Below are 144,179 nucleotides of genomic sequence, written 5' to 3' on the forward strand. Positions count from 1 at the left end.
AAATCAAAAGTGGAAAAATATATATACATATACATTTTTTTTTGTTTTTTTTTTTCATTTTTTTTTGTTTTTTTTTTGTTTTTTTTTTGTTTTTTATTTTTTTTGTTTTTTTTTTATTTTTTTTCTATTTTTTTTTTCACTGAACTTTTACTCCTTACTCTTCTTGAAGGAAGAACTTTTCTTCATCCTTGAGAGGCAAAAGAGTCATTCCTTTATGGTCCTTATCCTGACGATCCCTTACAAATTGGACCCCAGAGAAGACAATCTTCTTTGACGTGTTCCTTCTCCCATATTCGACTTCTACATCCATCTCATAATCTCCCCTCAGCATCTCCTCTTCCCACAGCTCCATTTTCTCCTCCCACAGTCGCTGCATCATCTCCTCTTCTTCTTCTTCTCCCTGTATCTGTGTTTCTGCCACAGCTGTTCTTTTCACTATCCCAAAGTGGAAGACTCGTCCAGGCTGATCCTCATTCAGATTCTTTTTGAGCATTGCAGCAAAACTTGTAGTTTCTGCTGCAAATTCTTCCTGAACATCTTGCACAGGATTCTCTTCTTCTTCTCCTTCTGATTCCAGTTGAAGAAAGATTGATTCCTGCTCTTCTTCATTAGTATAATCCATCTTGTCTTCGTTGATAATTTCTTGCATGTGATCCAAGGCCTTCTTGACTCGATTAGCAGCTCCTTCCAACAACCCAACTCCTTTCTTTCCTTGATCAGGGAAAATGAGTTTCACGTTGTAGAATTGGCAAAATTCTGAAACTTCTTCTCGTCTTTGGCGTCCGTTTAGAATCTGCCATTCAAGTTTTGACACTTTGAATTCATACAAATTAGGTCCTACTCTCTCCAGAGTCTTTTCTTCAACACGTTTTTCTGCAGCAAGATCTTCTTCCACTGTTTCCACACAACTGGCTTCAGGCGCTTCTTCGCACTGAAGCTTTTTATCAATTCCATCTTCTTCTGGTCTGACATTTTCATTCTCTATTTCTTGAACACTCTCACTAATTATGATTTCTTGCTGAGATTTGTCTTTTTCTTCACTTTTACCATCAATGATTTCTTCGCTTTGTAGCTTATCATCAATTCCATCTTCTTCTGATCTGACGTTTTCATTCACTATTTCTTGAACACTCTCACTAATTGTGATTTCTTGCTGATATTTGTCTTTTTCTTCACTTTTATCATCAATGATTTCTTTGCTCTGGAGATCTTCTTCGATGTCAATGTTTTCCTCTTCTTTAGAGAGATTATCCTCATCTGTGCAATTTTCGTCATTTATTTCTTCGAAACCAACACCATCAATTATCTCTTCGGTCTGAAGAGCTTCGTTTCCGATGCAATCTTCTCCTGAAGAGATGTTGTCCTCTGTTCCTACCTCGTCACTTGATGACTTTCTACCGAAAGCCCAATAGATTCCACCAGCTAAGGCGACAAAAGCCGCTGCTCCCATGAAAACAAACTTGCCATTTCCTTGAGAGACGACTTGATTGTCCACCTGTGTTCCAAGGTTGAATTCCGGGAGAATCTTGCGAAGGAACCAGTTGGATTTCAACTGATCGTTGAACGTCTTAGCTGCTTTCTCCATCTGGCCTAAAGCAAGTTCGCACCGTTGTACTTCTTCAGAGGCTTTCAAGTAGCCCCCAACTATAGGAAGTCTTTTCATCCACCTTCCGAGGAAGGAGTCCGGCGGGGCGGCAACAGCGCACTCTTCAAAGCGCGGTGCTTCCGGCAGGGCCCACGAAAACCATCGGAAGGCGAACGATTCCTTCAGATTCCGCAGTTGTTCCTGAATCCTCGAGATTTGTTCACCACACTCTGCATTCCGCTGAATATTCCCTCCAAACATTCTGAAAGCTTTGATTACGGCCATGATACTGTTCATAATCAAAATGATGCAGATCAGAAGGTCCAAATCAGCATTATTTTGAAAAGAAAAATCTCGTCTTCGGCAGAGAAGTCTTCTGAAGACTTTTTGGAGACACCGACTCTATCGATCGATTTCCAGGACAAATTCTTTCTCTCTAGTCGGAAGATGGCGTTAACATAAGAAATCGTCATATTAATCACACCTTTGGCTAAATATAATTGATAACTATTATGTATTACGGTTTACTAAAAGATAAATTATTAATATAAATCATTTAATCAATAAAAAAACGAAGAAATTCAATAAAGAAATAGATCGTAGTCAGAATGATTCCTGCAGACATTTTAGAATTTCAAGATGTTCCTTCTTGAAGTTCCAAATGTCTTCAGCGAAGACTTCAAGAATTGGAGTAAAAAAATTCTTCGATTTTCATATTTGCTTTATTTCTTTTTCCATTATAACAAAAACAACAACAACAACAACAACAACAACAACAACAACAACAATAATAATAATAATAATAATAATAATAATAATAATAATAATAATAATAATAATTAATCTTTTAAATGTCTTCACCATTTTTATCTCTCTCTCTCTCTCTCTCTCTCTCTCTCTCTCTCTCTCTCTCTCTCTCTCTCTCTCTCTCTCTCTCTCTCTCTATATATATATATATATACATAAACACACACACATATATATATATATACACACACATATATATACAGTATATATATATATATATATATATATATATATATATATATATATATATACTGTATATATGTATATATATATATATATATATATATTTGTATATATATACAGTGTATATATACTGTATATAGTATATTATACATACATATACACAGTGTATATATATATATATATATATATATATATATATATATATATATAATTCAAATTGTCTAACATAATTATTCTATTATCACTCTTTATTCATCATTCATCAATTATTCTTTCAATTATTCTTGTCACCTTTCGTCCATTCCTAATCTTTTCCTTTTTGCACAATTCGTGGCATAGCCCTATCTTGCCTCTGAGCTCTGGCCGTGGGAATATGTGCTCGATTTTTCCCACGGTCTTGGGGTGGGGGAGGGGGGGGAGGGAGGCCACCTGTCAATCAATTCTCATGTTAAGATTTGTTAATGGCAGAAGAGATTAAGGAAACTGTAATGAATAGTTTCAATAAATATTAATAATAATAGTAGAATATTATGATCAGCAAAGCTGTAGCACTAGTTAGGGTCAACCATACTAGGTTGGTTTGCTGTGAGGGATCAGACTGAGGTTTCCCACCATCACCAGTCTGCAGGGACCACCGTGGTGATGAAAAGTGTCCAAGCCCTAGACAGGAATAAAAACATGTCTGAGGCTTTCGTCCTGCAGTGGATTAAAATGGCTGTATTTGTTTATGTTGATGCATATATATATATATATATATATATATATATATATATATATATATATATATATATATATATATATATATATAAATATATATATATATATATATATATATATATATATACTGTATATATATATATACAGTATATATATATATATATATATATATATATATATATATATATATATATACCTAAATATATATATATATATATATATATATATATATATATATATATATATACATAAGAACAACAGCAAAAGCAGCCGGTACTCCTACACAGCAGGACAAAGTCCTCAGACATATCTCTATCCATGTAAATATCAACCACCATGGCATTTTAATACGAATTCTCCATTGGGAATACATATCCATTGGAAATTCATTTATGATAAATGCTTCTAGGCTGGGCAAAGATTCGAACCTATGCCTCTTAGCCGAAACAATGCCTACAGGGCTGACTTCACTAATCGATCTATCAAGTAGATATGTAGGTAGTATGTTGGCCATGGCACCAGCCACCCGTTGAGATACTACAGTTAGAGAGTTATTGGGTCCTTTGACTGGCCAGACAGCACTACATTGGATCCTTCTCTGGTTACGGTTCATTTTCCCTTTACCTACACATACACCTAATCGTCTTTCTTTACAGATTCTCCTCTGTCCTCATACACCTGACAACACTGAGATTACCAAACCATTTTTCTTCACCCAAAGGGTTAATTACTGCTCTGTGATTGTTCAGTGGCTACTTTCCTCTTGGTAATGGTAGAAGAGACTCTTTAGCTATGGTCAGCAGCTCTTCTAGGAGAAGGACACTTCAAAATCAAACCATTGATCTCTAGTCTTGGGTAGTGCCATGGCCTCTGTACTATGGTCTTCCACTGTCTTGGGTTAGAGTTCTCTTGCTTGAGGGCATACTCGGGCACACTATTCTATCTTATTTCTCTTCTTATTGTTTTTTTAAAGTTGTATAGTTTGTTTGAATTTATTTTATTGTTATCGTTTTATCTAATGGTTTATTACTTCTCCTGCAGTTTTACTTATTTCCTTATTTCCTTTCCTCACTGGGCTATTTTCCCTGTTGCAGCCCTTGGGCTTATAGCATCCTGCTTTTCCAACTAGGGTTGTAGCTTAATAATAATAATAATAATAATAATAATAATAGCAAGAATTGGTGATAGTGGGAGATTTTCGTCTGATCGTTCTCAGCAAACCAACCTAGTAGGGGTGGCCCTAACTAGTATATAGAGCTTTGCTGATCATGGCAATACGCAAACCCTTTCACCACATTAAGGTATCACCGTATATATATATATATATATATATATATATATATATATATATATATATATATATATATATATATATATATATATATATAATCCACTGCAGGACAAAGGCCTCAGACATGCCCTTCCACACGCGTCTATGCATGACCTTCCTGTGCCAGTCTACATCAGATAATGTTAATTGTTAAGTCGTACTTTTGATCAGTGAGTCCAGGGGTCTACACAAGACCTCCTTTATATAATTTTTTTCTGTTCTTGGAGTGTTTTATTTTAATTGTTCATTACTTCTCTTTCTCTTTTAGTTTATCTATTTCCTTGTTTCCTTTCCTCACTGGGCTATTTTCCCTGTTGGAACCTTTGGGCTTTACAGCATCCTGCTTTTGTTATTATTATCATTATTATTATTATTACTTGCTAAGCTGCAACCCTAGTTTGAAAAGCAGGATGCTATAAGCCCAAGGGTTCCAACAGGGAAAAATAGCCCAGTGAGGAAACAAGGAAACAAAAAAACTACAAGAGAAGTAATGAACAATTAAAATAGAATATTTCTAGACTAGTAAAAATATTAAACTACAAAAGGTAAAAAAAAAGAGGCAGAGATATAAGATAGAATAATGTACCCAAATCAAACCATTGTTCTCTAGTCTTCGGTAGTGCCATAGCCTCTGTACCATGGCCTTCCACTATCTTGGAGTAGAGTTTTCTTGCTTGAGGGTACACTCGAGCACACTATTCTATCTTATTTCTCTTCCTCTTGTTTTGTTAGATTTTTATAGCTTATAAAAGATATTTATTTTAATGTTACTGTTCTTATAATACTTTACTTTTCCTTGTTTCCTTTCCACACTGGGCTATTTTCCCTGTTGGAGCCCCTAGGCTTATAGCATTCTGCTTTTCCAACCAGGGTTGCAGCTCAGCAATTAATAATAATAATAATAATAATAATAATAATAATAAATGGCTGCATATGTTTTTGTTTTTGCATATGTATATATATATATATGTGTGTGTATATATGTGTATATATATATGTATATATATATATGTGTGTATATATATATGTGTATATATATATACTGTATATATATATATATATATATATATATATATATATATTTATATATATATACACACACAGTATATATATATATATATATATATATATATATATATATATATATATATATATATTATATACATATATACTGTATATATATACTGTATATATAATATATATATATATATATATATATATATATATATATATATATATATGCATATATATAGACTGTATATATATATATATATATATATATATATATATATATATATATATATATATATATGCATATATATAGACTATATATATGTACATATATATATATATATATATATATATATATATAAATATATATACAGTATATATATATATATATATATATATATATATATATATACAGTCTATATATATATATATATATATATATATATATGCATATATATATATATGCATATATATATATATATATATATATATATATGCATATATATATATAGACTGTATATATATATATATATATATATATATATATATATATATATATATATATATATATATATATACTGTATATATATATATATATATATATATATATATGTATATATATATATATATATATATATATATATATATATATATATACTCTTGATAATCTTATTATGAACACTACATAACATGTTTACATCAGCCACTATATAAAATTAATCAGAAGAGGTCAAAGGTCAAAACTATAAAACAAAAAATAAAGAAGAGAAGCGTGTGTGTTCATAAGTGCGTGTCCCACACTTTAAAAAAATTATTTACATACCCATTAGTTTTTTGTATTCAATAATTAACAGCTTTTTATAATTTTCTTTATTTTAATCTACACTTTAGAAGGAATTATTCATATCAGACTAAAACACAAAACATCAAAACAAGAGAGATAAAAAACAATGTTTTTGCTGACTTGATAATCAGTTTCTCCCCCTGGAAGACTTCCTTGGTGTAATAGGCCCCGCCCCCTGACACTTAGCCCCGCCCCCTGACACTTAGCCCCGCCTCCTGACTCTTAGCCCCGCCTCCTGACTCCCAGAGTCACTGAAGTTCTGAACAGCTGATTGTAGCATCAGTCACTCTCAGTCAGTCAGAGGAATCAGGCATGTCCAAATCGCCTGTCCCTAAGTTTCCTGTCCAGGCAGAACGTGTTGGAAACTGGAGAAATATAATACGTAAGTTAAGAATCAACTATTATAAAGTAAAGCTGTGCTAGCCAAGGCCACCCATACTAGGTTGGTTTGTTGTGATCATTTAAGTCTCCCACCATCATCAATCTGCAGTGGCCAGTGTGATGATGAAACTGGGCACACCCCTAGAAATGAATAAAGACATGTCTGAGGCCTTTTTCCTGCAGTGGATTAGAAAGGGCTGCATTTGTTTTATATATATATATATATATATTTATATATATATATATATATATATATATATATATATATATATATATATATATATATATATATATATATATATATATATCATGTCCCAACTAATCCACTGCAGGACAAAGGCCTCAGACACACCCTTCCACACGCATCTATGCATGATCTTTCTATGTCAGTCTATATCGGAAAATTTTCTCGGCTCGTCAATTCATCATCTTTTTTTCCTTCCCCTGATATGTAAGTTTCTATTATTATTATTATTATTATTATAATATTGGGTGTTTTTAATTGACGAATGTAATTGGATGATGCTAATTGATAAGTCCTACTTCTGATCAGTGAGTCCAGGGGTCTACACAAGACCTTTACACTATGGTACCTTACAACACCCTTTTAGACATAACACGTTCAAAACACGTTTGTCTTGAGGTAACACGTTCAAAACATGTTCGTCTTGAGATAAAACGTTCAAAACACTGAGATAACACGTTCAAAACATGTTCGTCTTGAGGTAACACGTTCAAAACGTGTTCGTCTTGAGATAACACGTTCAAAACATGTTCGTCTTGAGATAACACGTTCAAAACATGTTGGTCTTGAGGTAAAACGTTCAAAACATGTTCGTCTTGAGGTAACATGTTCAAAACATGTTCGTCTTGAGGTAACACGTTCACAACATGTTCGTCTGGAGGTAACACGTTCAAAACATGTTCGTCTTGAGATAACACGTTCACAACATGTTCGTCTTGAGATAACACGTTCAAAACACGTTCGTCTTGAGATAACACGTTCACAACATGTTCGTCTTGATATAACACGTTCAAAACATGTTCCTCTTGAAATAACACGTTCAAAACATGTTCGTCTTGAGATAACACGTTCAAAAACACGTTCGTCTTGAGATAACACGTTCAAAACACGTTCGTCTTGAGATAACACGATCAAAACACGTTCGTCTGGAGATAACACGTTCAAAACACGTTTGTCTTGAGATAACACATTCAAAACACGTTCGTCTTGAGATAACACGTTAAAAACATGTTCGCCTTGAGAAGATCATCTCGCCATAACTTGATACGATAGTTTTGTGCATTCACTTCTATTCCAAAGATCTATTTCTTGTTTGACTTATAGAATTGATTGATCAATTGATCTGCCGTTGCGAAATCTCAGGCAGGAATTATGTTACAGAATTATTGCTTAATTTGTAGAAATATTTCAGTCTTTTATAGGTAGTAGGTTGGCCATGGCACCAACCACCCCTTGAGATACTACCGCTTGAGAGTTATGGGGTCCTTTGACTGGCCAGACTGTACTACATTGCATCCTATCTCTGGCTACGTCTCATTTTCCCTTTGTCTACACATACACCGAATAGTCTGGCCTATTCTCTCCACATTCTCCTCTGTCCTCATACACCTGACAACACTGAGATTACCAACAATTCTTGTTCACCCAAGAGGTTAACTACTGCACTGTAATTGTTCAGTGGCTACTTTCCTCTTGTTAAGGGTAGAAGAGACTCTCTAGCTATGGTAAGCAGCTCTTCTAGGAGAATGACACTCCAAAATCAAACCATTGTTCTCTAGTCTTGGGTAGTGCCACAGCCACTGTACCATGGTCTTCCATTATCTTGGGTTAGAGTTCTCTTGCTTGAGGGTACACTCGGGCACACTATTCTATCTAATTTCTCTCCCTCATGTTTTGTTAAAGTTTTTATAGTTTATATAGGAGATATTTATTTTAATATTATTCTTAAAGTATTTATTTTTTCCTTGCTTCATTTCCTCACTGGTCTATTTTCCCCGTTGGAGCCCCTGGGCTTATAGCATTCTGCTTTTCCAACTAGGGTTGTAGCTTAGCAATTAATAATAATAATAATAATAATAATAATAATAATAATAATAATAATAATAATAACAATAATGTTGCATATCACACTGCAAAACTGGTGTTTATTGTCAAACCCTCATTACTGTAACACTTAGAGAACAACAAAGTTTCAGTTTCTTCTTGAACAAGTTATTTATCATTCATCAATTTGATATGAATTGTTTTTATAACAGATTAAATATTTACATGACACTATTTATAGTAATTTCTTCAATTCCAAATCATAAGCTTTGCAATTTATTGACCAATATATGATCATCAGTTTATAACTTCCATTTGTAGGTTTTCATGAACATTTCTCGCTCACTTTATCATCAGTCTTGAAAATTGCAATCTTTTTCAAAATGTTCATACCCTTGTAAGTGATATTTGATTATGTGGCACATATCACATGTTATAAGTACCACATCGCAACATGAATTCATCTCATTTATCATGATTAGCCTTCAGAACTTCAGGATCAATTTTCAACAAGTAGTGACTAGTCCCATCTACAGCATATTTCTTGAATATCAAACTTATCTTTCCTTCTATACAGGGGTGCCAGTCGTACGATAATTACCATACATGTACGATTATTCTATGTCCAGTACGATGCACGATATATACCTTAGGTATATACATATATGTGTGTGTTGAATTCAACAATTATACTAAAATGTTTTGAAATAAGTCAATCATATCACTCCTTGATAATTATATTGAAACTGTGTACAATAATTTTGGTTGAAAAAAAAAAACGACAATTCTAAGGCTCATGTACGATAATCCAGTCGAAATAATCTGGCAACCCTGCTTCTATAATTAAAATCTGGTCTAGGTAACAATCACTTTAAATAAAAGAATTTACCACTTCATCTTCATCATCGTATACATTGCATAAACATTATTTTAGGTTTTAATTTTACAATTTCCTAATCTTGTTTACTTCTTTCTCGCTGATCTTTTCACCAGTAAAGTTCACAACATTTTCATTTGAAGTTGACCTCGTATTGAGAATTGGTTTAATCTTTAGTGCATGTTCAACATCATATTTCCTGTTAGTGATTCTAGTTTTTTAAATTACTAGTAGATTTTTCCATTGATTTTATCAGTATATATAATTTCCTATCCTTTTGGGTCCATCAATGTTTGAAATGTTAACTTAATTAATTCCATAATCTTTATCAGCTTGTCCACCCTTTCAGTAAAATTACGTATCGTCTTCAAATAGTTTAAACTTCAGTTCATGTTCCTGTTGTACTTTTCATAGAATTATAACATAGATTCAGAATAAAACAGGGCCCAGTAATCTCCCCCTGGGGTACCCCTCTGTTTAATTATTCATATAATAGATAAGATTTTCTAGTTTGTACAGAGCAGTTTCTATCAACCAAGCAATCTTTCAAGTATTCAAAATGCTTGATTTTCAATACGGGTGGACCGTAATATTAGTAGAAATTTTAGCCAATGATCTGATATATTTTAACACAAATCTAACAAAATGTATGAATAATCATATATCTGAGATAAATGCGTTTCCATGTGGAGTTTTTGTGTACGATTATTGCTTATTTTTGGTAAATTTGGAACCAATTTTAGCCAATAATCTGATAGATTTTAATCCAAATTATAAAATATATATGGATAATCATATATCTGAGATAAATACGTTTCCACATAGTGTTATTGAGTAAGATTATTGCTTTTTTTTTGGGGGGGGGGGTAAATTTAAGGGCAAATTTTGAAAATTCCATAGACCCGGATTCTCAATTCTCGCCCCAGAAGTCAATGATATGGAAGAAAAAGAGAGGAAGTGGTGGATGCATGTGAAGAAGTATGCTGAAGAATGTGGGATGGCGATGAGAGAAGTCAAGAGATGTACGAAAGAGGACATAAAGAAGAGAACAAGAGAATGGGACACAAGCAAATGGAAGAGTGAAATGGAGTGTAAGGAGAGTTTAATTTTGTATAAAAACTGGAAAAGTGAAATCAAGGAGGAGGAAGTGTATGACAATACATTTTCGTCAATTTTATTATTTAGAGCAAGGACAAACTCATTGGGCTTGAATATAAGAAACAGACACCAAGATGGAAATATAAACTGTGTATTCTGTGATGTAGAAGAAAATGCTAACCACTTTATATTATATTGTCCACAGTTTAGTGATATAAGAATAAAAGCAATTGAGCTTCAACAACCATACGAAGAAGATAGTGCACAAACAGTTAGAAAATTCCTTTTTTGTGAAGAGAATATTGAAAATAAGAAAAATATACTACAACAAATGTGGATGAAAAGAGAAAAACTAGTGAAAATAAGGAACACACAAAACTAAAAGACACAGAGGCGCCGTTGTAAAGGCTATGCCTCACCCCAGAACCTGAACCTGAACCTGTAAACAAGACTATGATTAGTCTAGGGGACAACAGCCAGGACTCACAAGAAAGTAGACTTATAGACATAGGAGATAGCAGGAATATTATAGAAGGAAAGTCGGGGGAAGACGTAGAGCTGGATACAATAGTCACGTCCACACAAAAAGAGTGTAGTGATTCAGACCAATGTGCCAGCTGTACACAAGAGTTGGGCCCGGACGATGAAAGCGCAGAATGCGATAAATGCAAGGAGTGGTACTGCCTCCAGTGCATTAATTTAGCAACCACAACAAAAAGCCAAAAAAAAACTCTGATCAAAACGATCAAAATGACAGAAAAGATTGATGGGCTTTTCTGGTTTTGTGCAGGCTGCTCAGTAGAAACAAAACAATTCCTGATGGGAAAATGTGGTGACGGAAAAGACAAAAACAAAAAAGGAGAAAATTTAATGTCAGAGTCGCAAATGGGAAACCACATAAATTTGATGTCAAAATTGCTGGAAGATAACTGCTACAAAATCAGTTCACGAGATGCTGAAATAGAAATGCTTAAAAAAGAGTGTCGGAACTATAAAGATGAGCTAGAATTGTGCCTAGGTGAACTGGCTGACCACAAACGAACAATAGGGAACCAATGGTCCCTCATTGAGGACTTGAAGATCATCAACAGAAAATTAATAACAGAGGGCAAAGTAGAGGAGTTGGCAAATGAAAGGGAAACTAGTTTAGAAAGAACAGAGACAACAGAGGGGGAAAATTCAAATTCAGGTGAAAATAATTCAGTGGTAAATAATGAAGAAAGCAAAGATGAAACAAGTAACGATGGAAAAGAGAAAGAACAGAATGAGATTCCCTCAGAAAAACGGAAAGAAAAGACCCCCAAAATATGCTACTACTTTAGAAAGGGAATCTGTAAAAAAGGACGATCATGCGACTTCCTCCACAGGCGCAGCCAGGAAGGTGAAGATAACCCTCAGAGAAACGAGATGAGGAAGCATATTCAATGTAAGTTTTACAAAGAAGGCAGGTGTAGGTTAGGCAGGGAGTGCAAATATGGTCACTGGGAAAAGAAAATGGTCAACAGAATAAACTATAGGAAAGATGGATCGAAAATATGCAGAGATTATGTGAACGGTACCTGCAAAAGAGGCCATACATGCTCATTCAGGCACAACAATGTTGGATTCAAAGAAACCAGATCAAAATTTAGAGGAAACGAGGAGCAGTATGAACATATAAAGGGGGGAAAAGTAAGGAATCAAGTAAGCAACGGTCCAAGTAAAAAAAGGATGGAAAACCAATTAAATTTTTTAAATTCAAGAATGGAGGAAATGGGGAGATTGATACGAGAAATAAGGTACGAAAAATCATACAACCCGAGTCAACACAACTTGACGTGGGCAGAAAGGGCAGTGGGAAACCCCAACACAGCCTTAGGGATGGACTACATGATACCACAGGGTGGTCAAGGAAGAACAGGTCGTTGCCTGTAAAAATGGAAGAGAAAAGAAGAAATAAAAAGAGAAGAGGAAAAAAGAAAGCAAAATTTTACAAAGCTTTCAAACTCTATTACATTAACATAAGGGGCATAAAATCAAAAGTGGACTCGCTAGAGGAAATAATAGAAAAAGTTAAACCAACCGTTATTTGCATCACAGAAACACATCTGAAGGAGGAAGAAAATTTGAAGATAGCAGGTTATAGGGTCTTTAATAATAATAGAAAATCAAACGGAGGAGGAGTGTTGATTGCAATAAAAAATGAATTGCAAAATGTAACGGTGGAAATAAAAAGCGAAAATCAGGGTCACGAGTCTCAATGGGTAAAAATTGATAATGGGAAGACTAAAGTCAGATTAGGAGTAATCTATGCCCCACAAGAAAATAAAACAAAGTCAAGCCATTTAGAAAATATGTACAAGTCTATTAAAGACGAAATAATGATAGCAAATTGCAGAGAAGAAAAAGTAATTGTAATGGGAGACTTCAACTGTAAAGTAGGAAGCATAATAAAAAACAATAGTAATGAGATTACAAAATCAGGCAAAATGTTAAGAGATTTAGCAGAGGAGTCCAACATGATAATTGCAAATAGCAACCCGAAATGCAGAGGGACTTGGACGAGAATTGAAAAAGAGAAGAAATCAGTGATAGATTATGCTCTAGTTAGAGAAGAAGACGAAGAAGGCATTAGGAGCATGGTAATTGACGAAGAGAAATTGATAACACCCTACAGAATATCAAAAGAAATGGTGTATTCTGATCACTGTGCCATCCTACTCGAAATGAATTGGTTGACCCTAAACAAGAAAGAAAGAAAGGTAAGATATAAAATAGTCTGGAACCATCTAAAAGTCCATAAAGATAAAAAGGATCTCATAAAGATTGCCAAAGAAAAAGCTAATATAAGAATAAAATATTCAAAATGGCAAAAAAAAGTGCAAGAAATATTAAGAAAATGTAGTGTAAAAGAGACAAACAGAAAAAACAAGAGGTCCAAGGAATTAAGGAAATTAATGAAACTTAAAAGAACCTTAAAAAAGAATTGTATTAATGTTGGAAAGGAAAACAATGAGGTCAAGAGAAGAATGAAAGTACAGGAGAGCCTTGTTGACCTATACATACAAGAAGAAAAACAAAAAGAGGAAGGTTTAAGAATAATCAAGCAAGTAGAAGAAATCAAAGCAAAAGGAGGTATGAACAGCACAGCCTTCTGGGAATTCAAGAAGAAAGTGGATGGAAAAAATGCCAGTAAATGTACAGCAATCAGAGGAAAAGATGGAGAAATAATAGAGGATATTGAAGAAATAAAGAAAGAATATGAGAAATTCTACAGTGATTTATTTAAGCTAGAAAATCCCCTAAGTGAAGAAGAGACCCTGGCAGAAGAAATCAACAACATGTTTGATAAATGGCTGTCAGGAAGTGACAGAGTGAGATCCAGCAAGGAAGAAAAAATAACATATCAAGAAGTAGAAGCCATCATAAAAAGCCTGAAAGACAAATACACAATGGACAGGCAAGGATTGAACAATGTTATGATTAAAATGATGGGGAATGAGATAATAGAAAGCCTGAAGCTGATACTCACAGAAATTGACGAAAGCATATGTATCCCTAAAGAGTGGGAAGAGATGTGGATACTTTCAATCCACAAAAAGGGAAATAAAATGGAACTAGAAAATAAAAGAGGCTTATTTATTACAAGCATAATTAGTAAAATATACGAGAAAATAAGGATGAAAAAATATAAGGACAGATTCAAAGAAGAGATGAGTCGATTCCAGTGTGGAGGCATTGAAGGAAGATCTACGGCCGATCATCTGCTTACACTAAATGCAGTAATAGACTATAACGCCTATTTGGGAGGGTCGACATACGTATGGTTCTGTGATGCGTATAAGTGCTTTGATAAGCTAGATCTAAAGGACTGCATAAAAGAAATGGGAAAAATGATAGGATGGAAAGAAGCATTGATAGTTAAAAAAAATGAATGAAAAAGGTAGAGCAGCCATCAACTGTCCAGCAGGTACAACAGAAGATATAGCGATTGAAGGAAATGTTAGACAAGGAACTATATATGGACCCAAGCTATGCAGTATAGCAACTGACAAAGTTAATAGCATTAGCAGAAAAAATATCACATTGATAAGAAATATTGAAATTGAATCACTTGTATATGTAGATGATATAATGTTTCCCTCAGGAAGGAAAGATGGTATCGAATGTGCCATAAGTAACTGCCATAGCCTAGAGACCCTAAAGAAGTTCACTATAAACACCAACCCCAAAAAATCGGGTGTATTAAGAATTAACAAAAGAAAGAAAGAGAAAGAGGTGGAGATTGAAACAAAAGTGAAGAACGGAAAAGTAAGTTTAGTTAAGGAATATAAGTATCTGGGTGAATGGTATACAGAGAAGGGAAACAAAGAATTGAGTATCAGTAAAAAAACCCAGAGGGTTGCATATATGACCCAAGAAATAAGAAAATATGGGGACACGAGAAAAGTTGGAAAGATGGCATTGGAAGTCAGAAAGAAAATATATGAAACAGTAGTTGTACCAACAATATTTGCCAACGTGGAGACCTGGAGTGTAATTAGGGACAAAGATATGAAAGATCTAGAAAACCTCCAATACAAGATAATAAGAAATATGTACGAACTACCTGCGAGTACTCCATATTGGGGCATACTTGCAGAAACAGGAATATGGCCGGTGTCCTGCAGAATAGAATATAAGAAGTTAATGCTCTTCCATAACATCATAAACTCCGAGGAAAAAAGATTAGTAAGAGAGATAATTGAGGATCAATTGAAGAACCCGTATGGGAAGTGCTGGAGCAAGAGCGTAGAAGAAATATGCAGTAAATATGGGATGGAAGTGGAAGAAATAAGAAGTTGGGGGAAAAGGACCCTGAAAAAAGAAATCAAGAAAAGAATTATAGAAAAAATAGAAGAAACTATTGAAGAAAAAAAGAAAATAATGAAAAAATTAAGATTTATTAAAGGAAATGGCCCTATGCCTTATATCAGAGAAATGTATCTGGATAAGGCATCCCTTGTGATGAAAGCAAGATTAAATATGCTCAACTTAAAAGCAAATTTCAGGGGAAAATATGATGACAATTTGTGTGATTTATGCAAAAAGGAAGAAGACACCACCGAACATTTATTTTTATGCCCAAAGTTAGAACAGCTGAAGAATGTAGAAATAAGTTTAGGTATGCTAAAAAATCCTGGCAGGGATCTGGCTGCATTTATAGATAGGGCAATGAATATAAAAGAAGAGTTTAGGAAGCCCAAACTGATTACCACAACAGGTTGCCAAAACTGATGATAGCAAGGTGTTATCCTATCCAATTTCAAAGTATAAGGGAATAAAAGTAAAGATTGTGAACCACATTATATTAATTTATTTAAGGCACAGATGATACAAACTTAATAATAAGAATAAGCTTAGAAGCTTTGCACCTATCTATAAAGAGATAGAGTGCCCGCAAACTTATTTTGCGGAGTGAGCAATAAGGAACCAGGAACCAGGAACCAGTTCGTCAGACTCCCCACCTAAGAAGTTTATACTTCTTTATCATGTATATCTTCATTTAACTTCGTTCTGTAAGTATGTCAAGGTTTAATTAATAATGTTTAAGCTTTAGTTAATGTTATAGGTGTCATTATATAAATTAAAATCATTAAATTTTAGTTCTATTTTGAGATATTAACCGATATTGAAACACGATTTCTCGTACGGTATCAGAGGCCTCTCGTACAATACGTTTAAATTGAACTGAGGCCTTTTTTTTATTAAATATAGATATTTATGAGTCATAAATATATATTATACATATTTTACGAACCAATTACCGGTATATATACAGTATAATTTCATTTAATAGCCACAGTTAGGTAAAGACTAAGAATAGAAGACTAGCGTAGGCTACCCTAAGCTAATTCGGTGTTAAGATAGCTATTGAAAATTAATATTAACTAGTAATTAAGCTGTACCTTAGTGTTTATAACTAGCTTTTTTTGGAAATAGCATGAAATTCCGGTCAAGTAAATTTTACGTTTGATATAACAATACTTTTTACGATGTACAGAGATTCCGCGAACCACTTTTAGAAAGTATGTGCATCCTAGATTAGGTTAGGTCAGTGGGATACAGAAGGACAATACCTAAACAAGCAAAGATGTGTATTAAGCTGCGTTAGAAAGCGAGATTTCAATATACAGAAGGTCCAAAACTTGAACTTGGAGCCTTTGTATATCAGCGGCCAGTTCCTCTCGCATTCATTGAAAATGGACATCAACTGACCTTAACTTTCCCCCCCTAACCTAACCTACAAGCTGTGTTGATATCAACTAACTTAAACTTCCCCCCTAACCTAACCTACAAGCTGTGTCATTATCTACTTACCTGACGGGGGTGGGTAACGGCCCCTGCTATACCCCTTACACTGCGGTATTCTAAATTAGATGTTAATACATACAGGTGGCCGCTATCGTACATACACCCCTTGAACTTAATTGGTTCCAAGAATCGGTTTTTAAGTCGATTTTTGTTACATTTTGTCCTAGGGGTGTATGTACAATAGCGGCCACCTGTATGTATTATTATGTCTTAGAATATTGCAGTGGCAGGGAGTCATTAGGCACCACCCCCCCATTAGGTAAGTAGGTTTCATATGAAATAGATATCGGGTTAATACAATTTTTTTTTTTTATTGTATTAAAGGATATAATATTGTTTTATTACATTACTGTATTTCTCTATCTTATCTTTGTATACTTGTGTATCTGCATCGATGGCAATTTATGGTAAAATTATAGAATAATACAATTACCGTTATGGAGAAAACAAGACTATCAAATGATGTATTTTATGGTGAATTTACTGTTTTTAATAAAGATGACTGGTGGAAGCCCATAGTTTTTCCTACACAATTACCAAACATCGTTCTTTGAAAGGAGAATGAACTTGGCAATTAAAAACGTATAAATAGGTGTCGGCAGTAGACGGTAGATACTGGGTAGTGGTGGGAAAGCCCCACCCCTTCTGCCAGCTGCAATCCAATTGAGGTTACAGTTTGCTAAAGGGGAGACAACCTTTCAGAGTAACTACCTGCCGGGGGTTTATACTTCGTTAAAAGGTTTAATTGCCGTATTCCATCTTCTTTGTTATCCTTCTCTTATGAGTAATGAACTCATGTTTGTATAATTAGGAAAATGCAAATTACTTTTTAAATTTCTCCTCTTTAATCTGGGTTAGACAAATCAATTTAAAACCTCGTAAAAATACCATTGAGTTCTAGCCATCCAATGTGAGGATCTGTAGAGAATGCCTTTTACAGTACTGCTACTGGAGGCATCGATGTCGTGCACATACCGAGGGGAATGCGTCTGAAATTGAATTGCACATACAAAAAAGCTAAAGTATTGTAAAATGAACATCAATTTAGTTTAAAGAATGTTTACTCTGAAGTTAATATGCATTATGCTTACATGTTACTCGGGTACACGATTAGATACATTATCGTATTTTATACATTAGATGTTATTGATTACTGTATTATGTGCTGATGTTCTCCTTGACAATTTCAGGACCTTTTGACATGACATCGAAGATGTACGACGCCATACGCGAGGCTCTGGGGACGTCGCGCTTTGTCGCCACGGGTCAGATGGGAGGCGGGTGCATCAACGAGGGGGAAGTGTACAAGGTGGATCACGGAAAGGTCTATCTGAAGAGAAGCTCCAAGGAAAAGGTACAGTATTTGAAGTACGTTAATTCCTTCACATAAAATCTTGTAGTACATGGAAAAGATACTTCATCCGTATCATGGTTTTTTCAAACGGTATTTTGATAAATTATATGTGATTCAAATGAACGAGTTATCGCGCAGTTCTCTTCAATAACATGTCCCTTTTCTACCTTGCTTACTGAGCCATTATATGAGTTATTCACCGCTTCATTCCATTTGAACCACTTCATTGACTTATCCATTTTCAATATTAAACTTACCCGATAATCATGTAGCTGTCAACTCCGTTGCCCGACAGAATTCTATGGAGGGATACGCCAGCTATCACAATACTAGAAGGGGGTGTACTTACCAGCGCCACCTGTGGCCAGGTACTATAGTACTTCTTGTTGACACCTCCTCAATTTTTCCTCTGTCGTGCTTCCGGCAAGACGTTCTGGGATACGCTTATGATCTTGGAGTATTTTCACGGCTTTTGGTGAAGTATTTCTCTCAGATTTCGGCTGTCGCTTTACTGGAAAACTTCTATATTAGCTTAGATAGCTATTATTTAGTCCTGATTAACGGTTAACGATCTTTTGCTTGATTTTGAAACCCCACTTGGCTAACTCTTTTGATTCAAGATGGCTGACATTTCACAAGCCCCCACCCATAGACGATGTAGGTCTTGTAATAGGCGTATTCCGAAGGCCTCGGTAGATCCTCACACCGCTTGTTCTGACTGTAGGGAAAGGCCCTGTCAGTTAGAAGTTCGATGTGAGGAATGCGCCGGACTTTCGGAACTTGATTTTGTCCGTCTTCTTAAGTATTCAACCAAGTTAGAGAGAGGTAGAGTTAGGAGGGGTTCTTCTCACTCTTCACTTTTTTCCTCACCTCATGATCCCCTACCTTTTCCTACCCCTGTAGTGGCTACCCCCGAACCTACTATTTGCCCTCAGCCTGATATGTCTGTTGTTTTGCGTGCCATTCAGGCCTTAGGTGACAAAGTAGAGTCAGTGGTTAGTGATCATAAGTCTCTTATGGCCGAAGTCAAGGAACTTAAGGTCAAGAGTACAGTGGGTGGTATTAGTGCCAGTGCTGTGACGAGTGCTAGTGTCAGTGCAGTGCCAAGTGCTAGTGTCAGTGTCAGTGTGGTGCGTGAGGATACTTCTGTGCGTGCCAGTCGTCCTCCCAGTCTGGGACCTCTTGCAAGCTCCCAAGCCCAGGGGAGAAGCAATGTCGAAGGGCAAAAGGGTTCGGCAGGCCTTGATTGGCGCACAGAAGTATCCTCGGTGGTTGCGGGCGTGTCTTCCAGAGACCGTCACTCCCACCTGCAGACGATTGAGCCCGTCTTTTACTCGTCTGCTGATCAATTGTCAGGGAAGAAACGCTGGACTCAGGTCTCAAGACCACTCAAACGCAGAGTCCAGACCTCAAGAACTCAACCGGGCTGCAGTCATTGGATCAGCTCTGACTCGCCGCAGTCATCAGTTGAATGCACTCCGCCTAAGAGGAGTAAGGTTCTGCCGCAACAGATCTCTGCTGTTAAGGCTTTACCTCAGCAGACCTTAGTGTCTGCCGACCCCAAGTTGACTCTACTGCAGTCCATGCAGTCACAACTTGCGGTCTTGATGCGTGAGTGTCAGGCTGAGAAGGTTACACCTCCTCCTGCGATCGCTCCGCCTGACCGCAGTACTGCCTGCCAGGCGTACGATGTTGAGGCTCCTCAGGATACCTTACCACTTCTTTTGATCAGCCTTTGCAGACTGAGCCTCAGGTGTTCCCTCAACAGAGTCTTGAAGAGGAAACCACAAATATTGTTGTTCCAGCTCGTGCTGACTCTGCTGTTCAGCATACCTTACCGATCTCTTCGCTACACTCTGGTGATGAGGTGTCTGATGATGAGGCTGCACACCTGGATCCCTCATCAGACGTGGATGAATCCAAGTCTTCTCCACCTTCTATTGACTTTCGTAAGGTCTTGGCTCTTTTTAGGGAGGTATACCCAGACCACTTTGTCTCTGCTATCCCCCGCTCTCCGCCATCTGAGTTTTCGCTGGGCATGCAGCCAGCTAAGTCTACTTATACTAAGCTCGTCTTAGCAAGGTCCTCTAAGAGAGCGTTAAGGATTTTAGGGGAGTGGTTGCAGTCTAAGCAACAACTTGGAAAGACTTCGTTCATGTTTCCTCCGACTAAGCTCACCTCTAAAGCGGGCGTTTGGTATGCCACAGGAGAGGAACCAGGCTTGGGAGTACCTGCCTCTGCCCAGGCTGACTTCTCAAGTCTGGTAGACTCTCCTCGTAGAACAGCAATGAGGCGCTCTAAGGTTTGCTGGACCTTCTCAGACCTTGATCACTTCCTGAAGGGTGTTTTTAGAGCATTTGAGATGTTCAACTTCCTAGACTGGTGCCTGGGGGCCCTCAGCAAGAAGACCTCCCCTGCGGACAAGGATTCTGCCATGCTCTTAATGTCCTGCATGGATAAGGCCATTAGAGATGGATCTGGCGAGCTTGCTTCGATGTTTGTGTCAGGGGTTCTTAAGAAAAGGGAGCAGCTTTGTACCTTCCTTTCCTCCAGCATCACACCTTGTCAAAGGTCTCAACTCCTTTTCGCTCCGCTCTCGAAGTTCCTTTTTCCCGAAGAGCTTGTTAAGGACTTGTCTGCTGCCCTGATACAAAAGGACACACATGATCTTGTGGCCTCATCGGCTCGTAAGACTAAGGTTGCTACCTCAGTCCCCAGGACTTATCGCACCCCAGTGGCCGATACTCCTGCTACGAGGTTCATACCGCCCTTTCGTGGTAGAGCCCCCAGCCGAGGAAGCTCCCGTCCAGACTCTTCCAGGAGCAAGTCTAGGAAAAGTTCCAAGGCTTCTAAAGGAAAAAACTGACTCTCCGCATCTCCAGACAGCAGTAGGAGCCAGACTCAAGATCTTCTGGCAAGCCTGGGAAAAGAGAGGTGCAGACGCCCAGTCTGTCAGTTGGCTGAGGGAGGGTTACAGGATACCATTCTGCCACAAACCCCCTCTGACCACATCTCCCATCAACCTCTCTCCCAACTACAAAGAAGAGGACAAGAGGCTAGCGTTGCACCAGGAGGTGTCGCTCCTTGTACAGAAGAAGGCAGTGGTTATAGTCCGGGACCATCAATCCCCGGGCTTCTACAACCGTCTCTTTCTGGTGGCCAAGAAGACGGGAGGTTGGAGACCGGTGCTGGACGTCAGCGCGCTCAATGCGTATGTCACCAAGCAGACGTTCACGATGGAGACGACGAAGTCGGTCCTAGCAGCGGTCAGGCAGGAGGACTGGATGGTCTCTTTGGACCCGAAAGATGCCTACTTTCACGTTCCTATTCATCCAGACTCCCAACCTTTCCTGAGATTCGTTTTTGGAAAGGTTGTCTGCCAATTCCAAGCCCTGTGTTTTGGCCTAAGCACAGCTCCTATGGTGTTTACGCATCTGATGAGGAATATAGCAAAATTCCTCCACTTATCGGACATCAGAGCCTCCCTTTACTTAGACGACTGGCTGTTGAGAGCCTCCACGAGTCGTCGCTGTCTGGAGAGTCTCAACTGGACTTTGGACTTAATCAAAGAACTGGGTCTGTTAGTCAACATAGAAAAGTCTCAGCTCATTCCCTCCCAATCCATTGTGTACCTGGGAATGGAGATTCGGAGTCAGGATTTTCGGGCTTTTCCATCGGCCCCAAGGATAAGCCAAGCCCTAGATTGCATCATGAGCATGCTGAAGAGGAGCAGTTGCTCGGTGAGACAGTGGATGAGTCTCACAGGGACCCTTTCATCGCTGGCCCTGTTCATCGAGCTAGGGAGACTCCACCTCCGCCCTCTTCAATTCCATCTTGCAGCTCATTGGGACAAGGGTTTGACTCTCGAAGCAGTCTCTATCCCAGTCACCAAAGAGATGAAGACCACTCTCTTGTGGTGGAAGACCAATCTCCTTCTCAGGGAGGGCCTATCGTTGGCTATTCAGACCCCCAATCTTCATCTCTTCTCAGATGCATCGGACTCGGGCTGGGGTGCGACCTTGAACGGACAGGAATGCTCGGGAACGTGGAACGAGGAACAGGGATCGCTCCACATCAACTGCAAGGAGCTACTAGCAGTTCATTTAGCCCTGCTGAACTTCAAGTCCCTCTTGCTAGGCAAGGTGGTGGAGGTGAACTCAGACAACACCACAGCCTTGGCTTACATCTCCAAGCAAGGAGGGACCCATTCGAGGAGCCTATACGAGATCGCAAGGGACCTCCTCATTTGGTCAAGAAGTCAAAACCTCACTTTAGTCACGAGGTTCATTCAGGGCAACATGAACGTCTCAGCAGATCGCCTAAGCAGAAGGGATCAGGTCATTCCCACGGAATGGACCCTCCACAAGAGTGTGTGCAACAGACTTTGGACCTTGTGGGGTCAGCCTACCATAGATCTGTTTGCCACCTCCATGACCAAGAGACTTCCGCTGTACTGTTCCCCAGTTCCAGACCCAGCAGCAGTTCATGTGGATGCTTTTCTGCTGAACTGGTCCCATCTCGACCTTTATGCATTTCCACCGTTCAAGATAATAAACAAAGTCCTTCAGAAGTTCATCTCGCACGAAGGGACACGGCTGACGCTGGTTGCTCCCCTTTGGCCTGCAAGAGAATGGTTCACAGAGGTACTTCAATGGCTAGTCGACGTCCCCAGGACTCTTCCTCTAAGAGTGGACCTTCTACGTCAACCTCACGTAGACAGGTTGCACCCAAACCTCCACGCTCTTCGGCTGACTGCCTTCAGACTGTCGAAAGATTCGCTAGAGCTAGAGGCTTTTCGAAGGAGGCAGCCAGCGCGATTGCCAGAGCAAGAAGGGTTTCCACTCGTAGAGTCTACCAATCTAAGTGGGAAGTCTTCCGGAGCTGGTGTAGAGCCAATGCAGTATCCTCTACCAATACCTCTGTGACCCAAATAGCTGACTTCCTATTACATCTTAGGAATGAGAGATCCCTTTCAGCCCCTACGATTAAAGGGTACAGGAGTATGTTGGCTTCAGTTCTCCGCCACAGAGGTTTGGACCTTTCTTCCAACAAGGACCTTCAAGACATCCTTAAGTCTTTTGAGACTTCTAAAGAGCGTCGTCTATCCACTCCAGGCTGGAACCTAGACGTAGTCTTAAGGTTCCTTATGTCACCTAGGTTCGAACCTCTCCAGTCAGCTTCCTTCAAGGACCTTACCCTCAAGACTCTTTTTCTCGTCTGCCTTGCAACAGCTAAGAGAGTCAGTGAGGTTCATGCCTTCAGCAAGAACATTGGTTTCACGACCGAATCTGCAACATGTTCTTTTCAGCTCGGATTCTTAGCTAAGAATGAACTTCCTTCACGTCCTTGGCCTAGATCGTTTGAAATACCTAGCCTCTCCAACATGGTAGGTAACGAGCTAGAGAGAGTTCTTTGCCCTGTTAGAGCTCTCAAGTATTATCTTAATAGGTCTAAACCTATTCGAGGACAGTCAGAAGCCTTATGGTGTGCCATCAAGAAACCTTCGAGGCCCATGTCCAAGAACGGGGTTTCGTATTATATAAGGCTTCTGATTAGAGAAGCCCATTCTCACTTAAAGGAGGAAGACCTTGCGTTGCTGAAGGTAAGGACCCACGAAGTAAGAGCCGTAGCTACTTCGATGGCCTTTAATAAAAACCGTTCTCTGCAGAGCATAATGGATGCAACCTATTGGAGGAGCAAGTCAGTGTTTGCATCATTTTATCTTAAAGATGTCCAGTCTCTTTACGAGAACTGCTACACCCTGGGACCATTCGTAGCAGCGAGTGCAGTAGTAGGTGAGGGCTCAGCCACTACATTCCCTTAATCCCATAACCTTTTTTAACCTTTCTCTTGAATGCTTTTATTGTTGTTTTTATGGTTGTTACGGTAGGCTAAGAAGCCTTCCGCATCCTTTTGATTTGGCGGGTGGTCAATTCATTCTTGAGAAGCGCCTGGGTTAGAGGTTGTGTAGAGGTCCTTTAGTAGGGGTTGCAGCCCTATATACTTTAGCACCTTTGAGTTGATTCAGCCTCCAAGAGGAACGCTGCGCTCAGTAAGGAAGACGAACTTAAAAAAGAGGCAGAGTAACGGTTCAATTCGACTTCCTTACCAGGTACTTATTATTTCATTGTTATTTGAGATAACTGTTATATGAAATATGGGATACTTAGCTATCCTTTAATCTTGTACACTGGTTTTCACCCACCCCCCTGGGTGTGAATCAGCTACATGATTATCGGGTAAGTTTAATATTGAAAAATGTTATTTTTATTAGTAAAATAAATTTTTGAATATACTTACCCGATAATCATGATTTAATTGACCCTCCCTTCCTCCCCATAGAGAACCAGTGGACCGAGGAAAAATTGAGGAGGTGTCAACAAGAAGTACTATAGTACCTGGCCACAGGTGGTGCTGGTAAGTACACCCCCTTCTAGTATTGTGATAGCTGGCGTATCCCTCCATAGAATTCTGTCGGGCAACGGAGTTGACAGCTACATGATTATCGGGTAAGTATATTCAAAAATTTATTTTACTAATAAAAATAACATATTTCCTAACCATCTCGATTTTTGAAATATCTACGACGTCCATATTATTTTCAATTGTGCTTCACCACACTTCCCCTTGTCTGCACTCCCCCCCCCACACACACACACATGACCATTATCTTTTGATTTGTTATAAGTCAAGAGCTTAAATCAGACATATGACAAAAGAAGGAAAGAAGAATTAGACTGGAAAGAGTTTTGGAGGGGGGGGACAACAAATGAAAAGACTCATTAGATGTGAAACATGTTGAAATGAAGATCTAGGCTTAAATTACCTAGAAAACAAGGGAGCTGTGAAAAAAAAATCTGTATGTCTGACTCCACGTAGAGGTTACTGCTCAATGGGTTAGTACAGGAAAGTACACTATAGTTATAGGTCAAATTTTGTTTGCTGCGTATTTACAGTTTTCGTACCATCAGGGTCTTCCTTTACAAATATTTCTTTCTTTTTAACAGTGTGATGAAGAATTATCTCCCTTTAAATCTTCCCTGACTTTAATCTATTTGTCTGACAGTACGAAGGTTATATAGTTTAGTTCCCCATTTTCAAAGTGAAACTTTTGATGGGCAGCAGATAAGGTCAGGGCCCTGAAGTCAGTCAGCATGGGTTGATGGAAAAGCAACAGTTACGAAACTTATGAGCAGTTCATTTAAGATCAGGTCAGTGATGACAGTAGGGCTATTATTGAGGCAGTTCTCATCATGTTTTAAACATGTTCCTTGGTAGTGCTATTTTTATAGCTAGAAAGGACTGAAGAGGCTCGTTTTATATATAATTTCTCCCTCATCTGTAATTCCTCTGGTTTTTAATGTTCAAGAATATTGGGCAAAGGAGGAAGACTAGTTTATCTGAATAGCTGTAGTATTATTACCAGCTAAGTTACAACCCTAGTTGGAAAAGCAGGATGCTGTAAGCCCAAGGACTCCATTAGGGAAGAATAGCTCAGTCAGGAAACAGATAGAATAGTGTTTATGAGTGCACCCTCAAGCAAGAAAACTCTACCCCAGGACAGTGGAAGACCATGGCACAGAGGCTATGGCACTATCCAAGACTGGAGAACAATGGTTTGATTTTGGAGTGTCCTTCTCCTGGAAGAGCTGCTTACCATAGCTAGAGAGTCTCTTCTACCCTTACCAAGAGGAAAGTAGCCACTGAACGATTGCAGTGCAGTAGTTAACCCCGTGAGAGAAAAGCTGGAAAGAGACATCTATAGAAAGGGGAAAAATCTCATTGAAAAAGGAAGGGGTTACTTGAAATGCATGGGGGTTTATGGTTTTGATCGATGCGATAAGAAATTTATAGTTAGATAATGAATGAATAGTAGAATACAGTACAGAAAAGGAATGATAATAATTAATGTTTTTCTGGGCTCGACCTGTGTAGCTCCGTGAAATGCTCCTTATAGCACCATTTCTAAGGTATAAATACTGCTAAAAATACCAGAGAAAAAAGTTGCATGGAATGCCAGGAATATACCCTGCTCGCTCACTCTAATAGTGTCGGTATAGTAACTGGGGCGTTTTAGAACCACTACCAGAGGTCCCTTACCAATTAGTCCTCTCCTTCCTCAATATCCCCCGATACTACGAGGTGCCGTTCTACATCCAACCATTGCCTTCTACTACGACTAACACCCCCCCACCCCACCCCACCCCTACCACTACCCACGCTTCTTCCCTCATTCCTTTTCTAGCGCCAGTTAGATTCGGACGTGTTGTTTTCATAGCTTTGTGTTTCGGTGTTTTTGAAGATGTCAGTCGTTTTGGAGATCCCTACTCCCAAGTTGAGTATGATAGTTGTCTGTTTCGATAATTCTAGGTAGCGACACACGTTAATTTTATAATTTCGTTTGTTTTTAGTCTCAGACGCTCTGCATGATGCCTTCCCTTATGGGTATATTGGCGGCCATTGAATAATAATACTGTATGCCACATGAACATTTTCTGTGAATTAGTAAATCTCGGATGACAAAAAGAATTTATTATTATTATTATTATTACTTGCTAAGCTACAACCCTAGTTGGAAAAGCAAGATGCTATAAGCCCAAGGGGTCCAACAGGGGAAATACCCAGTGAGGAAAGGAAAATAAAATATTTGAAGAAGAGTAACAACATTGAAATAAATATTTCCTTTAGAAACTTCAAGAAAACTAGACGAAGAGAAATAAGATAGAATAGTGAGCTTGAGTGTACCCCCAAGCAAGAGAACTCTAACCCAAGACGATTTTTATACATGTATATAATTTCTTTTAATTGAATCAGTACAGTACCGCTTTATCGATGCTTATGGTTGAATGATGTAACTCAGATGTTGGTAAATAGAATTTCTTGCAGATGAATGGCCTTCAAAATTTTGCGAAGGTTATGCAGTCACTCCTGTCTGTTTGTTTGTATGTAAGCAACTTTACACAAAAACTGTCTTACCGATTTTGGACAAACTTGGTTGTCAAGTTTGGTATGACCCAAGGATGAATCTGTAACATTTTAGATAAAGTACATCTAAGTACAAGTATGCAGCGGTACTTTAACATTTATCATATATTGAATATGTATGTACTGTATAGCTTTTTAATAGATACCAGTCATTAAACATTATCTGACGGATGATTTGATTCCTGGATTTTGGATACTTACACCTTCAATTTACTGTATATGTATGATTAGAAAAATGATGGTTTTTAAATATTTAACTTAGCCGGTGAATATATAATAGCTGACGCTCCGGCGGCTCGACAGAAAAACACAAAAACTCGCGAGCGATCGCTATGAAAGTTGCGGGTGTGCCCACCAGCGCCAACTATCGGCCAGATACCGCATATACATGTAAACAGCTCCAATTCTTCTCTGTCGGTCTGATCGACAAGACGTACCATTACTCGCTGTTAACCTGGAGTTTTTCAACAGTCTTGGTGAAGTACTTCCTTTTGGTTTGAGCTTTCGCAGTGCAGGTGTTTTATCTTCAACTTAAACTATTGAACTCTTTTTTGGATAGATTTAATTGTTGATTACTTTGGATTGTTTTTTGGACTTTCTTTGACTTTTCAAAATGGCCGACCCTTCCCTTAATACGGAAGTGTGTTTTAGGCTTTTAGCAATTATCTTATCACGTTATAAATTGTTGTTGTTAATTATAGATTTTCCTCTATATATTTTATATCTCACCCGCCTTTATTAGGCCTCTTCGATTAGCTTTCCATTTATAATAAACATCAAGATAAATTTTAATGATTTGTTTATTTGCGGCCTTACCTATTCCTCCCCTAATCCGAGAGTAGGCGGTCCTAACTTGGAAACCGAAGTTAAACAACGTTGGCCCTTTCAACTTTTATTTTCGTTAATAACTCTTACAGAGCAAATGATTTAAAACTTATTAAATGAATATTTTTTAGTAGATATTTTATGAAAGATTTTCTTTGAATAGTCTTCGTGCTGTTTCAAAGATGAACTAACGTTTGGTTGATTTATGCTACGCAGTTTGCGCTCTATCGCTACGATAGAGAAAGAGAGAATCACGGTTTCACTTTGCAGAAAGAGTAAATCGATTCTGACGTTTTGTTCATTCTTCTTTCAAACTGAAATGTTTTAAATACTAATTTAAAGGAACTTGTTAATTTTCAATTTCTTAGTCCTTTCAGTTTTTTCCTTTGGTCAAATAACCTGTTTATTGACGAAGGGTAAGTGGGCTTTTCTCGTCTGTGTGAAATCAAGAGAGAGAGAGAGAGAGAGAGACGGAGAGGGAGAGAGGAAGAGAGAACGTTCCGATCTTTATTCTCGTCCCAAGCGAGTAACGTTGTTCTCGAGTCAGTTTTTTACTCTCGTCCCAAGTCTCTGTACGGGGAGAAAGGATAAAACGTTTTTAGTTTTTATTCTCGTCCCAAAGCACTGTACGGTGAGAGATTGAAAACGTAGTTTTTAATGAACTAGTGTTTAGTCTCCTCCCCAGTCAATGATCCTTTTAACTTTATATATTTCCGTTTTATTCGATATATATGTTTACTGTTTTTTTGCTTGTATTAATGTGCTTACATTATACGACTTATTTCGCAATTATAACCTTTTGAGGTAGGGGAGAATTGCGTGTTTCAGGTAGAAATCAGTTTTTATTCATGCCTAATGTGAAATTATTGAAAAATTCGATTTCAGTGAAGTAAGTGCAAAAACAGAAAATTGTAGTGATAAAGTGATAATTGCGCAAAGTGTTATCAGTGTTGCGACAGAGGGTTCGTCTGTTCGTGCCTGTCGTTCGCCTAGTCCGAGACCTCTTGCAAGCTCCCATGCCCCAGGGAGAAGTAATGTCGTAGGACTTATGGGTTCGAGAGGCTTTAACCAACGAACAGACGTTCCCTCTATGGTTTCAGGCGTGTCTCGTCAAGACCGCCCCTACCATAAGACGAGCGAGACGGTTTTCTCCTCGTTATCCGAAGGCTTATCGCGTAAGAAACCGTGGAGCAAGGTTTCGAGACCCTTAAAGCGAAAGTCAGTCCCTTCAGGACAGGTCCAGCGTCCTGGTTGTAGCCATTGGGACAGCTCTGACCCTGTGCAGTCATCGGAAGACTGCTCGACGCCTAAACAGAAGCGTAACACAGGCTCCGAGAGTCTTAGTGTAGGCAAGGTTTTGCAGTCACAGACGTTACCCTCGTCTCTTATCGCACCCATTCCCGTTGATCCTAAATGGGTTGTACTGCAAGACGTGCAGAATAAGCTTGCCTCTCTTATGGAGGACTATTCTTCTGAGCAGGTTCAACAAAGTCACGTCAATCACGTTTTGTAGAGCCTCACTCGATGCAGTCCCGTGTTGACTTTCAGCCGCTTGTGGACGTTCAGCCGCTGCCGCTTGCTCTTGTTGACGTTCAGGACGTTCACCAACCAGCGAAGTTGACTTGTTTTGACGTTGAGCGTCAAGCACCGCAGTCAAGAGTTGTTTTGACTTCTCAGTCTAGGCAGTCAAGGCAGTCTCGAGTTGACGTCGAGCGTCCTCCCGCACCTGTTGTTGTTGCTGGTCAGTCCTTTAAGCAGTTACATGACGTATCGTCCTTGACTGCTACTGATACTCCTTTGCGTGTGGACTCTGCTTGTCAAGCATTGCCACCACAGCAGGTCTCTCCCTTGCTTGAGACTCGGCAATTGTCGGACGAGGTTCCTTCAGATGAGGAAGTTGCTGATCCCCCTCCTACTGATATTCCCTTGTGGACTCTGTCAGACGGAGAGGAGCCTAAAGCTGCTCAGCCCTCTATGGACTAAATAAATCATGCTGATTTTTAAGGATCTTTGTCCGGATCATTTTGTAACTGCTGCTCCTCGTTCGCCTAAACGTCAGAGTTTACACTAGGCCTAGCTACTTCGAAGCCGTTGTTTTCTAAGCTAGTGCTCTCTCGCTCTTCTAAGAGAGCTTTACGTTTGTTAGGCGACTGGTTGATCACCAGGAGGAGTTTGGGGGAGACAGCCTTTGCTTTCCCTCCTTTTAAACTGGCTTATAGAGCGAGCGTCTGGTATGACACGGGAGAAGTTCTCGGCTTGGGAGTTCCTGCCTCTGCCCAGATAGACTTCTCAAACCTCATAGACTCTCCCTGGCGCCTGGCCATGAGACGCTCCAAGATTTTATGGTCGGCTTCAGAGCTAGACCATCTCCTGTTAGGAGTTTTTTCGAGCGTTTGAAGTTTTGCTGTACAATTATGTCATGCATAAACAAGGCTATCAGGGATGGCTCCAATAATCTGACAGCCACGTTCTCTGCAGGAACAAGACTATCAGGGATGGCTCCAATGATCTGGCAGCCACGTTCACTGCAGGAGTACGTAAGAGGCAAGTGCGCTCAATGTGTTCATTGTCAAGACAAACTTCACGAGGAAGTCTACCAAGCTGTCTTGACAGCATTAATGGAAGGCGACTGGATGGTCTCTCTCGACCTTCAGGATGCATACTTCCACATTCCTATACACCCGGATTCCCAACCGTTTCTGAGGTTTGTTTACAGGAAACACGTGTACCAGTTTCGAGCCCTGTGCTTTGGCCTCAGTCCTGCTCCTCTCGTGTTTACAAGGCTCATGAGGAATGTGGCAAAATTCCTCCATCTATCGGGAATCCGAGCCTCCCTGTACTTGGACGACTGGCTTCTCAGAGCATCGTCCAGTCATCGCTGTCTGCAGGATCTACATTGGACGTTGGGTCTGGCCAAGGAGTTGGGACTTTTGGTCAACCTAGAAAAGTCCCAACTGATCCCATCCCAGACTATTCTATATTTGGGGATGGAGATTCGCAGTCCAGTTTTTCGGGCTTTTCCGTCTGCCACCCGAATAGAACAAGCCCTGCTCAAAGTCCAACTAATGCTGAAAAGAGAACGTTGTTCAGTCAGGAGTTGGATGAGTCTCGTAGGGACTCTCTCATCCCTGGAGCAGTTTGTCTCGCTAGGGAGACTACACCTTCGGCCTCTCCAGTTCCATCTAGCCTCTCACTGGAACAAGGACAAGACGTTAGAGTCGGTATCAATCCCAGTCTCCGAACCAGTAAAGGCATGCCTGAAATGGTGGGACAGCAATATCAGTCTGAGAGAGGGACTATCCCTAGCAGTCAAGAACCCAAACCACGTGTTGTTCTCAGACGCGTCGGATTTGGGTTGGGGTGCGACCCTGGACGGTCGGGAATGCTCGGGTCTGTGGACCTCAAGTCAGAAGAGCATGCACATCAACGGCAAGGAGCTATTAGCAGTCCACTTGGCCTTGATGAAATTCGAAAGCTTTCTTCGAAACAAAGTGGTAGAGGTCAACTCAGACAACACCACAGCTTTTGCGTACATCTCCAAGTAAGGAGGCACACACTCCCTCACGCTGTACGAGATCGCAAGGGACCTTCTCATATGGTCAAGAAATCGAGGCATCTCCCTGTTGACGAGATTCATCCAGGGGGACTTGAACGTCTTGGCAGACTGTCTCAGTTGGAGGGGTCAGGTGATACCCACGGAATGGACCCTCCACAAGGACTTGTGCAAGAGTCTTTGGGCGACTTGGGGTCAACCCACCATAGACCTCTTTGCCACCTCGTTGACCAAAAGGTTACCAATCTATTGCTCACCAGTCCCAGATCCAGAAGCAATCCACATAGACGCGTTTCTACTGGATTGGTCTCATCTGGACTTATATGCATTCCCACCATTCAAGATAGTCAACAAGGTACTGCAGAAGTTCGCCTCTCACGAAGGGACAAGGTTGACGTTGGTTGCTCCCCTCTGGCCCGCGAGAGAGTGGTTCACCGAGGTACTTCAATGGCTGGTAGACATTCCAAGAAGTCTTCCTCTAAGGGTAGATCTCTTACGTCAGCCCCACGTAAAGAATGTTCATCAAAGCCTCCCCGCGCTTCGTCTGACTGCCTTCAGACTATCGAGAGACTCTCAAGAGCTCGAGACTTTTCGAAGGAGGCAGCCAGTGCGATTGCGAGAGCTAGGAGAGCTTCTACCATCAGAGTATACCAGTCGAAGTGGGAAGTCTTTCGAGACTGGTGCAAGTCAGCATCTGTGTCCTCTTCCAGTACCTCTGTAGCCCAAATCGCAGATTTTCTTTTACATCTGAGAAATGTTCGCTCCCTCTCAGCTCCCACGATTAAGGGCTACAGGAGCATGTTGGCTTCGGTCTTTCGTCATAGAGGCTTAGATCTTTCCAACAATAAAGATCTCCAAGATCTCCTTAAGTCTTTCGAGACCTCTAAGGAACGTCGTTTGGCAACTCCTGGATGGAACTTAGACGTGGTCCTAAGGTTCCTCATGTCAGACAGGTTTGAGCCATTACATTCAGCCTCCCTGAAGGATCTCACCCTCAAGACGCTTTTCCTAGTGTGCTTGGCTTCGGCTAAAAGGGTCAGTGAACTTCATGCCTTCAGTAAGAACATCGGCTTTTCTACAGAAAAAGCCACATGTTCACTTCAACTTGGTTTCCTGGCCAAAAATGAACTGCCTTCTCGTCCTTGGCCTAAGTCCTTTGATATACCTTGCCTGTCAGAGATCATAGGCAACGAACTTGAAAGAGTGCTGTGTCCAGTTAGAGCTCTTAAGTTCTACTTAGCTCGTACTAAGTCCTTACGAGGTGGATCTGAGGCATTATGGTGCTCAGTTAAGAAACCATCATTGCCTCTGTCAAAGAATGCTTTGTCATATTTTATCAGATTTTTAATACGAGAGGCTCATTCTCATTTGAATGAAAAAGACCGATGCTTGCTTAAGGTTAAGACGCACGAAGTAAGAGCTATAGCAACTTCCGTGGCCTTTAAGCAAAATAGATCTCTGCAAAGTATTATGGACGCGACCTTTTGGAGAAGCAAGTCGGTATTCGCGTCATTTTACTTAAAAGATGTCCAGACTCTTTACGAAGACTGGTACACACTGGGTCCATTCGTTGCAGCGAGTGCAGTAGTGGGTGAGGGTTCTACCACTACATTACCTTAATTCCAATATCCTTTTAATCTGTCTCTTGAAATGTTTTTAATTTTGTTTTTGGGTTGTACGGAAGGCTAAGAAGCCTTTCGCATCCTGGTTGATTTGGCTGGTGGTCAAATGTCATTTCTTTAGAGTGCCTAGATTAGGGGTTTGATGAGGTCCTGTTGTATGGGTTGCAGCCCTTGATACTTCAGCTCCTGGGAGTCTTTCAGCATCCTAAGAGGATCGCTGGGTTTCGTGAGGAAGACAGACTAACAAGGCAGAGTAATCGTCTAAGTCAACTTCCTTACCAGGTACCTATATATATTTGGGTTTTGTTATGATATAACTGTCAAAAACTCTAAGCATATACGCTGTAAACTTAATTAACTCTGGTCTCTACCCACCACCATGGGTGTGAATCAGCTATTATATATTCACCGGCTAAGTTAAATATTTAAAAATGATATTTTAATTATAAAATAAATTTTTTAATATACTTACCCGGTGAATATATAAATTAAAGGCCCCCCCTTCCTCCCCGATAGAGACCCAGCGGGATGAGAAGAATTGGAGCTGTTTACATGTATATGCGGTATCTGGCCGATAGTTGGCGCTGGTGGGCACACCCGCAACCTTCATAGCGATCGCTCGCGACTTTTTGTGTTTTTCTGTCGAGCCGCCGGAGCGTCAGCTATTATATATTCACCGGGTAAGTATATTCAAAAATTTATTTTATAATTAAAATATCTTTTTTATTGCCAGCAGTTAGTCATTTGATTTATCATTTGTAGATGACACAGGAAGTTAATTTTCAATTTATATGATTAAATAAATGATGGTTTTATTACCAGCAGTTTGTAATTTTATCTTGTTTTAGATATCACAGTTAAAACATCAAATTCTCGTCATGCGAGGGCGATGTTCGACGGGGAGTTTGAAAGTCTGATGGCCATGAAATTAATGGGGACAGTGAAGGTCCCCACTCGGCACATAGTCGCAGACGACCCCACGGGCGGAGCCGTGCCGTGCGTGGAATACCCGGACATGGCGCAGTTTGAATCGGCACACGGAAATGCTCGGGAAGCAGCTGGAAGAGTGAGTGCTTCTTGCGTTTGAAACTTGAAGATGTAATGTTCTAATTCTTGATTGAAAGTGTAGATAATGTAAAAGGGTCTCAGCTTAATGCTATTTAACTTTTATAACATATTTACTTCTCTGGTTTTAATTGAATATTCTTTTAATCTTTCTTTATAGTAAACGATATCGGCATCAATGACCTTCGATATCAAGATGCCAGAGAACTTCGAATCAATCAGTCAATCTCAGCTTTTAAAACATTTAGAGATACAAAACACAAATCCAAATGAAATTATAAATCTTTGATATTGTTTCAAAATTTCATAATAAAATACTGTATTAAAACAAGATTATGTAATCTAATGCAGTAAGCAAGACGACATTTGTAATATGAAACAAGGTTGTTTGTTGACCTTTGCAGCTGAAAATCGTAGGCATGCGCGTTAGGTTAGGCCCAACCTAGGACAAGATTTAAAAAAGTTCGACTTGTGAACATCTTTGAACCTATTAAGTTCGTTAGATGAAGATTGATTGAGTGATTTAAAGTTTTCAGGCATCCTGACATCTACGGTCATTGACGCCGATTGTTAGTTGAGGACTTTTGAACGCAATATCAGTTACGATTTGCTACTTTTAAGTTCGTTAGAACTTTTTTATCGCTTTTCTTAAATATTAAACTTAGCCGGTGAATATATAATAGCTGACGTCTCGGGCGGCTCGACAGATACCAAAAAACTCGCGAGCGATCGCCGTGAAGGTTGCGGGTGTGACCACCAGCGCCGACTATCGGCCAGATACCGCATATACTTGTCAAGTTCTCCAGTTCTTCTCTGTCGGTCTTGTCGACAAGTTGGTTCCGCTCGCTTATGACCTTGAGTTTTCGACCTATTTGGTGAAGTACTTTATTTTGGTTGTTTATTGGCTTTCGCTGTGACGGGTGTTTTTTCTTCAATTAAACTCTTGAAACCCTTTTTTTCAATATTAATCTTACCCGATGATCATGTAGCTGTCAACTCCGTTGCCCGACAGAAATCTAAGGTCGGGATACGCCAGCGATCGCTATACAGGTGGGGGTGTACACAACAGCGCCATCTGTGAGAAGGTACTCAAGTACTTCTTGTCAACAAGAACTCAATTTTTCCTCTGTCGTGCCACCGGCAAGACCTACTTGGATACGCTGTTGATTCTGGAGTTGTTTCTCACGATTTTGGTGATGTATTCGCTCTAGATTTTAGCCTTCGCTATTCAGGAAGCTTTATCATTAGCTTAGCAAGCTTTTGGATTTAATTTGGATTAATTGTTAACGAACTTTGCTAGTTTTTGGAATCCCCCCTTGACTATTTCTACAATTCAAGATGTCTGACCAGTCTCAAGTCCCTAAGTACAGGCAGTGTAGTGTTAGGGCTTGTACTAGGCGTCTTCCGAAGGCCTCCATAGATCCTCACACCGTTTGTTCAATTGTAGGGGTAAATCCTGTCAATTGGAAGATCGGTGTGAGGAATGCGCTGGGCTTTCGGAATTCGATTTTAACGAATTCCTTAAAAATGCACGTAGGCTAGAGAAGGATAGGATCAGGAGGAGTTCTTCTCGCTCTGTTGATTTTTCCTCTCCCCATGCCCCTCAACCTTTTCCTTCCCCTGTAGTGGTGACTCCCGACCCTGCTACTAGTGCTCAGCCATCCATGGCGGATATGATGCGTGCCATTCAGGCTCTTGGTGACAGAGTGGAGTCATTGGCTAATGACCGTAATCAGCTTTTGGCAGATGTCAAAGAGCTGAAAGCGAAAAGTGCAGTGGGAAGTGTTGTTAGTGCAAGTGAGGTGAAAAGTGTCAGTGTCAGTGTTGCGCATGAGGGTACATCTGTTCGTGCCAGTCGTCCTCCCAGTCCGGGACCTCTTGCAAGCTCCCAAGCCCAGGGGAGAAGCAATGTCGAAGGACCAAAGGGTTCGGCAGGCCTTGATCAGCGTACGGATGTACCCTCAGTGGTTGCGGACGTTTCTGTCAGAGATCGTCCCATCCACATACAGACGAATGAGCCCTATCATCCCTCGTCTGTGGAAGAAGTTTCAAGGAGGAAACGTTGGACCAAGGTCTCACGACCTCTCAAGCGTAAGGTCCCTTCCGAGCGAGTCCAACGGCCCAGGTGTAGCCACTGGGTCAGTTCGGACTCGCCGCAGTCTTCCGAAGACTGCACACCTCCCAAGAGAGGTAGAGTGGTTCCACAACAGGCTACTGCTCCGTCTGTTGCTGCTCCAACCACGGTAGACCCTCAGTGGTCCATGCTGCAGACTATGCAGTCTCAGCTTGCTGTGTTCATGCAAGAGTATCATGCTGAGAAGGTTGACACTGCCCCTGTTGACCTACAACCTGCCGCGGTTGTGCGCTCAGCAGATACTGCGGGTGCCTGCTCCCACACTCCACCTGTGAGAGCTCCACCACCGATGCGCAGTCCACCCTGCCAGACGCATGTTCTTGCTGCACCATCCGTTGACATGCGTGAGCTACCGCATCAGCAGTGGGAAGGTGCTGTAGAGCTGCCGTGTTCTGACACTATGCGGCATGCTCCGCAACCCATGCGGCATGCTCCGCATCCCATACGGCATGCTCCGCAACCCACGGCAGTCCCTCCCACGCACCAGCACTCTGCTTTTGTTGTTGCCAGCTCGCAGACTGACCAGCAGCGGCATGATGTTGGATCCGCAGCAGCTACGCATGCACCCGTGCTGCCGGATTCAGCCGTTCAGCTTTCTGCTCCGCCTTTGCCACTTCCTACTCAGCTTTCGGATGATGGAGTATCGGATGACGAAGATGCACATTTGGATGAACCGCACTCCGACTTAGAAGGGCCCAAGTCTACGCCTCCCTCCTTAGACTTTCGTAAAGTCCTTGCCTTGTTCAGGGACTTGTATCCAGAACAGTTTGTGTCTGCAACCCCTCGCTCTCCTCCCTCCGAGTTTGCTCTGGGCATGCAGTCTGCTGCTCCTGCCTTCACCAAGCTTGTCCTCGCACGCTCATCCAAGAGAGCTTTGAGGGTTATGGGAGAGTGGTTGCAGTCCAAGAAGCAACTGGGAAAGACTGCTTTCATCTTTCCGCCTACCAAGCTTGCTTCCAAATCTAGCGTCTGGTATGCCACGGGAGAGGAACCCGGCTTGGGAGTTCCTGCCTCTGCCCAGGGCGACTTCTCAAGTCTGGTTGACTCTCCCCGCTGGCTGGCTATGAGACGATCGAAGATTTGCTGGTCCTTTTCTGACATGGATCATCTGTTGAAGGGAGTCTTTCGTGCTTTTGAGATCTTCAACTTCCTCGATTGGTGTTTGGGAGCGTTAAGCAGAAAGACTTCCCCTTCGGATAAGGACTCTGCCATGCTGATCATGTCTTGCATGGACAAAGCCATTCGGGATGGGTCTGGTGAACTTGCGGCTTCGTACACGTCGGGAGTGCTTAAGAAGAGAGAACATCTTTGCTCCTTCTTGTCGTCTGGGGTCACTCCTTGCCAGAAGTCGGAGTTGTTGTTTGCTCCTCTCTCCAAGTGTCTGTTTCCGGAGGAGCTGATCAAGGGGATGGCTGCCTCGCTGATCCAGAAGGATACCCATGATCTTACGGCATCTTCCGCACGTAAGGCTAAAGCTTTACCTTCCGTGCCTAGACCTTTCCGTCCTGCAGCAGTGGACACCCCAGCAACTAGGTTCATCCCGCCCTTTCGTGGCAGAACCTCCAGCACAGGAGGTACCCGTGCCGACAGTCACCGTGGCAAATCCAAGAAGGGTTCCAAGTCCGCAAAAGGCAGGATCTGACTGCCTTCCTCTCCAGACAGCAGTGGGAGCCAGGCTCAAGTTCTTCTGGCAAGCTTGGGAGAGCAGAGGTGCAGACGCTCAGTCTGTGAAGTGGCTAAGGGAGGGTTAAAGAATTCCGTTCTGCCGCAGTCCCCCTCTAGCAACATCTCCCATCAACCTCTCTCCCAACTACAAGGAGAAGGACAAGAGGCTAGCGTTGCAACGAGAGGTGTCGCTCTTGCTACAAAAGGAAGCGGTAGTCATAGTCCGGGACCATCAATCCCCGGGCTTCTACAACCGTCTCTTCCTGGTAGCGAAGAAGACAGGAGGTTGGAGACCGGTGCTGGACGTCAGTGCTCTCAATGCTTTTGTCACCAAGCAGACGTTCACGATGGAGACGACGAAGTCGGTCCTAGCAGCGGTCAGGAAGGAGGACTGGATGGTCTCGTTAGACCTGAAAGACGCGTACTTTCACGTCCCCATCCATCCAGACTCCCAACCTTTCCTAAGGTTCGTCTTTGGAAAGGTTGTGTACCAGTTCCAAGCCCTGTGCTTTGGCCTAAGCACGGCACCTCTTGTGTTTACCAAACTGATGAGGAATATTGCCAAATTCCTTCACTTGGCAGACATCAGAGCCTCCCTCTATTTGGACGACTGGCTTTTAAGAGCTCCGTCAAGTCGTCGCTGTCTGGAGAATCTCAGATGGACTATGGATCTGACCAAGGAATTGGGCCTCCTGGTCAATATAGAGAAGTCCCAACTCGTCCCATCCCAGACCATTGTCTATCTAGGTATGGAGATTCAGAGTCGAGCTTTTCGGGCTTTTCCGTCGGCCCCAAGGATCAATCAAGCCCTAGAATGCATCCAGAGCATGCTGAGAGGGAACCGATGTTCTGTCAGGCAGTGGATGAGTCTAACAGGGACACTTTCATCGCTGGCCCAGTTCATCGAGTTAGGGAGACTCCACCTCCGCCCCCTTCAGTATCATCTAGCTGCTCACTGGAGAAAGGACATGACGCTAGAGGCGGTCTCAGTGCCTGTTTCCGAAGAGATGAGGTCTACACTGACGTGGTGGAAGAACAGCATTCTTCTCAAGGAAGGTCTACCATTGGCTGTTCAGACCCCCGACCACCGTCTCTTCTCGGACGCATCGGACACGGGCTGGGGTGCGACACTGGACGGACAGGAATGCTCGGGCACGTGGAATCAGGAGCAAAGGACACTTCACATCAACTGCAAGGAGCTTTTGGCAGTTCATCTGGCCTTGATAAACTTCAAGTCCCTCTCTCCTTTTTGTATCTGTGTGCCGGTTAGTGATTACACTTTTGCGATCCTATAAATATCATGATTTAACGCGGATAACAAAAGGCTATCGAGTGCAATATAGCTACAAGTTTTCGTGAATAGTCAGTGATTAGTTTGAGGTCGGAGAAGTGGGATAAAACGTTGGCATAGAATAGTTATCTTGTGAATTACTAAAAATCTAATCAAGATGGCTATGTACAACACGGGCAAGGCTTGGAGAGACATCGCTGGACTCAGCAAAAATAAATTCCATGAGTTGGCGAAACAGGAGCTCGACCGTCTGATAACAGAGGTCACTAGTAACGTCAACCAATGTGACGGAAAAATATTCGCAGACATATTGAAACAATATGATCCAATAAACTGGAGCAAATCTGCGGAAAACATCAGCAAAATAATTGAAGAAATTCCAAAGAAAATCCAAGTGATAAAGAGACTTATAAAGAAAGTCTACATCAATCAACACATTCCATCAAAGAACAATAAGAAGTCCAATATGGTGAATATGCTGATTGATGCAATGGGAAAAAGAATGCCAAAATGGTGTAATACATGTAAGATATGGTATTCCATTAATAATCCTCAACAATTGATTAGAAAATGTGATGCCTGTCATGTCCCAACACATCCCACATGTGCTGAAATACAGCAAAAAATAAAAAATAAAGACACAAAGGTATTCTGCTCAACATGCTTAGTCTGGATAGAAAATATAATTAAGTCGAGACTAAATCTGCAAATAGTTGAAGATAAAGAAGAGGAAGAAGAAGAAACAGAAGAAGAAGAAGAAGAAAAAGAAGAAGAAGAGAACAATGAACAGGATATGTGTAAGGATGCAGAAGAAATCATTGATATAACCTATGATGCCATCCAACAACATACTTATGAAGAAATAAATTACCAGATGGAAACAAATAATAGACCCAAGAGACTCTACCCGGACCTACATAATTTTAGGGAAGAGCAAGAACAAGAAAAAATAGAAAAGAAGGATATAGTCTGCAATATGCTGAAAAGAGGGAATTGCAGATTTGGCGAAAGATGCTACTACAAGCATCCAAAGATATGCCATGATTATGAAATATATGGTAAATGTGCGTATTTAGACGGATATGGAGACGAATGCAGAGATCTCCATCCAAAAATATGCAAAAACCTAAAAGAAGGAAAAGGATGCATTTACAACAAAAAATGTAGATATATGCATCCTGCAACCATGAATGAAAGTAAGAAAACTCAGCAAACTGAAAAGAAAAATGAAAGCAAAAAAGAAACAAAAAAAGAAACAAAAAAGCAGGCCGTGTATAAACCGCGCTTTGAACCAAGAGCCCCAAGATATGAGGGCTTTCAACCCAAACCTGCACATTTAGAGCCCAACTACAAAGAATGCATCTATAATGCCAGGGGTTGGTGCAGATATGGGGACAGTTGCAGGTATACACACACAAATAAATATGAAGGCGAAAGAGCAAATATAATAGAAAAGTTGGATTTTTTAATGGCAGAATTCCGGGAAATGAAGAAAAGAACATCATATCAGAACAGGAAGGAAGCATGGGAGAATCCATATTATTACCAATATTAAATAATGGGGATGAAACACAAACCATAATAGTAATGAATGCACAGGGTTTAGTCACGAGTAACTCTAAAAGGAAAATAGAGTTCTTAGAAGAACTAACCCAAATTGAAAAAATAGATATATTAAATATAAGTGAAACATGGTATTCCCAAGAGACTGGCAGTGATGACCAGATAAAGGGTTTCCAAACTTATAGATCAGACAGAAAAAATAGGAATCAAGGGCGAACCGCAATATATGGAAGAGACATAAATCAAGGAAAAGTATGTGAAAAATACAGCAACACAGAATGTGAATTGATTGCGGTAGAATTTGAATTTGAAAAACTAATGAATATTGTAGTTTACAGACCCCCAAACACTAAGGAGTTTGACATAATAATAGAAAAAATAGATGATATATGTAGAAACCATAAAGACTGGAATATACTCCTATCCGGAGATTTTAACTTTCCTTTCGTGGATTGGAAAGAACGGATAGAAGAAAGTGGTTGTATGTATACATATAAAAGAGATAGTAATAGTAGCGCAGAAGATAAGAGGCAATTTGAAAAGCTTCAAGATATGCTATTAGAACATAATATGCAACAAATAAACCACATTCCAACAAGAAAGGAAAATGTCCTAGATCTAGTATTTGTGAATGAGGTGAATTATGTTAAAGAAATAATAGTGTATAACACGGGTATTTCAGACCACAATGTCATAGAATTGATAGTTCATTCCAAAGCAAGTGATCACAGAATTAATAAAAGCACAAAACTTTGGGAAGGATATGGAAAATATAACTTTTACAGTAAGAATATAAAATGGTCAGAAATAAATGAAGAACTGAATAAAGAATGGAAAAATGTATTTATAAGTGATAATATACAGGTAAATACGGATATACTGTACAAAATACTGGAGAAAATTGTTGAAAAATATGTACCGAAAAAAAACAATAAACAAAAGACGTGCATACCAAGAGACAGAAGGATCTTATTTCAGAAAATTAAAAAGTGGAAGAAAAATCTTGCAAAAGAAAAAAAATGTGTGGAAAATGAGGGAAATAAAATGTAAGATAGAAAATGCAGAACAAAAGATTATACAGTCGAAAGAAAATGAAAAAAGGGACTTAGAAGAAAGGACACTTCAAAATATAAAAAAAAACCCCAAAGTACTTTACTCCTATGCAAAAAAGATGAATAAAAGGAGAATAGAAATAGGCCCTCTAAGAATTGAAGGACGGCTAACGAATGAAAAAAAGGAAATATGCAACATATTAGCAGAAAAATATAAGAGTGAGTTCACGCCAAGAATTGCGAATGAGAATAATGAAACAGAAATGAGAGAAGAAAATGTTGAATATCTAACGGATATAGATATTAATGAAGCAGATATTGTCACGGCTATAAACGAAATTAAAAATGGATCGGCAGCCGGACCAGATGGAGTTCCAGCGATTTTGTTAAAAAAAAACTGCAAACACTATCGCGAAGCCACTTGCAATACTGCTAAGACAGAGTATAGATATGAGCGAGATATATGTTAAACATAAATTAGCTTATATAACCCCTATCTTCAAAAGTGGATCAAGACTAGAGGCAAGCAATTATAGACCTGTTAGTCTAACATCACATATTATGAAAGTGTATGAGAGGGTAATAAAAAAGAAAATAATGAACCATTTGGTCAAAAATAATTTGTTTAATATGGGTCAACACGGTTTCGTACCTGGAAAAAGTACACAGACCCAACTGATAGCTCACTATGAAAACATATACAATAATATGATAAATGAAAAAGACACAGATGTGATCTATCTAGATTTTGCAAAAGCCTTTGACAAGGTAGACCATAACATATTGGAGAAAAAAATGAGAAAGCATAATATTGTGGGAAACATAGGAAAATGGGTAAAAGAATTCCTGCAAAACAGAAAACAGATAGTGGTTGCAAATGACGAGAAATCAGATGAAGCCCAGGTAATATCTGGTGTGCCCCAAGGTACGGTATTAGCTGCACTGCTATTTGTTATTATGATCTCAGACATAGACTGTGATGTTGAAAACTCCGTAGTGAGAAGTTTCGCCGATGACACAAGAATAAGTAGAGAAATTACTTGTGATGAAGATAGGAACTCACTACAAAGAGATCTAAACAAAATATATGAATGGGCGGAGATAAATAGGATGGTATTTAACTCCGATAAATTCGAATCAATAAATTATGGAAACAGAGAAGGAATGGTGTATGCATACAAGGGACCTAATAATGAGACAATCACAAACAAGGAAGCAATTAAAGACCTTGGTGTAATTTTAAATAGGAATATGTTATGCAACGACCAAATAGCAACACTGTTGGCTAAATGTAAAGCAAAAATGGGAATGTTATTCAGACACTTTAAAACAAGAAAAGCTGAACACATGATTATGCTTTACAAAACTTATGTGCGTAGTACACTCGAGTACTGCAATGTGATATGGTACCCACACTACCAAAAGGATATTGCGCAAATAGAGAGTGTACAAAGGTCCTATACTGCTAGAATAGAAGAAGTTAAGGACCTTGATTACTGGGAAAGACTGCAATTTTTAAAACTATACAGTCTAGAAAGGAGAAGAGAACGCTACATGATAATACAAGCATGGAAGCAAATAGAAGGAATTGCTGAAAACATCATGGAGCTTAAAGTATCAGAAAGAGCAAGCCGAGGTAGATTAATAGTGCCAAAAAGCATTCCAGGTAAACTGAGAAAGGCGCACAGGACATTAATCCACTACGCACCAGCATCGATAATGCAGCGACTATTTAATGTGCTGCCAGCTCATCTAAGAAACATATCAGGAGTGAGCGTAGATGCGTTTAAAAATCAGCTCGATAAATACCTAAGATGCATCCCAGACCATCCAAGACTGGAAGATGCAAAATACACCGGAAGATGTATTAGCAACTCTCTGGTGGATATACGAGGTGCCTCACACTGAGGGACCTGGGGGAACCCAAACAAAAAATAAGGCAAAAAAAAATAAGCTAAGCAAGGTGGTGGAGGTGAACTCCGACAACACCACAGCCTTGGCTTACATCTCCAAGCAAGGAGGGACTCATTCGAGGAAGTTGTTCGAGATCGCAAGGGACCTCCTCATTTGGTCAAAAGATCGAAAGCTTTCGCTGGTAACGAGGTTCATTCAGGGCGACATGAATGTCATGGCAGATCGCCTCAGCCGGAAGGGTCAGGTCATCCCCACAGAGTGGACCCTTCACAAGAATGTTTGCAGCAGACTTTGGGCCCTGTGGGGTCAGCCCACCATGGATCTATTCGCTACCTCGATGACCAAGAGGCTCCCGATGTATTGTTCTCCGATTCCAGACCCAGCAGCAGTTCACGTGGATGCCTTTCTGCTGGATTGGTCCCATCTAGACCTGTATGCGTTCCCTCCGTTCAAGATTGTCAACAGGGTACTTCAGAAGTTCGCCTCTCACGAAGGGACACGGTTGACGTTGGTTGCTCCCCTCTGGCCTGCGAGAGAGTGGTTCACCGAGGTACTGCAATGGCTAGTGGACGTTCCCAGGACTCTTCCTCTAAGAGTGGACCTTCTGCGTCAGCCTCACGTAAAGAAGGTACACCCAAGCCTCCACGCTCTTCGTCTGACTGCCTTCAGACTATCGAAAGACTCTCAAGAGCTAGAGGCTTTTCGAAGGAGGCAGCCAGAGCGATTGCCAGAGCAAGGAGGACATCCACTCTCAGAGTCTATCAGTCAAAATGGGAAGTCTTCCGAAGCTGGTGCAAGGCGAATGCAGTTTCCTCAACCAGTACCTCTGTAACACAGATAGCTGACTTTCTGTTACATCTAAGGAATGTAAGATCCCTTTCAGCTCCTACGATCAAGGGCTACAGAAGTATGTTGGCAGCGGTCTTCCGCCACAGAGGCTTGGATCTTTCCTCCAACAAAGATCTACAGGACCTCCTTAGGTCTTTTGAGACTTCAAAGGAACGTCGGTTGTCCACACCAGGCTGGAACCTAGACGTGGTTTTAAGGTTCCTGATGTCATCAAGATTCGAACCGCTTCAATCAGCCTCTTTTAAGGATCTCACATTAAAGACTCTTTTCCTCGTTTGCTTAGCAACAGCTAAAAGAGTCAGTGAGATCCACGCCTTCAGCAGGAACATAGGTTTTACATCTGAAACGGCTACATGTTCCTTGCAGCTCGGTTTCTTGGCTAAAAACGAGCTTCCTTCTCGTCCTTGGCCCAAGTCGTTCGAGATCCCAAGCCTGTCCAACTTGGTGGGGAACGAACTAGAGAGAGTACTTTGCCCAGTAAGAGCTCTTAAGTACTATTTAAGACGGACAAAGCCATTACGAGGACAATCAGAAGCTTTATGGTGTTCTATCAAGAAGCCTGCTTTACCGATGTCTAAGAACGCAGTTTCTTACTACATCAGGCTTCTGATTAGAGAGGCACATTCTCATCTGAAGGAAGAAGACCTTGCTTTGCTGAAGGTAAGGACACATGAAGTTAGGGCTGTCGCTACTTCAGTGGCCTTCAAACAGAACCGTTCTCTGCAGAGTGTTATGGATGCAACCTATTGGAGAAGCAAGTCAGTGTTCGCATCATTCTATCTCAAAGATGTCCAGTCTCTTTACGAGAACTGCTACACCCTGGGACCATTCGTAGCAGCGAGTGCAGTAGTAGGTGAGGGCTCAGCCACTACATTCCCATAATCCCATAACCTTTTTTAATCTTTCTCTTGAAATACTTTTTATTGTTGTTTTTTGGGTTGTACGGAAGGCTAAGAAGCCTTCCGCATCCTGGTTGATTTGGCGGGTGGTCAAATTCTTTCTTGAGAAGCGCCTAGATTAGAGGTTGTGATGAGGTCCTTTAGTATGGGTTGCAGCCCTTCATACTTCAGCACCTGGGAGTCGTTCAGCATCCTAAGAGGACCGCTAGGCTCAGTAAGGAAGACGTACTTAAAAAAGGCAGAGTAATAGTTCAAGTCGACTTCCTTACCAGGTACTTATTTATTTTATGTTTGTTATTTTGAATAACTGCTAAAATGAAATACGGGATACTTAGCTTATAATGTTAACATGTATACTGGTCTCCACCCACCACCCTGGGTGTGAATCAGCTACATGATCATCGGGTAAGATTAATATTGAAAAATGTTATTTTCATTAGTAAAATAAATTTTTGAATATACTTACCCGATGATCATGAATTTAAGGACCCTCCCTTCCTCCCCATAGAGAACCAGTGGACCGAGGAGAAAATTGAGTTCTTGTTGACAAGAAGTACTTGAGTACCTGCTCACAGATGGCGCTGTTGTGTACACCCCCACCTGTATAGCGATTGCTGGCGTATCCCGACCTTAGATTTCTGTCGGGCAACGGAGTTGACAGCTACATGATCATCGGGTAAGTATATTCAAAAATTTATTTTACTAATGAAAATAACATTTTTGGCTGGTGTTTATTGTTGATGACTTTGGTTTGACTTGGATTTTCTCTGATTGTTCAATATGGCTGACCCTTCTCCTATCCCTGAACCTAAATATCGCAAGTGTGCGAGGGATTGCAACAAACGTCTTCCCAAGGCCTCTATCGACCCACATACCGTTTGTTCTAATTGCCGGGGTAAATCCTGCCAATTAGGAGATCGGTGTGATGAGTGCGTGGTCTTGTCGGAATTCGACTGGCTTGAGTATGACAAATATACTCGTAAGCTTGAGAGAGATAGGGTGAGGAGAAGCTCCTCTAGGTCTTTGGAATTTTCCTCCTCTCATGCCCCTGAACCTAATCCTTCCCCTGTAGTAGTTGTTCCTGAACCCCCTACTAGCACTCATGAACCGTCCATGCGGGATATGTTTCTAGCGATTCAAGCTTTAGGCGAAAAAGTTGAGTCCTTAGCATCGGACCGTAACCAACTCATGTCAGATGTTAAGTTGTTGAAGTGTCAGAGTGGTAAAACTGAAAATCGTAGTGATAAAGTGATAAGTGCGCAAAGTGTACAGGGGGTCCTCGGGTTACGACGCTGATCCGTTCTTAAGACGCGGTGTAACCCGAATTTCCGTGTAAGTCGGAACACCATAAATATACGTACTGTACTGTACTGTAAAGTATTACTGTATACTGTACTATAATAAAATGTATCAAATGACATAAAAACAATATTAGAAAAAGAGAAAACAATTCCTTACCACATGAATTAAAGTAAATATCAATAAAAAAAGAAAACAATTCCTTACCACATGAATTAAAGTAAATATCAATAAAAAAAGAAAACAATTCCTTACCACATGAATTAAAGTAAATATCAATAAAAAAAAGAAAACAATTCCTTACCACATGAATTAAAGTAAATATCAATAAAAAAAGAAAACAATTCCTTACCACATGAATTAAAGTAAATATCAATAAAAAAAAGAAAACAATTCCTTACCACATGAATTAAAGTAAATATCAATAAAAATCACTCCCTGGTCCATAGGCTGTAAAAGGGCTGTGGTATTAGGTGGAAGGTAAACCACCTTCACATTAGGGTGAAAGTCTCCCAGCTGGGCAGGGTGTCCAGGGGCATTGTCCAGCAATAGCAACACCTTAAAGGGGATACCCTTTTGGGCACAATACCGCTCCACACTAGGTACAAAATGGTTGATAAACCAGTCTTCAAACACTGCAAGTGTCACCCATGCCTTCTTATTTGCCTTCCAAATGACTGGGAGTTGACTCTTCCAAATTCCCTTGAGTGCCCTTGGATTTTCAGCCTGATAGACCAGCATGGGCTTCAGTTTGAAGTCGCCAGCAGCATTTCCCCTAAGAAGCAAAGTTAGCCTCTCCTTGCCTGCTTTATGACCGGGTGCTGACTTCTCCTCCTTTGCCATGTACGTGCGGTTAGGCATGCGCTTCCAGAATAAACCTGTCTCATCCGCATTGAACACCTGATAAGCAGAATAACCCCCCTCCCTAATTATCTCAGCCAACGCTTTAGGAAATTCACTTGCTGCTTTCTCATCCCCACTAGCAGCTTCACCTTGCACTTTAAGATTATGGTAATTGGCCCGAGCCTTAAATCGCATAAACCAACCCCTACTAGCCGAAAACTCTTCACTTTCACTTTCTCCCCCCCTTTCTTTTTTCAACGCTTCAAACAACCTTTTAGCCTTCTCTTGAATAACCATTAAGCTCACTGGAATACGCCGTTGATTTTGATCTTCCAACCAAAGCACTAATAACCTTTCCATTTCGATGATTAAACCACTTCGCTGTTTCGTTATCACTGTTGCTTTCATTGGAGCAGATCCTTTTACGTGTTCAACAATGCGCTCCTTATCTTTAAGGATAGTAGCCACGGTCGAACGGCAAAGGCCAAGCGATCGGCCAATGTTCGTTGGCGTTTCACCGTTTTTAGACCGCTTAATAATGTCTAATTTCACTTCCATGGTGATGGCCTTCCTTTTCTTCGATGCACTACCATCAGAAGAATCTGCCTTGCGCTTTGGAGCCATAATGAAGGGCAAAAAGTTCAAAAAAAATGATCAAACACGTGAGAGAAAGAACAGGCAATCACAACCACAAATGGCGTATGAGTGGAACTGAGCGACGCCGTCTTCCTCGCCAACAACCACCGCAAAGCGTATTCATCCACCGCGCGCTAGAAACTAGTTCGCAATTGTTTACGTCGCTTACGACGCTAACGGTGTAAGACGGAACGACGCTTAATATTATTTTTATGGGGCGCGTTCGTAACGGCGAAACCGCGTAAGTCGGGACCGTCGTAACCCGAGGACCTACTGTATTTAGTGTTGCGACCGAGGGTTCGTCTGTTCGTGCTTGTCGCTCCCCTAGTCCGAGACCTCTTTCAGGCTCCCCTGCACCAGGGAGAAGTAATGTCGTAGGACTTAAGGGGACGAGAGGCGTTAACCAACGTACAGACGTTCCCTCTTTGGTATCGGACGTTTCTCGTCAAGATCGCCCTTACCATAAGACGGGTGAGACTGTGTTCTCCTCGTCCTCCGATGACTTTTCGCACAAGAAACCTTGGCGCAAGGTTTCTAGACCCTTGAAGCGAAAGTCAGTCCCTTCAGGACAGGTCCAGCGTCCTGGCTGTAGCCATTGGGACAGCTCTGACCTTTTGCAGTCGTCGGAAGACTGTTCGCCTATTAAGCGCAAGCGTAACACGGGTCCGAGGGTCGCGGTAGAGGCAATGTTTTGCCAACACAGACGTTACCGACGTCACGGCCCGTTCCGACTCCCGTTGATCCGAAGTGGGTTGTCCTGCGGGATATGCAATCTAAGCTTGCCTCCCTTATGGAAGAGTATGACGTTGAGCAGGTTCGCGATGATCCTTTGCTTTCGAGTCGCCATTGCGCTGAACGAGACTCTGGCCGTCAGCCGCCCAAACGAGTATTCACTCGTCCGTTTGACGTTAGTGCTGACGTTTCTAGTACTTTGAAACGCGATGTCAGTAGTCTTTCACGTCAGTCACATGACGTGGATCCTCCCTTGCTGCAGTCTCGTACTGACGTTCAGCTGCTGCCGCCGCAGCCCCGCACTGACGTTCGCCGACCGGCTCCGTTGCCTCGACGTGACGTTGAGCGTCAGTCACCGCAGTCGGAGGTTGTTTTGCCTGCTCAGACTATGCAGTCAATGCAGTTCCGACGTGACTTCGAGCGTCAATCAACTTCAGCTGTTGTTGTTGGTCAGTCACAGGGATTTCAGTCCTTTCAGCGGCGGCGTGACGTCGCTTCCTCTTCTGCTACTGCTGCTCCTTTGCTTGTTGACATTGCCTGTCAAGCGTTGCCGCCTCGGCAGGTCTCTCCTTTTCATGAGACTCGGCAGTTGTCGGACGAAGTTCCGTCGGATGAGGAAGTCGCTGATCCCCTTCCAACTGATATTCCTTTTGGGACTTTGTCAGACGGAGAGGAGCCTAAAGCTGCTCAGCCCTCTCTGGATTTTAAAAAGATCATGTTGATTTTTAAAGATCTGTTTCCTGACCATTTTGTAACTGCTGCTCCTCGTTCGCCTCCGTCAGAGTTTACGCTAGGCCTAGCTACTTCGACGCCGTCGTTTACTAAGCTAGTGCTCTCTCGCTCTTCTAAGAGAGCTTTGCGTTTGCTAGGCGATTGGTTGATCACCAGGAGGAGTTTGGGGAAGACAGCCTTTGCTTTCCCCCCTTTTAAACTGGCTTCTAGAGCGAGCGTCTGGTATGATACGGGAGAAGTTCTCGGCTTGGGAGTTCCTGCCTCTGCCCAGGGAGACTTCTCAAGCCTCGTAGACTCTCCCCGTCGCCTAGCCATGAGACGCTCTAAAGTGTACTGGTCCTCCTCGGACCTTGATCATCTCCTCAAAGGGGTTTACAGGGCCTTTGAAGTTTTTAACTTCTTGGATTGGTCGCTGGGAGCCTTGATCAGGAAGATCTCTTCAGCCAACCGTGATGTTTCCGTGCTTATTATGTCCTGCATGGACAAAGCTATCCGTGATGGCTCTAATGAGCTCGCCGCTACCTTTACGGCAGGAGTCCTTAAGAAGAGGGAGACTCTTTGCTCGTTCCTTTCGGCAGGAGTAACTCCCTGCCAAAGGTCGGACCTTCTCTTTACCCCGTTGTCATCTGCCTTGTTTCCTCAGCAGTTGATTAAGGATATTGCGGCTTCTCTGGTGCAGAAGGATACCCACGACCTGATGGCTACGTCGGCGCGCAAGGCTGCTCCTTCATCATCTTATGTCGTAAGGCCCAAGCTCGATACCCCAGCAACTAGGTTTATCCCGCCCTTTCGTGGCAGAGCCCCCAGTAAGGGAGGCGCTCGTGCCGACAGTAAAAGAGGCAAGAGGAGAGGATCCAAGTCCTCCCGTGGCAGAGTCTGACTGCCCACGTCCTCAGACAGCGGTAGGGGCCAGACTGAACAACTTCTGGCAAGCCTGGGAGAAGAGGGGTGCAGACCGAGAGTCTGTGTTGTTGCTCAAGGAGGGGTACAAAATACCGTTTGTACGGAGACCTCCTTTGGTAAAAGTTTCCTATAGACCTCTCTCCCAGGTATCGAGAGGAGTCAAGGAGACAGGCACTACAACTGCAGGTGTCTCAGTTGCTAGAGAAGGGAGCGGTGGTGAAAGTCTCGGACCTTCAATCACCGGGATTTTACAACCGTCTCTTCCTAGTCCCAAAGCATACAGGAGGTTGGAGGCCGGTGCTGGATGTCAGTGCGCTCAACGTTTTTTGTTGTCAAAACAAAATTTACGATGGAGACCACGAAGTCCGTCCTAGCAGCGGTCAGAGAGGGAGACTGGATAGTCTCTCGACCTGCAGGATGCGTACTTCCACATTCCTATACACCCGGATTCTCAACCGTATCTGAGGTTTGTATACAGGAATGTGGTGTACCAATTCCGAGCTCTGTGCTTCGGCCTCAGCCCTGCTCTTGTTTTTACGAGGCTCATGAGAAATGTGGCAAAATTTCTTCATTTATCGGGGATTCGAGCCTCCCTGTACCTGGACGACTGGCTGCTCAGAGCGTCGTCCCGTCATCGCTGTCTGCAGGACCTTCAATGGACGTTGGATCTTGCAAAGGAGTTGGGACTGTTAGTGAACTTAGAGAAGTCTCAGCTGAATCCCTCCCAAACGATTCTCTATTTGGGGATGGAGATTCGCAGTCTAGCTTTTCGGGCTTTTCCATCTGCCACCAGGATAGATCAAGCCTTGCTCAAAGTCCGCCTCATGCTGAGAAAAGACCGTTGCTCAGTGAGAAGTTGGATGAGCCTCCTAGGGACGCTGTCATCCCTGGAACAATTTATCTCTCTAGGGAGACTTCACTTTCGCCCTCTCCAGTTCCATCTAGACTCCCATTGGGACAAGAACAAGACTTTGGAAGCTGTCTCAATCCCGATCTCCGAACCAGTAAAGACGTGCCTGAACTGGTGGGACAGCAACATAGGTCTTCGAGAGGGTCTGTCCCTGACGGTCAAGAACCCAAACCACGTGTTATTCTCAGACGCGTCGGATTTGGGTTGGGGAGCGACTCTGGACGGTCTGGAATGTTCGGGTCTTTGGACGTCGGATCAGAGGAGCCTTCACATCAACTGCAAGGAGCTGTTGGCTGTTCACTTGGCCTTGACGAGTTTCGAGAGTCTTCTCCGAAACAAAGTGGTAGAAGTGAATGCGGACAACACCACAGCCTTGGCGTACATCTCCAAGCAAGGAGGCACTCACTCCCACACACTGTTCGTCATCGCAAGGGACCTCCTCATCTGGTCAAAAGATCGAGGCATCTCACTGTTGACAAGGTTCGTCCAGGGGAAATTGAACGTCTTGGCGGACTGTCTCAGTCGGAGAGGTCAGGTGATCCCCACAGAATGGACCCTCCACAAGGACGTGTGCAAGAGTCTTTGGATGACTTGGGGTCAGCCCACCATAGACCTCTTTGCGACCTCATTGACCAAAAGGCTCCCGACCTATTGCTCTCCAGTCCCAGATCCAGAGGCGGTCCACATAGATGCCTTTCTGCTGGACTGGTCTCACATGGACGCTTACGCATTCCCGCTGTTCAAGATCATCAACAGGGTTCTGCAGAAGTTCTCCTCTCACGAAGGGACAAGGTTGACGTTGGTTGCTCCCCTCTGGCCCGCGAGAGAGTGGTTCACAGAGGTACTTCAATGGCTGGTAGACGTTCCAAGGAGTCTACCTTTAAGGATGGATCTCTTACGGCAGCCCCACGTAAGGAATCTTCATCAAAGCCTCCCCGCGCTTCGTCTGACTGCCTTCAGACTATCGAAAGACTCTCAAGAGCTCGAGGATTTTCGAAGGAGGCAGCCAGAGCGATCGCGAGGGCTAGGAGATCATCTACTATCAATGTCTACCAGTCGAAGTGGGAGGTCTTTAGAGAGTGGTGCAAGTCATCCTCTATTTCCTCTTCCAGTACCTCTGTAGCCCAAATTGCAGACTTTCTCCTGCATCTGAGAAATGTTCGCTCCCTCTCTGCTCCCACTATTAAGGGCTACAGGAGCATGTTGGCTTCGGTGTTCAGGCATAGAGGCTTGGATCTGTCAAATAATAAAGATCTCCAAGATCTCCTTAAGTCCTTCGAGACCTCTAAGGAGCGTCGTATGTCTACTCCTGCTTGGAACTTAGACGTGGTCCTAAGGTTCCTAATGTCCGACAGGTTTGAGCCATTGCATTCAGCCTCCCTGAAGGATCTCACCCTAAAGACGCTTTTTTTGGTGTGCTTGGCTTCGGCTAAAAGGGTCAGTGAGATCCATGCCTTTAGTAAAAACATCGGCTTCTTTACAGATAAAGCCACATGTTCGCTTCAACTTGGTTTTTTGGCCAAGAATGAACTGCCTTCTCGTCCTTGGCCTAAATCCTTTGATATACCTTGCCTGTCAGAAATCGTAGGCAACGAGGTTGAATGAGTACTGTGCCCAGTTAGAGCTCTTAAGTTTTATTTAGCTCGTACTAGACCTTTACGAGGTGGTTCTGAGGCCTTATGGTGCTCCGTTAAGAAGCCCTCATTGCCCATGTCTAAAAATGCTTTATCGTACTTTATTAGATTTTTAATCCGGGAGGCACATTCTCATTTAAGTGAGAAAGATCGTTGTTTTCTTAAGGTCAAGACGCACGAAGTGAGAGCGATAGCAACTTCGGTGGCTTTTAAGCAAAACAGGTCTCTGCGAAGTATTATGGACGCGACTTTTTGGAGGAGCAAGTCGGTGTTCACTTCATTTTACTTAAAAGACGTCCAGACTCTTTATGAGGACTGCTACACCCTGGGTCCATTCGTTGCAGCGAGTGCAGTAGTGGGTGAGGGTTCTACTGTACCACTACATTCCCTTAATCCCAATATCCTTTTAATCTTCTCTTGAAATGTTTTTAATCTTGTCTTGGGTTGTACGGAAGACTAGGAAGTCTTTCGCATCCTTTTTGATTTGGCGGGTGGTCAAATGTCGTTTCTTGAGAGCGCCCAGATTAAGGGTATTGATTAGGTCCTGTTGTATGGGTGGTCGCCCTGGATATAACAGCTCCTGGGAGTCTTTCAGCATCCTAAGAGGATGGCTGGGCTTCGTGAGGAAAGCGGACTAATAAGGCAGAGTAATCGTCAGAGTCAGCTTCCTTACCAGGTACTTATATTTAAGTGGGTTTTTTTATTATTATTATTATTATTATTATTATTACTTACTAAGCTACAACCCTAGTTGGAAAAGCAGTATGCTATAAGCCCAGGGGCTCCAACAGGGAAAATAGCTCAGTGCGGAAAGGAAAAAAGGAAAATAAAATATTCTAAGAAGAGTAACAACAATAAATATCTCCTATATAAACTATAAAAACTTTAACAAAACAAGAGGAAGAGAAATAAGATAGGAGAGTGTGCTCGAGTGTACCCTCAAGCAAGAGAACTCTAACCCAAGACAGTGAAAGGCCATGGTACAGAGGCTATGGCACTACCCAAGACTAGAGAACAGTGGTTTGATTTTGGAGTGTCCTTCTCCTAGAAGAGCTGCTTACCATAGCTAAAGAGTCTCTTCTACCCTTACCAAGAGGAAAGTGGCACTGAACAATTACAGTGCAGTAACCCCTTGGGTGATGAAGAATTGTTTGGTAATCTGTGTTGTCAGGTGTATGAGGATAGAGGAGAATATGTAAAGAATATGCCAGACTATTCAGTGTGTATGTAGGCAAAGGGAAAATGAACCGTAACCAGAGAGGAGGATCCAATGTAGTACTGTCTGGCCAGTCAAAAGACCCCATAACTCTCTAGCGGTAGTATCTCAACGGGTGGCTGGTGCCCTGGCCAACCTACTACCTATAGCATATACGCCTTTATTGCATTAATACTGGTCTCTACCCACCACCATGGGTGTGAATCAGCTATTATATATTCACTGGCTAAGTTTAATATTTAAAAATGATATTTTGATTATAAAATAAATTTTTGAATATACTTACCCGGTGAATATATAAATTAAAGGCCCTCCCTTCCTCCCCGATAGAGACCCAGCGGACTGAGAAGAACTGGAGAACTTGACAAGTATATGCGGTATCTGGCCGATAGTCGGCGCTGGTGGTCACACCCGCAACCTTCACGGCGATCGCTCGCGAGCTTTTTGGTATCTGTCGAGCCGTCCGAGACGTCAGCTATTATATATTCACCGGGTGAGTATATTCAAAAATTTATTTTATAATCAAAATATCATTTTTAAGATATATTAGATATGTTGGTGTGATTGACCTCGATGTATATAACGGAGTTTTGAATTATTATTATTATTACTAGTTCCAACAGGGTAAAATAGCACAGTGAGGTAAGGGAATAAGGAAATAAATAGATGATGAGAATAAATTAACAATAAATGATTCTAAAAACAGTAACGTCAAAACAGATATGTCCTATATAAACTATTAATAACGTCAAAAACAGATATGTTTTATATAAACTATAAAAAGACTCATGTTAGCCTCATGTCAGCCTGGTCAACATAAAAACATTTGCTCCAACTTTGAACTTTCGAAGTTCTACTGCGGTTTGAGATGCTTTCGGATTTTCTTTGCTGTTGGCATCCACAAAAACATGTCAATTATCTGTCTGTTGTTGAATGTTTTAGTTATTTTTCAGTTATAAATACCTGCATTGACTAATGTATTTACGAGCGGGCCTTCAGCTTGAAATCTAATGATAATAGAACTATTTTGAATTTAGAGTTGCATCAACAGAGAATTCCACAAGCAGTGCCTTATCTGTGTGGTGGTAATCATGAGCAGACATCAGCCAGGAAGGTAGAACATCGTAGAGCAAAGTGACTAGGTGGTGTTGGATGCTAAACAATCAAGAACTTATTCTTTGTTTATCTAAGGACATTTGAAAGGTTTAAAAGTCGTTCATGAATGGCAGGGGCAAGGGACGAGACTATGTCCTAGAGCCTGACCATATACTGTACACATATGATCAACACTTGATCCCTTTTCCTTTAAGATATGTTACATCTCTGACTGTCCATATTCATTTCTTGTTTACTTGAGTAATAAGTTGTTAGTTGAATTGTGTAAATTGTAAATTAATTTCTTCCGAATGCTCGTAACTAATATTTTTAGGAGTCCTTGTCAGTGACTGCTCCCACCTGCCTACCAAAGCAGAGCGATCGTCGTGGCGAGTAGAAGCCGAGGCCAAAACAGGTGAGCGGGCGCAAGACTCTTAGTCGAAGACCTTCAGACTCTCGCCGGGGGTTTGGTCTAGGCAGGATGTATGCTCCCTTCGAGTGCCCAACCGTAAGGCCTCTTGCTGTCTTGCCTTGCATGGGAAACCCGCGAGTCCCAAGGAAGGTCGCTCTGAAAGAGAAAAAGACGTTTTATGAAGCTTTAGGCTAGTTGCTTTTAATCATAAACCGGTTAAAATGGTTGACTGGTGAGAAAGACTGCGTCTTTACCGAGCCAAAATAAAAAGCGACAGTCAGTCGCTAGTGCTAGTGAGAGCAGGGTGGCTAGCTGACCCCACTATCCCCTCCCCCCCACGCTAACTAGCGGAGGGTAGTTACACCTCGAAAAGGCTTTAACAGCTATATTCAGCTTTGCGGAAATAAACACTAATACGTAAGGAGCTCCAGGTTAAAATGGTTGACGGGTGAGAAAGACTGCGTCTTTACCGAGCCAAAATAAAAAGCGACAGTCAGTCGCTAGTGCTAGTGAGAGCAGGGTGGCTAGCTGACCCCACTATCCCCTCCCCCCCACGCTAACTAGCGGAGGGTAGTTACACCTCGAAAAGGCTTTAACAGCTATATTCAGCTTTGCGGAAATAAACACTAATACGTAAAGAGCTCCAGGTTAAAATGGTTGACGGGTGAGAAAGACTGCGTCTTTACCGAGCCAAAATAAAAAGCGACAGTCAGTCGCTAGTGCTAGTGAGAGCAGGGTGGCTAGCTGACCCCACTATCCCCTCCCCCCCACGCTAACTAGCGGAGGGTAGTTACACCTCGAAAAGGCTTTAACAACTATATTCAGCTTTGCGGAAATAAACACTACAGTAATACGTAAAGAGCTCCAGGTTAAAATGGTTGACGGGTGAGAAAGACTGCGTCTTTACTGAGCCAAAATAAAAAGCGACAGTCAGTCGCTAGTGCTAGTGAGAGCAGGGTGGCTAGCTGACCCCACTATCCCCTCCCCCCCCAGGCTAACTAGCGGAGGGTAGTTATACCTCGAAAAGGCTTTAACAGCTATATTCAGCTTTGCGGAAATAAACAGTAATACGTAAAGAGCTCCAGGTTAAAATGGTTGACGGGTGAGAAAGACTGTGTCTTTACCGAGCCAAAATAAAAAGCGACAGTCAGTCGCTAGTGCTAGTGAGAGCAGGGTGGCTAGCTGACCCCACTATCCCCTCCCCCCCCCACGCTAACTAGCGGAGGGTAGTTACACCTCGAAAAGGCTTTAACAGCTATATTCAGCTTTGCGGAAATAAACAGTAATACGTAAAGAGCTCCAGGTTTTTATCACTAGGAAAATTACAATTCACAGATTTGTTACTTTTCCTAACTATACAAACCTAAGTCTAGATTATACTTCTCTCCTCAGCCACTCCTTTCAGTTCTGAGCTGAGAGGTCATAAGTGAAGAAACTCCATAGGCGAGGGGCGGAGCACCTCGGTCTGCTCCCACTTGTTGCTTAACTGCCCGTTAAAAGATGCAACGGCCATCCTACCTAAACGACTTGTGTTTGTATAGTTAGGAAAAACGTAAAATACTTCTAAGATTTATAATTTCAATAATGTGTGGCTAATCGTATCCTGGGATATAGCGTGGTATCCGAGTCTATGAAATATAAAATGCCACAGTTTCAACCCTTAACTTTGTTGACATCAGACAATAATGTTAATATCAAATTAAATATTCAATAACTGAAGATCTTAACCCTATGAATAAGTAGAGGAACAACTAAAGTCAGGAGAGAAGTCCACTGTCAGTCTTCAGTAAGATGATGATAGACTAGCTTGGAACAGAGCAACTATATTCTGTTTAGATTTAGGAGTGACAAAGGGTCGTGGAAATAGAGGTGGATGAGGGAAGGAAGAGGGGAAGGTCAAAGTTCAGATATGGGAAGATTAAGTGGCAAATGATTTGCGGGGAAAAAGGATGAAGAGAACAGGAGGGCCTGGATAGAAGATAATGGAGAAGGCTTATACAAATCGGTGAGTAAAGGCTGTAGACAAAGAAGAATTCAGTAGTTAGACAGGGAACTAAGAGGAAAATCTTTGTTGAGGGACCAGTTAATTAAGAGACCACCAAATAATTTCATATCTTCCACTGTCTTGGGTGAGAGTCCTCTTGCTTGAGGGTACACTCGAGCACACTATTTTCTCAGTTTTCTTATTTCCTTTCCTCACTGGGTTATTTTTCTCTATTGGAACCTTTTTAGGGCTTATAGAATCCTGCATTTTCTAGTAATAATATTACTAATGATATTGCTCAAAGGGAAAAGTATCATCATTAACAATGAAGTTTGGAAAAGATTTGTCAAGTATGCAGTAACATCATAAGGAATTCATTATCTCCTCTTACACCAATTGACGCAAAGGGCCTCGGTTAGATTTTGCCAGTCATCTCATCTAGAGCTTTTAAATCAATACTTCTCCATCTCCCACTTCAGGCTTCATAGTCCTCAGCCATGTAGGCCTGGGTTTTCCAACTCTCTTAGTGCCTTGTGGAGCCCAGTTGAAAGTTTGGTGAACTGATCTCTCTCTTGGGGAGTGCGAAGAGTATGCCCAAACCATCTCCATCTACCCCTTATCGTGATCTCATCCACATATGGCACTCGAGTAATCTCTTTTGTAGTTTCATTTCTAATCCTGTCCTGCAATTTAACTCGCAATATCCTTCTGATTGGTTTACTTTAATAAGTATTTTAAAAGAATGAGATTCGGGTATTTTTTTTCAAGTACGTTATTGGACCCCTCATTACTGCAATTATTTCAATATGAAAATCAGATTAATTATCGGGAGAGAGATGATATTTGATAAATTCATGGTAAGAGGAATGGCAATGAAAGTAATGATAATGAATTTCCAAATCCTTACAGAATATAACATTCACCCTAGCCAAGCAATTTTACTGTTGCAGAATCATTTTACAAGAAAAAGATTAATGAGTCACTCATGTTTTCTATTAAGAGGATACTCCAGATTTGAAAGTATTCCTTCTGGCTGGAGTTTCAGAACCAGCTGAAGGGAAAGATTTTAGAGTCATTTTTCAGAGCTGTCGATTCAACTACGCCTAATTTGGGCAGACAAGAGGCTGAATCCTCTTGAGATTCAAAGCCCCATCTTTACTCTTGGTATTTGCATAGGTAGAGTTGACATCTTTTTGTTTTCAAGGTCACAAATTAGAAGATCATCCAAGATGGAATAGATGTTCTTGTCGATCGTTTGAAAATGAGAAGAATTTCTCATGAGTAGTTTTATTTCTTGTATTTGATAGAGAAGATCATATACAGTACTGCACAGTGTGGGGATAGAGCTATGCTAACTCCCAGTGCAAATTGGAAATTTTTTTTTTTATTTCAGTACAAGAGAGAGTCCTTCGAATGATATTACTATATAATTCAACCTGAGCTTCTCCCTTTGTTTGGTACAGGGTCATGTAGCAAGTGGCTCTTCTATGAAGCAGAAGTATTATTAAACTTTATAAAACGGGAAGGCTAAGTCTTCTGTTGAGCCCTGTCCACACGATCGAGCATACCCGACGGGCAAACAGTGATACTAGACCACAACAGTTAGTGAAAATGAGGGTTGATGACGTCAGGAGCGGGAAAACCACAGACAGGGATCTGGCATCATACAGTGTTGCCAGATAACTGCCTTTAGTTTTCCCACTTCTGACGTCGTTAACCCTCATTCTTACTAACTATTATGGTCTGGTCTCACTGTTTGCCCGTCGGGCATGCTCGATCGTGTGGACAGGGCTTCGGAGTGAGTGAAGTTGGATACACTGAACAAATATAAGACGATTTGCATATGTCCGTTAATGACCTTTGATGAGGTATCTTTGCATGGTATTGCAAATGGGAACTGTTCTGCAACAAACTATTACTTAATATGCATCTGCAATTGTGATGGTCACTTATAATTCATGCCTAAATATTACAGATTCTATGTAGCCTTTATAACCATACAAGGAGGTACTAAAATAACTTGTGGTTTTCAGTCCAGCACATATCTCGTAAGATAACACATTACCTTTGACTGATATAAAATGATGAAATCTTATGAGTTGACATAAAGCAAGAGTCAGGTTAAATTTGTAGATGAACGAAATCATGTTGTGAAGTTCTTGAGAGATGATAAAAAGTAAAAATTTTAGTTGGAATGACTTCAGGGGTCAGGTAAAGCATGGTAATGCCCCAGATATTTACAAATGTCACTTCTTCAAGCAGGGCACTTGAAATATTGTAAATGACTAAAACCAACACTGCTTCCTTGAAGTAAAAGCTCCGATCAAAGAACATATATAAGGAGAACTTGTTTTCGTTTTAGTAAAAGAACAGTTGACGTAGCTGTCAGAATCACTCCTGTAGCTGATGACCCATTATGTAAGCAAGAACAGATGTTGACAAATAATTTGGGGGCAAATGTTGGAAATACGCTTAGATTACTGTACTGTAATTCACCTATGATAATGGGAGCTATGACCTTTTTATGTTGGTTTTGATAGATTTAAAATTGCTTAATACTCTTAACCCTTTTACCCCCAGGCTATTTGGAACTTTCCAACCCTTAACCCCCAGAGGTTATTTTTTTTCAAGCACATTTTGCAGTATATATTTTTTAAATTGCTCTAAAAGCCTTAATTTTCATCATAGAGAGGTCAGGTTGGTCTCATTCTCTTGGAAAATGCCTGAAATTTCTCAAAAAATTATCAAAAATATACAAAAAAAAAAAATGTAAATAGCAGTTTTTTTGCAAGGACGTACCGGTACATCCATGGGGGTAAAGGGATGAGTTTTGTGAAACGTACCAGTACGTCCTTTTGGGATAAAAGGGTTAATACTCTTAATATGTCTCAAAATGCAATTTAGTACTCTTGATATACTATTTTTCAATATTAAACTTACCCGATAATCATGTAGCTGTCAACTCCGTTGCCCGACAGAAATCTAAGGAGGGATACGCCAGCTATCACAATACTAGAAGGGGGTGTACTAACAGCGCCACCTGTGGCCAGGTACTCAAGTACTTCTTGTTGACACCTCCTCAATTATTCCTCTGTCGTGCCTCCGGCTAGACGTTCTGGGATACGCTTATGGTCTTCGAGTTTATTCTCGCTTATTTGGTGATGTATTCTCTTTGATTTACGGCTGTCGCATTACTGGAAACCTTCTGATATTAGCTAGATAGCTTTTATTTAATTCAGTTTAACGGTTAACGAATTTTTGCTTGTTTTTTGGATCTCCCTTTGACTTCTCTTGAAAACAAAATGTCTGACATTTCGCAAGCCCCCTCCCATAGACGTTGTAGGTCTTGCAATAGACGTATTCCGAAGGTCTCGGTAGATCCTCACACCGCTTGTTCTGACTGTAGGGACAGACCCTGTCAGTTAGAAAATCGATGTGAGGAATGCGCCGGTCTTTCGGAATTGGATTTTGTCCGACTTTTAAAGTATTCTTCTAAGTTAGAGAGAATTAGAGCTAGGAGGAGTTCTTCTCACTCTTCTTTATTTTCCTCATCTCATGATCCTCTTCCTGATCCTACCCCTGTAGTGGCTACCCCCGATCCTACTGTGTGCCCTCCGCCTGATATGTCAGTGGTTTTACGTGCTATTCAGGCTTTAGGCGATAAGGTAGAGTCAGTGGTAAGTGACCATAAGTCTCTGATGGCCGAAGTGAAAGAGTTGAAGGCCAAGAGTGCAGTGGGTGAAGTTAGTGCCAGTGCTGTGACGAGTGCTAGTGTCGGTGCAGTGCCTTGTACTAGTGTTAGTGCCAGTGTGGTGCGTGGGGATTTTTCTGTGCAAGCCAGTCGTTCTCCCAGTCCGGGACCTCTTGCAAGCTCCCAAGCCCAGGGGAGAAGCAATGTCGAAGGGCATAAGGGTTCGGCAGGCCTTGTTAGGCGCACAGAATCATCCTCAGTGGTTGCGGGCGTGTCTTCCACAGACCGTCACTCCCACTTGCAGACGATTGAGCCCGTCTTCCGCTCGTCCGCTGATCTTCTCTCGGGGAAGAAACGTTGGTCTCAGGTCTCTTGACCGCTTAAACGCAGAGTCCAACCCTCGAGTGCTCAGCCAGGTTGCAGTCGTTGGCTCAGCTCTGACTCGCCTCAGTCTTCTAGCGATTGTACTCCGCCCAAGAGGAGTAAGGTACAACAGAGCTGCACCGGTGGTGCAACCACTGTTATGGCTTTACCTCAGTCTGCTACTGTCTCTGCTGATCCCAAGTGGTCTATGCTTCAGTCCATGCAAGCTCAGCTTTCGGACCTGATGCGTGAGTGTCGTGCTGAGAGTGCTGCACCTCCTGCACCTGTGGTGCACCAATCTCCTGCACCCGTTCAGCCTGTGCTGCACCCGCCTGCACCGGTGGTGCACCAACCTCCTGCACCCGTTCAGCCTGTGCTGCACCCGCCTGCACCGGTGGTGCACCAACCTCCTGCACCCGTTCAGCCTTTGCTGCACCCGCCTGCACCGGTGGTGCACCAACCTCCTGCACCGGTTCAGCCTGTGCTGCACCCGCCTGCACTCGCTGCACCCAGTCGCAGCTCCATCTGCCAGGCGTACGATGTTGAACCAGTTTCTGTGTTCACTGTTCCCGGTGTTGTTCAGCATCAGCCTTCTTTAAGGCAACCTTCAGTTTGGGATCAGGAGGATTACTCCACTCTTCCTCCTCCTCCCCTGGCTGCTCCACCGGCGGTGCAACTCTCGGTGGAGGTACAACAACCTCTTCCACCTGTGAGTCAGTCTGCTCAGCTGCTGCACCGAGCTCTACCCGTGCACCCTGATCCTGCTCCTCAGACATCTCTGCTTGCGGGAACTTTACCTTGTTCTGCACAGCCTCGATCTATTCACGCTCCACTCATACCACAGGAACAGGAACTTGCTGCACCTCCTCCTTCCACCTCTGTTGTTGTTCCTGCTCGTTCTGACTCTGCGGTTCAGCATTCGTATCCGATCCCGTCGCCTCATTCTGGGGTTGAGATTTCGGATGATGAGGAAGCACACCTTGATCCCTCTTCGGACGTGGACGAATCCAAACCCTCTCCACAGTCTCTTGATTTTCGCAAGGTCTTGGCTCTTCTCAGGGAGGTTTATCCAGACCATTTTGTCTCAGCTATACCCCGCTCTCCACCATCTGAGTTTTCGCTGGGAGTGCAACAAGCTCAGTCTTCCTATACCAAGCTTGTCCTAGCTAGATCCTCCAAGAGGGCTTTTAGGATCTTAGGGGAATGGCTGCAGTCTAAGCAACTTCTTGGCAAGACTTCCTTCATGTTCCCTCCAACGAAGCTCACTTCGAAAGCGAGCGTTTGGTATGCCACAGGGGAAGCACCAGGCTTGGGAATACCTGCCTCTGCCCAGGCTGACTTCTCAAGTCTGGTAGACTCGCCTCGAAGATCTGCTATGAGACGCTCAAAAGTGTGTTGGACCTTCTCGGACTTGGATCACTTGCTTAAAGGAGTGTTTAGAGCTTTTGAAATGTTTAATTTTCTCGACTGGTGCCTGGGGGCCCTCGGCAAGAAAACCTCCCATACGGACAAAGATTCTGCCATGCTGTTAATGTCCTGTATGGATAAGGCCATCAGAGATGGATCGGGCGAGCTAGCGTCCTTGTTTGTATCAGGGGTTTTGAAGAAAAGAGAACAGCTGTGTTCTTTCCTTTCCGCCAGCATTACCCCTTGCCAACGTTCACAACTTCTGTTTGCTCCTCTTTCGAAGTTTATTTTTCCCGAAGAGCTCATTAAAGATTTGTCGGCTGCTTTGATACAGAAGGACACGCACGATCTTGTAGCTTCTTCGGCTCGTAAGTCTAAGGCTTCCACCTCAGCCCCTAAGACTTACCGCTCCCCAGTGGCTGATACCCCTGCGACTAGATTCATACCGCCCTTTCGTGGTAGAGCCCCCAGCCGAGGAAGCTCCCGTCCAGACTCTTACAGAGGCAAGTCCAGGAAAGGATCCAAGCCATCCAAAGGAAAACACTGACTCTCCGATTCTCCAGACGACAGTAGGAGCCAGACTCAAGACCTTCTGGCGAGCTTGGGAGATGAGAGGTGCAGACGCACAGTCTGTCAGTTGGCTGAGGTTCGGTTACAGGATTCCATTCTTCCTTCAACCACCTCTGACCACTTCGCCCATCAACCTCTCTCCCAACTACAAAGAGGAGGACAAGAGGCTAGCTTTGCACCAGGAGGTGTCGCTTCTTGTGCAGAAGAAGGCTGTGGTTGTAGTCCGGGACCATCAATCCCCGGGCTTCTACAACCGCCTCTTTCTTGTGGCCAAGAAGACAGGAGGTTGGAGACCTGTGCTGGACGTCAGCGCTCTCAACGAGTATGTCACCAAGCTGACGTTCACGATGGAGACGACCAAGTCGGTCTTAGCAGCGGTCAGACAGGAGGACTGGATGGTCTCATTGGACTTGAAAGATGCTTATTTTCACGTTCCGATTCATCCAGACTCCCAACCTTTCCTAAGATTCGTTTTCGGAAAGGTCGTCTACCAATTCCAAGCCCTGTGTTTTGGCCTAAGCACAGCTCCTATGGTCTTTACCCTTCTGATGAGGAATGTAGCCAAATTCCTTCACTTGTCAAACATCAGAGCCTCCCTCTACCTAGACGACTGGCTGTTGAGAGCCTCCTCGAGTCGTCGTTGTCTGGAGAATCTTCATTGGACTTTAGACCTTATCAGAGACCTGGGTCTATTAGTCAATTTGGAAAAATCTCAACTCATTCCCTCACAATCCATCGTGTATCTGGGAATGGAAATTCAGAGTCAGAGTTTTCGGGCTTTTCCATCGGCCCCCAGGATAAGCCAAGCCCTAGAGTGCATCATGAGCATGCTGAAGAGGAACAGTTGCTCAGTGAGACAGTGGATGAGTCTCACAGGGACTCTCTCGTCCCTAGCCCTGTTTGTCGAGCTGGGCAGACTCCACCTCCGCCCTCTTCAATTCCACCTTGCAGCTCATTGGGACAAGAGTTCTACCCTGGAAGCAATCTCTATCCCTATCAACCAAGAGATGAAGACCACTCTCCTGTGGTGGAAGCACAACCTCCTTCTCAGAGAGGGTCTATCCTTGGCCATTCAGACCCCCAATCTTCATCTCTTCTCAGATGCATCGGACTCGGGCTGGGGTGCAACCTTGGACGGAAAGGAATGCTCCGGAATGTGGAACGAGGAACAACGATCTCTCCACATCAACTGCAAGGAACTGCTGGCAGTTCATCTAGCCCTGTTGAACTTCAAGTCCCTCCTGCTAGGCAAAGTGGTGGAGGTGAACTCGGACAACACCACAGCCTTGGCTTACATCTCCAAGCAAGGGGGGACCCATTCGAGGAGCCTTTACGAGATCGCAAGGGACCTCCTCATTTGGTCAAGAAGTCTAAACCTCTCTCTAGTCACGAGGTTCATCCAGGGCAATATGAACGTGTCAGCAGATCGTCTGAGCAGAAGGAATCAGGTCATTCCCACGGAATGGACCCTCCACAAGAGTGTGTGCAACAGACTTTGGACCTTGTGGGGTCAACCTACCATAGATCTGTTTGCCACCTCCATGACCAAGAGACTTCCTCTGTTTTGTTCTCCTGTTCCAGACCCTGCAGCAGTTCATGTGGATGCCTTTCTACTGAACTGGTCCCATCTCGACCTGTACGCATTCCCTCCGTTCAAGATAATCAACAAGGTTCTGCAGAAATTCGTCTCGCACGAAGGGACACGGCTGACGCTGGTTGCTCCCCTTTGGCCTGCAAGAGAATGGTTCACAGAGGTACTACAATGGCTAGTAGACTTCCCCAGGACTCTACCTCTAAGAGTGGACCTTCTACGTCAACCTCACGTAGACAGGTTACATCCAAACCTCCACGCTCTTCAACTGACTGCCTTCAGACTGTCGAAAGATTCGCTAGAGCTCGAGGCTTTTCGAAGGAGGCAGCCAGGGCTATTGCCAGAGCAAGAAGGGTTTCCACTCGTAGGGTCTACCAGTCTAAGTGGGAGGTCTTCCGAAGCTGGTGTAGAGCCAATTCAATATCCTCTACCAATACCTCTGTGACCCAAATAGCTGATTTCCTGCTTCATCTTAGGAATGAGAGATCCCTTTCAGCTCCTACGATTAAGGGATATAGGAGTATGTTGGCCTCAGTTCTCCGCCATAGAGGTTTGGACCTGTCTTCCAACAAGGACCTTCAAGACATTCTTAAGTCTTTTGAGACGTCTAAAGATCGTCGTCTTTCCACTCCAGGCTGGAATTTAGACGTAGTCTTAAGGTTCCTTATGACATCTAGGTTCGAACCTCTCCAGTCAGCTTCATTCAAGGACCTTACCCTCAAGACTCTTTTTCTCGTTTGCCTGGCAACAGCTAAGAGAGTCAGTGAGGTTCATGCCTTCAGCAAGAACATTGGTTTCACGACCGAGTCTGCTACATGTTCTTTCCAGCTTGGATTCCTAGCAAAGAACGAACTTCCTTCACGTCCTTGGCCTAGATCGTTCGAGATACCTAGCCTTTCCAACATGGTAGGTAACGAACTTGAGAGAGTTCTTTGCCCTGTCAGAGCTCTCAAATATTATCTCAAGAGGTCTAAACCTCTCCGAGGACAGTCAGAAGCCTTATGGTGTGCCATCAGGAAACCCTCGAGACCCATGTCCAAGAATGGGCTTTCGTATTATATAAGGCTTCTGATCAGAGAAGCACATTCTCACTTAAAGGAGGAAGACCTTGCATTGCTGAAGGTAAGGACCCACGAAGTAAGAGCCGTAGCTACTTCGATGGCCTTTAATAAAAACCGTTCTCTGCAGAGTGTAATGGATGCAACCTATTGGAGGAGCAAGTCAGTGTTTGCATCATTTTATCTGAAAGATGTCCAGTCTCTTTACGAGAACTGCTACACCCCTGGGACCATTCGTAGCAGCGAGTGCAGTAGTAGGTGAGGGCTCAGCCACTACATTCCCTTAATCCCATAACCTTTTTAACTTTTCTCTTGAATTCTTTTTGTTGTTTTTATGGTTGTTACGGTAGGCTAAGAAGCCTTCCGCATCCTTTTGATTTGGCGGGTGGTCAATTCATTCTTGAGAAGCGCCTAGGTTAAAGGTTGTGTAGAGGTCCTTTAGTAGGGGTTGCAACCCTATATACTTTAGCACCTTGGGTTGATTCAGCCTCCAAGAGGAACGCTGCGCTCAGTAAGGAAGACGAACTTAAAAAAGAGGCAGAGTAACGGTTCAATTCGACTTCCTTACCAGGTACTTATTATTTCATTTGTTATTAGAGATAACTGTTATATGAAATTTGGGGATACTTGGCTATCCTTTAATCTTGTTCACTGGTTTTCACCCACCCCCCTGGGTGCGAATCAGCTACATGATTATCGGGTAAGTTTAATATTGAAAAATGTTATTTTCATTAGTAAAATAAATTTTTGAATATACTTACCCGATAATCATGATTTAATTGACCCTCCCTTCCTCCCCATAAAGAACCAGTGGGATCGAGGAATAATTGAGGAGGTGTCAACAAGAAGTACTTGAGTACCTGGCCACAGGTGGCGCTGTTAGTACACCCCCTTCTAGTATTGTGATAGCTGGCGTATCCCTCCTTAGATTTCTGTCGGGCAACGGAGTTGACAGCTACATGATTATCGGGTAAGTATATTCAAAAATTTATTTTACTAATGAAAATAACATTTTTTGATAGCATCAGTAAGACAATAGCAAGCTATTGTTATGATTATCAAGGAGTACATTCCCAGTCCCCTGTGGCCGCAGGGCATAAAAACGATTAGAATAGCGCCAATGTATCCCTGCGTGTCGTAAGAGGCGACTAAAAGGGACGGGACGAGGGGCCTGGGAACCCCCTCTCTATTATATACTCCAGTGAGACATCGATGTACATTTATTATTTGAAGAAGGGGACTTCTTGTGGCACACCTAGTTCTTATGAATGGGACTTCTGTACGTACACCCTTTTTCATGACATGCTAGGATTTCTTCTACAGCAATTGACAAGCATCCTTTGTTTTAGTCATGTCTTGTGTAATCCTTCTTTCTCTTTATATGATTGGTAAAGTAGGTGATTATTTAGCTAATCGACTGTGACATGAATATATCGGCTGTTGATATCTTAAGGAAACTGACGTACAGTGAGCCCTCGTTTATCGCGGTAGATAGGTTCCAGACCCGACCGCGATAGGTGAAAATCCGCGAAGTAGTGACACCATATTTACGTATTTATTTAACATGTATATTCAGACTTTTAAAACCTTCCCTTGTACGTAGTACTGTTAACAAACTACCCTTTAATGTACAGAACACTTAATGCATGTACTACAGTACCCTAAACTAAAACAGGCACAAATATTAAAGGCGATTTTATATTATGCGTTTCCTAAACACGCCAAAAAGCACGATAAAAAATGGCAACCAATGTTTTGTTTACGTTTATCTCTGATCATAATGAAGAAACAAATGCATTTAGTGTACACATCTGTGTATAGGTTAGTTTTTGCATCGATTATATTGATTATACAGTATGTTGATTTTGTTATTACCAATGTTTTACTTAATTTTTCTTAGGACTTCCAAATGAAATGTTTTTGTTTCAGGCGGCGTCATAAAGTACGCTCCATCTTCGATCGTAATAAACAAGCGAAGGCATTTAACGCGCATCATGAAAGTGATAAATAATGATATTACAGTTAAAGCTTTTAGAAAATATGTTATTACAAATATTATTTACCGTATCTATATAAAATCATACAGTACATACGTAGCAAAGCAGGAAAACAATTTACGAGAGAGAGAGAGAGAGGAGAGAGAGAGAGAGAGAGAGAGAGAGAGTTGTTTTACCTACGTAAATGTAAATTCTAAACAAAAAAATAGCCCCATAAAATAGGTTATTACAAATATTTTACTTCATCATATTACAGTAGTCTGTATAATACTGTAAATTTCAGTACATTATGTTGTTGTTAGTCGTGGCAATGAAATTCTCACGAAACAAAAACACGGCATTCGATTACAACAGCTGATTCATTCGCTCTCTCTCTCTCTCTCTCTCTCTCTCTCTCTCTCTGTCTCTCTCTCTCTCACTCTGTCTGTCTCTCTCTCTCTCTCTCTCTCTCTCTTCGTGTTAAACAATACTGTACTTACATATAGATGAAGAAACTAAAATTAGTTTTCTTAGTGTCAATTAAATATGAAACGAAAAAATTATGCCGAGTTTACATCCATTTCAACCGTTGCTAAAAATACGGCATCCGATTTCATCAGCAAACCACTATTTTTTGGGAAACATCATTTTATTCTAGAAAATTGCTACTCTTTAAATAGTTAATTGCACATTAAGAAAGCGTGTACTGTACAGTACTTTTGTTTTTAAATTTCGGGTGTGTTTTAAAAATCGAGTATTGTTGACTTCTTTTTGTTTTACTTTTGGCTGTGATCAGATTAGCTGACGTCTAGCTGCCGCTCTTGAGAGCGTACGAATACACTAACAAAGTATCGTTTATACCATTTCTTAACTTATTCAAACCGTCTATACAGTTGATATTACATAAGCACCAATGTGTTATAACCTATCAAATTTTTTTGTTTACATTATTACATTTAAAACAACACACACACACACACACACACACACTCTCTCTCTCTCTCTCTCTCTCTCTCTCTCTCTCTCTCTCTCTAACAAATGATATCTTTGTTGCTCCTCAAAGTTTCATTTATATTGAAAATCAATCATGATTCAATTTTCCTTACTTTCTCCAATCTTGCACCATCGGTCACATCGCGGTATTTTCGAAATTTCCGGAAAATCCGCGATATATGTATATACATGCGTTATGAAAAGAATCCGCGAAGTGGTGAATCCGCGATAGTCGAACCGCGAAGTAGCGAGGGATCACTGTACAACATCTTTCACAAGCCGTGGCATCGCTTCAGCCTCACGCCTGGAAACACTACGCCGCCTCCTCGAGAGGAGACAACCCGCTACAGTCGCGGAGCGGAGGTCGCGTCACCTGCGATAGTCATCCGCAGGGGTCTACCAGGCGAAGTGGAGAGTTTTCTGTGGTTGGTGTCGTGGGAGAGATACCTCTTCCCTTGAGGCCTCTTCTCCAGCAATAACTCCGTTATTGCTTTTCGGCGGGAGGAAACTCCTTTCCGCTCTCGGCAGTGAAGCCTGTCGCTCAGCCTTTCCCTGGCCTTCAGGCTGAAAGGAATAGACTTTTTCCTTCCCGCTGGACCTTTCTTCGCTCATGCGAAGCTGCGAACGTCCCTGCCCCCAGTCGGAGTGAGACCTCCTTCTTGGAGCATGGTTCGGACTATTTAGTCCCTTAAGAGATCTTGTCAAGAACCATTACGTCAGGCCTCTGATCGTATTCCGTCTTGAGGGACGGTGCTCCTGCTCACTCTGGCCTCGGCCAGTGTGTAAGCAATCTTCTTGGTCTCGTACGACTCTGCCCTTTCTAAGGAATAGGGGAAGGCAACATTCAGGTTCGCTCCTGAGTTGTTTGCTAGACTCAGAATATTGGGGTCCCGGCCCTTCGGTCCAACTCCTTCAAGATTTCGAGTCCCCATTCTGTATCAGATGACCCAAACCTTCTCCTTCTTGCCAGTAAAGGAATCGAGGGGTTATCTTTGGGAACAGCTGCAGTTTGTCCTCACGTGCAGCTGGGTTGGGAGCACAGGAAGGACACAGGGGAGAGTCACCAGTATACCTCTTCAGCTCGGACTCAAGGATATTCATCTCGACCTGAATCCAGACCCTCCCCCGACACGTCGCCCTACAGCACGATGTCGGATACATCACAACGTCCCTCGCCTTCGAGTAGTACTACTCTGTGACGCAGGTGCTACAAGCTGGAGTCTGGAAGCGTCTAATGACCTTCGCAGCCCGCTTCCTGCAGGATGTGACCCACAGGAGTATCGATACGTTTATATCGCTCTGTGGTGGCTACACAACAGCTGGTCTAACCTCAGGCTCCTTTTTTGGACAGGTAGCAGAAGGTTGAGGGTATTGTTATCAGGTTTTAGCTTGCATGAACGAAAGAAGTATGTCTGGCCCTTACTTCTTTCTTCATTGTCCCCTCTACTGGGGAAGCAGCATCCTGGTCTCTGCATAGCTGACCTCAAACCTCTGCAGGTAAACCATGCTTCCTTGTGTTCCGAGTATTGAGTCAATACTGTCGCGTCCCCCATACCCTGACGAGGTGGTACAGTGAACCCTCGTTTATCGCGGTAGATAGGTTCCAGACCCAGCCGCGATAGGTGAAAATCCGCGAAGTAGTGACAGCATATTTACCTATTTATTTAACATGTATATTCAGACTTTTAAAACTTTCCCTTGTACGTAGTACTGGTAACAAACTACCCTTTAATGTACAGAACACTTAATGCATGTACTAACGTACCCTAAACTAACCCAGGCACAAATATTAAGGGCGACTTTATATCATGCGTTTCCTAAACACGCCAAAAAGCACGATAAAAACTGGCAACCAATGTTTTGTTTACGTTTATCTCTGATTATAATGAAGAAACAAACGCATTTACACATCTGTGTATAGCTTAGTTTCTGCATCGATTATATTGATTACAGTATTCAGTACAGTATGTTGATTTGGTTATTACTAATGTTTTACTTAATTTTTCTTAGGACTTCCAAATGAAATATTTTTCTTTATGCCGCCACCTGAAACGACGGCGTCATAAAGTACGCTCAGTAAACAAACTAAGGAATTTAATGCGAATGATGAAAGTGATAAATAATGATATTACAGTAAAAGCTTTAATAAAATATGTTATTACAAATATTATTTACCGTATCTATATAAAATCATACATACGTAGCAAAGCAGGAAAACAATCTACGAGAGAGAGAGAGAGAGAGAGAGAGAGAGAGAGAGAGAGAGAGTTGTTTTACATACGTAAATGTAAATTTTAAACAAAAAAAAATAGCCCCATTTCATATAAAATACTGTAGATTACAAATATTTTACTTTATCATATTACAGTAGTCTGTATAATACTGTAAAGTTCAGTACAGTATGTTGTTGTTAAAGTCGTGGCGATGAAATTCTCACGAAACAAAAACACGCCATTTGAGTACAACAGCTGATTCTCTCTCTCTCTCTCTCTCTCTCTCTCTCTCTCTCTCTCTCTCTTCGTGTTATACAATACTTACATTAAGATGAAGAAGCTAAAATTAGTTTTCTTAGTGTCAATTAAATACGAAACGAAATAATTAGGCCGAGTCTACATACATTTCAATCATAGCTAAAAATACGGCATCCGATTTCATCAGCAAACCACTATTTTTTGGGAAATATAATTTTATTCTAGAAAATTGCCACTCTTTAAATAGTTAATTGCACATTAAGAAAGCGTGTACTTTTGTTTTTAAATTTCAGGTTTGTTTTAAAATCGAGTATTGTTGACTTCTTTTTTTTTTTTACTTTTGGCTGTGATTAGATCAGCTGTCATCTAGCTGCCGCTCTTGAGTGTGTACGAATACACTAACAAAGTATCATTTATACCATTTCATAACTTATTCAAACCGTCTACAGTATACAGTTGATATTATATAAGCACCAATGTGTTATAACCTATCAATTTTTTTTGTTTATTACATTTAAACCCCCCCCTCTCTCTCTCTCTCTCTCTCTCTCTCTCTCTCTCTCTGTGGGCTACTTTTCACTACCTCCCATTCCTTACCTCTCTCTATCTCTCTAACAAATGATATCTTTGTTGCTCCTCAAAGTTTCATTTATATTGAAAATCAATCACGATTCAATTTTCCTTACTTTCTCCAATCTCGCACCATCGGTCACTTCGCGGTATTTTTGATATTTCTGGAAAATCCGCGATATATGTATATACATGGGTTATGAAAAAAATCCGCGAAGTGGTGAATCCGCGATGGTCGAACCGCGAAGTAGCGAGGGTTCACTGTATTGGGAATGTCCTGACCCAGAGTTCCTTCTGGAACTCCAGGTCAACTGCCTAGGACGGGTCACACTTCTTCCTTCACACACAAGCTTATGTAGGCCACACGTTTCCTTGCGGAGCAAGGAACTTGTGAGGTGCAGGGACTCCTTTTCTCGAGTGTGACTCACTCGGATTCTGAGTCCCCGGGTAAAGCCAAAGCCAGTATGGCTGGGGACTTTCCACCCTTCCTAAGGGGTAAGTCACCCAATGTAAATAGGCTGGTTTGTATTTCGGTTACGGAACAAATGCCAAATTCGGAGATAATTTGTATTTTTCCTAACCATACAAACCTTAGCTATTTACACATATTTGCCCAACAGCCCTGTCCCCCAAGACAAGTCCTACCTCTAAGTGAAGTGAAGCAGTTCACCGGTGTGAGGGGGGGAGGGGTAGCAAGCTACCACTCCCCTACCCCCCTGCTAACTAGCGCGGGGGTAATACACCCTCGTTAAATTCTAATGGCTCGCCATTTCATGGAATTCGTGCGATTATGCTCTTGGTGCTGAGCGGTCGCACTTGCAGCTACGCTCAAGGGGCTGAGCAGCTGCAGGGACTCCTCTGAGGAGGACTCCCCTGCTGTTGTTGCTGAAGGCTCAGTTCCCCCCTCCGAACATCCTTCGATGGGGCAGCTGAGTCCAACGGTCTCTCCTGCGAGTGTCTCTCCCACTCGGGGAGTTCACTAACTGAGACTCCTCTTCGGAGGACTGATGATGGTGCTCCTGTCCGTGGTCGTCTTCATCTTCAGCCGCAGAGGATCCTCCTCGACGAGAACAGACCGTTGCAGCTGCTTCGCTAGACCTTTCGGCAGATCGTTCGCGATCTCCGACACCTGCCAGACCTTCTTGTCTTCCATCTCCGTTCCTGGACGCAGATGCGCTGTGGGCGCCACTCCACCCCGTTAGCCAACGGGCACCGGTCCCATCAGGGCAAAGGGCTTATCTTACAATGTGAGTAAATCTCTTTAGTGCCAGGTTTTTACCTGTGCAACCTCGTCGCGCAGTAGTTCGCAAATACTCTCTTGCTGTGGACCAATCTTCTGCTGAATCAACACTCCAGCGATCTCCTGTAGCTGAGTCTCGCCGTAGATCTCCTGATCGCCAACGCTTCTGGGACCTTCTGTGCGACTACGCGCCTTGTGCACCAACGGTCTCCTGAACGCCCACAAACGCCTGCTCGCCAGCGCACATCTGATCGCCCTTTTCTGATGTGTGCAATGCGTGCCAACATTCGCCCTCGCGCCCACGATCTCCGGATCTGGGCGCAAGCAGGGAGATTATTTTTTCGCTGAACTCCACGTTCACCTGCGCTCCCTTTCCTGATGTGCGCAATGCGCGCCAACATTCGCCCACGATCTCCGGATCTGGGCGCAGGCAAGGAGTTTATTCCTTCGCCTCCTCGCCGACAATCTCTCTGGTTCTGCACCCTCGCTGACATCTTCTGGCCACGCAACTACGCGCCTACGATCTCCCGGTTCCTGCCTCATTGTGCGCAGTTCAAGAAGTTCCTACACTAGAGTACAAGCGCTCACAGGTTCTTCTGGACTTGCAGCGCCCTTCTGGAGTTTTGCGCCAAGCGCGTCCACGCGCGGCTCCAGTTCCAGCGCTCAAACGCTTGTCAACGCGCCAGCACGCTTCCACATAACACCGCGCCGCCCAGCTAGCGCACGGGCGCTCACAGGCACCCCTGGGCTCTCCTAAGCGCCCGCGCAATTCTTCGCCTGCGCGCAAGCGTTTTCAACATGCCAACGCTTCAATCGTCGTAGGTTTCTTACGCGCCCACGCGTTACCTTCTCCTGTACGCGATCGGTCGCTACGCGCCATCACTCGCGAACGCGCCCTCGCTTGCCAACGCGCCTTCGCCCGCCTACGAGCCATCGCTCACTTACGCGCCATCGGTCTCCCGGCCGCCTGCGCTCGCCCTTACGACCGCGCGCCCGCGCACATGCGCACCCATGTTCGCCCGCGCGTGAACCAACGATTTTCCATCGTGCGACCGCCAGCGCGATTTCGTCCGCAATTCCCGTCGGGTTTCGCAACACGGGCAACCTGGCGAGTCTTCTGGAGCGCGTACTTCCAGATCATTGTCGGCTCGATCTCTCACCTGTAGACGCAAAGCAGCGCACATGCAGGAGCAGGAAGAAGCTTCAGAGAGGTCTGGGCAACATTCTTCTTCTTTTCAGGCAGGCCCCATCATCTCTACTCCTCAGGATCACCCGATCCCCTTCCCTCCAGCAGAGTTGCTGACACTGCGTCTGTCAGCCGTCAGCAGACGAGGTACTTCAAGATTATGGGGAAGCCTGGTTTAGGTCTGCCTCTCCACTATTCCATGGAAGGGATTCCAGGGGAATTTCTCTCGAGAAATTCTCCGCCCGGGAGGGGACTTTCTCGGCTTCGGAGATCTTGAGCCAGATGAAGGCCGCAGAGTGTGCCATGCAGGCCACATCGGGGCTGGTCGTCTGGCTTGGATCTCCGGGCATCCTGTTGTTATCCGAGGACTTGTCCAAGGGGAACACCAGGAAGACCATGGAAACTTTCCTTCTCTCGGGCACGAACACCATCGTTTTCCGGCTCACCAAGTTTCGAACTTGTGGGCAAACTCGATGTTGGAGCATTGAGATGCAGTGACTGAGAGGTTCTTCTCGAAAGTTTCTACCATGGATATCGGCAAGCTCAGACACTTCCATCCTTGGAAAGAGCTTGTTTGAGCCCAAGGACGTGGTACGGTCAGCTGAGAGGTAGAGGAAATCGGATCTCGATTCGCCCCTCCAAAGGTGCTTACATCCAGACCCTACAAGCCTCCAGCGCCTCAACAACAACAGCCGCGTCGGCCTAGGACATCGGAGCCGGCTCTGACGGCAAAGACAAGGTGTCTAAACAGCAGCCCCCTCCCGTCAGTGACAAGAACGACACAAAGTCCTCCTGGGGAGGCAATAATCCTTGAGGGAGCGGCCGAGGCTGCAGACGCTAGGATTGGCACCCCCCTGCCCCCAGTGGGGGGATATCTAAAGTTGTGTGTTCAGGTGGCAGCAACTCGGGGCCGATTCCTGCACGATCTCCTTGATCAGCCAAGGATATCGCGTCCCGTTCATAACATCTCTACCTCCCCTGACAGCGAATCCAGTGCGCTGAGCTCCTATGCCATGGGATCGGCAAAGGGGCTAGCCCTTCGGGCAGAATTCGAGACCATACTCTAGAAGATGCTCTCCATAAGGTCGTCGACGGCTCCCCCCGGCTTCTGCAGTCGACTTTTTCTTGTAAAGAAAGCATCTGAAGGCTGGAGACCCGTCATCAGCTCTGAACAAGTTTGTCGAACAAACTTCGTTCAGCGTGGAACAGCAGAGTCGTTCAGACTTGCAGTGAGACCACAAGTCTTCAGGTGCACACTGGATCTGAAGGACGGATACTTCCAGACCCCAATCCATCCGTCTTCCAGGAAGTACTTGAAATTCAGCCTAGACAACAAGGGCTACCAGGTCAAGGTGCTGTGTTTCGATCTCTCCACAGCACCGCAGGTGCTCACCAGAATGTTCACCCTGATATCTTCGTGGCCACACAGGATCGGCATCCGTCCCCTTCGCTATCTGGATGACTGGCTAACCCCGGCAGTCTCGGAATCGACCCTTCTTCGACACCAAGGCAAGCCTCTGGGACTTTGCCAAGATTTAGGGATCATGGTAAATCTCGAGAAGTCTTCTCTGCTTCCATCCCATCAACTGGGATATTTAGGCAGAATGTTAGATACCAATCTCCGCAAGCCTTCCCATCAGTCGACAGGATAGCAAAGCTGAGGAGAGGCGCAGAACCTTTCCTCAGACGAGGAGAACTTCCAACCCAATCTTGGTTACGTGTCCTAGGTCACCTTTTCCTCCCTGACCCGTCTAGTTCCAAACGGCCGCCTCAGGATGATCCCTGCAACGGCGGCTCAAGTCTCGGTGGAACCAAGGCAACGATTCCCCGGACACTCTGGTCCCTTGGGACCTGCGGAACGAATGGACCCGCAGTGGTGGATGTCCTACGGAAACCTTTGAAGGGAGTGGATTTTCGCGTCCTTCCCCCACATTTGATGCTGTTCTCGGACGCGTCAAAAGAGGGGAGGGGGGCCACGTTCTGAACCAAAGGATCTCAGGCCTATGGTCAGAATCAGTAAGGTACCTCCACTTCAATCTGCTAGGAATGAAGGCCGTATATCTAGCCCTTCAACAATTCCAACACCCCTGGCGGATCACTCCGTGAGCGACAACACCACGGTAGTGGCTTACTTCAACGAGCAGAGAGGTACCTTTCATAACAGCTTTCCCATCTTGCAGTAGAGATACTGAGATGAACCGTTTCCACTCAATACCACTATCGGCTCGCTTCATTCCGGGCAAAGGAATGTGCTCTCCGCAGTCTGAGCAGAGCCTTGCAGATAGTGAGTGCCGAGTGGTCTTGGGGACCCCTAGTAGCCAACAAAGTCCAGACTTTGTGGTCCTGTTCGCGACAGCCTTCAACTTCAAGCTGTCGCTGTACTACTTCCCCAGGGCACTCTGGCAAGATGCCTCCATACAACAGTGGGACAACATCGACGTCTACGCCTTCCCACCGTTCTGTCTGGTGAGAAGAGTGCTCTACAAGACCAGATTATCGGTCAACCTGTCGATGACTCTGATAGCTCCGCTACGGCATCTTGCAGAGTGGTTCCCGGACCTTCTGCATCCCCTGATGGGACTCCCGAGAGAGCTTCCCCCACGACACGAGCTACTCGAGCAACCGCACTGCAACATCTGCCACAGAGCCGTAGCATCGCTTCGGCTTCATGCCTGGAGACTATCCAGCATTCCCTCTCAGGAGAGGAGTTCCGCAACAAGTTGCGGAGCGGATGTCTCGACACCTGCTAAAGTCATCCGCAGGGGTCTACCGGGCCAAGTGGAGAGTCTTCTGTGGTTGGTGTCGTGGGAGAGGTATCTCTCCCCTTGATGCCACTATTCCAGCAATAGCGGAATTATTGTATACCTGCGGGAGGGAATGCGCCTTTCGCTCTCGGCAGTGAAAACCTATCACTCAGCCTTAGCCTGGCCTGCAGGCTGAAGGAATAGACATTCCCTCCTCGCTGGTTCTTTCTTCGCTCATTCGAAGCTACGAACTTACCTGCCCCCAGTCGGAAGTGAGACCTCCTCCATGGGAACATGGTTCGGGCCCCCAGGGCTCTCAAGAGATCTCCTTGCGAACCATTACGCCAGTCTTCTGATCGTCACCTGACTTGGATGACGGTGCTCCTGCTCTGGTCTCTCGTACGTCGTCGCCCATTCAAGAGGAGAGGGGGAGGTATCGTTCAGGTTTGTCCCTGAGCTGGTCACTAGTCTCAAAATCTTGGAGCCCGGACCCTCGGTTCGTCTCCTTCAAGATTTCGATTCTCCGTTCTGTAACAGATGACCCAGACCTTCTCCTACTATGCCCAGCAAGGAGTCGAAGGTGTTATCTTAAGAACAGCTGGAGTTCGTCCTCACGTGCAAGCCCTGTTTGGGAGCACAGGAAGGACGGAGAGGAGGGTCACCAAGAATACCTTTTCAGCCTGAATTCGTAGGGTTGTCCATCACGCCCTGAATCCAGATCCTACTCCGTCACGTCGCCTTAGGGCACGCGACGCCAGAGGCATTGCAACGTCCTTGGCCTTCAAGAGTAACTACTCTTGTGACGCAGGTGCTACAAGCTGGAGTCTGGAGGCGTCAAACGACCTTCACAGCCCACTACCTGCAGGACGTGACCCATAGGAGCTTCGATACGTTTTCTATCGGCCCTGTGGTGGCTACACAACAGCTGGTCTAAACCTCAGGCTCCTTAATGGACAGGTAGCAGAAGGTTGAGGGCATTGTTACCTGGTTTTAGTCTGCATGAATGAAAGAAGTTTGTCTGGCCCTTACTTCACCTCGTGTCAGCCACCAGCCAGTTGGTTTTTGGACTTTAACCCACCTTGGAGTGAGTCTCCGCTATAAAGAGCGTAAGGGTTTCTATGTAGTGTCGGAACAAATGACAAATTTCGAAATGATTTGTATTTTTCCTTACTATACAAACCTGGTTTGTATATGTAATATGAAAAGCCAAAGAAGTAAGGTTATCCATCTTAGAGTAAGCAAGACCTACTTTTTGTGTATCATTTTCAGTGCTGTTCATCAGCACTTGTTTCAACGGTTTTCACAGATGATGGCAACAGACGGAACAGTTAGTGTTATAAGATTTTTAATTATCTAAATTTAAGTGGAAGTTATCAAGGTTAGTAACTATGTCCTACATATTTTAGGGCCACAAATTAGAAAGCACACCAGCTTATATTTCATCATAGTTGAAGTTGTTGATGGAAAATGGCTAGATCTAATTCTGCTCTCTGGCTTTGCCATATTGAAACCTTCCAGTCGTAGCCTGAAATCGAGGAGTCGTTATATGTGCATTACTGTATGAAAACTTGTAGCCTTTTGGTTTAATAGTTTTGAACCCCTGCAAAGATGAACTGCTTCTCCTGCATTTGGAACCGCGTCGTCTCTGTCCACTGTCACCTCTGTCAGTGTCACTTCTGTTTTAGTTTTAAATTTAAATATGTCTGACTTAATCCACAGTCCGTGTTCATCTCCTCAGCTGCATCGGTGATGAACTTTCACCCTTTTGTTACTCTTCATTATTATTATTACTAGCCAAGGTGCAACCCTAGTTGAAAAAGCAACACAAGCCCAAGAAATACTACAGTAGAAAAAGTTAGAAGGAGAAAAATAAACATCAAGATGAATAACAATGTTAAACATAAAAGTAAATTATCAACTATAAAATGAGACTGATTTGAACTAGGTCAATAGAAAAGCATTTTGTGCCTAGTTTTAACTTCTGAAGAAGATCCACTGATTCAACTATTTGATGAGGAAGATCATGCTACAATTAATCATTGCTTGACTGAAACTCATGGTATACTTTGTAGTATTGAGACTCATGAAAAGAAAAGGTAAGACTCACAAATGTGACTGCCTTTAGGTTTTATTTGAAGCTAAAACTGTAAAAGATGAAGCTAAAAATGTAGAGAAAGTGTAGGGTATGATGGATGAACAAAAACTGGATTAGCTGCAAGTTTTCGATGTCTTGGACAAGCAGATACTTTTACTACAGAAATGCATCTTTACGTCCTGAACTAATTAAAAGTCTTTGACCCTAAGCAAGAGAAAAGCCATCCCTTCTGGAGCAAGGCTGGAGCATATGGGAACTAAATGTCAAAATCTAGAATCCACACCAAGACTGTCTAAAAGACCATACATATATTCAGTTCTAGAGATACGGAGAATAAAGGGATTTTGACGAAGGAAAAATCTATTTCTGGGGAGAGACCTGTGACGCCCGGTGAAAAAGTCCTTCTTTGTACTTTTTCTGATATAAATCTTCCAAATATACCAGAGAAAATTAAAAGATTAAAAGCATGGAATGCAGAGGTTACAACCCTCGCGCGAGCAACTTGGTGGTGTCGTATATCTAACAAGGGCGTTTGTAAAACACTATTCACAGGCTGTCTTCCATTTAGATAATCCCTTCATCAAAGGAGGAGGGCCGTGACAGGCCCTAGAGAAAACAGTTGGGTTACCCTACCGACACCTACCACTCGCGCTCACCAGGTCATCCTTCTGCAAGAACATATGGCTTGGCAAGAAAAGGATCGTAATAAAGATATTGTGATTATTCATGAAAAGGGTTCATACTCTGATTCTGATCGTCTGATTGATCTCTGTTTGTACCGGAGAACCAGTGACAAAGGTCCGTCATCGTGAAAACGTGATACTCAGCGGTACGATAACATTCCCCAATACTGAATGTCTGTGTTATCTCCAGTGAAGCCGGAGATTCGATAAAAAAGGGACCGTAATAATGAAACTGTGAAATCTTAATCGGTATCACATTGTTAACTCCGATTCTGGACGTCTGCTTGATCTCTGTTTGTACCGGGGATCCAGTGACAAAGGCCCGTCATCGTGATATCGTGACCGTCACCGGTACGATAACATTAACCTCAATGAATGTTTGTGTTATCTCCAGCGAAGCCGGAGATTCGATGAAAAAAGGGGCGGTAAAGGTGTAATTGTGATCAAACATGACAAAGGTTCGTATGCAAAAGGCCTCAGCCGGAGTCTGAGTGCCGGATTTCACCGTTGCACTCCAAATATCTGACTAGTTTTCACCCAATGAGTATCCATTATAGCGGAGCATAACTCAAGGCGGAGCTAAGCATAACTCAAGGCGGAGCTAAGGGTGTCGGTATAAAACGACCCCAATTAATGACTCATACTGTACACTAACGTACCTATAATAGTGTTAGCTATATTAACAGTAACCACATCAATAAAACGTGTATAACATTATACGTACTATCATCAACTCTGATAATAAGAGGAGGCCTGAATAACTCGTGATCGTATAAAACGGAGAACGGGAAATTCACCTCTCTTACTCGAGCTAATAAAGAAAACGAGAGAAGGGATAACTCATATCTGTAGAACAGGAAACGAGCACTATGCTCTCGCTCTCAAGGTTACATAATAAAAAACTAACATCACACAATAATATAAGAAAATTAATAAAATTGATTGCTTTTTTCTTAGTAATTGTAATAACCAAGAACGAAGAATAACGACAACGTAACAAATAAACAAGGATATAGTCTAAATCGAGCCTTCCCGAGGCGAGTACAAACTAACAGACTAAATCGCTAAACTTTAAATCGCTATTCTTCGCAGGTCCAAATTGGACTTGCAAGCAAATAAATACCATAGTAAAAACTAATAATAATTAATGATAACACAAAAGGCCATAAAACGTAAGTGATATAACCTAGATGACAGAGTACCAGATGGGCAAAAATAACTAGAAAATTTACCGAAGCGAACATAACCCAAAATGGCTGCCGATATCTCGGCAGGACAATCTCTTCCAAAACTAAAAACCACCATATTGGAAACAGAACAAATGCCCGGTACAGTGAACCCTCGCTACTTCGCGGTTCGACCATCGCGGATTCACCACTTCGCGGATTTTTTTCATAACCCATGTATATACATATATCGCGGATTTTCCAGAAATATCGAAAATACCGCGAAGTGACCGATGGTGCAAGATTGGAGAAAGTAAGGAAAATTGAATCGTGATTGATTTTCAATATAAATGAAACTTTGAGGAGCAACAAAGATATCATTTGTTAGAGAGATAGAGAGAGGTAAGGAATGGGAGGTAGTGAAAAGTAGCCCACAGAGAGAGAGAGAGAGAGAGAGAGAGAGAGAGAGAGAGAGAGAGAGAGAGAGAGAGAGAGAGAGAGAGAGAGAGAGAGAGAGAGAGAAGGGGGGGGGTTTCAATGTAATAAACAAAAAAAATTGATAGGTTATAACACATTGGTGCTTATGTAATATCAACTGTATACTGTACAGTAGATGGTTTGAATAAGTTAAGAAATGGTATAAATGATACTCTGTTAGTGTATTCGTACACACTCAAGAGCGGCAGCTAGATGACAGCTGATCTAATCACAGCCAAAAGTAAAAAAAAAAAAGAAGTCAACAATACTCAATTTTTAAAACAAACCCGAAATTTAAAAACAAAAGTACATGCTTTCTTAATGTGCAATTAACTATTTAAAGAGTGGCAATTTTCTAGAATAAAATGATATTTCCCAAAAAATAGTGGTTTGCTGATGAAATCGGATGCCGTATTTTTAGCTATGATTGAAATGGATGTAGACTCGGCCTAATTATTTCGTTTCGTATTTAATTGACACTAAGAAAACTAATTTTAGCTTCTTCATCTAAATGTAAGTATTGTAGAACACGAAGAGAGAGAGAGAGAGAGAGAGAGAGGAGAGAGAGAGAGAGAGAGAGAGAGAGAGAGAGAGAGAGAGAGAGAGAGAGAGAGAGAGAGAGAGAATCAGCTGTTGTACTCAAATGGCGTGTTTTTGTTTCGTGAGAATTTCATCGCCACGACTTTAACAACAACATACTGTACTGAACTTTACAGTATTATACAGACTACTGTAATATGATAAAGTAAAATATTTGTAATCTATTTTATATGAAATGGGGTTATTTTTTTTTGTTTAAAATTTACATTTACGTATGTAAAACAACTCTCTCTCTCTCTCTCTCTCTCTCTCTCTCTCTCTCTCTCTCTCTCTCTCTCTCTCTCTCTCGTAGATTGTTTTCCTGCTTTGCTACGTATGTATGATTTTATATAGATACGGTAAATAATATTTGTAATAACATATTTTATTAAAGCTTTTACTGTAATATCATTATTTATCCCTTTCATCATGCGCGTTAAATTCCTTAGTTTGTTTACTGACCGTACTTTATGACGCCGTCGTTTCAGGCGGCATCATAAAGAAAAACATTTCATTTGGAAGTCCTAAGAAAAATTAAGTAAAACATTAGTAATAACCAAATCAACATACTGTACCGAATAATCAATATAATCGATGCAGAAACTAACCTATACACAGATGTGTAAATGCGTTTGTTTCTTCATTATAATCAGAGATAAACGTAAACAAAACATTGGTTGCCAGTTTTTATCGTGCTTTTTGGCGTGTTTAGGAAACGCATGATATAAAGTCGCCCTTAATATTTGTGCCTGTTTTAGTTTAGGGTACGTTAGTACATGCATTAAGTGTTCTGTACATTAAAGGGTGGTTTGTTAACAGTACTACGTACAAGGGAAAGTTTTAAAAGTCTGAATATACATGTTAAATAAATAGGTAAATATGCTGTCACTACTTCGCGGATTTTCACCTATCGCGGCCGGGTCTGGAACCTATCTACCGCGATAAACGAGGGTTCACTGTACTGCAATAAGCTGCCAAAACAAACTATGGTACTTAACATTGGTAAGGGTGAAGTAGCAACGTCAGTTATGTTGAAATAACTAGAAACTCTTCTAAAAAACACTGTGGCCAAACAAATTCAACTTGCTCGCAAGTCCAAAAACAGAAGGATAACATGGTGAGCGCGAGTGGTAGGTGTCGGTAGGGTAACCCAACTGTATTCTCTAGGGCCTGTCACAGCCCTCCCCCTTTGATGAAGGGATTATCTAAATGGAAGACAGCCTGTGAATAGTGTTTTACAAACGCCCTTGTTAGATATACGACACCACCAAGGTGCTCGCGCGAGGGTTGTAACCTCTGCATTCCATGCTTTTAATCTTTTAATTTTTTCTGGTATATTTGGAAGATTTATATCAGAAAAAGTACAAAGAAGGACTTTTTCACCGGCCGTCACAGGTCGACCCAGAAATGAAAAATTCTTAAGGTGAGTAGGGTATAAAACTGTTCAATTTAAAGCAATGCAGTACTGTAGTATCCTGGATTATGATTTATATAAGAAATAACAGAAATTCCCTCTATACATTCCACAAGTCCTCAAGTAAGAATATGCACTCATATTTAAATGTTTTTGATACAATGTCCAGTTGAAATTTGTCTTTGGAGCATTTTGGTTTTCTCATAATAATAAGGATCGTAGTACATACTGTATCGTGTAGTGTGAATTACAATAAAGATCTTCCTTTTTTCCAGGTGTGAGTATTTGTCAACCAATTGTGGACAGTTCTGCATTTTCCAGGGATATATATTTGAAGAACCACTTTTGGATTCTTTAATTTGTGAGTATTTTGTAGTTGGTATTTTTTGTAATAGAAATATTTGTTACTCATCTTGGCTACTTTGATATCAGACTTACTTTAAGGGATATTTGTTCATACACATAATACAAACCTTCAACCATTGGTAGGACTGTGACTTCAACGAAGCTAGAACAGCTATTTAAACTTTTAACTAGGTATTACTAGTAGCTAGTGGGTAGGCCCCTCCCACCTGCTATGTAGCATAACATTCAGTTGGACTTTGACCGCCAGAGAGTACAGACACCTCTCGGCGGCCTCGTCTGCGTGTTTTAATCTTTTGCTTTTTTTTTTTTTATCAATTTTATTAAATGGTATTGTAGACTAAATCCATAGAGGATTCATTGGCTAGATTCATCAAAAAATAGCTAGTTCCTTGTGATGTGCAGTGCCTTATAACTAAGGCAAGTGACTCTATAAAAGAGATTAGTTCACTAAACATTTAACTGGGCTCCACAAGGCACTAGAAGAGTTGGAAGACCCAGGCCTACATAGCTGAGAATATGAAGCGTGAAGTGGGAGCTGATGAGTGGAGAAGTGCTGAGACTTCTGGTGAAATCTAGCCGAGACCCTTTGCGTCAATAAGCGAAGGAGGAGATGGTGGTGATGATGATGGTATTGTGGACAGTTATGTTTGAGGTGTGTTAATGGAAAAAAACCTAAGTTATGCAGTGGGAGAGAGTGTGGTACCGGGAACCTTCTTTTATGAGGTTCCCATAGCGGAAAGAAACATTTTTCTCTCAACTCTCGTTTGAACTGAGCATCGTTTACCTCCCTGCCACTTCTCGGGTGGAGACTATCCAGCTTCTCCTCAGAGCGAAGGGCTTTTCACGAGGCAATGTACAGATGTCTCGATATCTATGAAGATCCCCTCTGCATCTTTCTACCAAGAAAAGTGGAAAATCTTCAGACCAGCATATCCGGCGTCATTTGAAGAACCAGAAATAAGTTCACATGCTTACAAAATCAGGGTGATTGATCTGACACTGGTCTTCAGAACAAACCTGTCACCATTGCAAGTTTTGAAGGCTTGAGTCTGGAAGCACCAGCCAACCTTTACCACTCACTACCTTTGTGATTATACCCATAAGTCCCTGGAGACTTTTACCCTTGGGCTTGCGTTAGCTGCTCAGCATGACAAATTCGTAGATAATTTGTATTTTTCCTAACGATACAAACGTTAGCTATTTACATGGGGTAATTACTTTGGCGACAGCCGATGACGAGCCATAAAGTTTTAACGAGGGTTTCCTACCCCCACCGCTAGTTAGCGGGGGGGTAGGGAGGGGTAGCTAGCTACCCCTCCCCCCTCACACACACACCGATGATTAACTCACTTTACTTATAAGTACAGTAGGGCTTATCTTGGGGGACAGGGCTGGCGGGCAGATAACTGTAAATAGCTAAGGTTTGTATCGTTAGGAAAAATACAAATTATCTACGAATTTGTCATTTGTTCCGTAACTGAATATAAACCAACGCTATTTACATGGGGTGACTCAACCCTTAGGAAGGGAGGTAAGTCCCCTGCCATACTGGCTTTGGCTTGCCTGGGGGCTCCTAACCCGAGTCCATCAAGGAAACTCAAGGGTTGGGGCCCCTGCGCCTCGCTGACAGTTGAGGAGCTGCTGCGGCCTACGTAAGTCGTGTGTGAAGGTGAGCAGTGACATGTCCTAGGAAGTTGGCCTGGAGTTCTTTAGAGGGAAATCTAGGCTAGGACTACCCAATACCACCTCGTCAGGGTATGGGGACATGACAGTATTACAACTTAATACTTCGAGGTCAGCTGTGCAAAGGACCCAGGATGCTGTTTTTCTCCAAGGAGGAGAGGATGAACAAAAGAAAAGGGCAAGACAGATCTTTTCATTCACACAGACTAAAACTGGGTAACAATGCCCTCAACCCTCTGCTACTTGTCCAATTAGGAGCCTGAGGTTAGACCAGCTGTTGTGCAGCCACCACAGGGCCGATAGAAAACCTATCGAGCCTCCTGTGTGTCACGTCTTGCAGGTAGTGAGCCGTGAAGGTGGTCTGACGCTTCCACATCCCAGCTTGCAGGACCTGCGTCACCGAAAAGTTCTTCTTGAAGGCCAGAGACGTAGCAACGCCTCTGACATCATGCGCCCTAGGGCACCGCGACGGAGGAGGGTCAGAACTCAAGGTCAGGTGGATCACCTTGCGGATCCAGGCCGAGATGGTATTTCTGGTAACCCTCCTCTTCGTTTCCCCGGTGCTGACGAACAAGTTCCGCACCTGGGGGCGGGCTGCAGCTGTTCTTTTGAGATACAACCTCAGACTCCTGACTGGGCACAGTAGGAGATGGTCTGGGTCATCTGTTACAGAACGAAGACTCGAGACCTGGAAAGAGTCGAACCTAGGGTCCCGCACTCCCGGGTTCTGAGTCATAGCAACGAACTCAGGGACGAAGCCGAACGTTACCTCACCCCATCCCCTTGAATGGGCGACGTCGTAGGAGAGACCATGCAATTCACTGACTCGCTTGGCCGAGGGCAGAGCTAGCAGGAACACCGTCTTCCAGGTAAGGTGGCGATCAGAAGCCTGGCGCAATGGTTCGTAGGGAGGCCTCTTAAGAGACCTGAGAACTCGAACCACGTTCCATGGAGGAGGTCTCACTTCCGACTGAGGGCAGGTAAGTTCGTAACTCCGTATGAGAAGAGACAGTTCCAGCGAGGAGGAAATGTCCATTCCTTTGAGCCTGAAGGCAAGACTTAAGGCTGAGCGATAGCCTTTCACTGCCTAGACTGAAAGGCGCATTTCTTCCCGCTGATACACAAGGAACTCCGCTATTGCTGGTAAAGTGGCATCGAGGGGAGAAATACCCCTTCCACGGCACCAACCACAGAAGACTCTTCACTTCGCCTGGTAGACTCCTGCGGATGACCTTTGCAGGTGGCCAGACATCCTTTCCGCAACTTGTTGCGAAAACCCTCTCTCTTTGAGGAGATGCTGGATAGTCTCAAGGCGTGAAGTCGAAGCGAAGCTACGGCTTTGTAAAAGATGTTGGAGTGTGGTTGTTTGAGTAGCTCGTGACATGGAGGGAGTTCCCTCGGTATCTCCGTGAGGAGCTGCAGAAGGTCCGGAAACCACTCTGCGTGATGCCATAGCGGAGCTATCAAGGTCATCGAGAGGTTGACCGATGTTCTGGTCTTGTTGAGGACCCTCCTCATCAGACAGAACGGGGGAAAGGCGTACACGTCTACGTTGTCCCACCGTTGTTGGAAGGCTTCTTGCCAGAGGGCCTTGGGGTCCGGGACTGGAGAGCAGTATAGCGGAAGCTTGGTGTTCAACGCTGTAGAGAACAGGTCCACAGTCGGGGAACCCCACAAAGTCAGGACTTTGTTGGATCCAAAGACCACTCGGTACCCACTATCTGCGTCGCTCTGCTCAGACTGTCGGCGAGCACATTCCTCTTGCTGGAATGAAGCGAGCCACAAGTGATATCGAGTGGGCTTCGGACCATCTCAGGATCTCTACTGCAAGATGGGATAGCTGTTGTGAAAAGGTACCTCCCTGCTTGCTGATGTAAGCCACCACCGTAGTGTTGTCGCTCATCAACACTACGGAGTGGCCCGAAAGGACTTGGTGGAACTTTTGAAGGGCCAGAAAGACGGCCTTCATCTCCAGCAGGTACTTTTCTGATTCTGACCACAGGCCTAGGGCCCTGTGGTTCAGAACGTGGGCACCCCACCCCCTGTTTGATGCGTCCGAAAACAGCATCAACTCCGGGGTAGAGACGAGAAGATCCACTCCCTTTCGCTGGTTCTCGTCTGCCACCCACCATCCGAGGTCCGCTCGTTCCGCAGATCCCATGGGGATCAGGATGTCCCGGGAGTCGAGTCCTTGACGCCACCGAGACTTGAGTCGCCACTGAAGGGATCTCATCCTGAGACGACTGTTGGGAACGAGGTGGGTCAGGGAGGAGAGATGGCCGAGGAGACGAAGTCACGACTGGGCTGAGAGCTCTTCTCGATTGAGGAAAGGTTTCGCAACCTTCCTCAGCCTTGCTATCCTTTCGTCTGATGGGAAGGCTTTGTGGAGATTGGTGTCTATGATCATGCCTAGATACACCAGCTTCTGAGAGGGCTGCAGAGAGGACTTCTCGAGGTTTGCCACGATCCCCAGATCCCGGCAAACCTCGAGGAGCTTGTATCGGTGGCGAAGAAGGGATGCCTCCGAGTCCGCCAGGATCAGCCAGTCGTCCAGGTAACAAGGGAGACGGATGCCGATCCTGTGAGCCCAAGAAGAGATGATGGTGAAGACTCTGGTGAACACCTGAGGGGCTGTGGAGAGACCGAAACACAGCACCTTGAACTGGAAGATCTTGTTGTCTAGGCAAAATCTCAGGTACTTCCTTGAAGACGGATGAATTGGGATCTGGAAGTACGCGTCCTTCAGATCCAGTGTGCACATGAAGTCTCGCGGTCTCACTGCAAGCCTGACCGTGTCTGCCGTCTCCATACTGAACGGGGTCTGCTTGACAAACCCGTTCAGTGTCGAGAGGTCGATGACTGGTCTCCAGCCTCCAGACGCCTTTCTCACAAGAAAGAGTCGACTGTAAAAGCCTGGGGACCCGTCCATGACCTCCTGGAGAGCGTCCTTCTCCAACATGGTCTGGACCTCGGCTCGAAGGGCCTGCCCTTTTGCCGATCCCATGGCAAAAGAGTTCAACAACACTAGATTCGCTGTCAGGGGAGGGAGAGATGCTATGAACGGGACGCGATACCCTAGAGATATCACAGAGACCGTCCAGGCATCCGCCCCGAGTTGCTGCCACCTTGCTTTGCAACTCTGCAGGCATCCCCCCACTGGTGGACACGCGGGGGGAATGCCAACCCTAGCGCTTCCGGCCTCTAGGGTTCTTGCCTCCCCTGGAGGACTTTTTACCCCTCCTGCCCTTGGCAGGAAAGGGTTTAGATACCTTGGGCTTCACTGCTACGGTAGTCTTCTTCGTATCCTTGACGGGACGAGGCTGCTGAACCGCCGGGGGCTTATAGGGCCTTGATGTAAGGGCCCTATGGATGAGGGAATCCTGGTTGGATTTCCTCCACCTCTCGGCAGAGAGCTCCACATCCTTAGGCTCAAACAAGATCTTACCGAGGACGGAAGAGTGTCTGAGCCTGCTCGACTCGGCACTGGGAACCTTATGGTGGAACCTCTCAACAACAGCGTCCCTGCGTTTGAGGATCGTGTTGGCCCACAAGCTCGAGACTTGGTGGGACAGGAACTCGATGGTCCGAGTACCCGAGAGGAGAAAAGTTTCCAGTGCCTTTCTGGTGCTCTCCTTGGAGAGATCCTCGGAACGCACCAGAATGCCCAGAGACCCCAGCCAGATGTCAAGCCAAGAAGTGGCTTGCATAGCGCACTTGATGACCTTCTCCTGGCTCTGGATCTCAGTGGCTGAGAAGGATATGTGCCGGTTGGAGAGCCTCTCGTGAGGAACTCCCCCTGTGAGCCCTTCCACGGAATGATGTAGGGGAAGGCTCAACGTAGACTCCTCAAGGACTTTAAAGTACCTCCTCTGATGGACAAGAGCAGGAGGGAGGAGCTTACTTCCGGCACTGGATCTACTGGAGGAGGCAAGCTCCGCGAGCTGGCCCTCGATCTTGTCCTTGGCACTCTTCATCCCCTGTGACCAGGGCAATGCTGCGCTGGCTCTAGAGAGCTTCTGAGTGCCAAAGATGCGATCCAGGACCGTGTCCTTACCCTCACGAGGTGGGACCTCAGGGTCTGGAATCCCATTAAGGTTCCTCATGAGAGTCAGGACCTGCCAGAACGCGTGCTCTGACTCCTGGGGCTCGCCTCCAGATGGACTTGCAGCGAGGTCTCCAGGCCCCAGAGGCTCTTCCTAGGGGGAAACGTGGGTATCCTCTACGTTCCTGGGCCGTTCCTGTCTGATCCTAGAAGACGATTTTGGAATCGTCTTAGAGTCCTTAGGTTCCCTCCTAGGAGGGATGCAGGACTCCAAAAGCGAAGGGGGCAAGTCCTTCTCCACCTCGGGACGAGGAGATCTCTCGGGAAGAGGAGGAACATCCACCATTGGTGCGATGGGAGAGTATTCCCGCTCAACCGACTCCCCTGAGGAGGGGTAATCCTCCTCCGCAGGAGAGGGCGAGAAGGTCTGACGGGGAGAAGGATCTTTGCGCAAGGATCTACGCGGGGACAGCTCAGGCCTCGGAGGAGGATCCACGGGAGGAACTCCTCTCTTCCTCTTCAGGGGGGAGGAAGCTGCCGCTGGATCGTGACCCGAATCAGAGAGTGTTGGCTTAATAGTCCGCACGAGAGCTCTGAGTAGGGTGTCGAATCAGGGCTGCTGACTGACAGCAGCGCTGCTGTCAGACACTCCTTCTGAAGGGAAAGGGATCGACAGATCCCTAGGAGGAGTCGACACACGAGGGTTCGCCTGACGGGCTGTAAGAGAAGAATCCCTAGACCTGTCAGAGGAGCGTTCCCCCTCTGGAGAACGCGCTGGTCTGCGCTTGTGGGGAGGGGAACGCGACACAGAAGAAACCGCCTGCCGGTGATCGCGCTGGGGCTCATAAACTGGGCCCAGATCAGGATCGCTTGCGAAAGAAGGGCGCGAAGCTGGAAAATCGCTGGCGCGATGGCGCGCAGGAGTATGGTTGGGAGCGATGGTGGGAGGGCGCGCAGGAGGATGGTTGGGAGCGATGGTGCGAGGGCGCGCAGGAGCTAGAGCGGGAACATGCCCGCGAGCGCGAGTGGGCGAAGGCGTGGGCGTGCCGCAAGCTGGAACAAGAGGCGGCTGAGCGCGCGGGCACTGATTTGATGCAGGCCCAGAGGGCGAGAGATAACAGGAGTGCCCGAACGGGTGTCCGGTAGGACTGGCCGAGGGCGCGATAGCGCGGGAGCAGGGTCGCGAGCGACCTGAGAACGAGAGCTCTGATGGTGCGACTGGACCGGTTTACTCGCCTGAGCAAACGCTAGGTGAGCTGGCGATCGTGGGCGCGCATGGCGCGTATCAGGAACAGGTCGCGTCGGGGTTCGCGGCTTCTGGCATCGCGAGGATCGAGCCGCTTGCACCACGGCTGTCTTAAAGATAGGCACGGGGCGTGAAGCAAGAATAGGGCGCAACTAAGGAGCGTTGAGCGTGATCGTAGCATTAACAGATTCGCGCGGTTCCCGAGGCGGCCGTGAGCGCCCGTGCGCTGGCTTGGCAACCTCTGGGGCGACGAGCTGAGTCGTCACGACGCGTGATCGCGAAGGAACTGTGTCAGGAACTGCGCGCGGACGCAGAGACTCCCTATTATCGCGGATCTCCTTAGATGGGCACGATGGGGTAAGCGCTGGTGCTGGAATCGCGCGGGGACGCGTATCGAGTCTCTCCCCCACAGGGCGTGACGAGTCCGAAGGAACCTGTGGCCGCCTTTGCGCCAACTCAGGAACCTCCTGGATCGCGCGCGGCGAAACAGGAACCGGGGGCCGGCGAGGAGCCGGAGGGCGCGTGAGCGCTGAAGGCCGCTTGGGCACCGGTGGGCGCGTAGGCGCCTTATCAGGAACTGGCTGCAAGTGCGCAGGAGAGCGCGGCGGCGCTATAGTAGGGCGTGCCTGCGCAGTTGGGCGCTTACGAGCTACATCAGGAACTGCAGAAGGGTTACGGCGATCAGCAGGAACAGTGGCGCGAACGCCCAAGGGTGAGCGCCGAGGCGCTTCATCAGGAACAGCTGGAACAACAGCAACAAGTCCCTGAGACCCTGAAGGGTCAGGAGGTTGCGCAGTGGCAATCTCCGGCGCATAAAGCGCGTCAGCAGCAGTAGATGTAGACGGCTGAGGTGACAGCTTGCATTGTCCCGAAGGACAACCATCCTCTGACGGGGATCGCGAACGGTCCCTGGAGAGGTCAAGGGTGGTAGCAGGTAAATCAGGAGAACGGCGAGTCGTCTCCTCCGCAGAGGACTGTGGTGACGACGAGTCGAAGAGACGCCTTCTAACCTAACCCCTTTGAAGGGGGAAGAAAGGCCTCTACGGCGAATGGAAGGACGAGCCTTCCGCCTTATACGCCCACGAGGGGCCGTGGGATCAGCAGGCTGACCATCAACAGGCCTCCGAAGAGGCGTCTCTACCAGAGAACTCCCCCGAGAGGGAGTCTCAGCGGAAGGAGAGACCGTAGGACTAAGCTCCTCCCTCCAAGTATGTTCAGAGGGAGAGACAGAGCCTTCTGCTACCGCAGCCACAGAAACAGGAGTTTGGTCAGACCTACGGGATGTTTCTGACACAACAACGTCAAACACAGACAGAGGATCTATGTCCGGTGAGGTTGATGATTGTTCGGCAGCCTCACCCCGTTTAACCATACCAAACAAGACTTCCTTGGAGGGCGAACCCTGTAGCCCCAAGGAAGCCCAAAGCTGAAAAAGGTCATTGTTAGAAACAAATACCTCCTCCGAGGGGGGAGGGGCAGCCGCCTCGCTATGGTAGGCAACAACCTCTCCCTCACCACGGGATTGGTTAATGACATCAACATTACGGTCTACGCTACCTCTCGCCGGCCTCTCGGAAGAGGCCGCCCGAGCTGGAGCTTAGGAGGAGGAATGGGCGGCGGAAGAGGAAGACTTAGGATTTTCTCCCTTTCGAGAAACCTCGGAAGGAGAACGATCCCTCTTAGCCGCCTTCTTACGTCGCCGGGCAAACCTCTCCCACTGGGAGGTAGACCACTCCCTACACTCAATACACAAATTTGAACTATCACACCGTTGGCCCCTACACTGGGGGCATAAGGATTGCGGGTTCGTCTCCACGGCCGACATAAAGGTCCCGCAAGGGCGGCCGGGAAGTCCAGGGTAGGTACGCATTGTCAGTAGAGGCTAACTTCACACACACTATTAAAGAGAGAAAGCAAAAACAGATTAATATGGCGGTCAAAGCGAGGGAGAGCACAGGCAGGTCTGTTCTCTTCCCGAGCCAGAAGTAAAGTGAGTTACAGTGAACCCTCGTTTATCGCGGTAGATAGGTTCCAGACGCGGCCGCGATAGGTGAAAATCCGCGAAGTAGTGACACCATATTTACCTATTTATTCAACATGTATATTCAGACTTTTAAAACCTTCCCTTGTACGTAGTACTGTTAACAAACTACCCTTTAATGTACAGAACACTTAATGCATGTACTACAGTACCCTAAACTAAAACAGGCACAAATATTAAAGGCAATTTTATATCATGCGTTTCCTAAACACGCTAAAAAGCATGTTAAAAAATGGCAACCAATGTTTTGTTTACATTTATCTCTGATCATAATGAAAAAACAAACTGGAGGTAGAGCTTTGCTTATTACCCAGACATATTTCCCATACTATTCCCTTAGAACTACATCACATCTTCCTACTTTAGATATATATATATATATATATATATATATATATATATATATATATATATGTATATATATATATATATATGTATATATATATATATATATATATATATATATATATATATATATATATATATATATATATATATATATATATATATATATATATATATATATATATATATATATATATATATATATATATATGTATATATATATATATATATATATATATATATATATGTATATATATATATGTATATATATATATATATATATATATATATATATATATATATATATATATATATATATATATATATATATATATATATATATATATATATATATATATATATATATATATATATATATATATATATATATATGTATACACATACACATACCTACATAAATACATACATACATATATACATAAATACATGCATATATATATATTATATATATATATATATATATATATATATATATATATATATATATATATATGTTACTGTATATATATGGGTTATGGAAAAAATCCGCGAAGTGGTGAATCTGCGATGGTCGAACCGCGAAGTAGCGAGGGTTCACTGTAATCACCGGCGTGTGTGAGGGGGGAGGGGTAGCTAGCTACCCCTCCCTACCCCCCGCTAACTAGCGGTGGGGGTAGGAAACCCTCGTTAAAACTTTATGGCTCGTCATCGTCTGTCGCCAAAGTAATTACCCCATGTAAATAGCGTTGGTTTGTATTCAGTTACGGAACAAAGATTGATTAGCAAACCTAGTCCCCTCTTTGGAGAGGAAGCATCTCCTCTAAGATAGCAGTTATGACGTAAGTCCAGGAAGAGATGTAAGAATGTTGGTCATTTTTCCACTTTTGTTTCCCTTCTCTTAGGGTGCAGCGGCCGTGCTTATATTTACTGGATTGGACATTTGATACATGTAAGCATCCTAACCAATGAACTTTTCTGTACATTTTAAGTATTTCTCCTGTCCTCCTTTTGAAGAAGATGATGGCTGGAGATGTATACAAACCCATTGCTTTTAATCACCGTACATTTCAAACTTTATCTTTTTATGGATATAGGTTCTTCCATGACCGTCTGGCACTATTTGGTGAAAACCTAGGTCACCGTTTTCCCAGGTTTCGAAGTTGGCAGGAGTCATTACTTCCGCTCCTTTTGTATGTCAAAGTCTTTTGCCGTTCCGGGATTTAAGCCAGCTAGTTTTGTTATGGGACATTCTTCCCTTCCAAGGATAAGTCCTCTATTAAAGGATGAGGTTTTTGTATATGTGTAGGAACAATTTTCAATATTAAACTTAGCCGGTGATTATATAAGCTGCAACTCTGTTGCTCGACAGAAAACTCTACGTTCAAAATACGCCAGCGATCGCTATGCAGGTAGGGGGTGTACATCAACAGCGCCATCTGTCGAGCAGGTACTCAGTACTCAATGTAAACACAGAACCAATTTTCTCTCTGTCGGGCTACCGACAAGACCTACTAATTCGCTGTTACTAACTGGATTTGTTTTCACAACTATTTGGTGAAGTACACTATTCTAGTTTTGAGCTTTCGCTATGCAGGTGTTTTTATCTTCATCTCAAAACTTGAACTCGTTTTGGATAGATTTAATTATGGTGACAAAGAGAGTATGGACTCTCTTTCACTTTTAAATGGCCGACCCTTCCCTTAGACGGAAGTGTGTTTAGGTTTTTAGTAATTTTGCTTAACACGTTATAGATCTATATATTTTATATCTCTCTGCCTTTATTAGGCCTCTTCGATTAACTTTCCATTTATTATAAACATATAAAAATAAATTTTTATGTTTTGTTTATATGCGACCTTTCCTGATAGTAGGCGGTCCTAACTTGGAACCGAAGTTAATCAACGTTGAGCCCGTTATATAGTATTTAGCCTTTAAAGAATTTAAAACTTTTTAAATTTAATGTTTTATGAAAGAATTTCTTTGATAGTCTTTGTACTGTTTTCAAAGATGAACTAACGTTTAGTTTTTTAGACTACGCAGTTGTTGACGTTCAGGACGTTCAACATGCGCTCTATCGTTACGATAGAGAGAGAGTGTATCACGGTTTCACTTTGCAGTAAGAGTAAATCGATTCTGACGTTTTGTTCATTCTTTCTTAGCTTAAATGTTTTAAATTCTAAATTAAAGGAACTTTTTATTTGGAAAACCTTTCAGTTTTTTCCTTTAGTCAAATAACATGTTTTTTTGACATATAATTGGGCTCTTCTCTTAGGTGCGAAATCAAGAGAGAAAGAGAGAGAGAGATAGAGACGGAGGGAGAGAGAGGAGAGAAAACGTTCCGTTCAAGCGGGTAACGTTGTTCTCGTGTTACTCTCGTCCCTAGTCGCTGTACGGAGAAGAAGGTAAAACGTTTCTAGGGTTTTATTCTTGTCCCCAGGCTATGTGCGGTGAGAGATTGTAAACGTAGTTTATTTGAACTAGTGTTTAGTCTCTTTCCCAGCCACTGAATTTTTTATCTTTATATATGTTTTCTGTTTTTTGCTAGTATTAATGAGCTGCATTATACGACTGATTTCGCAATTACTACCTTTTAATGAGGGTAGAATTGCGTGTTTCAGGTAGAAATCAGTAAAAGTTTCGATTTCAGTGAAATAAGTGCAAAACAGAAAATCGATAAAGTGATATGCGCAAAGTGTTACAGTGTTGCGTCCGAGGGTTCGTCTGTTCGTGCCTGTCGTTCACCTAGTCCGGGACCTCTTGCAAGCTCCCAAGCCCAGGGGAGAAGTAATGTCGAACGACTTATGGGTTCGAGAGGCCTTGATCAACGAACAGACGTTTTTTCCCACCATGGTTTCGGGCGTATCTACCCAAGATCGCCCCACCCACACAAAGACGAGAGAGCTCATTTATTTCTCGTCTGCGGAAGAGGTTTCTCGTAAGAAACCATGGACCAAGGTCTCGCGGCTTATTAAGCGCAAGTCGGTCCCTTCCGCGCAAGTCCAACGGCCCAGTTGTAGCCACTGGGTCAGTTCGGACTCGCTGCAGTCTTCCGATGACTGCTCACCTCCTAAGAGAGGCAAAGCGGTACCGCATCAGGCAGTCACACCGTCTGTTGCCGCACCTGCTCCTGTAGACCCTAAGTGGTCTTTGCTGCAGACCATGCAGTCTCAGTTAACGTCATTGATGCGGGACTTTCGTGCGGAGAAGGTTGACACTGCACCAACCTCTAGCCTACAACCAACCACGGTTGTGCGTCCTGTGGACGCTGAGGCGACCTTCTGCCGCACTCCAGCTGAGAGAGTCCCGCCACCCATGCGTTCCAGTGTACCCTGCCAGCCGCATGTTGACATTCAGTAACGCACGGAACCTTCCGTTGACGTTCGAGAGGTACAACAACAGTCTTAGTTGTTTTGTTTTGACGCGGTGCGTCAACCTCCGCATTCTAGAGTTGTTTTGACTGCTCAGTCTAGACAGTCAAAGCAGTCTCGAGTGGACACTGTATGTCCTCACGCACCTGTTGTGGTTGACAGTTCAGTTGTTGACAGTTCACAGACTGTCAAGCAGTTACATGACGTTGCCTTCTGGTCTGCTACTAATGCACCAGTGAGAGACTCACTGAGGTAACCTAGCTTTTATCGGACAAGGTTCCTGTAGATGAGGAAGTTGCTGTTCTCCCTCCTACTGATATTCCCTTGAGGACTCTGTCATTTGGAGAGGAGCCTTAAGCTGCTTAGCCTCCTATGGACTTTAATTAAATCATGATGATTTTTTAAGGATCTTCGTCCGGATCTTGTAACTGCTGCTCCTCGTTCGCCTAAACGTCAGAACTTACACTAGGCCTAGCTACTTCGAAGCCGTTGTTTTTTAAGCTAGTGCTCTCTCGCTCTCCTAGAGAGCGTTACGTTGGCTAGGCGACTGGTTTTTGCACCAGGAGGAGTTTTAGGGATACAGCCTTTGATTTCCCTTCTTTTAAACTGGCTTATAGAGCGAGAGTCTGGTAGGACACGAGAGAAGTTCTCGGCTTGGGAGTTCATGCTTCTGCCCAGATAGACTTCTCAATTCTGGTAGACTCGCCCTGGCGCCTAGCCAGGAGACGCTCCAAGTTGTTTACAGGTCAACTTCTCAACTTTTGCCGAGCCTTTGAAGTTTTGCTGTACTATTATGTCACACATAACAAGGCTTTCAGGGATGGTAAATGGTTCCGCCTCAGTCGCTAACCCCGTCTGTTGCCACACCTGCTCCCGTAGACCCTAAATGGGCTTTGCTGCAAGACATGCAGTCCAAGCTTACGTCCTTGATAGAGGACTTAAATGCGGAAAAGAACCTTCTGGCCAACAACCTTCCAACCGGTCGGTTGTGCGCCCTGTTGACGCTGAGGTAACCTACTCGCGTCTGCCAGTTGAGGTGGTTCCTCCTTCTGGCCAACAACCTTCCAACCGGTTGGTTGTGCGCCCTGTTGACGCTGAGGTAACCTACTCGCGTCTACCAGTTGAGGTGGTTCCTCCTTCTGGCCAACAACCTTCCAACCGGTCGGTTGTGCGCCCTGTTGACGCTGAGGTAACCTACTCGCGTCTGCCAGTTGAGGTGGTTCCTCCACCGATGCGACCCAGTGTGGGTTGCCAGTCGCACGTTGACGTTAAGCGACGCTCGGAGTTGGTTGTTGACGTTCAGGACGTTCAACAACCAGCAGAGGTGACTTGTTGTGACGCAGTGCGTCAACCTCAGCAACCCGGTAGGGTGTTGACTGCACAACCCAGACAGTCTAGACAGTTTCGGGTTGACGCTGTACTTCCTCGCGCACCCATGGTTGTTGACAGTTCACAGACTGTGCAGCAGTTCCATGATCTTGTGTCCGGCTCCGTCACGCATCCACCAGTGCGACCGGATTCAGCGAGTCAGACGTTGCCCACTCCGTTGCCGTTTCCTCATCAGTTTCGGATGAGGAACCCTCTGATGAGGACGTTGCTGAACAAGACGATCAGCCCCCAGCCCTGCTATCCATCCAGAAGATGCTGAAGAAGGAACGCTGCCCAGTCAGGCTGTGGATGAGTCTGGTAGGGACACTGTCATCCGTGGATCAATTTGTGTCACTAGGAAGACTACACCTCCGTCCTCTTCTATACCATCTAGCTTTTCACTGGAAAAAGGACAAGACGCTAGAAGCGGTCTCGATCCCGGTTTCCGGAAAGATAAAGTCTTGTCTGACTTGGTGAAAGGACTATATCAACCTTAGAGAGGGTCTTCCCCTGACTGTTCAGACTCCCAACCACGTTCTCTTCTCGGACGCATCGGACGTAGGCTGGGGTGCGACATTAGATGGTCGGGAATGCTCGGGATTATGGAACTCGAGTCAAAGGACAATGCATTTCAACTGCAAGGAGCTACTGGCAGTACATCTGACCTGGAAAAGCTTCAGGTCTCTCCTTCAAGGCAAAGTGGTGGAGGTGAACTCGGACAACACCACGGCTTTGGCGTACATCTCCAAGCAAGGAGGGACCTACTCTCTGACATTGTACGAGATCGCAAGGGACCTCCTCACCTGGTCAAAAGGTCTAGACATATCACTAGTAACGAGGTTCATCCAAGGCAACTTGAATGTCATGACAGATTGTCTCAGTCGGAAGGGACAAATAATTCCAACAGAATGGACCCTCCACAAGGATGTATGCAAGAGACTTTGGGCCACCTGGGGCCAGCCAACCATAGATCTCTTCGCAACCTCGATGACCAAGAGGCTCCCAATATTTTGCTCACCAATCCCGGACCCAGCAGCAGTTCATATAGATGCCTTTCTACTAGATTGGTCACATCTAGATCTATATGCATTCCCTCCGTTCAAGATTGTCAACAAGGTACTGCAGAAGTTTGCCTCTCACGAAGGGACAAGGTTGACGCTAGTTGCTTCCCTCTGGCCCGCGAGAGAATGGTTCACCGAGGTACTTCGATAGCTAGTAGACGTTCCCAGAACACTTCCCCTAAGGGTGGACCTTCTACGTCAGCCACACGTAAAGAAGGTACACCAAGGCCTCCACGCTCTTCGTCTGACTGCCTTCAGACTATCGAAAAACTCTCGAGAGCTAGAGGCTTTTCGAAGGAGGCAGCCAGAGCGATTGCTAGAGCAAGGAGAACATCCACCCTTAGAGTCTACCAATCGAAGTGGGAAATCTTCCGAACTGGTGCAAGTCAGTATCCGTATCCTCGACCAGTACCTCTGTAACTCAAATAGCTGAATTCCTCTTATATCTGAGGAAAGAACGATCTCTTTCAGCTCCCACTATCAAGGGTTACAGAAGCATGTTGGCATCAGTCTTCCGTCACAGAGGCTTAGATCTTTCCAACAATAAAGATCTACAGGACCTCCTTAAGTCTTTTGAGACCACGAAGGAGCGTCGTTTGGTTACACCTGGTTGGAATTTAGACGTGGTACTAAGATTCCTTATGTCAGACAGGTTCGAACTGCTACAATCAGCCTCCCTGAAAGATCTCACCTTAAAGACTCTCTTTTCCTGGTATGCTTAGCCACAGCTAAAAGAGTCAGTGAGATTCATGCCTTCAGCAAGAACATCGGATTCTCATCCGAAATGGCTACATGTTCTACAACTTGGTTTTCTAGCCAAAAACGAGCTGCCTTCTCGGCCTTGGCCAATATCGTTCGATATTCCAAACTTATCGTATGGTTAGAAATGAACTAGAAAGAGTCTTATGTCCTGTAAGAGCTCTTAAGTTCTATTTAAAACGAACTAAACCTTTACGAGGCCCGTCTGAAGCTTTATGGTGTTCAGTTAAGAAACCATCTTTGCCTATGTCAAAGAATGCTTTATCCTATTTTATCAGACTGTTAATACGAGAAGCTCATTCCCATCTGAATGAGGAAGACCAAGCTTTGCTGAAGGTAAGGACACATGAAGTTAGAGCTGTCGCAACTTCCGTGGCCTTTAAACAAAATAGATCTCTGCAAAGTATAATCGACGCAACCTATTGGAAAAGCAAGTCAGTATTCGCGTCTTTTTATCTTACGAATGTCCAGTCTCTTTACGAGAACTGCTACACTCTGGGACCATTCGTAGCAACGAGTGCAGTAGTGGGTGAGGGCTCAACCACTACAATTCCCTAATTCCATAACCTTTTTAATCTTTCTCTTGAAATGTTTTATTATTGTTTTTTGGGTTTTCCGGAAGGCTAAGAAGCCTTTCGCATCCTACTTGATTTGGCGGGTGGTCAAAGTCATTTCTTGAGAAGCGCCTAGATTAGAGGTTTTGATGAGGTCCTGTTGTATGGGTTGCAACCCTTGATACTTCAGATCCTAGGGGTCGCTCAGCATCCTAAGAGGATCGCGAGGCTCCGTAAGGAAGACGTACTTAAAAAGGCAGAGTAATTGTTCTAGTCGACTTCCTTACCAGGTACTTATTTATTTTATGTTTGTTATTTTGAATAACTGCTAAAATGAAATACAAAATACTTAGCTCATAATAATGTAAACAAGTTATGCTGGTCTCTACCCACCCCCCTGGGTGTGAATCAGCTTATATAATCACCGGCTAAGTTTGATATTGAAAAATGTTATTTTTATTAATAAAATAAATTTTTGAATATACTTACCCGGTGATTATATATTAAAGGACCCTCCCTTCCTCCCCAATAGAGACCCAGTGGACCGAGGAGAAAAATGGTTTTGTGTTTACATTGAGTACTGAGTACCTGCTCGACAGATGGCGCTGTTGATGTACACCCCCTACCTGCATAGCGATCGCTGGCGTATTTTGAACGTAGAGTTTTTCTGTCGAGCAACAGAGTTGCAGCTTATATAATCACCGGGTAAGTATATTCAAAAATTTATTTTATTAATAAAAATAACATATCACAAACCTGTCCTGCAAGTTAAAGGTTTAAAGAACGCTCATGAATGGAAAAGGCAAGGGACAGGGACAGTGACATTGCCCTATCAAGTAGGACAATGCCCCAGAGACTGACCATATATACATATGATCATTGCCCAAGCCCCCTCTCCACCCAAGTTAGGATCAAGGAGGGCCAGGCAATGGCTGCTGATGACTCAGGAGGTAGATCTATAGGCTCCCCCAAACATCTTTATCCTTGCTCACAAGGATGGTGAGGTTGCAGTGACCAAAGAAACTAACAAGCTTGTGTGGGACTTGAACCCCAATCTGGCGATTGCCAGTCTGGGCCGTTACCACATCGGCCACCACAACCCTAGGTTTAAGCTCGAAGTGGGTTCTCAGTGGTCTGTCTGCAGGGGACCAGTTTACCTTTTTCTTCTTCTTTCTCTTGAAGCTTGTCCCTATTTGGGGTCGTAGTAATGTTCTTCAACACATTCTTCCATTTTCTTCGATCCAGTGCATTTTCCTTGCTCAATCACATCTCCCTCATATCTCACTTCACACTGTCAATCCATCGTAATTTTGGTCTACGTATCCCTTTCCTACCTGGTACAGTAGTCCCATATCCATCATCTTACCTATGGGATGGCCTTCTTCTTATCTCTCTATATGTCCATACCATCTCGGTCTGCTTTCCCTCACCTTAGTTGAACCTGGTGCTTCTATGTTCGTTCCTAACTCTATCCTTTCTAGCAAGCCCACTTAGCCACCTCAACACCCTTATCTCAGCCTCATCAATCCTGTTCTCATCTCTTCCAAGTTGTCCATGTTTTGGACGAGTACAGCATTGCAGGTCTCACAGCCTGGCGCTGGATCTTGCTCTTTAATTTTATTGGCATTATGCGATCAAACAGCACCCTACTGCATTTCCTCCAGTTACTTATCAGTAACCTTGTAGTAATGACCACCACTTTGAGTTCAGCTTCACTACTCCCATTCAAGGACTTAGGTTTGTATAGTTAAGAAAAATGCAAATTACTAGAAATTGTTTTGATATTCTGATCATTGTAGTAAATACTTAGATGTAAAATACTTTTGACATAAAGAACAGATAGTTATTATTGTGTCATACATTGAATTTTCTTTTAGAGTACTGCCATTCAAAAAGAAAGTATCGTTTCTTTCCAAATCACTCATTTTACTTTCTTTTTTTTTCAGATTTCTTCATTCACTATCAAGATCAACATAAATTCACCAGAATCGGAAAACTTGTTCTTCATCGTGACAGTTCTGTGAAATTTACAGTTTCTTGTTTGTGAGGTAGCTCCCACCAGAACGAGGCCTGGCTTTAGTCCACCTTCTCTTGGAATCATCTTGATATATCATGTGGTCTTTCAAAGCCTTTTTTTGAACTAGATATCTCTGGAGATCTGTGACGTCTTTGAAATTAAATCGAGCAGTGAATAGAGATTGATAAGATTAACCACGTCGATCAGCGGAGATACGAAAATGTCTTTAAAATTGTGGTTGATAAGATGAAACAGAAAAGATCAAACGAATGAAATGGCTCTGATCATCGTTAGAAAGCCCTCCATTTATGCACTTTTATCAATGCTGGTTCTTCAACACTTCTTCCAAGTTATCATAGAGTCATAGATGATTACAAAGAGTACTGAACAGATATTACAGGGAAATTTCTACGGAGATAAATCCTGAAATTTATAATTGGAGCTTTAGTCATATCTAGCAACTACTGTGTTACGTTAGCAATTTATTTCTATTATGACTTATTTAGAAGATATTTTTCAAGTCTCTTTATTGAAGGAAGGAAAATTGTTTCCTTAATGATTTGCATCAACAAGTAACAAACACATGATTGTATGTGGAATGGCTGGCCACCGTCTATAACGAACAAAGCAGTTGGGCCTCCGAAACTGTAACCATGAAAGAACACCTCTCAAGACGTTTAATCAGTGATGGCGAATTTAGTGACAAAATTCTGTTCCTCGACTTTATCACGTTGAAGTCTTTCAGTCTTAACCTAGAAAGTTTGGAAGAGTTGTCAAAAATCCTTCCTGCAAGAGAACATTATTATTATTTTTGTTACTATTACTGATACTAGCTAAGCTACAACCCTAGTTGGAAAAGCAGAATGCTATAAGCACCAGGGATCCAACAGAGCAAAATAGCCCAGAGAGAAAAGGAAATAATTAAACTACAAGAAGTGTAATGAACTATTAAAATAAGATACTGTCTTTTTCAATATTAATCTTACCCGATGATCATGTAGCTGTCAACTCCGTTGCCCGACAGAAATCTACGGACGGGATACGCCAGCGATCGCTATACAAGAGGGGGGTGTACTCACCAGCGCCATCTGTGGTCAGGTACTCCAGTACTTCTTGTCAACACCACCTCAATTTTTCCTCTGTCGTGCCGCCGGCAAGACCTACATGGATACGCTGTTGATTTTGGAGTCTTTGTTCACGGTTTTGGTGAAGTATTTGCTCTAAAATTTAGCCTTCGCTGTACAGGAAGCTTTTCCCTTAGCTTAGATAGCTTTTTTAATTTAATTGATTTATTGGTTAACGATCTTTGCTTTACTTTGGAATTCCCCCTTGACTGTTCTCTAAATTCAAGATGTCCGACCACTCTCAAGCTCCTAAAATTAGGCGATGTAGTGTTAGGACTTGTAATAGGCGTCTTCCGAAGGCCTCTGTTGATCCTCACACCGTTTGTTCCGACTGTAGGGGAAAATCCTGTCAGTTGGAAGATCGATGTGGGGAATGTGCTGGGCTTTCGGAATTCGATTTTAATGAATTCCTCAAGTATACGACTAGGTTAGAGAGGGAGAGAGTTAGGAGGAGTTCTTCTCGCTCTTTGGTTCATTCCTCCCCCCATGACCCTCAACCTTTTCCTTCCCCTGTGGTGGTGACCCCCGAACCTGCTACGAGTGCTCAGCCTGATATGACGGATATGTTGCGTGCCATTCAGGCTCTTGGTGATAAGGTGGAGTCTTTAGTTAGTGACCACAACCTTCTCTTGGCAGATGTCAAGGAACTTAAAGTGAAAAGTGCAGTGGGAAGTGTTAGTGCCAGTGCTGTGCCTAGTGTCAGTGTCAGTGTTGCGCATGAGGATACTTCTGTGCGTGCCAGTCGTCCTCCCAGTCCGGGACCTCTTGCAAGCTCCCAAGCCCAGGGGAGAAGCAAAGTCGAAGGGCAAAAGGGTTCGGCAGGCCTTGATCGGCGCACAGTTGTATCCTCAGTGGTTGCGGGCGTATCTGATAGAGATCGTCACTTCCACTCCCAGACGATTGAGCCCTTAAATTCCTCGTCTGCGGAAGAAGTTTCCAGGAGGAAACGGTGGACCCAGGTCTCTCGGCCTCTCAAACGTAAGGTCCCGTCCGAGCTAGTCCAACGGCCCAGGTGTAGCCACTGGGCCAGTTCGGACTCGCCGCAGTCATCTGATGACTGCACACCTCCTAAGAGAGGTAAAGCGGTGCCTCAACAGGCCTCTGCTCCAACTTCTGTGGACCCCAAGTTGTCTATGCTGCAGACTATGCAGTCTCAGCTTGCGGCTTTGATGCAGGAGTATCAGGCAGAGAAGGTTAGCACACCTCCTCCTGCGAGCGCTCCTCCACCTCTGCGCAGTCCTCCCTGCCAGACGTATGTTCTTGAGGCTCCTCCTGCTTCCATGCGTGAGCTGCCGCATTGGGAGTTGCCAGGTTCCAGCGCTATGCAGCAACCTCCTCTACCCTTGAGGCAGGAACCTCTTGCTATGAGGCAACCTCCTCAACCCTTGAGGCAGGAGCCTCATGCTATGCGGCAACCTCCTCTACCCATGAGGCAGGCGCAACCCTTGAGGCAGGAGCCTCATGCTATGAGGCAGCCTCCTCAACGCATGCAGCACGAGCCTCTTACCATTCAGCAGCCGCATTCTTCGCAGCATGAGCCTCTTCCCATACAGCATGAGCCGCTTACCATGCAGCATGAGCCTCATGCCTTACAGCATTCGCTTCTGACCACGCTTGCTCCTCAGACCACCGCAGAACCTCCCTCACACCAGCCTCATGACTTTGTCATTGCCAGCCCTCAGTCTCTTCAGCAGAGGCATGATGATGGATCCGCAAGTGCGCATGCACCCGTTCTGCAGGATTCAGCCATTCAGCATACCGATCTACCGTTACCTCTTGCTACTCAACTCTCAGGCGATGAGGTTTCTGAGGATGAAGCTGCTCACCTGGATGATCCTACTTCTGATGTGGAGGGACACAAGTCTTCGCCGCCTTCCTTAGACTTTCGTAAGGTCCTGGCTCTGTTCAGAGAGTTATACCCTGAACACTTCGTATCTGCAACCCCTCGTTCTCCTCCATCCGAGTTTTCTCTAGGCATGCAGCCTATTACGTCTGCCTACACCAAGCTTGTCCTCGCCAGATCATCAAGGAGAGCTTTGAGGATTTTAGGGGATTGGTTGCAGTCCAAGCAGCAACTGGGAAGGACCTCTTTTGTGTTTCCTCCTCCTAAGCTGGCTTCTAAGTCGGGCGTCTGGTATGCCACGGGAGAGGAACCTGGCTTGGGGGTTCCTGCCTCTGCCCAGGCCGACTTCTCAAGTTTGGTTGACTCTCCCCGCAGGTCGGCTATGAGACGCTCGAAGGTCTGCTGGACTTTTTCTGATCTGGATCACTTGATGAAGGGAGTCTTTCGCGCCTTCGAAATTTTTAATTTCCTCGATTGGTGCCTGGGGGCCCTAAGCAGGAAGACTGCCCCTTCTGACAAAGACTCGGCCATGCTGATCATGTCCTGTATGGACAAAGCAATTCGCGATGGTTCTGGCGAACTTGCGTCTGTTTTTGTCTCAGGAGTCCTCAAGAAAAGGGAACTTCTATGCTCCTTCTTATCGACTGGTATCACCCCTTGCCAGAGGTCACAGTTGCTGTTTGCTCCTCCCTCCAAGTTCCTGTTTCCGGAGGAGTTAATCAAGGAGATGGCTGCGGCTCTTATCCAGAAAGATACGCATGACCTCATGGCCTCTTCAGCACGTAAGGCTAAAACCTTACCTTCCGTGCCGAGATCTTACCGCACCCCTGTGGCTGATACACCTGCTACCAGATTCATTCCGCCCTTTCGTGGCAGAGCCCCCAGTAGAGGAAGTACCCGTGGAGACAGTCACCGGGGCAAGCCCAAGAAAGGTGCCAAGTCCACGAAAAGCAAGCTTTGACTTCCTTCCTCTCCAGACAGCTGTAGGAGCCAGACTCAAGACCTTCTGGCAAGCCTGGGAGAGCAGAGGTGCAGACGCTCAGTCTGTCAAGTGGCTAAGGGAGGGTTACAGAATTCCGTTCTGCCGCAATCCCCCTCTGACCACATCTCCCATCAACCTCTCTCCCAACTACAAGGAGAAGGACAAGAGGCTAGCGTTACATCAAGAGGTGTCGCTCCTGTTACAGAAGGAGGCAGTGGTGATAGTCCGGGACCATCAATCCCCGGGCTTTTACAACCGTCTCTTCCTGGTGGCCAAGAAGACAGGAGGTTGGAGACCGGTGCTGGACGTCAGTGCGCTCAATGCTTATGTCACCAAGCAGACGTTCACAATGGAGACGACGAAGTCGGTCCTAGCAGCGGTCAGGCAGGAGGACTGGATGGTCTTGTTAGATCTGAAAGACGCCTACTTTCACGTTCCCATCCATCCAGACTCCCAACCTTTTCTGAGATTCGTCTTTGGAGAGGTTGTGTTCCAGTTCCAAGCCCTGTGCTTTGGCCTGACCACGGCACCTCTTGTGTTTACGCGACTGATGAGGAATATTGCGAAATTCCTTCACTTGGCAGACATCAGAGCCTCCCTTTATTTAGACGACTGGCTTTTAAGAGCTCCCACAAGTCGTCGCTGGCTGGAGAGTCTCAGATGGACTTTGGATTTGACCAAGGAACTAGGCCTCTTGGTCAATTTAGAGAAGTCCCAGCTCGTTCCTTCCCAAACCATCGTTTACCTGGGGATGGAGATTCAGAGTCGAGCTTTTCGGGCTTTTCCGTCGGCCCCAAGAATCAACCAAGCTCTGGAGTGCATCCTGAGCATGCTGAGGAGGAACCGATGCTCGGTGAGGCAGTGGATGAGTCTAACAGGGACTCTTTCATCGCTAGCCCTGTTCATCGAGTTAGGGAGACTCCACCTCCGCCCCCTTCAGTACCATCTGGCAGCTCACTGGAACAAGGATATGACGCTCGAGACGGTCTCTATTCCTGTTTCCAAAGAGATGAGGGCTACTCTAACGTGGTGGAAGAACAGCATTCTTCTTAAGGAGGGTCTCTCGTTAGCTGTTCAGACCCCCGACCTTCATCTCTACTCGGACGCATCAGACTCGGGCTGGGGCGCGACATTGGACGGACAGGAATGCTCGGGGACATGGAACAAGGAACAGGAAACGCTTCACATCAATTGCAAGGAGTTGTTGGCAGTTCATCTGGCCTTAATGAACTTCAAGTCCCTCCTGCTAAACAAGGTGGTGGAGGTGAACTCCGACAACACCACAGCCTTGGCGTACATCTCCAAGCAGGGAGGGACTCATTCGAGGAAGCTGTTCGAGATCGCAAGGGACCTCCTCATTTGGTCAAAAAGTCGAAAGCTCACGCTGGTAACGAGGTTCATTCAGGGCGATATGAATGTTACGGCAGATCGCCTCAGCCGGAAGGGTCAAGTCATCCCCACAGAGTGGACCCTTCACAAGAACGTGTGCAACAGACTTTGGACCCTGTGGGGTCAGCCAACTATAGATCTGTTCGCTACCTCGATGACCAAGAGGCTCCCATTGTACTGTTCCCCGATTCCAGACCCGGCAGCAGTTCACGTGGATGCCTTTCTTCTGGACTGGTCCCACCTCGACCTGTATGCATTCCCGCCGTTCAAGATCATCAACAGGGTTCTTCAGAAGTTCGTCTCTCACGAAGGGACACGGCTGACGTTGGTTGCTCCCCTTTGGCCTGCAAGAGAATGGTTCACAGAGGTACTGCAATGGCTGGTCGACGTTCCCAGGACTCTCCCTCTAAGAGTGGACCTTCTGCGTCAACCTCACGTAAAGAAGGTACACCCAAGCCTCCACGCTCTTCGTCTGACTGCCTTCAGACTATCGAAAGACTCAAGAGCTAGAGGCTTTTCGAAGGAGGCAGCCAGAGCGATTGCCAGAGCAAGGAGGATATCCACTCGCAGAGTCTATCAATCTATCTATCAATTCCGAAGCTGGTGCAGAGCCAATGCAGTTTCCTCTACCAGTACCACTGTAACCCAAGTTGCTGATTTCCTGTTGCATCTTAGGAATGTTAGATCTCTATCAGCTCCTACAATCAAGGGGTACAGAAGTATGTTGGCAGCGGTTTTCCGCCACAGAGGCTTGGATCTTTCCACCAACAAAGATCTGCAGGACATCCTTAGGTCTTTTGAGACCTCTAAAGAACGTCGGTTGTCCACTCCAGGCTGGAATCTAGACGTAGTGCTAAGGTTCCTTATGTCATCAAGATTTGAACCTCTCCAGTCAGCCTCTTTCAAGGACCTCACTCTAAAAACTCTTTTCCTCGTCTGCCTTGCAACAGCCAAAAGAGTAAGTGAGATCCACGCCTTCAGCAGGAACATAGGTTTCACATCTGAAACGGCTACATGTTCCTTACAGCTCGGTTTTTTGGCTAAGAACGAGCTTCCTTCACGTCCTTGGCCTAAATCGTTCGAAATACCTAGCCTTTCCAACATGGTGGGTAACGAACAGGAGAGAGTACTTTGCCCTGTCAGAGCTCTTAAGTACTATCTTAAAAGGTCAAAACCCTTGCGAGGACAATCGGAGGCCTTATGGTGTGCTATTAAGAAACCTTCACTGCCTATGTCTAAGAACGCAGTTTCTTACTACATAAGGCTTCTGATTAGAGAAGCTCATTCTCACATGAAGGAAGAAGACCTTGCTTTGCTGAAGGTAAGGACACATGAAGTGAGAGCTGTGGCTACTTCAGTGGCCTTCAAACAGAACCGTTCTCTGCAGAGTGTTATGGATGCAACCTATTGGAGGAGCAAGTCAGTGTTTGCATCATTCTATCTCAAAGATGTCCAGTCTCTTTACGAGAACTGCTACACCCTGGGACCATTCGTAGCAGCGAGTGCAGTAGTAGGTGAGGGCTCAGCCACTACATTCCCATAATCCCATAACCTTTTTAACCTTTCTCTTGAATGCTTTTATTGTTGTTTTGGGTTGTACGGTAGGCTAAGAAGCCTTCCGCATCCTAGTTGATTTGGTGGGTGGTCAATTCTTTCTTGAGAAGCGCCTAGGTTAGAGGTTGTGATGAGGTCCTTTAGTATGGGTTGCAGCCCTTTATACTTCAGCACCTAAGAGTCGTTCAGCCTCCTAAGAGGACCGCTGCGCTCAGTAAGGAAGACGTACTTATTAAAGGCAGAGTAATGGTTCAAGTCGACTTCCTTACCAGGTACTTATCGTTTTATTTGTTATTTTGAATAACTGATAAAAATGAAATACGGGATACTTAGCTTCTTGATTAACATGTATACTGGTTTTCACCCACCTCCCTGGGTGTGAATCAGCTACATGATCATCGGGTAAGATTAATATTGAAAAATGTTATTTTCATTAGTAAAATAAATTTTTGAATATACTTACCCGATGATCATGATTTAATTGACCCACCCTTCCTCCCCATAGAGAACCAGTGGACCGAGGGAAAAATTGAGGTGGTGTTGACAAGAAGTACTGGAGTACCTGACCACAGATGGCGCTGGTGAGTACACCCCCCTCTTGTATAGCGATCGCTGGCGTATCCCGTCCGTAGATTTCTGTCGGGCAACGGAGTTGACAGCTACATGATCATCGGGTAAGTATATTCAAAAATTTATTTTACTAATGAAAATAACATTTTAAGAACAGGAACTACATTGAAATAGATCTTTCATACATAAACTATAAAAAGAGATTTATGTCAGCCCATTCAACATAGCTTTCGCTGCAATTTTAAACTTATGAAGTTCCACCGATTCAACTATAGGTACAGCATTAGGAAGATCATTCCACAACTTGGTCACAGCAGGAATAAAACTTCTACACAGTATTAAGCCTTATGGTGGAGAAGGCCTGACTATTGAATTAACTGCATACCTGATATTACGAACAGGATGGTACGCTCCTGGAAGATTTGAATTCAAAGGATGGCCAGAATTACGAAAAGTCTTATGCAACATGCACAACGAACTAACTGAACGACAGTGCCAGAGATTAATATCTATAATAGGATTAAGAAATTTAATAGACCATAAGTTCCTGTCCAACAAATTAAGATGAGATTCAGCAGCTGAAGACCAGACAGAAAAATACTCGAAACAAGGCAGAATGGAAGAATTAAAACTCTTCTTCAGAATAGATTGATCACCAGAGGCTTCTAAGACTTTCTCAGTAAGCCAATTTTTGTGCAATTAAGGAAGCGGCAGGCTGAATGTGTTTTTAAAAAGTAAATTTGGTATCAAGAATCGCACCTAAAATTTTAAAAGAACCATACAGAGTTAAAGAAACATTGTCAATGCTGAGATCCGGAGTTTGAGGAGCCACTGTCCTCGACCTACTTACAATCATACTTTGAGTTTTGTTTGGGTTCAATTTCATCTGACCTACCATATTGTGTGTATATCTGTTAAAGTTTCAAGAAGATAGAAAATTTTTTATGGAGGTGGATATGACCGAGAAATGTCTGATAAACAAAAAATGGATTAGTCATCTGCAAATTTTGAGTGAATTATTTATACAGAACTTTAGAGTGAAGAGGTATGAAGAAATGTACAGTGTGACTAAAGACCCATGTTGCTGAGCCCAATAAAGTAACCATTGCAGAGAGCAAACAAGACAAGCATGCTAAATGTGTATGCAGAAACAAAATTGGAGTCTAGGACAATAAAGTCTGCAAGTTTAAATGACACTTCAAGATCTGGCAAAGCATTCCATGTAGACGTGACGCCAGAGACATGGGAAGCAATACAATTTATTAAACGACGGACTTACAAAGGTGAGCGTTGTAAACTACAATTTGATTTCCTATAAAAGATTCTTCAATTCCTTCATGTTAATTTTTCCAAAATTATTATTAATGATATAGTTCAGTTCCTTATGAAATAAACTTAAGATCCATTTGTTCTTACGTGAAATACAAACCCTCTTTCTTTAGCATAACATACCTTATTAAGGAGAGCTGGAATGGTTGTAGTTTTGAAGCAAGAGAGCTCTTGTTTGTTTACCGGGGAGTTCAACTATTTCTCCTAGAATCGCTTGTATGGTGGCCTTATTGTTTTGACAGAATACTTTCCTTTAAAAAACTGTTGGCAAATTGTTGTATCAATGGTCTGACCAACTGATCCATTTGTGTAAAGTAATATGTAGTTGGAGCTTTTGTTCAGCTGATAGCCTCTTGTACAGTTTTTTATAGCTGCAGTCTTCAGAACGAAGGCTCCTCATTATTCTTCCAGCTGTAGTTTGACAGGAATACAGTATGCTTTATATGAATAGTACTTACCTGGCAGTTATATATATATATAGCTGATATCTCTAAATCGGCAGAATTTTTCAAAACGAGGTAACCGCCTTGTGGTGGTTGGGAGGTAGGTGGTCACACCGTCACTGGGTGGTACAAGGAATCATTCCAGTGTCCAAGACTTCAGTTCATCTCTGGCGGCTGGACCGGAAACATCGTCGGTCCACCATTGAGAGTTTTTCGATCATTTTCCCTTCTTCGCTTTTTTGGACTTCGTTTGGTGAAGTACACTGATTTAGGGATTTGGCAATCGTGTTTTGTTATTATTATTTACTTTGTTTATCATGAGTGAAAACTTAATTTTCGTGGTTGTGCGAGTGATGTATGCAAGGTGAGGTTACCGAAAGTGTCGGTTGATCCTCACAGTTTGTATGCAGAGGTTTTGTTTGTGCACTTTATTTTAGGTGCAAAGTTTTTGATCCTGATGACGGAAATACGTTCCGCCAACTCTATGACGTCACAGTCGTGTGACGTAATCTTCATTGTATGACTTGCAAATTCTCTTTATTGGTTTTTCATGTAAAGAATGGGAGGAATTCCACTTATATAAGTTTTTTAACTTTTAATGTAAAATTTTAAAGAAATATTTGTCCATTTAGTATTCGTTCTTTAAATCATCGATCTAATTTCATAAATTAAATAGAACTAGCGTATGGTTAATTTACGCTGTTAGTTCTCGTTACTATCGATGCAGTCCCAACATGCCTTGGTAGCGTTCTTTTCGATATGGTAATTAAAGTGTTGGCTATATTACTCCAACAACAACGATATGGCAAGGAATTTTCTGCATGCTTTTTTCTCTAACCGAACTAACAACAGTAGGAGCCAGACTTAGCTTCTTCCTTGTGAATCCTCCTTTGTTAGTTACTCCGATAGGACTTTTCTGCCTAACCGACTTTGCAACTTCAATGTCTCTCTTTTGGGAGAGGGAGTCTTTTTTCCGGTCCTGGACGTAAATGCTCTTTACGCCTTCGTTCAGAAGTCAAAGTTCTCCATGGAGACATCAAAATCTTTGGAGAAGAGGGGAGCAGACCTTTGGTCAGTACTTCTTCTGAAGGAGGATTATTTTTTCCTTTTATAGGGAAACCTCCTTTAGTTTTTAGCTACAACGATTCTCTCTCCCAGTTCTAGAGAGGAGTCTAAGTGGCAGGCTATGCAATTAAACTTTATCTGAGGTTTGTTTACAAGAAAGAATGGGTGTAGAATGGGTCAGTTTCGGGCCGTGTGTTTTGATCTCAACCCTACCCCTCTAATGTTCACGTAACTTTTGCTTAATGTATCAGAATACTGCACTTAAGAGAAATCAGGGCGTCCCTGTATCTGGTTTTTTAGATAACGTTGAGCCTATCAAATAATTAGGTCTTCCTGTCAACAAGAAGAGTCTCTTCTGACACCAGGACGCTCAGCACCACGTTTTTTAGAACGTTCAGCGTCTCGCTCTGTTAACCTTTCGGCTCCACATCTTTCAGGCTCCACGTCTTACAGGACTATCGGCGCCACGTCTTACAGGACGATCGGCGCCTCGTCTTTCAGGACGCTCAACGTCGAAGTTCTAGCATGAGGCATGACTTTGAACATGAGAATCTAGGACTTCGTGATGGCACTAGTCGAATCGTATGCGAGATCAAGGACGCCTTCGTTCTGATCTCTTGGATCTAGAAAGGAGGTTTGTTCGAGGGCAAGAAACATCGGGGCAAACATGCTCAGTAGGAAGAGACTTGTTTTTCCCTCAAAATGGTCTCTCAACCCGCAAGTCTGTCAGTCTCTGGATGTTGTGGGGCAGGCCTGTAACAGACCTTTTTGCCTCCAACTGGAAGAAGAGGATCCCCTACTGCTGCTCCCTAGTCCCGGATGGGGAGGCTGTAGCAGTGGACTCCTTCTTGATGGATTGGACGGGGGTGGACATGTTTGCGTTGCCCCCGTTCGAGATCATCAATCTGGTCTTCAGGAAATTCGATCTCCTCGATTCGGGGCGAATGATCCTAGCGGCTCCATGCTGGCCTGCAAGGGAATGGTTTTCGGAAGTGATGGGCATGTTGATGGACTTCCCAAGAAGACTTCGGCAAGTCCAGATCTTCTTCAGCAGCCCCACTTCGAGAGGTATCATAAAACCCCTCTTGCTCTCAAACTGACTCTTCAGACTGACTAGAAGCTTTTCAGATCTCGAAGCTTTTCAGCACAAGCGACGAAAGCTATCGCCAGAGCAAGGAGGATCTCTTCACAAAGAGTCTACCAATCTAAGTGGGAGACCTTTGGAGCTTGGTGCAGGCAGCACAAGTTTTCCTCAACCACTACCTCTCTGAGCCAGATTGCAGACTTCTTGTACCTCAGACAGGATGCTTAAGCTGGCTGTATCTACCATCAATGGATACAGCAGTATGCTCTCGGCCGTCTTTAGGCATAGAGGCCTAGAGTTGTCCCAAAATAAAGATTTGCAGGACCTCATTGGGTCTTTTCAGAAGACGTCATAGGTACTCTTAAACCTAGATGTGGTGTTTAAGTTTCTGTGCTCCAAGAAATTTGAACCTATCTCGCTAGCCTCTCTTCGAGTTGTAACGAAGAAAACCCTCTTCCTTATGACTCTAGCGAATGCCAAAAGGTCAGCGGAGTCCAGGTGATTGAGAAGAGGTTGAGCTTCAATTAGGATAGGGCAGTTTGTGCCTTAAGGTTCATCTTTCTCGTAAAGAGCGAGACCCCTTCATAACCCTGTCCTACGACGTTTGATGTCCTTAACCTCACGAACCTAGTGAGTCAAGAGAAGGAAAGACTCCTCTGCCCAGTTAGGTCCCTCAAAGCTTTTTTGGCTCACGCTATGAACGTGAGCTGTGCATCCAACTTGTTATGGTGTTCAGTGGAAGATCCACCAAAAACCCCTGTCTAAGAATGCTTTGTCCTTTTTCCTGAGGGAAAAAATTAGGGAAGCCCACCTCTTATGTGAGGAGGAACACTTCGCCCTGTTGAAATTACGGGCTCACGAAGTGAGGGCCATTGCTTCCTCTCTGGCATATCAGGAATATGTGTTAGTTAGGCTATTCATGGATGCGATTTTCTGAAGGAGCAACTCTGTCTTCGCTTCTCATTAACTTAGAAAGGTGAGAGTAGACTTTGGTAAGTGCTATACCTTGGGCCCATACATAGCTGCGGTTTCTGTATTAGGCAAAGGAGTTAATAACCCCACTCAACCTTAGTTTATATGCATGTATGAGGGTTTGTGTTTTTATGATAGTCTGAGGACTTCGTCTTGTGGTACGGTTCCCTCAGTCTAGATAGATAGTTTATGTCTATGTTGCAGGGTTAGGTGGTTAGTTTTAGTAAGGTTGCAGTTTTTATTATATGGGGCGAAGGTAGTTTCTGAAGTCTAGTCAAGTTGTTGGTCTTATCCCTTTGACAGACTCGATTGAGTTTTTTCCAGCATTGCAGGCTTACTCCTGGATAAACACTCCTAAGGGAAAGCCACTCTAGAGGCTGTACCTTTGAAATCAGCTACCTTAGCAGGTAAGGAATCAAGGTGTTTTTATCTCCTACAACTCTTTTGTTGTTTCCCCAACGATGTTTACTGTCTGTTTCCCTCCTCCAAATGTGTGAATCGGCTATATATATATAACTGCCAGGTAAGTACTATTCATAAAAAGGGAGTTTTTATGATAAAACAAAGTGTTATGAATACTTACCTGGCAGTTATATATATATTCGAAGGCCCACCCACCTCCCCTCAGGAGACAGGTCGGGCATAGATGAACTGAAGTCTTGGACACTGGAATGATTCCTTGTACCACCCGGTGACGGGTGTGACCACCTACCTCCCAACCACCACAAGGCGGTTGCCTCGTTTTGAAAAATTCTGCCAATTTAGAGATATCAGCTATATATATATAACTGCCAGGTAAGTATTCATAAAACTTTGTTTTATCATAAAAACTCCATTTCTGCTCTCTTTTCACCTTGTACCTTGATTGTATTCATACATGATACGTGCTTTAATCATATTCTTTGTTCTTCCAAGATTGTGCTTATTTGAATAATGAACAAATAATGTTTGAGGCTCAGTTTTTGTAATACCACTGTAGTACAATGGTGAAAGTTAAATCAGTTTGTTCCTTAACCGAAATACAAACCACGCTATTTACATATGGGGGGTTTACTTTCGGCGTAGCTGAAATGACGAGCCATTAGATTTTAACGAGGGTTAAACTACCCCCGCGCTAGTTAGCACGGGGGTAGGGGAGGGGTAGCTAGCTACCCCTCCGCCCCCACACACCGTCTCGTCCTCGTATATTTGACAGCCTTAATCTGTTTTTCTTTTTCTTTCAGTTGTGTGTTTGAAGTTGGCCTCTACTTTTTCTTCCCATTATGCGGAAATGCCCTGGACTTCCCGACCGCCCCTGTGGAACATTCATGTCGGCGGTCGAGACAGACCCGCACACCCTTTGCCCGCAGTGTCGAGGTCAACGGTGTGAAAGTGATAATGTTTGTATGGATTGTAGGAAGTGGCCTACCTCCCAGTGGGAGATGTTTGCCCGGCGGCGTAAGAAGAGTTCTAAGCGAGACCGTTCTCCCTCAAGGACTGCCTTGGGGAAGGAAGGCTCCAAGGACTCTTTTTCCGTTGCCCGAACCTCCTCCGAAGCTCCCACTCGTTCGGTCTCTCGCGAGAGGCCACCGAGTGGTAGCGTACGTCCTTCTTTTGTTTCCCAATCGCGGGGTTCGGGAGAGGGCGTTGCCTCCCATAGCGAGACAGCTCCCCCTCCTCCTCTGGGGGAGGACATTATTGATTTTGTTGATTATGACCAGACTGTATCTAACAAGGATTTGTTCCATAACCGAAATACAAACCACGCTATTTACATTGGGGGTTACTTTTCGGTGTAGCTGAAATGACGAGCCAATAGTTTTAACAAGGGTTAACTACCCCCGTGCTAGTTAGCGGGGGTAGGGGAAGGGGTAGCTTGCTACCCCTCCCCCCCCCACACACCGGTGATTTGCTTCATTTCACTTTTGGCTCCGGCGATGAACAGACGTGTCTGTCCATCGTCCTCGTTGACAGCCTTAACTTTTTTTTTTGCTTTTTCTTCCAGTTTGTGTGTGTGCGTTTGAAGTTGGCCTCACCCTTAGTTGTTCACCATGCGCAAGTGCCCTGGTATTGCTGGTCGCCCTTGCGGTACATTCATGTCTGCGGTGGACACAGATCCTCACACCCTTTGCCCGCAGTGTCGAGGCCGACGGTGTGACAGAGAGAATACTTTTAGTGAGTGCAGGGAGTGGACTGCCTCCCAGTGGGAGAGGTTTGGCCGCCGGCGTAAGAAGAAGTCCAAGAGAGACCGTTCTCCTTCTGGGGTTGCCTTGAAGGAGGAAGGCTCTCGGGACTCTTCTTTCGCCGCTCAAACCTCCTCCGAAGCTCCCCCTCGTTCGGCTCCTAAGGAGAGACCGCCGAGTGGAAGCGCAGGCCCTAGTTCTGTTTCCCGACCTTGGGTTGAGGGAGAGGGCGTCACCTCCCATAGCGGGGCGGCTCCCCCTCCTCCTCCGGGGGAGGTTGTTGCTAATGACTCCTTGTCTCATGATGATCTTTTTCGGATTTGGGCTTCCTTGGGGCTTAAGGGCCTGCCCTCCAGGGAAGCCCTGATTGACCTTGTCCAGTTGGGGTCCACTGTTAAGCAGTCGCCGGTGATAGCGGAGGTAGATCCTCTGTCTATCGTCCCCCCCAGATGCTGAAGCCTTGATGAGGATGGGGGGCTTAGGGATTAGCAGCTGGGTTGATGTTTGGTGGGAATTGCTTCCCCACTGGTCCTTGGTGCCAAGCTGTTGATCCAACTAAATTAGTCAGCACTTTCTCTTTTCCTTTTGTTTTTTCCTTTTTTCTCCCATCTCCAACTCTTGGACATGAACTTGTTATTGACTTTGGCTTATGTTTGATTATGGTATGGCTGCCTCTTTGGATTTGACGCAGGTGGGATGGACGGCATGCCATCTCAAAAGAACTTGAGTACCGGACGTGACCGAGCGAGGGGAAAGTTTTATGTCAAACCTTTCCCTCAGTGCTGGGTCTGACGTTGACGGCCGTCATGACGCCTCAAGTGCTGAGGGCGGGGTGTATCTCTGGATATTGCCCCTAGGGCGGCCCTAATTGTAGGGATGAACCCGTCCTCTAAGTGTGGCTCCTTGGTGGGTGGGGGGAATATCCAGATGAAATTAATCTTCTCGTCATTATGGCGAACCCACTGAAACCCATTGACGACCAATCCGCTTCCTCTCTGGTTGACTCTTCCAGGAAAATAGTTCACTCGATGGACTCGCATTCATCCAGTGTTATTACTCTGGAACCTTTCATTCCAACTTCCCCCAGATGCCAGAGAAATAAAAACTGTGGCAGTTTAAATGAATATTTAAGGGTCCTATATTGTGAGGGAATTACTCGCAGTGGGAATTATGAAGAATTATTTAATGTTCTGAAAAAGTTTGGAGACATAACAAGAATGAAACTGCAGCTCTCCAAAGATAAACAAGAATTTGCGGCTTATGTCACTTTTAGTAACACATTACAAGCTACAAATGCTTTTCATGAAATAAGAAATGGTAAAGTTTCTGACCTTTCTTGTCGAGTGAAATTGCATAGTATAAAAAATGTTTTAGACTCGGAATATGACTTTATACCCAAATGCTCTGCTTTGCATGAAGAAGTTCTCGAAAATACCAGAACAGTACCAGAACCAGTCTGGTATGTTGCTTCATACGAGGAGGGTTGTAATAATCTGATAAAGGGGTATGAATGTATTGAAAAAAAGGTAGGCTGTATTCCACAGGGAAATTTAACACGCTATGGCCGTTGTCTGCTTATTAAAGCAGGTAACGAATCTCAAGCTGTATTGTTGAATAATTTTAAAGCTTCCTCGTCAGATATAATTCAGAGAGTCTCTCCTCACCACTCTTATAACCACGCAAGAGGAATTGTTTATAGTAGGGATCTAAGTGAATTTTCTGATGAAGATATACTGAAAAGATGCCCAGCTACCGTTCTTAAAGCTAAAAAACTAAAAGGGAATAATAATGCAATTTGTTTAATCTTTTCATCACATTACCAACCAGATTACATCAAGATCAGACACTTAAACATTCCGGTCAAGAAATTCCACCCACGACCAATGCAATGTTATAAGTGTTACGAGTATGGCCACATTAATGTAAAGTGTACTAATAAGAAAAGATGTTATATTTGTTCCGAATTTCATGATCCCAACGAATTCCATGATACCTCCGCCGATTTTACTCATGAAAAGTTTTGTTTCCATTGTGAGGGAGCTCACTCTCCCAATTCTAAACTGTGTCCTCAGTACAAACTGGAGCAATCAATAATTGAGACTGCCAATAATGAGCATATAACTTTTGGTGCAGCAAGGAAAAAACTTAATGGTTCTAATCCAACATATGCCAGAGTTTTGTCCAATCCCGTAAAGTTAAATAATAATTCAAGGAATACTTACCCCACAGTTACTGCTGGATCTAAATATCCTGAGATTTCACCTTCTTCATCAACAAATCCCTCAAGGCCCGACAAGATTTCCAATAATTCCAGCAAGCCACAGAACTCTCATCCAGTTCCAGCTATTCTGGAAAACAATAATAGCAGTAGAATAAACAAAAAACCAAATAACAAAGTAGGCCAAAATGGTCCCTTAAAGCAAGAAGACCGTATTCCATTGCAAAACCGTTACAACACACTTGCCACAGACAGGCTATAGAAAACATAGGAGAAATAGAGATGGTTGATATCGACCCCCATAAATCAAAATGCGTGAGCAAGAAAAGAGTAATTGAAGATACAACACCACCCAAACCCAAAAAAACAAATAATATAGAATTTATACCAGATGCAATTGAAATGGATATAAAAAAATTACTAGAACTCCCAACCTCTGGATCCGAACCTAACACGGTCAATAACCACATCACTAAACAAGTGATAAACGTTGAAGTCCATAGAAATCCCAATGACCCTCAAGGAAGTGAAAGCAAGTTGAATAATAATGCACCCATTAAAGAAATAAGCCCTTCTCCAGTTCTAGGTGTGACTGGAAAACTAATGCTTTCACGTAAAACAATGGCAGAAAATACAACACACAAAGTTTCATGTGGTTGTAACGATTGCTTCATGGCAGAATTCAATGACCCTAAAAATCTAAATGTACATAAGATGAATAATATAATAGATAATTTTACTGAGAACAAAAACAAACACCAGTATGGCAAATTAGAAAGCCACAATGCTGGTTGTATGTGTGTTGACCATCTAATAAAGAAACGTGCAACAGGCACCCTCCAACTGGAAAAATTTATAGAAAAACTTAACCTTAATCCAAATGACACCCAGGAAGCTAATACAAACAAGGGTAAAACCCAGGGAGCCATACCCAAGGAACCAAATCTTGATTCAAAAACTACAACTAGCGTAGTCAAGCAGAAACCCGTCTCCAACAGAATAAGCAGAAATAATGCCTTACCCAGTGGAAATTTATCTTCATTGCCGTAACGTTCAACCCTTACATAATTCAGTGGAATATTAATAGTCTTAAAACCCGTTTACATCTAGGGGAAATCCAAAGACTATTGAAAAATTATAACCCTATTGCAATATGCTTACAACATACTAATGATACTGTTCCTTCAATAAGAAACTACAATTTAGCATCTCGCTCAATCCCTTCTCCCAATACTTTAGGGACTGTAGTATACGTTCATAATAAAGTAACTTAAGATGCTTCAATATTCAACACATCAGAATTTCAATTATCTGGAGTTAGATTACATCTAAATAACAACACCTTTAATATCTATAATATGTACAATCAACCCTCTTTCAACTATGATATACAAAATCTACCGAAAGTACACCCAAATATGCAAGAGGATATACTATTACTAGGAGACTTCAACTCCCATAACTCCATATGGGACACCAATTGTGTTGATGTTGACATAAATGGTTCAAAGGTTGAACAGATGATGAATGATCATAACCTCTGTATATTAAATGAGGCAGAGAGTAGCACTTACTATTCAGAAGCTCATGGAACCTATTCGTCAAAAGATTTAACTCTGTGTTCCAATAATATTGTTGATAGGTTCGAATGGAATGTCTTAGACGACCTGTTTACCAGTGATCATTTTCCTATTTTGATTACCATATTAGGACATACACCAACTTCTTCGATTCAACGATATAATACAGATAAAGGTGACTGGGATAAGTTCAAGTTTTACACTAAGCAAGTGCCTCCCTTTGATTACTCCCAAGATCATGATAAAACAAATGATGACGTTGTGAATTTTATCACACAAGCGGCTGATAAATCGATACCTCTGACTGGCACCCGACAGTTAAAACATTCAGTCCCATGGTGGTCAGAGACATTAACCCAGCTGATAAACGAAAAGCATGCAGTTGGAAGAAAATTAGAAACCCTAAATAAAAGATTCAAACATTTGAGCACTGGTCCCCTAGTGTTAGGGAATAAAATAAGCAAACTGGTTGACATAGCAATAGAAATTAGTGTGTTGAAACCATATTTTAATAGGGTTTCTGCTAAATTCAGAAAGGAAGTAATTAAAGGCAAGATAATTTCATGGCAAAAATACCTGTCAAGCATATCGGATAATACTACTGTGCAGAAGGTGTGGCAGAAGTTTAGGAAGATTAATGGCTCTTACAGCAAACCAGCGAGACACGCATTAATGCATAACGGCTCGTTAATACATGATACTCAGACAATCTCTAATATTATCGGCCATAATATTGAAATTTAGATGCCCACTTTCGAGCCATTAAAAGAGGTTCCACCCTAAGGTCCCCGCTATGGATGTCAGAAAGTTCAGACATTCCTCCATCCTTGGAGGAAACCTGTTTGAGCCCAAAGACGTAGAACGGACAGCTGAGAGGTGGAGGAAGACGAGTCATGATTCGCTCCTCCAGAAGGCCCTTACATCTCGGCCCTACAAACCTCCAGCTCCTCAACAGCAACAGCATCCTTGCAGAACACTGAAGCAGGCTCCGCCAGCTAAGACCAAGGTGTCTAAACAGCAGCCCTTTCCTGTCAAAGACAAGAAGGGCAGAAAGTCCTCCAGGGGAGGCAGAAATCCTAGAAGGAGCGGCCGAGGCCGCAAAAGCTAGGATTGGCAATCCCCCTGGGTGTCCACCTGGAGGGGGATGCCTGCAAAGTTGCGTACTCAGGTGGCAGCAACACGGGGCCGATTCCTGGACGATCTCTGTGATCGGACAAGGATATCGCGTCCCGTTCATAACATCTCAACCTCCCCCGACAGCGAATCCAGTGTCGTTGAGCTCCTATGCCATGGGATCGGCAAAGGGGCTAGCCCTTTGGGCAGAAGTCGAGACCATGCTCAAGAAGGATGCTCTCCAGGAGGTCGTAGACGGCTCCCCAGGCTTCTTCAGTCGACACTTTCTTGTAAAGAAGGCGTCTGGAGGCTGGAGACCCGTCATCGACCTCTCAGCCGTGAACAAGTTTGTCAAGCAAACTTCGTTCAGCATGGAGACAGCAGACACGGTCAGACTTGCAGTGAGACCGCAAGACTTCATGTGCACACTGGATCTGAAGGACGCGTACTTCCAGATCCCAATCCATCCGTCTTCCAGGAAGTACCTAAGATTCAGCCTAGACAGCAAGATCTACCAGTTCAAGGTGCTGTGTTTCGGTCTCTCCACAGCACCCCAGGTGTTCACTAGAGTGTTCACACTGATATCTTCGTGGACGCACAGGAACGGCATCCGTCTCCTCCGTTATCTGGACGACTGGCTGATCCTGGCAGACTCTGAGTTGACCCTTCTTCGACACCGAAACAGGCTTCTGGGAATTTGCCAAGATCTAGGGATCATGGTAAATCTCGAGAAGTCCTCTCTGCTCCCAACACAACGACTGGTATATCTAGGCATGATATTAGACACCAATCTCCACAAAGCCTTTCCATCAGACAACAGGATAGCAAGGCTGAGGAGGGTTGCAAAGCCTTTCCTCAGTCGAGAAGACCTTCCAGCCCAATCTTGGTTACGTCTCTTAGGTCACCTAGCCTCCTTGGCCCGTCTAGTTCTCAACGGCCGCCTCAGGATGAGATCCCTGCAGTGGCGGCTCAAGTCCCGGTGGGATCAAGGCATCGATTCCCCGGACTCTCTGGTCTCGATAGGACCTGCGGAACGGACGAACCTGTGATGGTGGCTGACCGACGACAACCTTCGAAAGGGAGTGGATCTTCTCGTCCTTCCCCCGGATTTGATGCTGTTTTCGAACGCATCAAAAGAAGGGTGGGGGCCCCACGTTCTGAACCAGAGGGCCTCAGGCCTATGGTCAGAATCAGAAAAGTACCTCCACATCAACCTGCTAGAGCTGAAGGCCGTATTTCTGGCCCTTCAACAGTTCCAACAGACCCTGGCGGGCCACTCCGTGGTGGTGATGAGCAACAACACCACAGTAGTGGCTTATATCAACAAGCAGGGAGGTACCTTTTCATGACAGCTATCCCATCTTGCAGTAGAGATACTGTACTGAGATGGACCGAAGTCCACTCGATACGTCTATCAGCTCGCTTCATTCCTGGCAAAAGGAATGTGCTCGCCGACAGTCTGAACAGAGCTTCGCAGATAGTGAGTACTGAGTGGTCTTTAGATCCTCAAGTAGCCAACAAAGTCCTGACTTTGTGGGGTTCCCCGACAGTGGACCTGTTCGCGACAGCCTTGAATTTCAAGCTGCCGCTGTACTGCTCCCCAGTCCCGGACCCCAAGGCACTCTGGCAAGATGCCTTCCAACAACGGTGGGACAACATCGACATCTACGCCTTCCCACCGTTCTGTCTGATGAGAAGGGTGCTCAACAAGACCAGACTATCAGTCAACCTGTCGATGACCTTAATAGCTCCGCTATGGCATCATGCAGAGTGGTTCCCGGACCTTCTGCAGCTCCTGACGGAACTCCCGAGAGAGCTTCCCCCACGACACGAGCTACTCAGACAACCACATTGCAACATCTTCCACAAAGTCGTAGCATCGCTTCGGCTTCACGCCTGGAGACTATCCAGCATCTCCTCACAGAGAGAGGCTTTTCGCAACAAGTTGTGGAGAGGATGTCTCGACACCTGTGAAAGTCATCTGCAGGGGTCTACCAGGCGAAGTGGAGAGTCTTCTGTGGTTGGTGTCGTGGGAGGGGTATCGCTCCCCTCGATGCCACTATTCCAGCAATAGCGGAGTTTGTCGTGTATTTGCGGGAGGAAATGCGCCTTTCGGTCTCGGCGGTGAAAGGCTATCGCTCTGCCTTAAGCCTAGCCTTCAGGCTGAAAGGAATAGACATTTCTTCCTCGCTGGAACTTCCCATACTCATACAAAGCTACGAGCTTACCTGCCCTCAGTCGGAAGTGAGACCTCCTCCATGGAACGTGGTTCGGGTTCTCAGGGCTCTGAAGAGACCCCCGTTCGAACCATTACGCCTGGCCTCTGACCAACACCTGACTTGGAAGACGGTATTCCTGCTCGCTCTGGCTTCGGCCAAGCGGGTCAGTGAACTTCATGGTCTCTCATACGACATCGCCCATTCAAGGGGATGGGGGGAGGTAACGTTCAGGTTCGTCCCTGAGTTTGTTGCCAAGACTCAGAACCCTGGAGTGCCGGACCCACAGTTCGACTCCTTCAGGGTTATGAGTCTCCGTTCCGTAACAGATGACCCAGATCATCTGCTACTCTGCCCAGTAAGAAGTCTGAGACGTTATCTGAAGAGAACAGCTGCAGTCCGTCCCCGCGTGCAAGCTCTGTTTGTGAGCACGGGAAGGACGAAGAGGAGGGTCACCAAGAATACCATCTCAGCCTGGATTCGACAGACCATTCATCATGCCTTGAATCCAGACCCTCCTCCGTCACGTCGCCCTAGGGCACATGATGTCAGGGGCATCGCCACGTCCCTGGCCTTCAAGAGAAACTTCTCTGTGACGCAGGTGCTACAAGCTGGGGTCTGGAAGCGTCAAACGACCTTCACAGCCCACTACCTGCAGGACGTGACCCACAGGAGCCTCGATGCTTTTTCTATCGGCCCTGTAGTGGCTGCATAACAGCTGGTCTAACCTCTGGCTCCTTAATGGACAAGTAGCAGAAGATTGAGGGCACTGTTACCCGGTTTTTAGTCTGCGTGAATGAAAGAGTACGTCTGGCCCTTACTTCGTTCTTCATCCTCCCCCTCTCTTGGGGAAAGCAGCATCCTGGGTCTCTGCATAGCTGACCTCAAACCTCTGCAGGTAAACCATGCTTCCTTGTGTTCCTAGTATTTAGAATAATACTGTCGCGTCCCCCATACCCTGACGAGGTGGTATGGGGACGTCCTAGCCTAGAATTCCATATAAAGGACTTCAGGTCAACTTCCTAGGACGAGTCACACTTCATTTTTCCACACACAACTTATGTAGGCCGCACGTTTCTTGCGTAGCAAGAAACTTGTGAGGTGCAGGGACTTTTTCTCGAGTGCTGCTCACTCGGATTCTGAGTCCCCAGGTAAGCCAAAGCCAGTAAGGCTGGGGACTTTCCACCCTGCCTAAGGGTAAGTCACCCTATGTAAATAGCGTGGTTTGTATTTCGGTTACGGAACAAATGACAAATTTGGAGATAATTTGTATTTTTCCTAACCATACAAACCTTAGCTATTTACGCATATTTGCCCGCCAGCCCTGTCCCCCAAGACAAGTCCTACCTCTAAGTGAAGTGAAGCAGCTCACCGGTGTGTGTGTGGGGGGGGGGGAAGGGGTAGCTAGCTACCCCTCCCCTACCCCCGTGCTAACTAGCGCGGGGGTAGTTTAACCCTCGTTAAAATCTAATGGCTCGTCATTTCAGCTACGCCGAAAGTAAACCCCCCAATAAAAATTATCTCCGAATTTGTCTTGTTTGAGGTTTTAGTTTTTATGTTGTTTACATCCACCTATTGTTCTTATCATTGTCCTTTAGTAGGAGTATAATTTCATCGAAGCTGGAACTCTGTTGTCAAGATTCATAACGAGGTGTCGGTAGTTACTGGCAAGTGGCAACCCACCAACACACTTGAGTTTACTTTGTTCTGGATTTTAATGATCTAATGTTTGAAGAGTTTGGAATCTAGTATAGTTTTTTAAAGTCGAGTGTTCGTTGTTTTAATTGAAGATTCTTGTTCCTGGTTTATTCTCCTTATGGTTTCATAGCTTCACCCTTCGTTTGGTTTCTAGTTCTGTGATTTTGGCTTTGCGCTTATGTTACTTTTCTATTTCTTTTGTTGCTTTTATTTTTCTTTTGTTTTCTTTTTCTTTTGTTACTTTTCTTTTTCTTTTTCCTAAGATATAGTATTACAATTATGTTACTTTGTTTTCTGTTCCGTTGGATATTTGCAGTATATGTGAATGGTTTGATTTAGTTATTCTTAGTAGCATTTATCCCAAAGAAAAGAATCTTGGAATGTTTAAATGGAGAATGAATGGAAGTTTGTCTGAGACATTAGACTGTTTTTGGGAAGAAACGAGGGAGATTTTATTTTTTATCCAGGTAATTTGGATTTGGAAAATCTCGGCCTAAGAAATTTTTATCCACATATTTTGGAAAATCTCGGGCCTAAGATATTTATTGGTAAATAGTTATACTAAACCACCGAGTTAACTAAAACGTAAATAAGTATTGTGTTACAAGTGTACATCAGAAATTATGAAAATTATCTGAACTTTTATGATGAAACTGCTCCACTGTACAATATATTTTTACGAGCATTTATATTAATTTATATAAGGTTTTATTATTTAATATGAAATATTTATAACCGCTTTACTTGCTATGAATATTTTGTTAAATGTTTTAATGCAAATATTTTTAATACCAAAACTGTTTTGTTTCGTTTCAGATAATATCATCTTGTGTGGAATCAAATGCCATAAAATGAAGTTGTAAAATCTCCCTCAACTACAGACCAGCGCTCAAGTCTTCAGCGTCCTTTTAACTCAACCAGGGGAGCCTCCATGCTGGGCCATAGCATTTATGCAGTTCAAGAGTCTTCATTGGATTGAATACGAAAATCCTCTATAACTCTAGCGTCATTAGTTTTAATGTTAAGCTTTCAGTATGAAATTTGAGCATATCTGTTTGTGTGTGTGTATGTATGATGGACATTAGACTAGATGCATCATTCATATACATGTCACTAGTTTCTTGATTTAGAAATGAATCTTCTTCAGCTTCGAAGTTTGACACATTTTGTATTATAGTATGGTCGTTCTCTTCACTTTTATATGATAGGATTAGGTCTCTTAAGAGTTCCCTTGCTTAAGGGTACACTCAGGCACACTATTCTATCTGTTTCCATATTTCCTTTCCTCATTTGGGTACTTTGTATAAGGGCTTATAGGATCCTGCTTTTTTAACTAGGGTTGCAGCTTAGCTAGTAATAATAATAACTGAGAGATTTTCCTTTCATATTAGTTGAAGAAGGGGTTTCATTTTCAGCTAGATTGATTTTAAGTGAAAGTGGGAACATAGACGTGGTTCAGAATTGGTAACATTTTTGTTAGCTAAAGATTTTAAGGAATATATAATTGTGTGAATGAAGGTGGTTTTCCAGCTAGGGTTGTAGCTTAGCTAGTAATGATGATAATGATAGTAATAATAATGCAAAGGAAAGACTGAGTACTTGCTTGAGGTACGATCATTTAAATACCTGAGTGCTTGGATGATAGAAATGCTATTGAAGATTTTGATATATGATGTAATCAAAACCATGTAATTTTTAATTAATTTTATTACAGAAAGTCTTCAACTTACAAACTTAATAGGTTCAAAGATGATATTTTCAAGTCAAATTTTATTAAATTTTGTCTTAGGGTAGGATTCACCTAATTCACATGACTATGATTTTCAGCTGCAAAAGTAAACAAATAGTCCATTAAAGGCTGCTCATGAATGGCAGAGGCAAGGGACAATGACATTGCCTTATCGAGCAGGACAATGCCCTAGAGACTGACCATATATACATATGATCAGTGCCCAAGCCCCCTCTCCACCCAAGCTAGGACCAAGAAGGGCCAGGCAATGGCTGCTGATGACTCACCAGCAGATAGACCTATAGGCTCCCTCAAACTCCCCATCCTTAGCTCACAAGAATGGTTGCAGCGACCAAAGGAACTAACGAGTTTGAGCGGGCCTCGAACACCAGCCTGGCGTTCACCAGTCAGGGACGTTACCACATCAGCCACTACAATATTATACTATATTGTTTTATTACAATATTTCATTATGAGTTTTGATACAATATCTGATATTTATATCAGTTGAATTTGCATTTATATCTATTGGTTGAATTGCCTGAAATAATTTGAGTCGTTAAGGGTTTGTAAACAACCAAGTGTCAGGAAGTGTTTAAACTCATTATGGATCATTATGAATCTATTGTTGAAATAAGGGTTTTACTTAAATTCAAGTTTCGGTAAATCTTCATCATTACTTTAGAGAGAATTCTTTTTTGTCTAGAGTTGATTGCCTTGTCTGAATCAACTGATGTAATCTTTAATTTGTAGTTATCAGGGTAAATACCTTCCTGACACTTTGTGTTGTTGTTCTGTTTAATTTTTGCGTTAGTTAGGAGTTATATTAGTTTTTGAAGGTGTTTATAACAGGCAGATCACATTTTACTTATTGGAGAAGAGGTTTGTGTGAGTGAGTGCGAGTGTGTGCGTGTGAATGGGTAAATGATATCCTCTTGTATGAGGAGTAGATGCTGAATCAGGAAGAATAAGAAAAAGTGTACGGACAATTAGTTTGAGTATATGCATGTGTATATGTGAAGGTATAGAGTTAATTACCTCAACAAAACTACCTGAGAATCGTATACTATTCATTCAAACGAGGAAAGGCTCAACTGTTTTGAAAAAAATGTTTGTGACATAATGCATGTAAGACACTTTTTTTTTGCTAGAACGAGGCACGGGGTTAACGAATATTGCCTTGATTTTATTCAGGGATGCTTGGATTAGTTACCGTTTGGTTAACCAAATGAAAAGTGTTCTTGTTTGTATGTGAGTGTGTATGTGTAATCTAGACCTCGACATCAACCGATAACTACCGTAGTTAAAGAACTCTCCTTTTCTGTAGAGAAACTCCAAATGGGGTCTGCCAGTTATAAACATCGTAGGGTTAATGTTAAGGTTTTATTGCAGCAGTGGTCAAATTGTATTTATTTTAGAAATCTAAATTGTATAAAATTTAGATATCTGTGTCGGTCATTATGAACTGCAGTGATTTTCTACGCAGGAATCGGTGTCCTGTTAGTTTGCTACACATCAAAATAGAGTTTTCATCTCAAATTTAGGCAGGAGGACTAGTAGATTAATTACTTGTTAATTAATGTAAATATAGGTTCAGTTACCTTATTTTTAGATTTATCACAGAACAAAACTTTTTTGAAGTAAGATTTGATATTCTGTTCCTTTAAAGTAGAATTTTATATTCTGTAACTTTAAACTCAAATTTAATATGCGGTTCAGTAACCTGTTTTTAGATTTATCACAGAACAAAACTGTTTTTTAAAGTATGATTTAATATTCTGTTCCTTTAAAGTAGAATTTAATATTCTGTAACTTTAAATTCAGATTTAATATATGGTTTTTTAAAGTAAAGTTTGAAACGCACATGCATATCTATGCATGGAAATAAACAATTGGCAGATTTTAATAGGTATTTAAAGGAATTTTGACGTAGGAAAAATCTATTTTTGGGTGAGATAGCCATGTCGTCCTGATGGAAGTTCCCTCCGGCTGCTTCCTACTGTATGATATTTCTGCGATTGATATTATAAGAGAATTACTGTCGGGTATCACAGGGTTCTAACCCCCGGAACGACTATCCGAAGATATCGTGTATAAATCAGGGACGTATCGTAAGATAACCGGTTGTACAGTATTTAGGTATCTCGTTTGAATTATATTCACTATAGTATGGCTTCATAGACGTTATGTTGCCATATGAATGAATATCAGGTTTACTCAAGTCTAGGTTTGTCCTGAGTTAAAAACCATTTGATTTGTCCACTGCTGCAGTAATGTACATTTTTTATATTTATGTATTGTACATCAAAACTTACTATGTACAGTAATTTGATTATTGTAAAAGAGAACTTATTTTTATATGTTTAGATTCATTTCTCTTGACATAAATCCGAATATCATTTAGCTAATTGATATTTGTGGCTATAGATAGGAATTGTTCGTCTCGTATTAATGATTTAGCTGGAAAAAACTTATCTCGTTTATATAGAATATTATAGATAAGTTGTTACGGAAATGAAAACTGTCGATGTTAGTTTTTCCTTTTGAAAGTTGTAGCATATCTAGATCATTTAGTAATGTTTCCAAGTTTTGTAGGTTATCTAGATCATTAAGTAATGTTTCTAGATTTCATATCTGAACCATTTAATAGTTTTTCCAGGTTTCGTAGCTATTTGTAGATATAAATAAGAATTGTCAGTCTTGGGAGAACTCACCTCACCTGTATATAATATTACAGAATGCTTCTTAGGGAAAAGAAAACTGTTAAAGTTAGTTTTACCTTTTTAAAGAACGAGTTAATGTTAGCGAAGTTGAACAGCCAGGTAGGAACAAAGTAAAATTAAAAGGAAAGAAAATTATGTAGTTTGTGGTTAAATTTTTGCTGCAGAAAAAATTTAGTGTCAGATATAGTTGAATAACTTTTAAGAGTAGTAATATATGAACAGTTACTGTATACGCTATTTGACAGTACTGTACATGGAATATTATAGGTGTAGGAATTCATTAAGAATCTTACTTACAACAAAATAGCTGTTGTGTGAGATGAGGTGAGACTGAGGGTGTAGATGAAGTACTAAGTATTTAGGCGTAGAATTCCTGCAATCTTCACTGTTTAGTTATTCTTACGATACTTCGGAAATATAAAACGAATTATTAGCATGACGTTATAGCAACTAAATTCTCAAGTTTAAAGAATTATGTCCTTTACTAATTAGTTTATGAAGTTACTAGGAAATATTCCTTTTATTACTATTTGTATATTTTCTGATAGGATACTTAAAAACTTGCTAATCGTGATCTAAGATTTATGTCTAAGGGAAATTATTATATCACTGATGTTATGTGAAATTGCTGTTGTATCCTTAAGACAGAGTTCTCTTTCAGACGTAGTCGTAGTAAACTTGGAAATGTTAAAAAAAATGAAGGCAAGTGCCCGCACCCCTAGGGGCTGGCCTTGGAGGACTGATTGGTTGGCGCCAATGAGCAACCCCCTTTTGTCCCGTCGCCAGAGGCCTCTTGGGAGTCGGAAGCGATCTCGGGGGAACTCCCGTGACAAGTCTGGAGTCGTGCGTCTCTTCGCTTCGCAAGGGAATAGTCTGGCAAGTGATGACTGTATCCGGTTGCCGGGAGCCATTTTCTGCCACTTGAGCAACTTCCATTTGGTAACTCTTAACTGAAATTGGTATGGAGACAGCTTGATAAATTAATCTAAAGATGTTTATAGCCTAAGACTATATTGTTGAGATCTTGTTATTATTGGTAGAGGTTATTTTACATAGCATAATCTTAATTTGCGGAGGTTTTTGAAATAGCACGCAATTAGATAACGCTGAACCTTGAGATGGATTCTGAATCTGTTGTAACTTGCTGAATAGTTTAAATATTTCCCGTTCTACTTTGGTAACTTGGAGCTAAATTACCTCATACTGTATAAGACTCCCGAGGAAGTGAAAACAGAATTTGAGATGTTTAAAAGCGCTTTCAGTTATTTAAGACGTTTTTGAAACTCCAATTCATGATTTTTTCAAACTTTTACAGTAAGAATTTCCTCCTTGCTAATATTGTACCTGGCATAAGATTACGAGGAAAGTGTTGTCAATATGTCAAAGTTTTTTGGTAATTTTCATATAGGTTAAAGTTTCTTTTCATCAAATGTTTCTTAAGGTAAATCAGTCATGCTCTGTACTATATATGCCATAATACAGTTCATATCCCAAATGTTTAGCTCATTAATTATGAGAACAGAATTAAAAGAAAACAAAATGATAAATTATAGACCTATTATTCTTTGAGAGTAAAAAGATTTTCATAAACAATATTTTCTACTGTGAGGATGTCATATTCACTAAAATGTATATCAGAGTTAAGCAAACATTTCTTCATATTGTACAAATGTATCAATTACTTGTAAAACATTTCTCGATTTTTTTTATATGTATGTTCTTTTATTTGAGCTGAAAATGAACAGTTTTCAGTGTGTGTTCAATGTTATGCGTAGATTTGTAGATGCAGTATTGCTATTTGTGGTTCTGTGTTATATAACGTGGAATATATTTACATATATATCATTGCATTTGAAGAAACGCAGAAAAGTCATGAGAAGGTGAATATTGAGAGTCATTATCCATAGGGCATTTTTAGTTCTTAAAAGGAACATGTCCCACTAAAAGTTATGGAGGAACTTTGTGTATGTTTTTATTATATTTAGGATACTAAATCTTTCAGGAAAAGGAAACAGGATTACTATAACAATTAATTTAGAGGGAGAGAGAGAGTTCATGAGATTCCATTTCTCAGGTTCAGAGTTTTGATATAAACCAATGTTGTCTTGTTTCATAAAATGGCGTAGAAATCATTTTGTGAATTGCTTAATGAGAACTTGATATGCCATCAATGGTATCGTTCACAATAGGTATGCAAATAGGAATATTCTTGGCATTTTATAATGTTTACTATATTGTGGGCCTTTTTGTATGGATATATGAATCGCATGGAAGCCTTGCTTAGGCATGTGATACGGATATGGTCGCCATTTCATATTTGCTACTGAATGCTGTAGGTAATATGAAGAGAGTTTCCGTTGTCTTTTTGTCCTTGTCGATGATCTTCTAATATCTCGTTGGTCTTTGCGATACATTTTAGATGCTTCGTTAAGTTGAAATTTATGTCTGATGTCTGGGGCAATGGAATAGCAGAAAATGTTTTAGGAGAAGACTTCTTTAATTCACAGAATTTTCTCTTCACCTATTCCTTTATGTTATGCTGTTTTTGATGTGAACAGCATACTGGTATTAGCAGTTTTTTCCTTGTGGGTGATTCTTGTTGCTTGCTTCTGTCAAGAGATTCTATAGGTTAAAGAGTTGCTTACCGTAGTCATAAGAGTCGGATTAACTTGATCGCAATGTTAGAATCCTTACCTTTCAAAGACTGGTCAGTAAGTAAACTGTATTTGACTATGAAATCTACTTTTGATTACGTGTAATCTACGCCAAAGTATCGTTCTGACGACTTATAAGAATTCCAGTGAGAATTTTTTGTTTTGACACAGCAACTATTCTTGGTTTCAATCACATTGAGATTGTAGGCTTAGGAAGGACTTTTGAAGTTGATTATAATATCATCGCTGCGTATTCTTGGTGATCTGTAATTTTATTTTCTCTCTACAACATTTAGAATTCTTCCAGAATGCAAAAATCACTGGGTCACCAGCATTTCCACTTACTGCATAGCTTCTATTACGTTTATAGTGCCTCCCGATGGCTAAGATCAATGGCCGCACCCCAGTTGCACTAAATGCACAGTGTCTAAAGCAATATCAATGTATGTTTGTTAGTTGGAAATATTATTTAGAAAGAAGTATGGGGACGAAGGCATAAATGGGAATGAGCTAATGAAAAAGTTTTTGTTATTTAAAGTTATACCAGTATGTTGCAGTAAATAAAATCCTTATTAGAGATTTTGCTTTTAGAATAATAGGTAACCAGTGCTGAAATGAAAGTTTTATTTGAAAATGAGGGATTTTACTTATAAAGCTTGCATTAGTGCTAGCTATATAAACGTACCATAACATTTATGAGGCAAAGTTTAACTGTGGAAAAGAATCTTGTCGGTTTTACAGATTCTTTCATATGCACCAACAATAAAACTGTAAAAAATCTGAGATATTTATCCATATTAATAGTAGCTGTTTTCTCAGTTTTCTGAGCCAGTATTTTCTTTAGGCAATTTGGCCTTAACCTAACGACAAAGATTTCAAAAGTAGACTCAGCACTTTAGTTGAATACAAAGATAAATTGAGCGGATAAATTATTTTTCTGACTTTTCAAGTATTGTTTCTTTATTCCAAGAAGTTTTTTTGTGTTGTGTAGCCCTGTGACATTCGTAGTAAGACTCAGAAAGTCACGATACATATTGGAATGAATTGTCTTGAGGAAGTTGCTGGAATGATATACTCCCGTGAGTATCATTTCTCTCATTCCCCCGAGGTCCTTTTGATGTTCACCTCAAACATCATAATCTCTTTTGTTTATAAGTAAACAGTAATTAGCTTTTGATTGGCTTCCTTTTTCAAGGAAACTTAGAAAACTTTTCACTTCACTTAATCCTGTTCTCCCAATGGAGACTTATTCCTAAACCCAGTTCTTGCTTGCATTTCTATATTCTGGATCTAATTCTCTTTTGGCCTGAAGAATTGTGTAGTACAAGTATTCTAAAGTCTTTTCTTAATGTTCCCACATAAAAGGAATTTTTCCGGTACTATACCTAAGCTTCTGAATCCATAGTGATTTCTTTCTCTGTGGTCCAAAGGATTTAGCAGACCTAAATTCATTAAAATGTGCCCTAATGTTCGACCTGGTCTTATTTAAAGATCACATTATACACTGAAATTTATTGTATTTTGTCTGCATTTGTAAATCTGCTATGGATTTTAGTCTATTGTATAAAGAATTTTCCATTTGCTTGGATTTATAAGGACATTTCCCTTCATTTGTGGCAATTGAGAGATTTTCCCTTTCGTTTACCATGGAAGTCTTTAAAATTAAGTTGGTTGCTGATGTGTTATAAGAGCTTTCTTATGCTCTCCTTTCACCTTGGTTATGGTACCCTAATGGAAGCTGGATTAGGGTTTGAGACCCGCTCAAGCTTTATAGCTTCTTGTAGTATCGCTATACTTGTAAACTAAGAATGGGTGTTTTGGAGAAGCCTATAGGTCCACCTGCTGAGTCATCAGCAGCCATTACCTAGCCCACCCTGGTCCTAGCTTGGGTGGTGATCATATGTATATATGGTCAGTCTGTAGGTCATTCTTACTAGGTAGGGCATTGTCACTGTCCCTCGCCTCTGCCATTCATGACTGACCTTTAAACCAGCCATTTTTCAGGTGCTGGTTCAAAAATTGTCATATCAATGACTCTGTTGTATTGTACTTCTATCTCACTATCTTTTCTGGATGTCATACTTAAGGTAATGCTGTTTTGAGCAGCTTGTCTAAATACTGTTCCTTTGCCATGTATGATATAATCTAGGCTTTGTATTCTTTCACACTTGGACATTACAAGAGCCAGTTGATTTTATCAGGTATCATCGTAACCTCTGTATAAGAAACTTGTTTCTCTCCTGTGTCTTTTTGTGTTTTGTATCCTGTAGAGAAGAGAAGATATTATTGTATTTATTCTCTACATGATAGATTAAAGCGGGATGTTTATCTTGCAGTTTATAAGAAGTAACTATTGGTCACTTTTCAAATTTCAACCATTTTTCCTAACCTGGTTGATTTGTTCGGTCTTAACAGAATACAATTCGGGATCATTAAGATTTTTAATCTTCGTTTGATCCGTGATATACTAAAATGATCTCTCTCTCTCTCTCTCTCTCTCTCTCTCTCTCTCTCTCTCTCTCTCTCTCTCTCTCTCTCTCTCTCTCTCTCTCTCTGGCACAGTTCAACATGTGTACCCTTACAATGTTTTCTCTCTACTGTAGAGGAAACATTTATTATATGGGCTTAGATTTTTTCCTAATCAGGTTGAATTTTCTTTCACTGTACCCGTAACAGTAGCTTTATATTTATGCTTACTGGAACAGATCATGCCCTTCCTTGATTCTTTCATGTTCTATATGGTATCTTTGCTGAATTTATCCAGGTTTCCATGAATTTCCAGTCTTGCATTTCTCCTTGTTCTGACCCTCATGGATTAAGCTGTACCTTACTTTGTGTATTGTGGATATCAGACGTTTCCTCTCTCAATTGCTAGGGTCACAGCGAACCTGTAAATCTCTCTTGCATTTCATCGTCTCTGTAATCATGTTTAGAAACCAGGTTACTTGAATATTTGAACATTACTTATCTGAGAAAGTCAGTTTTGGTTTGCAATTGCTTGTGAATACCACTTTGTGCTTGGATCTGAGATCTTTGTTAAAAGTTCTTCATTCTCCGTATAATTTACATATAGATTAGATTCTAGTTTGGATAGTATTCGTGTCTGTATTATGTACTCTATATTAACTGTTCTATCTTAGTATGTATGAAATCTTTCGTTTTGAAGATTGGCAAAAGTGGTAGCAGTACAAATGTTATAAGTCTTGTCCTGGTTATTACCCAGTAGCCAGAAAGGAGATATATGGATTGGGCAAAACAGGTTATTATGGTTTTTTAGTCCATCCCAGTTCTGATTAAGTATTGTGGTGGATAGGTGTTTTCTTTGAGACAAATGAGTATAATGATGGTGACTCCTGCTTCAGAGGTACTTGGACTCTTAAGGAAGTAATTCATGAAGTTTATTCATACTATATGCTGGCTCTTTGCTCTTTATTTTCCTGTTGCAAGGATAGCAAGTCTTTACCTATCACAGGGCTCTTTGTGATAGAATATGGTTGAAGGTTTTAGACTTGTACCACATTACAGATGTGTAATGTTGTTGACACCAATTTGGTTTCTTGCAAATATTGACATTGAGTTCTGTACCATATTTGTAATAGGTTTGACTTTCATGGTGCATTAGTGTATCTTAGAATCCAGTTTAAGGTCACCCTCTGTTTTGGTGTTAGTTTGCTATTTCGTATGTTCACACCATGGGAAATATTGTAAATTTCTCTTGGTATAAATGCTGTAATAGCTTGAATTCTTTCTTTGAAATGAGTGTTGAACAGGAGTTACAGTTTCTTAATGGAAGATTTCTGAAGTCCAACTATTTCTCCTAGAATCGCTTGTGTTGTGGCCATATTGTTTTGACAGAATATCTGCCTTTTTTAAAAATGTGGGCAGATTGTTGTATCAATGGTCTGACTAACTGATCCATTTGTGTAAAGCAATAGGTAGTTGGAGCTCTTGTTTAGTTGATAGCCTCTTGTGTAGTTCTTTATAGCTGCAGGTGCTAATGCTAGTAAGAGTTGTTGTTCCTCTTCAGTTTGTATCATTGTTGAGATATAGAAGTTAGAGTATTGTATGTTGTAAGCCCTCACCTCGTGTTCTTCCTTTTTAACATCCCTGCCTGTTATTATGCTTGACTGGGATTCAAGACCCTCTCAAACTCGATAGTTTCTTGTGTCTGCAACCTCACCATTCTTGTGAGTTAAAGCTAGGGGGGATTTTAGGAACTTGTAGGTCTACCTGCTGAGTTATTAGCAGCCATTTCCCGGCCATCCCTTGTCCTAGCTTGGGGAGATAGGAGCTTGGTTGCTGATCATATGTATATATGACCAGTCTCTAGGGCATTGTTACTGTCCCTTGCCTCTGTTATTAATGAGCAACCTTTAAGTAGACTTACACGGTCCTTGACCTTATTAAGGGATGTACTGTCCATCCTCAATTCATAGCTCGGGATTGGTTTTTTTACTGCCTATTCTGTTAGCTAGGTCATGTAGGCTAATGTGTGCTTGTGGCTGGGATACTATAGTCAAGATGATATCTTAATGATTGTGCTTGAGTCCTTGAAGGCTACTCTTGCGCTAGGTTGGCAGGCTACAAGTGGATCTCTATTCAAATGAGGGCATCAGTTTATTGTATTTGAATAGTCTGTTGTACAGTCTTTAGTTGATAGATGGTTTGGCAATGAAGATCCTTTGATCTTGTCTTTTAAGGTTTTTTCAATCTCTTCATTTATGCTAAATTAGAGTTCATAGTTATTCCATAGAAAATATTGTTTCTACTCCAAAATAGAGAGGTACCATAGTAGACTTTGTACTCTAATGAATGAATGAATGATTTGAGGTTCGCTGGCATCCTGACATCGAAGGTCATTGACGCCGTTTGTACTCTAAATGTAGAGGTTCCATAATTTGGAAGTTCTTTTGTGCATTGACATGTTTGAATGCTATTGTCTTGATAAAGTACAGATTTTATATTTTCCATGTCATGGTCAGGGTCCTTTTTGTTTTAAATTGGGACTTTGATGCAGTCAAGAAGACTTTCTTTTCTGCAAGCAATCAAAGTTGAAAGGGACTATACATTCTTTGAAGTTGGTTGAATAAGAATGGGCTGACAATTTCTTGTACACTTGAGCAGTTGAATGAGAATTTCGTTGTTAGATATTAAGTGTGATTACTAGATTGTGTGTATGCACTTTTGTTTCTTAATGCATTCCATACCTAGAGTAATCATCAGTTACTTGTTCTTGAGTGCTTTTTTGACAGATTCTGCTTACACTATGAATTATGATGGCATACTATGTAGTCTGCTCCATCAGTGACAATATCGACTGATGCGTTTGTGTAGTAGGTGGCAGGAGCTTCTTTGATTGCAAGTCTCTCATGTATTTTTTAATATCTGCAGGAGAAAAGACTAATTCTTGTTCACAAGTGTTGTAGTTGACTGCTTTGGGACTTATTCCCCTCCTGTTTGCATCATTGGTTAGATGTTTGCAAGCGTGGCAGTTGGGATATTTTTCCGTCCCTCAATCTATCTCTAGTGAGATCTGCATCTAATACCCCAAGTAGATTGTGACAGCCCTTGATCTTATCAAGTAATGAACTCCCGTCCATCTTTAATAGTCGGCTCATGGTCTCTATTTCTCTAATTTTGGCTATCTTAGTCCAACTTTTATAGTCTGCTCATGGTCTCTATATCTCTGATTGACTATCTTAGTCCACCTTTAATAGTCAGTTCATGGTCACTATATCTCTGATGCCGGTTATGTTAATTAGAGCTCATAGGTTGGTGTGTCTTCTGCAAGGGAAGCTTAGAGACTTAGTTGCTCTTGATACTTATCTCTTCTCTTCATATGGTGCATGTGCAAGGGTTTGGCTTCCTCAGACTGGATCTGTGTATTTAAATAATGTCGTGGTAGGAGACCCTCTTTTAGGCAGGTTGAGTTAAAAGTAATGGCTGCATCGGCAGAGTTTATTTTCTTATCCAATTTTTCTATTTTCCGAATAATTCTCTTCTCTAGAGCGCTGCAATCAGCCAGCAGACTTGAAAAATTCATCAGTCGGGTGAATGACAAAATCGGGAAGACTTTTCAAGTATATTCTCACAAAATACAAGTAAAACTTTTGGTACAAAATAGTAAAAACTACGACGCGTTTCGAGGATAAGTCCTTCCTCTTCTTCAGGTAGAGAGTGAGGTGAATGCTGCAGTCGGGTGGTATTTATACCCAGGATCAGGATTACAAGTGAAAGGGCTGGAATTTTCATTGGTTGATTTAAATAATGATCTTATATATTGTACATGGAAAGTCTGATGTACTGGTTATCTCATTCTTATACTTGTTCTGTTGAAACTCCGTAGTTTTGATGATTGATGGATAGATATTTGATTACCAATACCTTGGTTACTTTAGTGTTTTGTACAATTTTGTCATAGTCATGACCCTTTGAATTTCAACTTGTGGTTTTTAAATGCTGATGCAATCTGCTTCTCATCATCTGCAAGTATGAAGGAAGTAGAAAGGAGTTAGATTTTCTCAAATTATAAGAATAGACTGAAGATGTCCCATTGCAGTTTGCAGGTTGAGTCATACTTTTGTCTGCTTCTTAGCATAGTTGTCAGTCTAAGCTCTTGGGACTTGAGTTTATTTTGCTGGTAAGCTTTGTATGATGTTGCATCATTATAAGGGAAGCTATAAGCCCTTGATTAAACACCTTATTAGCTGGAACATCATAATTGTACTAATACAAGAGCTATTGAATCATATAGTTTGGGACACGTCTTTAGTTCCACTAGTTTTTATGAAGATATTATCTTGGTATAAGAAATTGTACTTAAAGTGACTCCATACTTTAGTAAACTTAAGACTTTTACCCATACTAGAAATGTCTGAACGATAATGATGTTAGATTTGTATTCAGGTGACTTTTCAGTGTTGATGATGATGCAATGATATATCATAGATAGATTTCAGGTTGTATAGCACAAAGACCACTCACAGCAGTATTGCATTCCATAAATCATGTGTTTAATTGAGCAAACACTGTGTTCATTTTCAGAGCAAATAGAAGACATCTCGAAAAGTTGGGAAATATTTGATGGTAATCAGATAACTTTTTGTGTTATGAAGAAACGTTTGCTTGACGCCGATGGTTATATTCGAGATATTGTCATACTTTTGGTGAATTTTGACTTTATAGTTGAACTTATTCTGCTTATGAAAGTATTGTTACAAGAGAATTGTAGAACTATGGTTCTATCACGTTTCCTTTAGATTCTGTTATCATACCAGAGCTAAGCATTTGAATATGTACTATATTATGGTCTTTTAAGAAATTGATTTACCTTAATAAACATCAGATTGAAAGAAAAGTCCTTAATTTCTATGGTGTTTTCCAAATTACCTGTCTTAATGCAACATTGTATGTTAATCTTTGTTAGTTATAATGTTAGTTATGGACCCGTTTTGACTGGTAAAAGTTTAAAGGGATTTTGAATCGCGTAAAAGACGTCTTTTATTACCGATTGCGTTTTTAAATATCTCTATTCCAGTTACTTCATGTGGAGTCATAATTGTACAGCACAAGATAACTTTGATTCAAGTTAGCAAAGTGGAATTGTAAAGTTTGCCTGTTCACCAAGTTATAACAGATTAAGAATTTTTCCCAAGTCAGCGTTTCATTTGATTGTGTGACATTTCAAAAACCTAAAAAGAATTGGTTATGCTTTGTAATGTAACTCCTACCAATATAACTCTCTCTCAACACCAGTCTTGGGGTATTAACATCCTTAGAGTTTTTGAGCTTGTCTTTATACCAACTTCAGTTAAGAGCTACCAAATGGAGGCTGTCCAAATGACACAAAATGGCTTCCGCTAATCGGATGCAGTCGTCGCATGCCAGACTACTCGCTCGCGAAGCGAAGGGACCCTCGACTCCAGACTTGTCGCGGGAGTTCCCTCGGGATCGTTTCTTACTCTCATTTGGTCTCCGGTGACGGGACAGGAGGGCAAAAAGCTCATTGGTTAGCTGCCAACTCAGTCCTTCAAGGTCAGCCCTATTTTGGGGCGACAGTAATATACACAATTATAAAAAAAAAAAAAAATTTATACTTTGGTAAATAAAATAATTTGTTTAAAACTTTGGTTTTATTTTATTCTTGATTTTATTATACATTTTTAGTTTAGTTTACAAGATTTGTACATAAAATATATACCTTTTTCTACATCATATTCAAAACTTATGTGAAGTAATGACAAAGCTTAATTATTTTCTCTATCAGAAGCTGAACTCTCAAATAAGGGTAAAAATTTCTATCTGGTTATCAATGTAAATGTGACAGGATTCTCATGTTAAATGCAAAGTCAAGATCACAGTTAATGCATCTAAGTAGGCAGATACATATCCTACATATATGCAATTATAGTAAAGACAAAATAATAATTAACCAAGATCTTTCCTTAACTTTATCACGAGATTCCTGTCACCAATACATTTTCTATAACGGACAATTTTTATGACCGTTTTAAACATATAGGCGACGTGTCTCGTGACAAAAGGCACTTAGAAATTTGATTAAACATTTAGTTTTTACTAATATCGCATCTACATAGGATTAGTAATAGCCTACTTAGATGCCTTAACCGTGATCTTGACTGCATTTAACATGAGAACCCTGTCACATATACATTGATAACCAAACAAATTTTTACTCTTATTTAAAGTTCAGTTTTCCCCTGATCAAATTTACTGAAAAACAATTGAGATTATTGCTTCATTTGAAGACAAAATCAACTATGATTACTAATTATAAACATTGTTTAATGAAATCAAATTAGCAAGATTACTTTAAACCATTTTATCTAAATAGACATACTTTTGATAATTTAAATTCATGATTATGCTGCTACCGTTTGCAAAGTTAATTATTAAAACAGGGTATGTATGATTGTCTAAACTAAGTCTTGTGAATTCTTACAAAACTGTTCCTCACCATAAGATAAAAATAACTTGGTTAAGAAATCGCTCATAATGAAAGGAAATTTAATGATGTAGATGTTGGCATTTTTATGCATGTTTTCAAAGATTAAATATACTGATAAAGGACTTACAAATTTCTCAAAAAAAGTTGAGACTTAATATTTTCTCATTTGGAAAATGTACTTGAAAGTGATAATTTACAAGGCGGTTGCCTAGTTTTAGAAAAATTCTGCCGAAATAGAGATAATTAGCTATGTATATATAACTGCCAGGTAAGTATTCACAAAACTTTGTTTTATCATAAAAACTCCATTTTTCTGGGAAAATTAATTTTCATATTGGGAATTGCAATTCCAAAGAAAGGGTCTTTATTTAATCACCTCACAATCCTATAAAACTAAGAATAATTCACAATACTAAGAAACTGATCTGTCTATGGCAATCTAACCTATAAAACTAAGAATAATTCACAATACTAAGAAACTGATCTGTCTATGGCAATCTATAAATAAAAAATTTTCTAGGCTTTACAGAACTATTCAATTTTCAAGGATAAGGCAAAGATATTTTTACTTCAAACACTATATGGTTTCACTAAAAGATTGACAAGTGCCCAACAGAATATAGTTGACGAATTTACTTCAAACATATGGTTTCACTAAATATTGAAAAGTGGCCAACAGAATTTAGTTACCAAATTTTACTTAGCTCAAATGAAAAAGCAAATGATAATTATGAATAACTGATATATGGCACACTAATGAAAATTCTTTATTGTATAACCTTACAATATTTAGATTAAAATTTACCCATGACAAATAAATCGGATTACCTACTGACAAAAAGCTGAAAACATGCAATTTTATAAAATGCCAACAATACACCTTTAGAAATAAGAAAACAAAACTATTCTAGTTATAAAGTCAACCATTAGGCATGCACAAACTCAATCTTCTTTAATAAACCTTTTTATTTCACTTACGCATTTGCAAGAAAGTTGGCCAAGAGGTCTAATCATTTCGAGAAAATGGATTTTCAAAGTCAAGTAGTGTAATCTAATATTGTACTCTACTAGCATATTACCTAGGCATTAATCAAAGCCAAGATGAAACTACAAAAAACATTCAACACAATTTCTTAGGGAACAGTTGCAAGTCTGCCATAATTTGCAATAACGAAGCACACTGCTATCAGTTGTCTATACAAACTTTTAGTTGCTAATTCCTGACTATAACTGTGTCT

The 144,179-nt window shown here is 42.8% G+C and overlaps 1 long non-coding RNA gene across 1 annotated transcript; it reads left to right on the forward strand.

The window, feature by feature from the left end:
• Positions 1–16,372: 16,372 nt before the first annotated feature.
• On the forward strand, positions 16,373–104,370 carry LOC137625311 (uncharacterized). The gene is made up of 5 exons (XR_011040833.1): positions 16,373–16,438; positions 18,425–18,588; positions 34,422–34,639; positions 84,951–85,036; positions 103,455–104,370. It is a non-coding gene; the product is annotated as an uncharacterized lncRNA (long non-coding RNA).
• The last annotated feature ends 39,809 nt before the right edge of the window (positions 104,371–144,179 follow it).

This window comes from Palaemon carinicauda, chromosome 32, assembly GCF_036898095.1.
Source record: "Palaemon carinicauda isolate YSFRI2023 chromosome 32, ASM3689809v2, whole genome shotgun sequence".
NCBI lineage: Eukaryota > Metazoa > Arthropoda > Malacostraca > Decapoda > Palaemonidae > Palaemon > Palaemon carinicauda.